The sequence below is a fragment of the Phyllobates terribilis genome, unplaced genomic scaffold (assembly GCF_046119375.1).
Source record: "Phyllobates terribilis strain yellow unplaced genomic scaffold, ASM4611937v1 Scaffold_7__3_contigs__length_470593459, whole genome shotgun sequence".
Lineage (NCBI taxonomy): Eukaryota > Metazoa > Chordata > Amphibia > Anura > Dendrobatidae > Phyllobates > Phyllobates terribilis.
Window position 1 is genome coordinate 61,554,603 of NW_027362767.1, and position 144,179 is coordinate 61,698,781.

The 144,179-nt window shown below is 45.3% G+C and overlaps 1 protein-coding gene across 3 annotated transcripts; it reads right to left on the minus strand.

Moving 5' to 3' along the window:
• Window positions 1–2,687: 2,687 nt before the first annotated feature.
• Window positions 2,688–90,931, minus strand: AKT1 (AKT serine/threonine kinase 1). 3 transcript variants are annotated; one of them, XM_073638644.1, is made up of 14 exons: window positions 90,598–90,931; window positions 82,959–83,082; window positions 34,512–34,640; window positions 31,959–32,070; window positions 27,241–27,388; window positions 25,152–25,283; window positions 24,226–24,291; window positions 23,457–23,525; window positions 22,160–22,285; window positions 19,775–19,903; window positions 14,279–14,493; window positions 12,164–12,251; window positions 9,935–10,037; window positions 2,688–5,974 (listed from the first exon to the last, which is right to left on the minus strand). In XM_073638644.1, the coding sequence occupies exons 2-14, from the start codon at window positions 83,002–83,004 to the stop codon at window positions 5,895–5,897; spliced, it is 1,443 nt and encodes a 480-aa protein (XP_073494745.1). In that variant the 5' UTR covers window positions 83,005–83,082; window positions 90,598–90,931; the 3' UTR covers window positions 2,688–5,894. The 3 variants fall into 3 exon arrangements, with proteins under 3 accessions (XP_073494745.1, XP_073494744.1, XP_073494746.1); XM_073638643.1 differs by having other exon boundaries at window positions 90,300–90,931; XM_073638645.1 differs by lacking the exon at window positions 90,598–90,931 and having other exon boundaries at window positions 34,512–34,569; window positions 82,959–83,084.
• Window positions 90,932–144,179: the final 53,248 nt, after the last annotated feature.

Genomic DNA, 144,179 nt, shown 5'->3' on the forward strand with positions numbered 1-144,179 from the left:
GTGCCATACATTAATGTTTTTGTTTTCTTGTTAAGCCGGGAAGGCCGTGTTTGTTTTGCCAACTCTGCATTGGTTTTATGCAGTACTTTGAATAGACCAGACCAGTGGAAGATTAAAAGAGACAGAGGTAGACACAGGAACACTGTGCAGTCGAGTGAGCCTATTTACCACAATACATATATCCTGCTCTATTTTTTAAAAAATTTAAAAACAATAGGCTATTTTCTTTTGAAACATTCCCTTTCAAAGGGGTTGTCTGGAATGGCTATTGATGGCGTAGCGCTAGGATATAAATATCTGATCGATGTGAGTTACCACCAGTGAGCAGATATGGATAGGTCAGCGATAGGATAGCAAAGTCCTGGACAACCCCTTTTAAGTTTGTTAAAAGTTGACGGAAAAAAAAAAAAAATTATGGTGAGGAAAAAAAAAAAAAAAGTCTTATCCTTAATAATCCACATGTTGAATACAAATTCAGCCAACCCCAGTGATCATCTTACAGAGACCAGAGACTTTGGTTAAAGCAGTATTTTGTGTTTATTTTATGCATTAAGAGTGGAAACTGCATCATAAGTAAAAATGCTACTGCTGGAACAAAATAATGACAGTGCTTTAGCAAACTGATGTGTCTCTTTATCTGGGGAACTTTTTTTCTGCCCCCCCCCCCCCCCACTGCAAAAAAAATGCCAACTGCATTACATGATTATACAGTAAAAATGGCAAAATAGTTATACTAAAGCAATCTATACCAGGTACATTCATGTGCAAAAGACAGGTTCACTTTTTTTTTCCCTCTCTATAAAAATAAAAAGTAACAATACAAAATGGGGAAACATTACACTTGGAATGATAAAAAAAAAATTATCCTTGTTAGTACAGTGGTCAATCTTTTATATTTTGGTACAATAGTTTTGTTTTGATCACTTTCCATAAAGCGGCAAACTTGACATTTCATGGTTCAATAGCCTGCCTACTTTTCATGATGAAGGGAATATGGAATACATAGCAAGGCTGGTTATTAAAAAGGGATCGGACCATAAAGAAGGCATATAGTCTGCGGTAATAAGTCAAGAGACCTGTGGGGGGGGTGACGTTCCACATCCCATATGTGCACCACATTCTCATTCATTGCCCATGGGACTGATGGATAGAGACAGTCAAGTACAGCGATCTTCCATCAGTACCATATAAAATGATGGAGCGCAATATGTATGTGTGACCATTATTTTATTAAAGTGGGGGGGAATTGGGCCCTTGCCATTAGGAGTTCCCACCAAGTCACTTATGGTCCAACCTCTTAAGGTTCTCCAGGATTATGAAAAGATGGCGAGAAGCAGGCAGGTACAAAATGCTTTTGGTACGCAAGGTGGCACATGCCATTGTCCCTCCTTGGGATCTGTCGATCATAGAAGGTGCATGGGTTTGGAGTATATAAATTAGTTCATTAGCTGGTAAAAAGTGACGCCTAAAGGCCGATCATCATTTCTGATCGGATTGGAAAGTAAGGCCAGCTTTGTAAATTCTTGCACCAATGGTTCTGCTGACCCAAAAACTTAAGTAACCTTACAACTCTCTGATGAGCCAAGTTTCGTCCAGCAGCACTTCCGGGTGTGTATTGCTTCTAACACCAGTCTGATTGTGCTAAAGACAAGCATTTGTCTTCCTTGGTCCATCAACGTCAGATATGGGAGACTGGCCTAAGTAAAATCTGTGGGCCTCCTATGCCCATGACGCTGTTGAGTTTGGAGAAAAAGAAAGGTAGCTGGCATCACTTACTGAGAAGGACGCACATTCAAAGTCTCCTAGGAACCAACTTGGAAGTATAACGGCATATAAGAAAGTAGACCGCGTCCATTCTAGGGTATTCAATTCCAAAAAGGTAAAGTTTATTCCACCATCACGTGAACAATGTTTCGACCTAGTATAGGTACTTGATGAAGACCTATACTAGGTTGAATCGTTGTTCACTTGATGGAGGAATAATCATTACCTTTTTGGAATTTAACATCCTGGAATGGATATATGCTGTTGAGTTCGGGACAGGAAACCAGTGGCCGTACGTAAACCATGAAATGTCAAATGAGTGAAATCTCCCTTTTTCTAGCTCAGAATTTACTCCGGCTACAACCTTTTTCTTTTAGGCCTTGGAATTATGGGCTTTGCTTTCTCAGGGCCATGCTACTCTAGGATAGGAACGCAGATTATGGTAACATACATCCCTTGAGCATTCACAAGCGGTGCAATTGGAAAAAAAAAAAAAAGGTAATGACAGCAGTTAAGCAGTTACCAAGTCATAGCAGTATCTTCATCTCGACTTGAAAGGCCATAAGCCCATTGACAATATAATGTGCCTTTGAAGGACCATTGTTCTTTAATACCCCTATACGACCCCCCCCCCCCCCCCCCCTTTAAACCTACACCGTGAAAGTAAAAAAAAAAAAAAAAAAAAAAAAAAAAAGCTATTTATACCAGCGCTGGTGGGGAATGGCAATCATTGTTAATATACAGGCTGGTGCCAGTACTAAAATAAAGTTAACAACCAAGAACTCCTCCGGGTGAGGGCGTCTGACCGTACCACCTGCATCTCTTGGTAAAACAACTTTCCAAATATTCAACCCACTGGGCCAAGGACAATTTATTTAGGGGCAAATCTGAAGGACCTCAAGGGGTTTTTTTTTACTTCGCGTTAAGCAAAAAAAAAAAAAAAAAAAAGATTCAAAGAACCCTGGTCCAGTGGCCACATGTGTAGTCCAAAACTTCTGGAACACAGCCCTCACATGCCGGAACGCCCAGTGCCCCTTCTGATTTATTAGGCTCAGCATGTATTGAATTAGGTCTAATAATCAGCAGAGGCGCCATGGATGCAGGTAGGAGGAATTTTACAGGTTTTTCATCATGGAGCACAGATGTGGCTACTGGACTAGGGTGCAGCGACTCCTTTTTGCTCAACTCATTTACATAGGGAACTCGACCAAGGCCAATGTCCATCAAAACAAATATAGAAAGTTAAAAAAAAGTTTAAAAAGGTGATTAGATGTAGTATTAGGGATCAGCAACTTTTGTGAAACGACAACTCCTAACATACACTGCATCTTTGGTTTTTGTACCTCTAATACAAGCCTTTAGCACTCTAAAAGTTGCCAGACTTTATCAGAGCTGACCAGCCATCTAAAGGTTGTGTCCAAACTGCAGATGCCGGGTGGGTAAGAATTGGGGATTCTACCATAACGATCATTTGTTCTCTCAGGAGGTAAGCTAGTGTCGGAGTTGTCCAGCAGAAGCTGGTTCCATTATTCCCATTGAGTATGGAGGAGGAATATGAGGTGTTGGCTGTGTACACCCAAGATGTAGGGCTAGGTTTAGAAAGAATACAAGGCCGGGCTACATCCAACCATAGAATGGGTGATCAGGTCCCAAAATCATAAAATTTCGATTGTGGGTTGACTAAACCCATCCTAAAAATGTCATCTGGTAACATTGAGGAGATAATTTCCACTTGTCCTTTTCTTCTTGGTAGCTCCAAAGCCAACGGGTCTCTGAAGAATTACTAGTGGCAGCCGGCTTTACAAGTAGTATACCTGTAAAGCTCCTAATGACGCCACATTCACAGCCTCAATGACACGGTCCTTCAGATGGCTGGAACATAGCTCAACAAAAATGGCATTCCTTCTCCTGACCTATACTAGCTATGCAGTAAAGCCAAGGAGGTTCCCTGGACACTTCCTCTACTTTAAAGAAAATTGGAACTTCTCGTCTCTTGTGCTGGGGAAGACAGAGCAGGTCTCCTGGGCCAAAATATAAAATTAGGTCTGTTTCAGACATCCTAAATTGTGGTTTGTACTTAGACTGTGATTTGCGGGACTGGCCTTGGGTCTCCTGACCTGAATTCGGGCTCAGACATACATGAGGCAGAGCTCGAGACTGTAGACTTGGGACTGGTCCGTATTCAGACCACAATTTGTCGATGTGTGAAACTTTTGAAAGGTTTTTTTCTCATCATTACTCTCAGCTTCCTGCTTGAAGAATGACAACCTGGGCCAGCGGTATGGCCGAGCCACTGACCCACGTCATGCTGCAGGCAGAGACTTCTTCTTTTCCTCTGGAACATAATAAAAGGGATATAGAAACTGAACTTGACCCTTTCAGACCAGCTTTAGATGTTATATAGAGACGCTAATGGGAGCGTAGGCTGCTGATCGGTCCCCATCGAGAGCAATAATTGCTATGCAATTTAGTATTGCGGTTTAAAAAAAATCTAAGGGTTAGAGTATGTTCACACGTGGCAGCTTTTGCAGCAAAAAAAACATTTTACAGTACCAACAAAGGGCATGAGGGTTCAAAATGGTCATTCAAGTTTTTTGTTTTTTTTAAAATATTAAATTCTGTAACATGTGAATTCTTTACGCTTTTTTTCATCCATTCTAATGAATGGGAAAAAAAAAAAAAAAAGTGTATTTTAGGCAGCGTTTTTTCCTGCAGCAAAAACCAAAACACCAAGTGTGAACATATCCGCAAAGTCACATCTGCCTTGAAATTGCCACCGTGCTTTTCCAAGACAATAAATGCTATATTCATTGTAACCTACTAGTTCCAAAAAAAATTACATAAAACTAAAAAATATTGTTAAATGTACATAGAGCTGAATAAAAATACTAAAAGTTCTTTACGTTCTTCTGGCCCCTTTTTTCTTAAAAAAAAAAAAATAATAATAATTTGATTTACATAAAAACAAATTGTCATTAACAATCTAAGAATTCATGTACAAGAAAAAAGTACATAACACTATTCATTGGTCAAGGTGTAGAGTCGCCTCAAAAACTAAAAAACTTAAATTGCATTTATTTAGGGGAAAAAAAGAAAAAAAATGGGCCCCTAATTTATCAAAACTTTTCTATAGCAACTTATTAAAGCTGAATCTTGTCGCTATAAACATTTTTGATAAATAAGGGACAATTTTTTTTTTCTAAACTTTTGCCATTGATTTGGTTTCCACAATGAAACTATTTTTTTTTTTTTTCTTTTTCACCTTTGCTTGAAAATATTGCCTAGAGTTTATCATTCACTAGATGCAGTTTTCCAAGCCAGCCCCCTTTTTTTTTAACCAAGGCATGCTACAATAATAAAAACTATAGAAGTTACATTTTTCACATTTTACTAAAACCAATTAATCCGATATGTATTGTCATTCTACAGCAAGATAAGAACTCTTGTTTGACGATTGACCTCATTGAGGCTATAATGCTGGTCCGGTTGTTTGGTCTCTTGACCCTTCACGGTTTTTAATTAAAAAAAAAAAGTTAAATTACTCAAAACACGTTCACTTTTGTATTATTGCACTATTCTCTATACCTTCTATTAACAAACTACATCCATTTGCCCACACTTTTTTTTCAATAATTAAAACCTAGGAAATAAATAAACCATTGTTGATGGTACAGTGTGACCAGGGACGTGAGAAGAGTAACTTTTATTTTATTTTTTTTCCATTTTTTTTTCCTCTTTTTCTTGTTATTTGATATGCTTCTTTTTGTTTTGTTTTTACGCATTTCTCAAAACTTCAGCTGCGTGGCATTGTCCAACATAATGTATATGAATGTATGTATATAAAAAAATACATACATAGAAAAAATAATGGATGGATTGTTTTTTTTTTTGCGTTTTTTTTTTTCATTTTTCTTTGCAAATGTGAAATGAAAACTGGTTTTTACATACAGACTTCCCTCCCGTTCCCCAACCCCAGACATTCGTCAAACTTCTTCTATTGTGGTCATACAAACATAGTTTGTAATTCATAGGCTATAGAAAGTCCTGTACAAAGTCTGATGAACTTAGTGCCCAAAAAAAATGAAGTCTGTGTTGGAATGAAGGAACAAAACAAAAAAAAAGTGAGACATCTAAGCGTTTCCACTTGCAGAATACGAAAACTGGGGAAAGTGCGGTCTTCTTTCATTGTCAACAAATTCCAGATTTTCATCTGCAAAAAGACACAAGACAATAAAAATTACACTTAATACTAATACACAATTTTGTAGTTTTTTTTTTTTTTTATTTAAAATTAAAGTATTTAAAAAAAGATACAAAAATTAAGTTTTAAATATTAAGTATTTCAAATATTCATCTACAGAAACACAAGTTAACAAATACAGAATATCGGTTCAAAAGCTTTTTTTTTTTTTTTTTTTTTTTTTTTTATACATTTAGCGACAATTTGACCCTTTAGTGACCACTATTCCGGAGCAGTTCTGGCCGACCGCGGGAACAGCTAATTGGCGGGGGCCCGGTTGTCGCACCACCACTGATCAGACATTGATGGCCCAGTCTATTGGTCAGTGTTAAAATCCTGGACAATCCCTTTAACCAAATTTTTTTTTTTTTCATTTTTGCACTACATAAACAGAAAGTTGTGGAGTCGAAAGTGTTAACTGACCAACAATAATTTCTGGTTTCTGAAAACACCTATCCCCAGATACAGTAAAAAAAAAATAAAAAAAACACTGCCTTACTCACCCTCCTCAGGTCCAGCACTGCAGCCAATAAGTGCACTCAGCAGTTCCTCGCGAGTTGACTGCATTAGCTGCAGCGCTCACAGGTTGGCTGTAGAGCCATCAACAACAGGACGTCAGCTCTGCAGACAAGACCCAGAGCTGCAGCAGTGATTGCGCTTTACTCATGCTCCCTGGGTCCAGCACTGTTTGTTTTGTTTTTAAAATAGACACTGCCTGGTGACAGGTGGTTTGTAAACCTGGAAATCCCCTTTAATGCTTCAGTATAAAATTACAATTTGCTTCCACAAACACAAATGTAAAATTTGTCCTCGGAACTTCCTGATTTTCAAGAATAGAATCCTCGGCCTTCTCTACGAGAACCTGACAACGTAAGGTCACACGAGGGGAAAAAATCACTAAAGACACGTGTTGTGACAGGCTGCATTCTGCTCTCCGGAGTGGGTGGCATCGTTAGTCTCTCCATCTGACACGTTTATGCTGTGAAACATTATGCCGCTTCTTGAGGTCTCGCATCTGGCATTTGGGTCTTAATAACTTTTGATCAAAGACTGAATTTCCTGAATGACTGGAGTGCGTCAGAAGCAGAGGGACATGGGTGCGAGTTGGCCACATTTTCAATAAATCGGACACTTGCCACCTACTCAGACTGTGGCATAAAAGGTGGAACCAACTGCTCCAAGACCCCTGCAGTCATCCACGCCTAACCCCGTGCAGACGCTTGGTTCTCCATGGTAATAGAGCAAACAGGAAAGTCTGAGTGCCCTTCAATCACAGGAGTAAGCCATCACATTTCCACTTGTCCCATGCACTTGGGCTAATGGGATTGTCGCCCTCAGTAAACCATGTAACGGAAATTTAGCCAACTGGGGACCTGATGTGCATAGTTTGACATTCTCCCAGATTCTACTAAGAAGAAAGGAATTTAAACTTTCAACTTAAAAGTAGCCGTAGAGATATAAAATACAAGTTACCAATCTGACCATGAATGATCGTTTACGAGTGTTGGCTGTGAATTTTAAGCGTTCCTTTACAGAGGATTTAAAAAAAAAATCAAACAATGGAAATCTTTTCACCCTACCATCGACCTCTAGTTAAAGAGGTGACGGGAACTCCTGACCACGTCTCTCTGAACGATGACATTTTTTCCATATAGATGTGACAGCCATGGCTGCTTTTGGAAGACAACAGCCAAGTCACATAAGATGACTGAACCTGCAGTGATTGGTTGCCCCCTTTACAAAAAATATATATGTAGGACCATGAGCTTTAGGGCTCTTTCACACATCAGTATCTCTGGTACAAGTGGTGACCATTTCCACACGTACTGGAGACACTGACACAAGCAGACCCATTTAAATGAACGGCTCTGTGCACATCTCACTGTGTTTTCACGGACCGTGTGTCAATGTGCTCCACATGGAGACAAGTCCATTTTTTTTGCTGATACACGGTAGCGCTGTTCCCAAGCGCTGGGTGCTGAATACTACCCTCATCATGGTTCCCTGCCGGCACTGTGATCAGCACCAGCAGGGACCATGATGAGGGTATTGGTAGTGTCTGTTCCTGCAGTGTCCCCACCTGTAAAAAGAATAAAATAAAATCCATGGACTCACCTCTCCTAGGTGTCCCCCGCTGTAATCCATGCGACCGCTGCTACAGAGGAGCCCGGGGAGAATGAGCGGCTCCGGAGCTGCGCTCAGTGAGTGACAGGACACCGCTTCTGAGCTGCAGCTCCGGAGAGACTCGTTCTCCCCGGCTCCTCTGCAGCAGCGGTCGCATAGATTACAGCTGGGGACACCTAGGAGAGGCGAGTACATGGATTTTATTCCTATTTTTACAGGTGTGGACACTGAGGGAGCAGACTACTACCCACCTCATCATGGTCCCTGCTGGTGCTGATCGCAGTGCAGGCTGGGAGCCATGATGAGGGTAGCGTTCAGCATCCGGCGCTTGGGGACAGTGCTAACTGTACCACTGATTTCCAGGCGCAGTTCGTGTGATCCCGATGCGGTACACGAGACACCTCCGAGACCGGTTTTTCAGGGGAACCCAACAAGACAGAAGCGGTTTATAGCCGCTTCTGTCTTTTCATTTACAGCTTTTCATTGCACCCCGGGACAGCTTTGCCAGTGACCTATGGGGCAATTTTCCTCTGTATCTGGGGTTCCTATGGATGCCTCAATTAGAATGGAAAAATACTAAATAAATGGATAAAATATGAAATGTTCCCCAGATATTGTATACAACTTCTTGTCAAGATTGAGATTAGATATATTAAAGAATTAAAGTTTTAGTTTTGTGTTGTTTGCCTTTGTTTTTTTTTCAGCCGGCGTTCTCCACTTTATGCAGTAAATACTGATTACCTGCTGGTGGCACTGTTGAAATACTTGACGCCTGATGTGAAACCTCTTCATAACCTCATTAACAGCAGCAGGTCATAAAAGGTCACTTAAAGCAGACATTGCCTTAATCTTGAACAACCCCCTTTAATAAGCCATATAGAAATATAAACCTCGATCAACAGCTATAACATTAAAACCGTAACGTGATTTTCGATTATCCTATTGCAATGGCATCTGTCACAGGTTGGGAAAGACTAGTGAACACTCGGATCTTGAAGTTGAGGTTTGGGAGGCAGGGGGGGATGGTAAGCGAAAGGATCTGAGCAACTATGGAAAAAGCCAAAATAGTGTCGGCCTGTGTCACAGCCTGATAAAGTCTGTAAAGTGCTTTGGAATATGATGGCGCTATAAGAAGCAAGCTTAATAATGGGATCTCCAAAAATGGCTGGTCTTGTGGGGTGCAGTGCCTCCGTATGTGGTCGGAAGGAACAAGAAGCGGAGAATTGGCAAAAAGGTCATGGACACCCAAGGCTCACTGATGCGCGTGGGGGAAAAGGCCATCTTCTGTTTGATCCCACCACAAAACAGCTGCTATATGTAGCCGGCTATGATACAAGAGTGATAACCTAAAGCATCGAAGTTTGTGTATAGAGCCGAGCCGCGGCAGAGTGGCCAGAGCGCCCATGAAGACCAGCCTTGATCGCGCTTTTGCGGTAAAGAGGACCATGGAGCGATGGAGGTGGCCTGGTCTGATGAATCACATTTACATCATGAGGATGGCTGGGTGTGACACCAGAGTGCACTATGGAAAAAAAAGTCCGATCCGTGGAGGCCGCACCGAGCAACTTATGCCCTGAACACCAGAAAACCTCTAAATGTGCCGTGTGGCATCAGCCACCATGTCTTAACGATCAGCGCAGTTTTGCCGGCACAAGGAAAGCCCCACACAATGTCAGGTTGGTGGTATTGTATGTGTATTAATGCAGAACACAACTGTTATGCACAGAACTATACAGTGATCTATGAAAAACAAAAAATTATCCCCTCCCTACCCACCCCACATGAGGAGAGTAATCCGGCACATACCTTGGTCTGGGGGTGTTATAGTGATCATCTGCGCTGTAAATTCTTCATCAAAATACCTTGTGTCCGTCTCCGATGTAACTTGTGGTTTAAAAGGTGGTACAAGCTTAAAAGTAAAAAAAATAAGGTGTTAAACATGTTAATGTACAGAAACCAGTGGCTGGAGGGTGTTTAATCGCATGGTGTATGTGGTAAAAAAAAATGTAAAAAGGGTTAAGTATAGGTGATAACTTGCTGAGGGCGTCAAACTACTGGGAGCAGCACTGACCAGCAGGGGGAGGGAATTTTTATCCCCATTACAAAATGAAGTGACAAGTTGGATGACCGACTGCCACTGTATGCACGCTCTACGGAGATACCGGAAAAAGCAGAGGGCAGCGCTCATCAGCCTTATAGGGAATGATTAGTGCAGCGGTCGTGTATGCGCACTGCAGTTATATTCTAACTGGGATAAGTGTGACCCGTTCTGCTGATCAGTGCAACACTATAAGCAAGTTTTAACCCATCCAGTGGATAGATCAGATTACAGCGGCCTATAAAAGACTATATGGAGAGGGGAGAACAATGGAGAAGCAGAAAAGTGAGACAGATTGCCTTTTTTTTTTCTAGTAAGTGTTTTATCTCACCCTTGTGTTGGATTCACAGCTACACTGTATAATGTTTAGTTGTTTCTGAGCTAGTGGGTAGAGTTGGGTGGGCATGGAGGACATTAGAGAGGTGGAGGCAGAGGGGGAAAACAACTGGTAAAAATTCCAGGACACACAGGTCATACAATGACCAGATAGTGTTATTCCTCATCAGATTATTCTGAAAAGAATAGTACACTTTAGGGGTTCAACAATCCCTACAGGTCCTATAAGTGGATCACAATCATCTGCCATGTTGGGAGCCCCAGTGATCAGTTGTAAGTTGTGATCTGTTTACACCACTATAAGGTGGGATAAACCATTACGTAGCACCCATTCAGATCTATGGGTTGCCTGCGTATTGAAGCACAGATCAGGTCCTCCGGAGAGACAGACGCTCTTAGTCTCTGCTCATAATTCTTGTGTTTTTCGGGAGACCTCCTTTATTCTCTACGAATTCCCCAACAGAAAAATGGGTTTGATAAGTTCGACTAATCAATTTATTAATATTCTAAATATGACCATAGAGGAATCCATTAGCACCCCCCAAATCGGACACTTTTCTATGCCAGGATATTGGTCGTAAGATTATGTATGAATCCTGCAAACGATCTGTGATTAAAACCCTACACACGGCCAGGAATTAGCTTCGCTGCAAAGAAAACACCACATTACCGTAAAGTCCTGACAAAGCCAACCTAAAGGCATGAATTCAGCGCTGAACCACAAACCTGAACAGCGCAGTTCTTTAGAAAGCAGTTATTTATAGACACGACAGCTTGCCGCACACTCCCGAGACCCCCTCCCTCCTTCGCAGGCCTCTCGATGCTGACTGGCAGGACTAGAGTTTGCATTGTGTCATAAATTTGGGACATTCTGCACCATCTTGGTTTCTGGAATCCAGTGTGCACAAGCTGCACGGTCTCCACAGATTGTGCCAGGACGCTCCACCCCCTTGCCAAGCATGTGTGTGCCAACACAGCTGCCATCAGCAGCAACAGCTGTGCTATTCTTCACTCTGGAGTGGGGGAGCCATTTATGATTGGGACTGGGGGGGGGGGGGGGGGGGGGGGGGGGGAGGAGGGATTGCAGGGCAGATGATGTGCAAACTGTTCTGTTCCTGCTTTTGGGATATTTTCAATAGTTTTGAATCATGCATTTTTTTTTTTTTCTGAAAATCATATTAGAGAAAGTCCATAAAAAGAAATCTCTACACCGTACTGAAGGAAAAAAAAAAAAATACAAAGACTTGGGGTATGTTCACACAGCTTTTTTGATGCTTTTTCTACCCTCAATAAAAAAAAAGTGCATGTTATGGGCAGAAGACAGCAACAGAAATTAGAAACATTTTTGCGGAGTTTATTTTTTTAAGCCACATTATTTTCATCTCAATGGGAAAAGTCTGCAGTAAAAATGCTGAAAGTTCACATGGTGCATTTTTTTTTTTTTTTTCCCCTGCATTTTTTTTTTTTTTTTTTTTTTTTTTTAAATGCCACATGTGAATGAGATTTTAGAAATTGCATTCATTTTGCCGATACTGAAAAAAAAAAAAAAAAAAAAAGCCTCTAAAAACGCTACATGTGAATAAGCATCTTGTAATACTTACTTTTTTCTCATATACATCTTGCCATACAATTCCAGCAAAAAATTTGTGTTGCATGATTTCTTTCGCATCGTCTGGTCCACCACCTAACCTGTACACATGGAAAGGAATGAAATCAAAAGAAACAATTGGTTAAAAAAAACAAAAAAACAACATCTTAAAAAAGGTGCATCGACATCATGAACAACTATGGCACCTCCAAGAGATACAGGTAAGGCTCCCAGATATTGGACTCACTCCCACCAAGAGCCCCAGTCACCAATCCCATCCAGCCATTTAACCCCCAGAAGTAAACTTAAAAGGTAACTTACATTTATTAGATTACTGTATAATTTATCAATAGTGTCACTTGTATGACAATTTTTGCTTTTAATGGGGTGCCTTGTGACCCCAACCCGTTTTAAAGGAGGATCTTTCGCCGCATTTTTTAATTCAAACCGGGAGTTTCTTCCAATTGATGTTGCTCTTCTGATTCTGGAACAGTTTTTTCTGTGCCACGCCCTCAGTTCTAAAGTTATGCTCCCCAGAAATAAAAGTACAACATTTCCCCTTCATCCCACTGGGTGTATAGCACAGAATTTCTGTGGGCGTGGCCGTGTTTTCATTGGCCGGCATCAGAGGAGAAAAAGTAAACCACCACGGAAGGACGCTCAAATTTGCACAATTATTCCTGTGGACATAACTTTGGAACAGAAGGACCCAGAAGAAAAAGAAAAAAAAACTGTTCCAGAACCAGCGGAGCAGCAGCAATTGGAGGAGCTACTCTGTTTAAATATATAAAAAAAATCCGCTAAGGCCTCTTTCACACATCAGTGTTTAGAGTACGTGTGGTGTCCATTTCCACATGTACTGGCAACACTGACACACGTAGACCCATTCAAATGCATGGGTCTGTGCACATGTCAGTGTGTTTTCACAGACCATGTGTCAGTGGGCAAAACCCGCTGACATGTCCTTTTTTTTTACCTGCAGCACAGTCTGCAAAATGTCCCGCACATGTGCACACTGATAACACAGTTGACATCAGTGTGTAATCCGTGTGATAAGTATCGGAGCCTGGGAATCAGCGATACAATTCGAGCTGTTCCCAAGCACCATAGTGCTGCAGGTATCTGTCATCACTGACCCCTGCCAGCATCATGAGCAGGGGACAATGTTGCTGTGTCTAGCAAGTGTAAAGAATAAAATAAAAAAAACAACATACTCACCTTTACAACTAATTCCCTGAAGCCATTGTCTCCTGAAAAAACAACAGACAGACAAAAAACAACCATAATACCGCATACGCTGAGGAACAGAGCAGAACGACTCACTGCAGGAAGCGGGCCCCTAAACTGTGCGGAGCTCAGAGAGTGGCCGGACCCCGCTCGCTGCAGCGAGTCATTCTGCTCCTCAGCGTGTGTGGTCAGATGGATAACAGCATGGGACACTTGTTTAATCTTCGGACACGTGAGAATAAGGATTTTTTTTATTCGTATTTTTTTTTTTTTTTTTTTTTACAGGTTTTGGAGACAGCGGGATAAGAATACTACTCTCAACATTGTCCCCTGCTGGCGCTGATCGCAGCACAAGCAGGGGACAATTATGAGAGATCCCTTCAGCACCCAGTGCTTGGGAACAGCGCAAATTGTAAAGCTGATTCCCAGGCGCCGGCACGTGTGATACTGATGCGGCACATTGTTGCCACACGTATCATACACACGGACTTCTCCGGTACGGTTTTTTCCAGTACTGGAAAAACCTGGACGTGTGAAAGAGCCCCAAGACTGATTGCCACAGTGCCTTTCTTTAGAAAAGATGCCTCTGAATCTGCATATTTGTAAAATTGTGAGACTTTTTGTTCCAGTTAAGGTAGAATTAGTTTGTGGAGTAATCCTCACACTGATAGAACGTTATAATCCCTCAGAATGTGCGAGAATGTGGATGAGCTGCAATACCAAAAGCAACCCGAGCACAAGAATGGCACTGTTTGATCTCCCACAATGCACCGCTCCCTGGTGACAAACTTATAAAATTCTGAATTCTGCTTTTTAACTCTTTTCTCATTGCAGGTTGAGCACATGACGTCATAAAAGTGGACATCAAAGAGAGAAAAAGGAGAGGTGTTCACTTTCTTACCTTTGTTTTGGGTCTTTCTTCAATAAACCTGAGAGCAGCGATTTTGCTTCAGGTAATAAAGTGCGCGGGAATCTAATTTCCTCCATTAGGATAAGTTCAAAGAGTTTTTCATGGTCCTGGTTGTAAAAGGGGAGTCGTCCACACATCATTTCGTACATGACTACACCTAAGCCCCACCAGTCCACTGCTCGGCCATAGTCATTATCTTCTAGTACCTGTTGAGCGAGTACATAATAGGTTAATATTTGACCCATGCGCTTAGTTTTTCCTGTAGCGGATACAAGGGCATGTATCTCAAAATCTTAAGATACATGTAAATATTTTCCAACAACCAGAACAGTACGAGAAGAATGGTCTTAAAAATGACAATGAAAAAGATTCAAAACCTTTATATTAAAAAAAATAAAGTTGCGATGTCACGAGTAACTAATCATATCGATTGGACAAACAGATCCCATTTCTGTTACAGGAGTTTCCTAAAATTACAAGATATTCTGTATCCAAAAATTGCTGATCACTTGGGTTCTGGCATGGTACTACCATACCATACTCAACTGTTTCCAACAGTCCCAAAGACCATGAATGGTGCAGAGGTGGAGCACAGGCAACTTTGCTCTCTTTGTGTTAAATGTACGTCAGAGGGGATCCTCGGTTTGTTCTCATGGACTTGAGCCATCCTTAGTTATTTATGTAGATGGCAGCCATATAGTACTACATCTCTTCTGAAGTGGTGACCATCTGGCTTGCCGCAGCATTTCCATGTAAAATGGGAGGCTTAGGGTATGTTCACACATTGCATTTTTTTATGCAAATTAAAAGCTGCTTTTTACAGTACCAGCAAAAGCCATCAGATTTCAGGAATCTCATGCACACATTTTTTTTGTTTTGTTTTTTTTTTTCCCTGACCAAATTGGAAAACTGGAGCATGTCCATTCTTCCAGCGTTTTTTCACCATAGAAAGCAATGAGTAAATGCCAAAGGGGGAAAAAAAAAAAAAAAAAAAAAATCGCTACCATGCATTTTTGCTGGTTTTTTTGGTCAATGAAACTAAACTTTAATAAACATTTACTGTAGACAAATGACAGTCTGCACCAAAAATCTGCTTTTTCTGCTCCGCTTCTTCTTAGCCACCGCTCATTGCTTCACTTTGAACATTTTCTATATTGCTTTCGACTCTTCGCGTCTCCCCGCATGTTCACGCCATGCTGCCAGTCTCTACCGATAAGTACTTAAAAAAAATAAAAATGGGCCATTAATTGTATTACATGATTGTTAATGGCTCCTAAATTCACATTACTGTAGTAAACGCCACCAACGATCGCCCCTTCTGGTGGAGATTGGACGTCCCGATCACTAATATATCTCCTCAATGGATCCCTTGATAGAGTTAAACAACAGCCTTATAAAGGCTGATAATGATGAATGGGAATAAAAATGGGGAAATCTCATTTAATACGATCCCTTTAATGCTGGTTTTGTTTAGAGGGCACAGTGAACTTTACTTTAAGGTGGAGGGGGGGGGGTAGAGTCCAGTAGTGATCTAAAGTCCCGCAGTAAGGATGCAAAAGCCAAAAGCTGGCAGGTATTAGGTTACTCCACTAAGGTCTATTTACAGCAGCTATTGCCGTATGATTCACAGCAAACGACAGCTGGCGCTGCAGCTGCCCCATATATGTACAAGGCTAGCACAGCTGCCGGTCTGCCAGGAGCCAGCCTCATCCTTTACCAGAAAGCTCAGGAGTTCATGATCTCCCGGAGACTCTGCCGGTTTATAGTCGCATTTATTAGGGATAGAGCAACGCACAAACACAGGTAAACGGATACATGACACCGGACTGATGGAAATAAAAGAAAGTAATTGGAAGGAGTTCATTGGGCGCTAATTAACATTTCCTTATTTATGTTCCTGGGAAAACTGGGGTATCCCAATATAACCACTATTACCAGTCCTACTTTGCATCTTGCCTAGTCATGCACCGAGCTTGTCCCCATTGCCGTGCCGCAAAGCTACAAATCTTGGGAGCCCATTAGTTGTTATGGCTATAAATGAAAAGGGAATTTTTAGGGTCGTTCCTCTTAAGTCTTCAGCATCAGCCAACTAGACAGATTCTGACTTAACCCAGGCAGTAAGGTTTAAAAGCAGGGCAAGCGGCCAGCCGAGAGCGCCCGAGTGTTGTGTGACAACAGCATAGCTCGATGTGAAGGCAAAAACTTCCTCCGTCCACTCCGTGCGGCTTCTGGTTGAGACATTGAATAGGGATCCATGTACAGCAATACAAGAGCTCCGGGGACATCAGAAAGGGCATTTATTATTTTACTCACTTGTATAGCGCCATTAATGCCACAGCACTTTACAGTCACAGTCCCCATTGGGGACCCCAATCTAGATTCGCTATCAGTAGGTCTTTGGAGTGTGGGAGGAAACCGGTGAACCTGGAAAAAACCCACACAAACACGGGGAGAACATACAAACTCCATGCAGATGTTGCCCATGGTGGGATGTGAACCCAGGACCCCAGCGCTATAAGGCTGCAGTGCTGCTAACTACTGAGCCCTAACGCAAAATAGATGTAAAAAAAAAATGATACAAACCTATTTTTTTGGGCTATACATGCATATGTCTCCCAAATGGAAGCATAACCAGAGCTTCAAGGGGTTTCAGGTGCCGCTGCTGTGACTTGGAAACAACTTATACCAAGTGCTTTCACCATCTCAGAGTCGCAGCTTTTTTGTTTTTTTATTGCTTTCTATTTCCGGGGAAACTCCTTTAAGAGGAACAATTTTCCTCAAAAATGCTATTGTTTCCTGCCATCAGTCATTTCCTTCACTATTCTACTCAGTGACACAATAAACCAGACCTGACAGATGTGCGACCACAGGCTCAGTCGGCCATAGCCAAATGCTAGATAGGGCAGGTCAAGTGGAAGCACGGAATATTCTGCAATTGGGTATTCCCACACATATACAGATGGTTACTGCAGTTCAGAGACCAAAAAGTCGGCTCACGTCTGCCTACTTCTGGCTAATGAACGTGGACAAATTTAATGTAAGATTTTTTTGTGAATTTAAAAAGGGACTTTACGCAACAATATTTATAGGATATTTGTCCACCGCAACTCTGATAATTGGGACCCTACTAATCCTGACAATGAAGTTCCAGCTCCCCCTCCACACCCTGCATCTTGGCAAAAGTGCAGCGTTCATTGTGTAATAGATATCTTTTACAGGTTATTTGTTGGATATCCCTTTAAGATTTAAAGGGGTATGCCAATCTTCAAATTCTCAAAAGTTTGGATCTCATCTCACATATCAGAAGAATAAGGTTATGTGAAGCCCCCCTCTCCATTTAACACACTCGAACGGCCACTTTCCCAACATAAATCAAAAGTAGTGGGGAATAATAAATAAAAATTTCTAGTGATTCATCTGATCACGTTACCTGAAATTTATCATTCTGAACATACATACATACATACATACATACATACATACATACATACATACATAATTACACCTCTATATACAGTGGATAACACAAGAGCCACCATTCACAATAGGCGATATCACAGCTCACCTCCTCCCCCTCTTGTATGATATCACAGCTCACCTCCTCCCCCTCTTTTGTATGATATAACTGATAACACCTCTATATACAGTAGATAAATCCTTGTACAGGAGGAGGGGAGCTGTGACATCACCTCTCCTGACAGAGCATGAGCCCCCCCACATCTTTGGCGAAAAAAATGAAAATAAACAAAAAAACAAAAATTATTTTACCACTAAAACAAACAATCTAAGTTTGGTATCTCTGTTGCCAAGTCATTTTTAGCTTACAATGGATGCCGTAAAAAGGAAACCCAAAAACCAATTGCGAACCATCATTTTTTGCACCATTTCATCTCACTGGGAGTTTTTACCAGCTTCTGAGTACCTTACATGATACAGAGCATGGAGTCATCCAAAACTAGAATTCATCCTGCAAAAGAAAAAAACGTCCCATACGGCTGTGCTGACAAAAAAAAAAAAGCGTCAGTCCTAACGGGTTAATTGGCCGTTATTACCCTGACGCGCATCACACAATGAGACCATGAACCAACAATCCTCTCTTACCCCATTTACAGCCCTCAGCGAACCCTTTATATATGGGTCCTGCGGCAATTGTGACAGTGCGGCTCCATCAACAGCAGACACTTTAATGCAGCAGCGTCATGTGCCAAACACGGCCGACCATCAATCCACGAGGAGCAGCTCCCGACAGCTGTACCCAGGAATTTACAAGAGACGGCACAACAGCTGTACCCACTACAATCCCCGACACATCAAAGGGAGGGATCCCGGCTCCGCTGCTGCAACAGATTCCAGCCACGACCAACACAACCAAAGAGCACAAGCACCCGAGCATGTGAAAAATCTGCCGTACCTCCTTATACCGCTACAAGTAGCTGCATACAAGGGTGATCATCCAGCAGAGGGCAGACACTTTTTTCAGGGGTTCAACAGAGGGGTAATTATTTTCCCCTATAACCTTTATTTTTTACCTTTTATCGTCATTCTTTGTCATAAAAAAAAAAAACAGTTCTCAAAGCATTGACCCATTCATACAGCTGCCTATCTAAATAAGCAGAGCTGTAGTGTAAAGCAAGGGGGTTGCAAAGCAGCAGCGTAACACGAGACAGGAGATGGAATTCTGCATATAGAGGAATTATCAGTCATTGTACAGGAGGAGGTGAGCTGTGACATCACCTATTGTGAATGGTGGATCCTGTGTTATCTACTGTACATAGAGGTGATATCAGTCATTGTACAGGAGGAGGTGGTGAGCTGTGACATCACCTATTGTGAATGGTGGATCCGTTTTTATCTACTGTATATAGAGGAATTATCAGTCATTGTACAGGAGGAGGAGGTGGTGAGCTGTGACATCACCTATTGTGAATGGTGGATCCTGTGTTATCTACTGTATATAGAGGTGATATCAGTCACTGTACAGGAGGAGAAGGTGGTGAGCTGTGACATCACCTATTGTGAATGGTGGATCATTCACCACAATGATCATTGTAATTCTGCCTGTAATTATAATGAGACTTCATCTGTACACAGCAGGAAGTAGGAGTCTAGTATTTGGTTTAGTGGCAAGTGTGAATATTGGAAGTTTTTTTTTCTGTTTCTTTGAACGTAGATAGTGATATGGAATATTGAAAAAAAAAAAAAACTGCGTTAGAAAATTTAAAAAAAATTAAATCTAATTTTATGCGTTTTGTTTTCCTGCTGATGGGATTACAAAACTCCAGTATAATGCCATCATCCCTGCATCCGACAAAAAAAAAGAAAAAAAAATCTGATAAGTCAGCACAAAAAAGTGGAATATAATGCAGAATACAGAAGGCCAAGAATTACTTGTGTTCTACATATTGGTAAAACTCCGCTACTTCTTTACAGAATATTGTGTCTGGAACGTCAATGGGTCACATTCAAATAATAATGAAACGGACATACTTCAGGGGCGAGGTATTCTGGGGTACCGCAGAACGTCTTCATCGTTGCCCCGTCCTTTATACCTTCTTTGCACAGGCCAAAATCTGTTATTTTTATGTGTCCATCTTTGTCCAGCATAAGATTTTCCAACTGGGAGGGGAGAAAAAAAAATAAAATAAAAGATTAATTTTTATTTCTGCAAATATTTATGGTTATTAATATTTACACAATAAGACTTCCGCAGGCAGATGTTCTGCCCTTCCTCGGTTCTCGGCACATCTGTCCGAGTGTCCGTCACCTTAGATAACCCGGCACTGAGTGCAGAAGTTTCCAACACACAATAAAAGCATGGCTTCTCCTCCAGCACAATGAGCAGCGGAGGGGAGTATTTATAGTGCCGGCAGGTAAGCGGAGCCGTTCCACCAGATTCTCATTACAGATAAATTTTTACCGTGTTCAGTTTTGTAAACACTCGGGCAGCACCAGTACAAAACATTGGCATCCAGCACTGGGTGTAAAGCCAAGACAGCAACGAAGAAAAAGGTCAGACTTCAAGATGCAGGGATTTACTCTGCTAGGGTATAGCATGCACTACAGTCTGCAGTATCCTGTTGTATGGATATAGTGCACAAAGTAGGGCTTAAAGGGGTTATTCCCATTTTCAAAAATCGATATTGTTGGGTAGTGCGTGTAAAAACAAGCACTTTTGCAATTTACTGCTTGTTAAAATTTGCAGCCGTTCTTGAGATATCAACATTTTGATTTTGTTTACAGCTAGTTGTCTAAGAGACCAACCACCGCTGCCATCTTGTTTGTAAGCGCTGCACTGAAGCTGGCAGGGATTAGGAGGTTAGCAGCGCCCTCCAGCACTCTTGACCAGCTTAAGAAAAAATATATATATAATAAAAATTGGTTACACGGTCAACAGGAAAGAGCTGGTGAGCACTGCAAATTGTTTTGCACTCTGGCAGTGGTGGTCGGTCTCCAAAGCAACGAGCTGTAAACAAAAACAAAAAAAAGTTAATATCACAAGAACGGCTGAAAATTTTAAAAAGCAGTAAATTACAAAATTGCTCGTATTGACAAGGTCTAGCTGACAAATCAATTTATTGAGACGGGAAGGACACTTTAAAACCATACAAATTTTCAGATTCCAAATTCCGCATGAACACATCTTTTTCCATGGACAGCAAACCTAAATGTATGTCTCTGCAGTTATTTACAGGCTATTGCTCTCTGTTAGCAGCTACATGAAGGTGAAGACAATCTGACTAGAAGTGTACGTCTATGGTATTAACAGGAAATCCCGAAATCCGCACCCCCAAGGTCACAACCTTATCTCCAGGTCTGAGAGGCTCCAGAAACACAAACTGTACATAGGTAAATAATATTAGCAGCGCGTCTTAAACCTCGGAGCTTAGAAGTGTCTAAGGTTCAGCGCTCCTTAACCTTACATTACTTAAAGGGGTTTTGCAGAACTAGAATACTGACCCACAATAAAAGATCGGGGCAGGTCTGGCCACCAGCCGACTGCCTGATTGGCACTGCATATCAGATCCATTTAATATTAAAAAAAAAATTGCAATATTCTCTAGGTTAGTCCGATTACAGCAATACCAAATTTAGTTTTTTTTTAGATTTTATAATGGCAAAAAAATGAAAAACTTTTTTTTTTTTTCAAAGTTTCCATTACACTTATTTTCCATCGATGGAGCAGTTTGTTTTTTTGCAAGGCAAGCTGATGTTCATATTGGTATCATGTTGGGGTTCAGAATTTTTTTTTTTTTTTTCAAATTGTATTTTTTTTTTTCTTTGGGGGGGGGGGGGGGGGTGTTGAGTTGTGATGACAGAAAAAAAACTTTAATCCTGGCAATTCATTTTTTTTCTAGTTACCATAGGTGCTTTATTAATTAATTGTATACCTGCGTGGATTGGACATTTAATGGGTCGGCAAAGCCCATTAGGTATAATAATTTCTTATTCCATTTTTAAATTGGAAAAAAGCTGGGGGGGGCAGAGGCGCAATTAAAAAAACTTTTAGATTGTATTTTCACTTTTTTTTTTTTTTAGTCCTCTTTGGAGACTTAAACCTGATCACATGTTCCATATACTACAGCAACTGCGTCAGGGTGGGGCCGATGGGGGTTGGAATGGTTACGCGACGGGATTGCTTCAATCCCTGACAGCACTATTTAAGGGGATAAATAGCAGCCATCAGAGCGAGCAGGTGCTGGCTGTGTATCACAGCAGGCTCAGCGTCTAAACCCACCCCATACACCCCCAGTATGTCTGAAAAGAGTTCAGCTGAGCTGCAATACCAAGGACAACCAGTAGACAGGAGTGGTGCTGTTTCTAGAAGGCAGCAACCATCTTCTTCTAATCTTAGAGTATCCATGACGGAGTTACCTTTAAATCTCTGTAAACTACATTTTTCTCTGAGTGAAGATAATCTAATGCCGAGACGATCTCTGCACCGTAGAACCGCGCTCGGTCTTCAGAAAATATACGTTCCCTTGAGAGATGGAAGAAAAGCTGAAAATATAAGAAGTGAACAGTTAGAATTAAGGCCGACTGGGGCAACTGAGAATTCGACAGCCTCCATATATCCCCGCTTTATTTCTGGAATGCTCCTGCTGTATTGTGTAGGGGAACCTTCAAATCAGTGCTTTTCCCTGCAGCTCCCCCGGAGGATGAACGAAGCAAGACACTTGGGATTCTCCAATCGGGCACTTGATTTTTTTATTTTTTTTTATTTTTTTCTAAGCAGACAAAATGCATTAAGGATGTTTTCTATCCTGTAATTTAACATGAAGGGAAGCCATCAGAAAATTATCCATTGTTTAAAAAAAAAAAAATGTTTGCCATTTTTTAAAATAAAAATTGTGATATGAAAAAAAAAATTGCCATCTTGCCATTTTAAACACTGGCCACTGAGGCTCGTTTAATCCCATATATCCTGTCCTTTCAGGAAGAGTTTTCAACAGTCTCATTATCATCAGAGGCAGGATTATAATGACACTTAACGCCTCTATACACAGCTGATTATAGGTCTTATCAATCACAATAGCACCGTGAACCCTTTCAACTTTCTTTATTTGCTTAGGTCTGCAACTCCTTTTCAGGCCCACGCAACTTCTAGCAACGGACCAACCAGACGTTCAAGAAGCAGATCGATCAAACTTTACTATACAAAACTGCACACTAAATTTTTTATTTTTTTTTTTGGTGGAAATTTTAGACCTGACGAGGCTTGTGTGCTTACTTTGAAAATCCATGTCAGAATGGCTGTACAAGCCAGATATTAAAATTAGCATTTTATAACTAAAAGAGTATAACCTCAAAAGTCCAAGTGTATTCCATCTCCGCCGCCCACCCAGGCTAAGTGACAGTTGCAGCTTGTACTGAGCAGTGAGATTTCAGCAACAGGGAGGAGGGACACTGAGGAGCTGACAATCAGGCTAGGTTCGCAGAAACCATTCAAAAAAAAAAAAAATAAAATAAAAATCAATGCAGGTATTCTGATGTGAATTTTCAAGGTAATCACACCAGCATCCTCAGGTCTACATAATAAAGTATACAATTTGCATGATGAAATCTGGTGACGGATCTGCTTGAAGTTTGTTACATTGCGTCAGCAGCCTTCAGGTTGGATTGCACAAATGTTCTTAAAAACAATGTCAAAAATGAACGCCCAGTTACGTACCTCTCCTCCGTTTGCATATTCCATAACAAAACATAAGCGATCATGAGTCTGAAAAGAATATTTTAATGCCTGGGGGGGAAAAAAAAAAAACTTGAAAATTCATGGATCCTGTAGTACATGTAACATTAAATTTAGAACAAACATTTACTGTGAATTTATGCAACTTTTTGATGGTTCCCCGAACCCCCCACCCAGAACAAAAGTGATAAAACTAACATTTCAAAAGTGGGAGGTACCAGCAATAGGAGCCCCCCCTTCCCTGGTCACCACACTACCGCCAGATATCGGAGCCACCTTTTCCACAATATGACAAAAAGTTACAAAACAAATGAAGATTTGGGAATTTTCTCTTTTTTTAAAATCCAAGGACCCCATATTCAAATTAAATCAATAATTGCTCCAGATCTGTGATCACCGAGTGCTTAAGAGTCCAGGGGGCGGTCCCATAGATAGAAGGATCATTGTGAAGGACCGCCTCCTGGACTCCTAACCAGTGATAGTCAGGTTGCCAATTCCCAGCAAGTCAATTTGATAAATTGCACTGCAGGAAAAAAAAGTGACAGCCCGGGAGTAACTGCAATAGGTGCTCAACCTAGGGACAACGAGCAAGTGCCTTATTCACTACTACGTGATCTGGAGCAGAAGCCTCCTGAATCTCTCAGAGCGGATAATGGCTTTACACAAAAGTGCATAGAAAAGTATAAAAATGCTCCTGTCGACCATCGCGCAGGTTCTGTCACCAGCTTGGACAACACCATTTTATACTTACGGTTAGGAAAGGATGCCTAGAATTCTGTAAGACGCGGTTTTCAGTCAGTGTATGGGCTACTTCATCCTGATAAAAAATAAAAAAAAACACAACAACACACAACGTTACATTATTTTTTTATTATACACACAGAGCGCCACTCTCAGCTAAGGGAACTGTATCTCAGCCTTGAAAATGGTATCTACCTGAACAGCAGAAGGATCAAAGTGGCGCTCTCGTCATCTTTGATCCCATTTTTTGGGAAATTTTATGAATATTAAGACATTTTGGAGTAAAAATAAAAATAGGGTTCCCCAATATGGCACCCCCTCCCCCATCTAAGGAAGAGAGGACAACCACAAAGTAACTGCATCCAGGGGTGCAATGTGGTTTTCCAGCCCACAGAGCCCAGGTAAGCATTGCACTTCTTAACCCATTAAAAATGGCCACTATGTGCAAAAAAAAAAAAAAAAATTCTGACCAATTTCAAGGAAACTGAGTTAACGCCTCCCTCAAAAACACAACGGACAGTCACTGGCGGTGCCCCCTGCGCTGGGATGCCGACCTGGTGCTTCCAGCTGTGTCGGACTCATCAGAACACTCCTGCAGTTTGCAGGCGCCCGGATCTTCTGCACGAGTGGCACTAATGCTACTTTTTAAAAAAAAAAAAAAAAGTTACCACCCTTCAAATTTCACATCTGGGGTAAGTACCCATGTGAAGGGCACAGCAGATAAAGAAAATTTAAAGGGACTTTCCATGATCAGATCATGGCAGCTTGCTCCCCACCATATCCGTTCTTGGACCCTTATCCTAACTGGTGTGGAGTTTAAGTCATGAAAATTTTGTGGCTCAACACATCCCCCTAAGGTGTAAAACATCAAATCTAAAAGAAATGGCTTTTTTCTTTTGCCTTCCGAAAAAAAAAAAAAAATTGGATTGAACCCACCTTTGCAACAATTACTTCTTTTTTTAAAATTTTCATAGCGTAATATCTTCCTGTTGCTTTTTCTTTGACTAAAATTACTTTTCCAAAGGTACCTTTTCCCAAAAGCTTCAGATATTCAAATTCATTCATTGTCTGGAGATATAAAAAAAAAAAATATATTATATTATATTATATTATATTATAATATATATATTATATTATATTATAATATATATATATATATATATAATATTATATTATATTATAATATATATATTATATTAGAATATATATATATATATAATATTATATTATATTATAATATATATATATATATATTATAATATATATATATAGATATAGATAATACGATGAGTTCCCCTGGGTTCAGATGTTTTTACTCAGCCGAAGACAAATTCATTCGCCACGGAGGAATCAGCACTTCAAAGAGGACGGAAAAAAAAAAAAATCATACAAGTATCTCCCCAGCATATTAAAAAGATTTCCCTGGAATATGAAAATAAGGCGGAACTAATAGAGAGCTGGATGTGATGACAGTTTAGGACTGACTTAAATTCCATGCTCCAGGATCAGCATTGTTATTATATTGCCGTGAGCCATTCTGCAGCTTCAGCTCCCTCCTACCCCCATTACGAGTCTCTGGGATTCGTTCTATATTAGTAGGTTTTTGGGTCATTTTAAGATCATTTTCACCTTTTGGGAAACCCCTTTAAAAAGGGTTCGTAGAAAGATTGGAAGTCACTCCTCATTGTGCAGGTGCACCTCCACTCCATTCATAGCGGATCCATGAGCTCTGACATCTCCGGGACTCCCACAGACAAAGAATGGAGCTGGGCTCGACCCCCACTCCATACAGATAAGCCCCGTTTTTGGGATCAGTGGCGGTTCTAGCAGTAGGATCCCCCCCCTCCCAAGATCAGTAAGTTATCCTCTATTTTATTGATAGAGGTTACTTCCAGTCTTGGTAGAACCCCTTTAAAAAGGTTTATGAAATGGTTTATTAATATCACTTTCATTTTTTTGTCTCCCCCAAAACAGCACCACCTTCATTCACAGGGGGAATCAACATTTTGGGAATAACCCTTTAAATAAATAGGAGTGAATGTGCATTTTTTAAGCTCTCTCTCATCCCTTGGATAGGGGATTCATTACTGATCACAGGGGGAGGGTTCGTCCAACCACTAAGATTGGGGATCTGGAACCAGATTATGCAGAGGGAGGCATGCTCAAATGCCGCAAGAGGGGGAAGGCACATGCTCAAACGCCGGATGGGAAGGGGGGAGGCGCATGCTCCAATGCCGCAAGAGGGGGAAGGCACGTGCTCGAATGCCGGATGGGAAGGGGGGGCGCGCACGCTCAAATGCCGGATGGGAAGGGGGAGGGCGCACGCTCAAATGCCGGAGTGGGGGGGGGGGGGGGCAAATGCTCAAATGCCGGAGTGGGGGGGGGGGGGGGGGGGCAAATGCTCAAATGCCGGAGTGGGGGGGGGGGGGGGGTTTGGGGCAAATGCTCGAATGCCGGAGGGCGGGGAGGTCGATGCTCAAATGCCGGAGGGGCGAATGCTCGAATGTTCTATTCGTTGTCTCTGTGACTTGTGAAGAAAGCGGATGGCAGGTCTACACTACGTCTGACAGTGCCATCGATGATGAATGGAGCCGGGGTAGAGCATGTGCACCTCCGTTCCACTCATGACCGGCGATCAGCAAGTCCCAGATCTCAGGATCACAGTGAGTTGTGCCGCTTTGTTGAAAAAAAAAAACAAAAAAAAAAACACAACACTAAAAAGAGAACAATAAGTTAGGCAATATTTGCTAAAATGTCAGTATGTGTATGTACAGATCCAGTAAACTAAAAGCCTGCACTATGATCTAGCTGTGAGCCAATCTAACAAGCCCAAACTGCGAGCTGCTGCAGACAGTGACGGCATCAACACGCCTTGTAATTGCTGCTTTGTCTGAAGGACAGAACGTGCAGCTCCCCAGACACTCCGCAGAGCATGCATATACTGGTTATATCAAGCTTATTATATAGGTCAGTCACACACAAGCTAAGCAGCACGATGCGAGCACATAGGACGGGGTTAACTCACTACTTTGTGTTTTGATTTTGGAACAGAGACTTCCATTTCCTCTGCACCGGAATTATCACTCGGGGAGCCAGACCGAAAATCCATCATCTCCTCCTCCTGTTTCTTAAGGCTGTCGGCTACTGCCTGGATGGCTTTTATCCATTCTTCTCTGGAAAAAAAAAATTCTATTAAAAGAACAAATTTTGAAGCATGGTGATAAATTTTGGGCCCAGTAGTCAGCCAGAATCTGAAGCTTACTATACGGTTGGCCATTAATCGGACAAGAGAAATCTCACATTTACAGCTTGCTCTATGCCAAAAATTCCAAGAACCTTTTTGGATAAAGTTTAGTTACCAATATCCCAAACTCCCCACACCTGAGTATTCTTAAAATAAACTACAGCTATTGAAGTAATATTTGGTTCATAAGCCGACAGACAGCTACAGCACGTATGTATGCATTTCGTAGGCTTTGTACCGTGAGCTTCAGGATCTGTCTCACCATCCAACTTCTCTCAGCTGGCAATAATCTCTTAAAGCAAATTCCTGTTTGTTTCTCAACTATCTGCATTTACTTCCTGGCTCATAACTGCAGTTAACCTTTCATCCGCTGTAAGCACAAAACTCTTCTCCTGTGTTGTTCACACTACAAACACTGTTGCAACAGTGTGGATCTTCTCTACAGGTATTCAGTTTGCCTTTCCATCACTGCTGCTTATGTCCCTACCAGTAGCATACAATTATGTCTAGCCATTTGCTGCAGTTCCTGGACTAACTGACTATACATCTACAGGTGTTGTGTGTCTACACTCCTGACTGTGTCTTCTGGCATTTCTTGCTCCATTTGTCTGCTTGCCATACTGCAAACCCTGCTGCCCTGATCCTTAATGATCTACATGCCATTTGGCAAGTCCTGCCTGCTGCACCATCGTCTTCGGTCCATGTTTTTCACCATTACCTATGGCTTAGAGAACACAACTCACCAGGCGAGTCCATGACATACTGGTGTACAATCTGTTGCATATATTTTTGTCAGGTGTGTGTGTGTGTACGGAGTCTGGTCTTTGAAATTCTAAAGTTAAATCAACCCATAAAGAAAAATTTTATTGAAATGGCACAATCATTTTAATTAGTCACCACACCTAAAAGGGCAAGCCAAAACGTCCTGTGTACCCCAAAACACGGGGGAAGGGGGTCTGACTCCCAGGAATCTATGTAGAATGGCAGTTTTTGGGTTACTTTTCCATAGGTCTCTTATCCTAAGTCATTGCTTCTACCCAAGGCACAAATTTCCTTTCACTTGGCTATTGGGTGAAATTTATGAAAACATAATCCGAGGAACAAAGTCACTAGTTACCAATAGGTCCTTTAAAAGTTAAAGAAGCAACCGCCATGGACATCTGCTCAGTCTCGCTACTTATGGATAAAGCTCAATAAATGTACACAAAACCCTGGCAGTAAATCAGGATAATGATGGAGTCAAAAGTTATAAAAATAAAAAATTTGGGGGCAAAAACGGTCAACATGTTTAGCGCCCCTTCATCTGAAAAATTTTAAAATTTGTAGCGACAGATCCGGATGTCCTACATCAACGAGCGCGGCACCCGAAGCCGCCTGCAAGAGATTCTTTTTGCTATTTTTGTGTCACTTATTTTCAACATAAATCTAAAAATAAACCTTTTCGTGCAACAGCTGGACGTGCCGCATCCTCCATGATCATCCACTTATTTTAGATCCGCAATCCCGAAGGTTGGAATATTCTCAGGGCCAATTCATAGCACTGGCTGATTGTGGTAGTGGTGGGGGATAGCCCACGCAGTACTGGCCAACTGTGGTCATGATGGCGGTGGGGGACAGCCCACGCAGCACTGGGCAACTGTGGTAGTGGTGGGGGATACCCCACGCAACACTGGGCAACTGTGGTCATGATGGCGGTGGGGGACAGTCCATGCAGCACTGGGCAACTGTGGTAGTGGTGGGGGACAGCCCACGCAGCACTGGGCAACTGTGGTAGTGGTGGGGGACAGCCCACGCAGCACTGGGCAGCTGTGGAAGTGGTGGGGGATACCCCACGCAGCACTGGGCAACTGTGGTCATGATGGCGGTGGGGAACAGCCCACGCAGCACTGGGTGACTGTGGTAGTGGTGGGGGATAGCCCATGCAGCACTGGGCAACTGTGGTAGTGGTGAGGGACAGCCCACGCAGCACTGGGTGACTGTGGTAGTGGTGGGGGATAGCCCACGCAGCACTGGGTGACTGTGGTAGTGGTGGGGGATAGCCCACGCAGCACTGGGTGACTGTGGTAGTGGTGGGGGATAGCCCACGCAGCACTGGGTGACTGTGGTAGTGGTGGGGGATAGCCCACGCAGCACTGGGTGACTGTGGTAGTGGTGGGGGATAGCCCACGCAGCACTGGTTGACTGTGGTAGTGGTGGGGGATAGCCCACGCAGCACTGGGTGACTGTGGTAGTGGTGGGGGATAGCCCACGCAGCACTGGGTGACTGTGGTAGTGGTGGGGGATAGCCCACGCAGCACTGGGTGACTGTGGTAGTGGTGGGGGATATCCCATGCAGCACTGGGCGACTGTGGTAGTGGTGGGGGATATCCCATGCAGCACTGGGCGACTGTGGTAGTGGTAGTGGTGGGGGATAGCCCAAGTTACAAGGCATAGCATGTAGTTGTGATTAATAACTGTCATAAAACAAATCCCAGATGCCGTGCTACATTTATCCAAAAAGTGGATGAAGATCTAGATTCTGTCATTTTGCTTGTTAGTTGGCTGAAGCAACTGGAACGTCCAGTTGGCAAAGGCGAGACAGACGTTCTATAGGGATAGTGGCCAATCTCCCAGGCATCAAAAATACCTCCTGGAAAGCAGCGCTACCAAACTATTTTATGTGCCTTGGCCACCGCTGGTTGTTCGGCATGCTGGGACATCAGAACGGCACATCATCGGATGTTTCTCCGATGATGCTCTACTTCAGTCACCTGACCACTACAGCCAAGCACAGGCCTGTTACATCTGAACGGCACAATTCTCACAGAGCAGACTACCAGAGCAGCCTGACCTGCAGCCTTGGGGGAGAGTATACTGCTGTTAATCCAGCCCATTCCTTACAGAAAAATAAAAATTAAATGCCAGCAAACCCCTTTAGAACAGCATAACCCAGTAGTCCAAACAATGTACAAATGGCATAAAAATAAAAATATTTTTTACTGTAAAAAAGTATATATTTTGAAGATTAGGCGTTCTACTTGTCTGGACAGATATTTAAGAATTAAAAACAAGATTTACTAGATCTCGTGGCCGGTTTTTCTCTTTTGGCTCAAAGCGACAAGCAGAAAAGTCTGTATATATTAATTGTGCCTTCCAATATGAAAAGGTTGATTCTTCCGAAACAGCCATTCATTTGTAACCTCAGCTTTACGACTACCCGGCATTATTCTTCCTAATTTACACAGGCAGCGAAACTTCAGAGTCAAAAGCATCACACTCCCAAACAGGTCTTCAAAAGGACCCGATACGAGGTCACAGTTTTGTTGGTCTCCCCTCCTCCACCTTCAATGTCTGCGTCATGGAAGCCTACTGGTCGGAGGTTACACAGAGTTCTAGGGTAAAAAAGGGCCAAAACACATAAATAGAATGTATGCAAGTGTCTCAGAATATTCTCCAAACTAGAAGACCAAAACCTCTACTCTACAGGGGTGGCTTCAGACATCGCATCACCCGATCCAGAGGCTCCCTCATCCACCGCCATGCCCAATGTCCTGACTCCAGAGAAGACAAGCACTCCAATAACCTTGGAGCTATCCTTTAAATTTCACCAATCTTCCACCACCAGACAACCAGACGAGAGGCAGTGTCATCAGGACAATCCCTTTTCAGGGCACATGAAAATCATGGAGAGGGCTCACCACCTAAGCCGCCCTCTACAAACAGCAACATTGTCTAAATGACCACCATTCATCGCTACCTTGTCAATCTTCAGCAGGAAACCGCATGACCAGGTAGACCGTCCCATGGGGTTTATGAAGTGGTTCTTCTGGTGATCAGCTGATTATTAGGCCAGCTGCAATTTAGAAAGGGGTTTTTGTGTTGGCTCAACCCCAGACCACCAGGTCATTAGTTTCTCCACAATCCCAGACCATCAAAGACCTCCTGAAAACACTAAGCAAGCATTAATCTCTCTATTGATGACTTCAATGATAGTCTATAATAGTAGCGATATTAATGCCCACTTCACTGGTGGTTGCAATCTTTCCACAACCCCAGACCACCAGGGAAGCCAGCATTGATCTCTCTACTACCCTAGACTAGACTAACAGGAAAGGTGGCATTGACATTTCCACAACCCTAGACCATCAGCAAGGCTGGCATTAATCTCTCCAATATCCAAGATGAGCAAAAAAGCAAGCATTAACCTCTTCACTGAGGATGGCACTATGATCATTTCTACTCTAGTCCACCAGGAACTCTTTATGAAGTGTATCTCATGAACATTTGATCACCTGGCCGCAGCTGGGGACCCCCATGTTAATTAAAAAGAGGATCTCAGGTTTCCTTTCCAAAGACAATAAGTGGGGCAGTGGTCATGTATGCACAGTATCCATAGATTCAGAGCCCATGGGACATTGCCATAAAATATATAATATGGCATAAGCAGCACTAAATATGCAACGTCATGTTTTTGCCATCTTGGGCTACATTATAAAAAAAATTAAAAAAACCCCTCATACCTCTCCTCAGGAGAATCCACATGAAACGTCCTCTCTATAACTGTGGTCCACTGGAGGCATCGGATGATGAATGTGTTTGGTTTTGGTCGTTCTGTCTTCATCAGTTGACATTCTATCACATGAGGAGTATGGGGGAAAGAAAAAAAAAGAAAAATGGTTCTTGAGCTTCTTCAAATAATCATTTGTCTTGATTAGACCTGGCAAACACACAGGAGTAATCAGCAGCAGAACCCGCACCCTTGGCATAAACTAAATCTATACATTAATGTGGCAATTAGCCGTCAGAAAACTAAAGGGTTAAATATAAAATACTACAAAGATTATTTCCAGTGAAATGTGCACTCACTTATGGAGGTCTACATCGGACCTCTGTAGCTTTAAGACAAAGACACAAGCGGATATGTCCCTTAACAGGGAAACACAATACCCATATTAATAAGGAGAGGCATACCTTATTAAAAAGGAACTGGCCAACCAGACAGAATCTTTATATTTATATTTTTTTAATTTCTCATCTCCGTTGAAGATATTAGCTTGTAAACTTTACATATCAAATTTCCACTAAACCTAGGGGAGTTATAGATTTCTTATCAGGGGCGGTTACTTTTTCTCCCCTTTATGACATTTCCTGCTTATGATTGGGCAACATCATACAGGGGAGGAAAAAAAAAAAAGTAACCGCCCCAGAGAAGAATTTCTGCTAATTTCCCCTTGTAATAGTGGGTATTACTATATAAACGTATTGCCCAAAAATCCTGCAGGTTAAAAAAAATAAAATAAAAATCACAGCAACAGGGAAGGAACATTCCTCATCGCTCCTAAACTAAACGGTCACAAAAATATGCAAGTTGTTTATTAGCGGGCACAAAACGAGGTAATTAATCAGCTTGGGCGTCTGCAGGGGGTACCTTACTTTGTGCTGTTATCATATGAAATTATTTTATCGTCCCCGATGATCATCATTTTGCTAAACTGAGAGCTTTATGGTGTGCGAACAGTAAAAACAAAACCAACTTTAATTACCTTGCAGGGAAAGCATCATTAATTACACGTCAAGTTAATTAAAACAAATGCAGGTTAGCAGATGAGCGAAATAAACAAGTTTTGTATTTTAGCCCAATGCACTGTATTTATGAAAATGACCAAATATTATTTTCTATGGGTCTGAGTAACGAAGCCGCTAAGCCTAGAAGGTGCAAAGTGGCTTATGTAAAATGACTAACGGGAAGGATGTAGTCAACACTACTATCGCGGGTTTCGTTGCAATTTTCACAAAAAGAACCGCTACCTGACCTTGACTTTGTGAATCCACTGCTAGGCTATGTGCACGCGGAGTCTTTTTGGAGACTTTTCGGAGCAGAAGTTTTAGGTTTTTGAGGAGCATATGAAGAGTCTCAGCTCACTTTCTGCTCTAAAACCTCCAAACACACAAAAAAAAAATTTCTCCGGTTCTACCTAGGCTGGAATCAAAACATCCAATATTCACAGTCCAAGGTTGATGGACCAGACCGGCTGCGGGGCTCCTCACCCAAACTTCAACAGCCCCATCAACATATGAAGCTAAAGAGTTTGGGTGAGGAGATCTGCAGTCAGTCTGGACATGTCAGTCCTTACGGTCTCATGTGGCCAATCAGAAAAATTAATTACCCCTGCTCTAGAGCCATTTCTTCTTGTGAATACTTAAGTATATGGTGCCATGTGGAGGTACCATATGACAATCTATAGTTCTGTACGAACTTGTAAGCTAAAAGGAACTCCCCTTCGTGGTGCTGGCCAATAGTTGGTGGAACCAAGGCAGCCTAAATCCCAACAGACGTGGACCATTGAAAGTTGGGAGTTAAGGCAAGCCAATAAACTCAATCCAAGTCTGGAGACAATCACAGTAAAAAAAAAAAAAAAAAAGTGGCTTCCATCTAAATATTTGTACTCTAAGCGATGGTTTTGGTATCTTCACTTTCAGGAAGCACAATGGGCACAAAATTACACCTTCCGGAACCCACCAAAGTGACGAGTCTCCTCTAACATGCTAATAGAAGGACTGACAGACAAACAATTCTAAATATTATTCAAACGTTTCCCCATCAACTTCCTGCAGGAAATGGAACACATGGTGTAAATAAAAGCAGAAATTCATAGACTGTTCATGGTGCGGCCAAGAAAAAAAAAAAAGGAAAATACATGAGATTCATTATGTCAGACTTTCGAGAGTGCTAATAAATGTCCTGGCCATAAACAAAAGTAGGAAGCTTATCTGTGGATGTGGAGAAGAAAGAATAGGAGGAAAGCCAAAAAGGAAGGAGGTGATAGCGACACCAAAAACATTAACCCATTGCAAAACAACACTGTCCTATGTCGATGCATTAGACCTTCAGGTGACAACTGTGCTTCTTCAGAGTTGGACAAGTTTATGGTTTGGCACCATGATAACTCGTTGAGGTAAGCCAATCTACAGTCCTATAAAGAACCTATAGGTCACCAAGAGCAGTGCCAGAATACATGAAAAGTTTTTCATCTCTACCAAATGGAGTTCAATAAAAGTGTATATATACTTACTGGCTACGGAGAAATTGTTCAAAGGGGTTTCTAATTGGTCGACATCTTGAGGACGTTCCTTATAACCAATAAAAGTACCGTCAGTCTTGAGGAGAAAGTAACGTGGCCGCCAGGTCTTTATGTACTCACCTAAAAAACAAGAAACAAGGGTGGTCATGTCAATGATCATAGGATTTAGGCATAGACTTCATTTATTCGTAAGTGCCAACAGAATCGGCAGAGCAGTACAAAAGGAGGAGTCACTCGTGTCCACATTGGGCTCACAATCTAAAATTTCAAATTAATGTAGGATTTTGGAGAGATGGGAGGAAATCAGAGTAGACTGAAGAAATCCACAGAAATATGGCGAGAACTTAAACTCCATGCAGATGTTAATTTTGTTGAATTCAAACCCAGGGCCCAATGCTGAAAGGAAACCATGCTAAAAATCACAGAGCCACCAACTGTCCACTAACCACCACAGGATTATCATATCTTCTCCACCAGATTTTCTCAACAGGCGCACAGGTTATTTAAAGAAGACTACTGACCACTTTGGGTGGTGTGACTACCCAGTCTTAAGAAAATATTCATAACCTAGTTGTGCAGAAAGTTCAACTGACTTTAAAAGTTGTCACCAGTGAGTAATACCACACTGAGGTTTTGCCACACCAGACACAGACAGTCCAGACAGGTCAACAACTTCACTGATAGCAGCTACTTTGTTTTTCTTCTAACCATTATCCATTTATAACCGGAAAGTAGGTTGAGGGTAATGACTATTGCTGTTGGCATATACATAGTCTTAGAGGGGATTTCCATGTTCAGAATCCTGTCCCCACCGCGGCTGGGCTGTTTTTGCTTTTTAAGCCATAAAACCCCTTTAAAAATTACCAATGACTCCTTCATCAGTTGCAAAACCACAGCTCCCAGTCTCCCTTGGGCGTTGCGTTGTAATTTGGCAACGCTGCCCAAGAACCAGAAGTTGGAGACCACTTCTAAATATCTAAACGTTTTCTATTGCAAATGTTTTATCAGCGAAGACCCAAAAAGCCTTGTATTCTGCAGATCTGGAAGCGAATACCCTTGTGTTTGCCGTAGCCAGGCATTCTCACAGGCTAAACTTTAAAGTAAAACGAAGGCAATGAATTGCTGCTGAAAGATCTGATTGGATAAGGTGCAGCAATTGTCCGATGAGCGCTCTGGAGAACAATACTGTGGTTTGACTTTACTTCCGAATTTCTTTAGTTCGTCTGGATAAAAGCCTTCTTCGGTGGATGCGGCCGCCAGAATCATGTGAATTGAGCAGATCTGAAGATGCTGGGAAATGCTATGCAAGTGCTAAAGGGCTGGCATAAGTTAGCATAAAGTTTGACTTCTCTTCTAGTTTATATCATCAGAAGCCTGTTGGTCAAGACCCCCAGACTTCCCAACAAGGATGACCACAATTCTCTGATCAGGACTAAATGCATTTGTATACTTTGTGATTTCCATCCCTGGATGGAGACAAAGTGACTGAAGCAATGAAAAGTAACTTTTTCTAATATGAAAGCCACCAGCTCAGGCTCCATGCTCCTGGACAACGGCTGATTGGGCAAAGTCACAGCGTGTCCCGAAAACACACCTTACAAACCAGGTTTCAGCATTGCACACACATGTACGATATATTCATAGGACAAATCCTAAATTCTCCAAAATTGGTGGGCTCCAACCCAAGGGAACTTCATCAATCTCAAGAATGGGGGGTCCCAGTCCTAGTCCGTAAGACGGTGATGCTTGAAGTCTCATTACCATCAACCTAACCTTGGGTCAGAATACAATCAATGCAAAACGAGCACTGGCTTTCTTCTGAAAAAATGTGGCAAGAGTATTTAGTTTCTGAAGCAGACGACTCACTGAAATTTAAGGGAAGGCTAAAGAAAAATATAAAATTATATACCGTATACACTGAATGCATAAATTCAGGAGGGGACATATCATTGGTGCAGCCACATTGTGGCCCAAAAGATAAAGGGGGGGGGGGGGGGTCACTCCCATTTCCAAAGCAGGTGGAATTGAGTATTATGAGGAGCTATTGGACTACAAAGGGCCCATATATTGTTCTTGCACAAGGGCCCTTTTCTGTCTGTGTGCGCCAGTGCATAAACTATAAAGCAAACACTATGACGACATCAGCCTATTGGGACACTCCGTTTGATACTTCTTTACATACAAGTACAGTTTCTTATAGTCATGGAATGCCATTACAATTCAATGTCGTGCCACAATAACAGACATTCTTGCCGCTCACCTTCTGCTTATAGTGATGAACTTACTAACTTGGAGCTAGAAGTTACAGCATCAATCAGGCTGCAGCGAGAAGAGATTTGGGTTCCTGATTATTCTAAAGCAAATACTTTAAAGAGAACCCATCAGGTTATTCCGCAGCTCTGCAAATAAGTCAGGACTAGTCCAACAGGGCATCGCTATCCCCAGACCGACCTTCCTTGCCTCTGGCCCTCCAATCACACTTTCCTGGGCACGACATTCTCCATACAATCTTAATCATGATAGGACCATAAGAAATCTCGGGCAAACATACGCTGTGCCAGCGGTCCCATCATAGCAGTGACTGCATGGAGGCCATCAGTCACTCACATGGAAGAATAATTGGGAGGATATAAGGCAGAACTAGGATTAGAGCAGGATATATCAGCTGTATTTTTTTTGGCAGTGGCATAAAATTCGCCTTATTAATGGCTGTCCAATAAAGGTTGCCATCTCTCCAAAAGTTAACAGGATGAGAGGTTGTTGGGGTGAGAAAACAGGGGATCAAAGAGACAGACCTTCCTACTGCTCTATAGTAAAGTGTTTTAGCTCACCCTAGTGCTGGATGCACAGCTACACTGCTGGGTAATGTCCTATAGTCTGCTGGTGCTTCTGTACATGTGCTGCATAGAGAGACACGAGGAATTCCTGCTCCCCCATGTGTGCTGTATATAGGAGACACTTTAGATGCCAGTCTCCACTCACAAACCCCGATTCCAGCAATGTCACTTACTGGGCTGCTTGGTGAAGTTTTGATAGAATCCCTGTTTTCTCTGTTGTAGATGTAGCAATGCTGAGCTGTGTATAACCCTGCCCCCTTCCCTGATTGGCAGTGTTCATCCCTGTGTTCACTGTGCAGTCAGCCAGCTGTCAGTTGGTGGTGGGGGAAGGGCTACACAGATTAACTGGACTGTCCTGTAGTGGTAACCTCCTGCTGATAAAACACTGAATGTATCGAAACTACAGCACACAGCCTAGAAAGTGACATCATTGGAATCAGGTTCTCTGCCACTACATTATGCAGCGCTCAGATTAAATGTCAAAAACCCTTTAAGGGGTTGCCCCACAACTGCAATTTTATCACTTTTCCACAGGATAGGTCATATGTGTGATTGCGAGAACAAGTCCATTACCACCCGAACTGTCAAACAATGCAACCAATCCTGACCAATTTATTATGCACATTAGTATGAAGTCATCTGGAATTATAGGTAGAAAACTGCCTAATTTCTGGCCATCATATAAACGTATAGCCTATGATGTTTCCCATACACAGCACACACAGAAAAAGAAGATCCAGCTCCCCAGAAACAGCTGTAGCATGGAGGACATTATACAGCTGGACTAGCAGTGTAGCTGTGGTCCTGCACTGGAATGAGAACACTTATCAGAAATAGCATCATCTGTGTATGTACGTCTACTCCCTCCTCCCATCCCACTGATAATCCTTTACCACTAAATTAGTCTATTATACTGTGCAGGGGAACCAGAGCCATAACAGACAAACACCATGCCCTTTGGGACCTTTGGCCTCACCATGTGAAATAATTTGCCCCCACCCAAATCCATAGAGAACCTGTGCACATTTTGTGGCTCCGACATCAGCTCATTTTCAGATGGACTTTTAGTCCTACTGTGCAGTAGACGAAGCCCCACCAATTCCCCAAGACTTCTGGTGGGCCCGTCCAACCCTAAAGAGAGTAAAGATAACCCAGGACTTCTGGTGGATCTGTCCAACCCTAAAGAGAGTAAAGATAACCCAGGACTTCTGGTGGGCCCGTCCAACCCTAAAGGGAGTCAAGATAACCCAGGACTTCTGGTGGACCCATCCAACCCTAAAGAGAGTAAAGATAACCCAGGACTTCTGGTGGATCTGTCCAACCCTAAAGAGAGTAAAGATAACCCAGGACTTCTGGTGGGCCCGTCCAACCCTAAAGGGAGTCAAGATAACCCAGGACTTCTGGTGGACCCATCCAACCCTAAAGAGAGTAAAGATAACCCAGGACTTCTGGTGGACCCATCCAACTCTAAAGGGAGTCAAGATAACCCAGGACTTCTGGTGGACCCATCCAACCCTAAAGGGAGTCAAGATAACCCAGGACTTCTGGTGGACCCATCCAACCCTAAAGGGAGTCAAGATAAAGTATGGGAACAATGAATGTGGGAACTTACTCCATCATCTCAAAAACAAGCCCTTCACGTGATCAGAAGTTCAAAGAGTTTGTGAATTTGATACGAGTCTTTCATCCTAAAATATGCAACTTTATAGCCGACCCAAAATCCTGCTTCATGTGGCATTTTTGATATGAAAAACAGACTGCTCGGCTGGTGATTTAGCGCCCGCAGTGATGACAGTAGGGTGGCACAATAAAGGAAGTCAAACTGCTTCTTATACAGAGATAAATAATACAGTGTATGTTTTGCAACATCTGATCCTTAAATGCACAGCAAATGTACGATTCCAAGCAGATGTCCAATGTATTATTTCTGCCATTGTCATTTTTCACTGTGACATATGGAGAACTTTTTTTTTCTGTTTCATTTACATTTTGCAGCGCAAGTACTTTATACAACTAAAAGCAATTTGCTAATCTGCGGAACAGATTTAATAAGCAAGAACGGTCCGTCAGAATATTTTCGAAGGAAGAAAAATTAAAACCATTAAAGACGCTGTGTTTTCAAACTTTTACAGTTCAACTTTTCAGGAGGTTTCCGCAGCTTAAATCAAAAGGCAAAAATCAGATTTTTGTTTGTTTTTCAATTACAATTTAAAATTTGAAATAAAATTGTAAACAAACAAAATAATAATAATCTCTTGGCGCCACTTGAATATTTTTCATTTAATTACTGGTCTGTGTTAAGGGTCCAATTCATATTAAAAAAAGAAAAAAAAATCTAAAAAAAGGCTTAGGCCAGAAAGGCCTTCACAATAGACACGACACAGATTACAGAGATGAAAACATCTTGGAACAATCCAGTCTTTGTTGCGCTTGATCCTTTTTATCCCCCCTCCCTTTCAGTTATCTGTAAGTATCCTTCCTGCCGGAGTATCAAATTTATACTTTTTATTTTTTTTAGCCTTTTACTTATATCCCTTTTTTTTATTTTTATTTTTTAAGACCTGTCTATACCTACTAATAGATTAAATAAAAATTGGGGACAAAAATGTAAACTAAAAATTATAAATTTACATTTTTCCTAAAAAAAAAAAAAAAAAAAAAAAGAAAAGATTCTGAACTTTCGTATCAAGAAGTTTTTTTCCTTAATACAATTGCAGAAACTTTATCCATGTGCAGCAATATTTGTTGTATACAAAACAAACCCTTTATACAGTGTGAGGGGGGGGTGCGGGAGTGAAAAATCACATGCAGGGGCTGAACTAATGCATCTTTTTTTTTTGTTTTGTTTTTTTTCATGGTAGGAGTCTAGAGAGACACCACTGCCCTCTTGGCATATGAAAAGTTAATCCTACTGAGAATTTAACAAGAATGCACCCCCCCCACCCCACTCAACAATGCCTTCCTGAATTGGAGCTGTCTGGCCCTGATAGAGTACCTAACATAAGAAACAGCTGCCACTCCCTGGGAAGCTCACTGAGTAAGTGGAGTATAACGAGCAACGAGCACCCGCGAAACAAAAGAATATCCATCTTTATTTACCAACTGCTCCTCGCTTGTTGCTGTACTGAGCCATTTAAGAAAAATCAGCACACACTTAATATTACAACAGTTGGTAAAGAACAAAAAAACTAAGATTACTAGTTTTCTCGCAATGCAATTTGCATATTTTTTTTTTTTTATGTCAGTCCGGATAAGAATGCAAAGTATAGACAGTTTTTTAAAAAAGAACTCTTGAAACTGCTGTTATTGCATCCTATAAAAAAAAATAATTAAGAACAGACCCACCAAAAAAAAGGGCCCAATTCATTATTGCATCCGTGTCTTATATCTTAATTCTTTTACATTAGCGCCAATAAAGTTTATATGCGTTTTCCTGTTTGTTTTTGGTTCCCCAATCGTTATTGTGGGCGTGGTTTGGGGGTGTCCAGGTGTTTTGTCTTATTCATATATTAAAGCTTTACAACTTTTTAAAAAGTTGCAAAGTTTATGTAAAAGTATATTTTACAGTCCCCCTTCAAGAGTGATCTTAGGTATGTTTTGAAGTGCAAAAAGTTGACTACTTTGCTAATATATTGCAAAATTTGCTTACAAATATATTTATTCATACACATTAAAAAAAAATTTAAAGCAAATTATGCAATATTAGCAAAGTAGTCAACTATACACACACTTTTAAAGATCAATAATAAAATTGAAAGAAAAAAAAAAAAACACAATTAAAGAGCACTTAATTTTGTGACATTCATAAACTATGTGCGCTATCTTCGTGCATTTGGCAAAAAAAAAAAAAAAGTGTGACTTAAGGCAAAAAGGATGAATGGCCTTTAAGTGTTTTTACCTTACATGGAAGTTAGCATGCTAATTACATTTTTTGGGGATACCATTACATAAGTTTTATTAATTGAGACTGGAGCATATGCATTGTAAACTTATAATGTAAGTGTGGCCCCAAAGATACAATTAAAAAAAAAAAAAAAAAAAAAAAAACTATAATTGAACTAGTATTTTAATTTTTTTAATTTTGGTTTCCAATGGACTTTGAGAAACTACTTCCAAAACTTCATGGCATGAATGGTTAAAAAGGATGAATGGACTGGGAACTGGTTGGAGAAGAGCTCCTCATATTTCTCGATTCAATAAAGTCGTTTTTTCCTCACTTTCTTTTCGAGACGGAAGAAATATTGGAAATCCAGTTGTCGGTCGCATTAGGCTTTAGACAGCTTGGGAAAAAAAAAAAAATTATGCAAATGCCATTCCCAATATGCGCACCAAGAGACGGGGACCTCTGCCTTGTTTGTCTATTCACAGTGGTGCAGAAGGGGCCGGTTCTTTGTTAATTTTTCTTCTTCTGGACACTCTCTGGATGTGTTCTCAGCCTTTGCCTCCAGCATACAGCTGCGGACGCTCTGGCTGTGCCCTGAATCTCAATGAGACGGCTTAGACTGCAGTCAAGGGTGCTTCCCAATGGGGAGGTCAAGCCTGAGTCAGCAGACTGTCTGCACCAGACTGGCGCTTTACAGCTTATCCCGGCTCTGTGCCTTTCACGGCCCATATAAGGCGGCCACTGTCACAACAAGCTAATTCAGCGCCAGGCAAATCCGCTGCCCCGCTTTATTCTCGCTCATTTTCCATGCAGCTGGATAGTGGTCCATTACGTCTCGGGCCCCTGCAGCAGCATGCATGACAATGATTGACACTGCTGGCAACAGGTTAAGAAGAAACGCTTCTGCCTGAAGTACTGCCCCGTCTATTCTGAGCTCGCACCGTTTCTCACGCTCAGACAAAGCTACAATATCCGACACCTGCTTCATTATCATATCTTCTGAACAGGTTTCCCTTTGGCTCCCCCCTTTCCTAATGAGACTGATGTTCAAATGTACACAGTCCAAATTTGTCAAGGAAAAAAAAAAAAAAAATTGTAGATTTAAAAGAAAATAACGGGGAAAAAAAAAAAAACGTAACAATCATATCCTGTGGGCATTCTGTACTTTTCTCAATGCGCGTTCGTAAAACGAAGTTTTTGTAGCAAGAATAGAAAAAAAAGTGTTAAAAAATGTAAGAAAAAAAAAAAGCTGATCAAGTTCAAAAAATAAACTCCCAATCCTCACTTTTAGTAGTCAAAATTGCTCCAAAGTCTCACTTGAAAAATTTTTAGCCAGCAATTTTCTTCTATTTTAATTTTTTTACTTTTTCTTTAAGCTTTCTGCAAAAATTGGCCACATTTTATGAACGCTCATTGACAAATGTAAAGGATGCCCACAGGATCTGTTTATGGGCTAGGTTGTGTTTTTTTTTACATATTTTTATAGGTCAATTAAACTTTTTTTGTGTGCGTTTTTCTCCATTTTGTAATTATTATTTTTTTTTTTTTATATACCGAAGTGAATACCTTATTATGGAGCCATACAGAGCTCGGGGGAATACAATGACACCTGGGCTGCCTATGGTTTATGCAATCTGGAGCCATAGGCACACTGCACTATTCCAACACTTGGCTCAGGAGACACACATGTCCATGCAGCCACCATGGGATTAGTTGGCTGATAAGGGTTGGCTTGTATCTGGCACACCATCCTAGGGAGGGCAAGACTAGGTGTAGGCTTAGTAAAAGTATTTCCAGACACCTAAAACATTTCTATAATGAGCCTCCAGTACATCAGGGCATTTTCATGATGAAACACTGGAGGATCTTCTCCAAACGATGGATGCACACAGTTACCAAAGTGTCCAAACCATGAAGACACCACATCTGAAAGTTCTACCTAACAAGTGTCACTTTTTAGCCGCTGTTCCTCTTTTAAGACTTTGCAACCGATGGTGATCAGAGATAATTTTTTCATAAATATAAGCTAAGATACAAGAATGGAAGCAGCTTATCTCAAAAGAAACTGAAAATAGCAAAATTATTTATAGACAACAGACAGCAGCACCAGGGCAATTTAGCCCTCAAGTACCGAGAACAGCTAAGAATTTGAGGATATTCCATTGAGAGAACATCTGTAGCGCTTTCTGATGCACTGAGGAAATCCTGAAAATCTGTCCCGTTAGGAGTTAAAAACCTTTTCATACACTCGTCTGAACGAGCCCTTAAAAATTAGATGTCTGCTCCATGGACCGAGCAGGGAGAGCTCTCCTGTTATAGCCAATGTGCCAGCGCACATGGACGATTTTCCACACGAACCAACATCTGCAAGAAAAAAAAAAAAATTGAGGCTTGCGCTATTTGGTCCGATTTACAGACCGGACAAGGCCATTTACATGCACTAGTCTGATGTGCGGATGAGCACAAAGCCAGTCACTCCTGAGTTTAGACAGAAATCCAAAAAAAACAAGCCACCTTTTCTTCTCCAGACACTCATTCTTCCACATGTTCCAAATAGTCTGAAGGGGGCTTCATTGGAGAAAATAACTTTACAGGAAGAACAGGTATTGTACTGGGGTAAAGTTATTTTCTCTGATGAAACCGCCTTCAGACTATTTGGGACACGTGGAAGAATGATTGTCTGGAGAAGAAAAGGTGAGCACTACCATGAGTCCTGTGTCTGCCAACAGTAAAGCCTCCCGAGACCATTCAAGTGTGGGAACTTCTCATCCATGGAGAGGACTCCCCACAATTTTGCCTAAGAACATGGCGATAAGTAAAGAATAGGGTTGATTAATCCTCCTAGAACAACTTCTCCGACCATCCAGGAGCAATGTGGTGACTGTTTTTTTTCTAACATGATGGAGACCATGTCACAAGGCAAAAGTGATGACCAAGTGATATTTTGGGTCCATGGCCAGGAGACTCTCCAGATCTCAATCACATTGAGAACCTATGATCAATGCTCAAAAAGTGACAAAACCACAACATTTGTGACAAACTCCAAGCACTGATTAGACAATAATGGTCTCATTAGTCATGATCTGGCCCAGAAGCAGAGATCCATCTGCCAGGGGGCAAAGGTGCAGAAGTCAGGAGAAATGAGGGGCAGCGCTGGAAATCTTGAGTCTTTACATAAACTTGATGCATTTGTCCATGAAGTTTAAAAACTCATGAAATACTGAGAACTGCTCCCTTGATGTTTGGACCTTGCCGTTGGTTTATATGATAAGAACATCCATGGACGACATATGACGAGGTCTACTGGTAAAAGTGGAAGTATAGGCGATCCGGGTGCCCAAGGGAATCTAAAGACCCTTCTGTGACAAAAGATACCAGTATTAACAGTAGGTGGATGAGGGGGTGCACCACTGTAGATTTTGCAATGCCAACTGGTAGATTCAAATTTTACCTTTGGGTACAAAGTCTGAAAAGGTAGCCTAAGGTCAACCGGCTAAAGAAAAGATCTGGACTTTTATTTGGGAGTTCATTTACTAGGTTTATGAACAATTATCTAAAACGAAGACCCTTCATTGTAGATATGGTCTTTTGGGCAAATGACAAACACACATGTCATCGTACTTCACACAGTGTAAAAAAATAAAATGAAAGAATTGTAGGGCAATGCTGCGCCCAACTGCTGCCGGGTTCTCGATCACTGCGGAGACAGCAAGAAAGTCTTCATCCTAATGAAATGCAGACACCATGAGAAACACAAATCACACGACCACTCGAACAAAAGGGTTGTCCCCGAAACATTCATTTTTCATGGTTCTTCCCCTTATTAGGTTAAATAGATTCAGACCCTTTTTTGACTCTGTTCAGGTCCTTTGTTCACGGTCAGCAGTCTAGCTCTGCACCAGTGGTTAAGATTTTGGGGGAGAAAAAAAAAAAAGAAGAGCAATGGGTGGGTTGGGGGGTACTAAAGCCGCACTCAAAAAAAAGAAGGAGGTGTGAGAATGAAATGTGCATTACACAAATAATCACACATCCAATATATGAAGCCGGCAGCAAGAAGCGCCAACACTTTATACTGCTGGGAGGTCCTGCAATGCAGCTGTGACAAACAGATTGGAGTCAGCACTCCTCGTACAGAAGAAGAGCAGAGGATGCGGAAGGGAACTGTTGAATCTCCTTTAGCACATCAATAAGCTGCAGCAGCTTGTGTGCGTGCCGAGATACTGATAAACAGGGTGTGAATATCTCAACTGCAGTGCTAACTCCCAAAGAGCATCCTCACCCATGAAGCCTCAAGGAGCCCCACCGCTCACAAAAGAAGTCACTGTAGTATCTGCAGGTTTTATCAGCTGTATATGGTTGCACATGCAATAGACAGGGTGGGTAACAACTAGCAGCTAGAAATATGCTCCAAGAAGGTGTCATTCTACCACGTGGACAACCCCTTTTGTAAATTAAGAAGACAGTCTTGCAAAAAAGGACACCATATGCTTCCCTCCAGCACAGACACCTTTCCAGTCATGTCGGCGCCAGATCTGCCAGGCATTGCATGACATTTTTTGTGCCATGTGAGCCCTGCTGCCAATCAGCATATGTTAGAGGGCTGCTTAGCTCACACTTCTTCCTCTGGTCTGACATTTATCCAAGGGAAATAAGAGCACAGAAACCCAAAAGCAGCCACCAATTGTTATGCTAAGGAAGCCCTGAGGCTAATGTCAAGCAAGCACTGGCATCGCTGGAACCTGAGCGATGCAGTCCATAAGCCAAACCACCGACTCAGACTCCACAGCACTGGTAGGAGGAGATTCACTACTGAGCATTGACAAAGTGCCGCACAAATTCATCTCAATTAAAAGCAGAGATCCTTCGATCAGGAACAGAACAGACATTTATACGATATTTCATAACTTTCCCAAATTATGAAGACATTTACAGCACATCCTGCATTGCCCTAATCAACCCAGTTTATTATATATTTTAGGAGTCAATCCATTTTATACAGACTACGACTCAACAGCCCTGGATGGAACGGCACTGGTGCGGGAGGTGAACGATTCCCCCCCCCCCCCCTCTTCATTTTTTTATTATTTTACAAGGAGGGGGGGGGGGGTTAATTTAAAAAAAGGGGATGTACATGTAGTGGACAATTATAAAAGTGGAATTTATGCCATATCAACTGGACATGCTGTAAGTGTATTATGTGTAGGTTCCAAAGCTTTCTTCAATAACAGGACAGCCACGCACAACTTTAAAGTTTTACAGGATTTCTGCAAATAACCATTCTCCAAATCAATGCAGAGAGCTGTGCCAATGTAACGGGGTGGAGAGCGAAAGATTTAAATTAATCAATGTTCCACAATGCTCACAAACAAATGCCACCATTTGCTGGTTGAACCGTACAGGCAGGAACTAAAAAGGATGGGGTGGGAGGTGGGTAGTGAGTGTTCCCAGGGGGAAAATCTTGAAGGGGACGCCGGGTCAGGTGCCCGCTGTGGCGCAGTTGCTAAATATAAAAAAGGATGGGATATGGCAAATCGGGAACTCTGTTGGCGCCAACATGCAAGAAAGAGGACGTGTGAGCAACGGGATGGAGTTGTGCCTGTCAAAACAGATTACTGAGTAAGACCTAAAGACTTTGCCACTCAACCAACGGAGGCATAATTCTACTTCGAGAAGAGGAGAGACTGTCATCCTTGCAAGAAGTCCGGGTCATTACTTCCAGCGTAGACGTACGGCACAGTGTGTTGGACGGGACCGTGCTCAGGAACAGAGGTGGTCAAGGTGGCGAGCATAGTGTGCATCACGTGACTAAAGTCTCTACGACTTGTGGCCTAGCGGGAAGTATTGGTCACCCCCGTTAGAGCCAGCGAGGACGCTTAAGAGGAATAAGACAGTGACAGGCCGGGTAGTGACAGTAACAGCCGTTAAAATGAAACCTACATATTAAGATCCACCGTTTCACTGCTAGATAATCAGAATGGTGTAAATTCAAGTAGAACGTTGAATAGACAATGTATCTAGTCCCATCGCTGCTTACGAATAGGGTTATAATATACTGTTTAGATCTTGTTACCGTTAGCCTTAATATCGCACTCATCTCTGTGTCTACATTCGCTTATGTAGATTTTTCGTCTGTGTTAGTCAGATACATAGTGTTGTTTAAATGCCACTGTCTCCTCATTGTCTGCATTGTTGTTCACACTTGCACAAATCACCTCTTCATAGCGGCGCAAGACAAGGTAGAAGTGGAACCTAAATCTATTAAACATTTATGGCATAGCCAGAAAGGAAAAACACTTTTACTATCTTTATTCTATAAAATTATTTCTGGACCAAACACAAGAAAAGGTCCTCAACAAAGCCCAGGAAGGTTTGGCATCAAATGTTCAGTTAAGGGTAGCTTGGGCGCTCTTGAATATGGGTGGTCACATTATGGTGATATTACTTAATGTTCCCTAAACATTGCATCATAGGACATCTCATTACAGTCTATTACTTATGAGATGATCCACAAATAATAATATATAAGAAGTTAACCATAAGTGATTGTCTTCTGCTGGACCCTGGACCTTTGGGCCTCGACTCACAGGAGGATCATCCTAACTATTGGGCCAGTCTGACCCTGGCGTACCACCTTGTTACTTTTTGCCAAAAAGGTTTGTGCCCTGTGTGAATGGACAGCTATAAAAAAAACGGCATCTAGCCCAAGAAATCGGCAGATCCCGACTGAATCGAAGTGACTTGTTAGCTGCCAATCCCACTTTTCACATGGCCAGCCTACAAAAGGGATGTAATAAAGGTGGGAATTACACAGAAGGGACATTTGTTGAGAGTTTTGGGGGCATGCCAAGGCAAAACAGGAGGTGCTGCCGAGTATATGCAATGATTTGGGATACAAAATGTACAAGTTAAAAAAGTGACTTTAGTGGAGGAAAAGTTTTATAAAGTTTCATACATGTAGTATTTGACCATTTATTTATTTTTTTTATTGGTGGGTATGGTCTAAATGTGATAAGCGCCCCATATCTGACGGGCGACAATACGGTGTATATAGCAATTCATATATTGCAAAGACTTCCTAATCCTTTTTTTCAGATGTGCACGTCCATATAGACTGCCAACGACGTGACACGAGAGAAGGGACCTTCATGACCTTCATGCAGATGGGTGGGATCAGGTGGAAGCAAATGGAATCGGAGAGATGAGAGGAATGCGGACACATGTTGGTAACTGGACACAACTAATATCCTCGCATCTTAGCGGCCGCGCAGCTGATACAAAGAGCACAGATGCTGCCATGAGGTCAGAGAGTTTAGGTCTAGGGGATCTGCTTCCTTGGAGTCTTGGTTGTAATTTAATTTCAAGCAGAGATCGCAAAGAGGAAGCTGGATCGGATCCACAGAGGTCAATAAGACAATAGTTTAGGACTCGAGCAACAAAGCCAAAATTATACGTGTTGTACAAGATCCAAAGCCAAAATTCCCACAATGGGTCTATGCAACCAAAAATCGAGAAAATGCTCCATACAGCGGTACATGGAATCCTACAGGTCTGTAATATGGACACCTCATGGCAAAATCTCCACATGTGGTAACCAGGACCGGGAGCAATTCTGGAAACAGAAGACGTTTCTGTGGGGAAATAGTTTGTTTGTGCACGTATTTGGGGGTGTCTGTCATTGGAAAAGTTTTAATAAAACCAAAATTGCAACAGTTTTGCTTTCATAGGCTGGAACATTCAACTATCGTGTGGTCTGTGGTCATAATAAAAAAAATGAAGAAGTTTAAGAAACTTTTCCATTGAACCCCGAGAACGCGCTCACTGCCGAATACTCAGTTAACCCATCTTCTGCCAGCAATAGACAGTACAACACAGAGCTTATAGAAGGCAAATGGTGCAAAATTGTAACAAAAATTACTTTTAGCCCAAAATACATGCATTAAAAAAATAATAATAATTGCACCAAAAGTGGACAACCACCTTTAAAGGGTTATTATTGGGTGTCCCAATACAGGCAATTCAGATCCCTCTGTGAATGGAGTAATGGCCACACATGCGTGTCCCTGCTGTGATTATGGTCTTTGAGACTGCAGAGATCGCAGCACAGTCTCCGGTGGTCCCATCCTTCAGAATAAAATCGATAAGGGTCACAAACCAACAAGACTTTTATTTTTTCCCCAATAAGTTTGATGGCCACATTACATGACCAGCAGTTAATTCTCGGGATCTGAGGGGGTTTCTTAATGTCGAAACAAATAAACCGGATTTATTCAATGCCTGATTGATGTAAAAGTACAATTTTAGAGCACGGTATTGTTACTTCTACACACAGCAAACAGTGCGCTAGGGGGCTGGACATTGGGATACAACCATATAAACCCCATCTGGTGCGGTAGGCATGTACAAGTATGTGCAACATCTCTTCTGTAGCTGTGGACCCCCAGAGGTCATGTCCTAAAATGATCATGTTTCCACAGACTTTGCAGGAGTCAATAGTACAAGGAAAGAAAAGATTTAGAAAAAGAATACACTTATTATACAAGTAATATCTCTTTTTTTCTCCACTTATGAGCCACTTCTTCTCATCCCCCCTTCCTCCTGAACACATTTGAAAAAAAAAAAAAACTGACAATTCATCTTGGTCAAAACAAGACCGACCACAAACTCACTGAGGGATCAGGTTACACCTCTATTAAAATGAATTGAGAGGGGAGGGGAGAAAAGAAGAATATAAGAGGCAGAGAGCTGAGCTGTAGCTAGGGTTTCCTTCACCTGGAGCAAAAGGATCATTATACTACTGTCATCCAGTGTCTAAACAACCCAGCAAAGTGGCTTTTTGGCGCTCTCCCTCAAATGCCTTGGTTGCCATTCTACCGCAGATGCAGCCATGCAAAGAAACACACACAGACCCATGCAGGCTGTTTCTGGTGATTGTTTATGCATTGGTACTGAGCAGGGTAGCTGTGAATCTAGTACAGTTAAAATAATGTCCTCCACGATGCAGAGAGTTAGGAGAGCAGGAATCCCTCATGTCTGTGTGCGCTCTATGTTTGGGAAACCTCACAGCAGCTAATATCTACCCACCAGCTCAGAGACAACTAAAAATTTGAGACTGCCGAGGGGAAAAAGTGGTTAAAATGAAGGACACAAGTCATCTAATGGTCACAAATGGGGTTTATCTCTTACATTGAGAGACTAAACATTTTGCAGAAGACAGTGACCCAGTCTCAAATTACAACGGCACAGTATGAAAGGTGAGCAGAAGACCTCAATTCTAGAATCTAAATACAGGAGGTTGATCTGGAATCTCCTTATCCACAAAACCGAAGAAGATTTCACATCACCTTAATAAAAGCACAACTTTGCGTTGGTCGCAGCTCATCAATCTCGACGTCACAAGGAAACCCTCACACTTTCATCGAGGCACCATCTCCGAATTAATTCCTAGAAGAGCCACTTGTGAGCTTCTCATCTACAGCTGGGGCTCACTAGGAGGCGGTCAAATCAGAAAACCCAAGCCGGACTATGCAGAGATCAGTACGACTGCTAAACAAGTGCCCAAAAACAATGCAAACAAACAGGTCAACACCTGTCCCAGCTGCACTACTACTCTGGTTCAGGGGCTACTGCAACTTTTCACCACTTTACAAACTTTTTAAAAGAGGGAAATCAGAATATATCAAATTGCCCCTACAATATATATTAAAAAAAAGCTCCTGTAGAGGTTTAAAGAGAATCTTAAAGTTAAGAATATTTCCTTGCACAATATACAGATCCGCTTGTATACAGCTACAAGTAGTATTTTGCTCTGGAGAAACCATGTGTGATATACAGTCAGCTCATCAGCTGTAACACAATGCTTCATACTACAGGAAAACTGAACAATTCCAATAAGGATTGTTCTTAGTAACTAAACTTTTAGTTATTATCCTCTAGGCATTGCAAAATTATGAATTTTTGCAGTATACTTCTATTAACTTATTTCGTCTCAGTCTCCCCCAAACCACATGCAGCAGTGCTGTTTTAATTCCCCTTTTAATGCTCTTTAGAAGCTGCTTCTAACTGCTGCTCGACAAAGATCTGTACACTATATTCACCCGGTGTATGGGATTTTCCCTGTTTGAGTACGGGTCGGGAAGCACAGGGGCAGTCCTATTCACAGACTGTTTGAACACTTTATGGATTAGAGGTGATCAAAAAGATTCACAGAAACGTGGTCCAGTGGCAACTTCGCTAGTTCATGATCACAATACCAAAGCCAACCTCCTACCGGCCTAAATCCTCCCACTGCCTCTTCTAATTCATAGGTCCGGCATGACAGCATTAGGGTACTTTCACATTGCGTTCTGGCACCAGTAGACGCATACGCCCGAAAACGATGAACAGAGCGCACATCTGCTCTGCCAGCACCATTATAGTTTATGGCCACGTTCAGACATGAGCCCCCACTGGGCCACCAAACTGGTGCCAGAACGAAGTGTGAAAGCCCCCCTAACAGCATGATACCAGGGTTTCCACCAGGTAGAAGGATCACAGGGCTCTGGGCTTTTGACCATGGACTACCCCATATGGCCGCTGGTCCTGTGAATCTTTTTGATCATCTCTAGCACAGATCTATAGCAGCAGTTAAAAGCAGCTTCTAAAAGGAGCATGAACTGAGCATGGAAACAGCAGTACGGTAGCGTGCTTGGGGAAGAAGGAAGCAAAATAAGGTAACAAAGTATATATTACGAGAAAAAAAAATAAAGTTTACTTATTACAGAATTAGTAACGCTTTCATTTACTCTGCAATATCATTAAAGTATGAATCAGTACTACCGTGGGAGTTCTGGGCTTACAAACAGATTTTTGACATTGAAGTTAACACAGAGTAAGAGCCGGCATCTTCCACTAGTATAGACGTTGCATTTAATCGAAAGTCACGTCAAATGGCCGTATTCAAATGAGGTTTCTTCCTGTTGTTCGGTCATGGTTTTCCATGGACAATAAAATGTCTGGGTGTTACCAATAGAATGGTTATGTATGCATGGGAAAATCAGAGTGAGCTCATCCCCACTGGATGAATCCCGAGCACTGAAACAAGTTCACAGGGGTTAAACAATGCACAGTGTCTGCCGCAAGGAGAGTGCACAGAGGGGAGAGGGAAGATGAAGAGAAGGAAGAAGGAGGAGGAGGAGGGTAACAAGTGTAAATAAAGTTATTACAAAACCTTCAGGATAGTGTAAAGTATTTATAATTAATAAGTTTTTTTTTTAAAAAAAGGTTCTAATATTAAATAAAGCAATAGAATTGTAGTCTTTATAAACAATTCAGTGAAAATAAAAAAAAATAAAAAAAAGTTTAAAAATGTTTTGTAAAGTATTTTTATAAAAAAATAAAATAAAAAAACTACAAAAAAAAATTTCCTAATTGTATGAATAATTTTGGAATAATAAAAACATCTATAAATTTTAAGTGTGCCGTTTTAGTGGCAGGAGGATCATTCAAGGACAAGCGATGCACAAAGGGTATTATTTTTTCCCCCCATTAAATTAGAAGAGAAGCCTTTGAGTTGAGGGTCCACGCTCCCTTTAAAAGCCCCCAATAGTCTTTTATTCCCAAAGCTGGATGAAAGCATCAGTGTTAAACTTGTGGCACGGAGCCAAGATCTTTGCCAAACTTCCCAGTTGCAAAACAAGCTGTTTCTGCACACCAAAGTAACCACACAGCAGGCCTGCGGAGCCCGAAGACAGCTGACAGAGATGGCTGCCCCGTCCCTCCATTGTACTCCCATCCATCCAAATACCAACATCTGCTCCACTACAATTTACTTTTTACACAACATTTAGCAAAACTGCGCCTCTCAAAGCGACATCATTAAGGAACTATCAACAAATAAAATTGCAAAAAAAAAAAGCCAGACGACAAATGGAAAACTAAAGCGTAGTTTGTCTTGCATATGTTGAGCCTTAGTTGAGACAAATGTGACACTCGCAACAATAAGACGTTGAGAAGCACTTCTCCTCCTCTAATGGCAGCGAAGCCAGGACGCCAAACTTGCTACTCGAAAACGCGACCATAACCGTAAAAATGACAATTGTGATGACATTGACGTTTACTGGAGAGAGAAAGCAGATGTTTTACGGGTGCTGCGTATGTGTTCTGCGCATCTATAGCCAGACTCAAAATTATAATTTTTTCTTTTTTTTTTTTTTTCTTCAATAAAATAAGTAAAAATTTTGGGAGGACATGAAGATTTTGGCTGGATTTTGTGCATTGTAATGGAAATCTATTTTGCGTTATTGCAGCACGGATGGGACAGTTAAAGGGAACCCGTCATTCAAGAGGAAACAGTGACAGCTGCGCGCCATAAACACACACATTGGGGCAGTTTTTGTTTAACATGATTTCTAACAATGGAATTTTTTTTTTTTTTTAAAGAAATACTTATTATAGCAAAAAAAAACAAGAAAAAAAAACAAAACAAAAAAAAAAACACACAACTTTCTGCAGACAGAATATTTATTTTAAACTTGGCACAACCAGAAAAAAAAAAAAAAAGGACAGGTCTCCAATATTTTCCACAGGACAGCTCAGTCCAAGGGAAAGGAAAAAAAAGATTTTTATATATATATATATATATATATATATATATATATATATATATATATATATATATATATATATATATATATATATATATATATATATATATATATATATATATATATATATATATATATATATATATATATATATATATATATATATATATATATATATATTTTATTTTTTTATTTTTAAAAAAAGTGGTTTCAGCTTTAACTCGTGGTATTGGAACGCCCCAAAAAGACTCCATGTGATCACAGCCCCAGAGACAACTCTAGTCACACTGGAGTGGGGAAATCTGGAAACCGCATCCAAAGCAATAAAATACTTAACAATAAGTATAATCACAAGGTGAAACGCCGGGTAACGCTGTGTGACTGGCACAACAACTTCTACAAACCAGTCAGACTGATACTGGTTCTTGGTGAAACCCACGGCCGCTCTGCTCCTTTTATAGACTTTTATATGACATTGCAGCTTCCTTACACAGACGCCCCCAGTGCTGGGAAACGGCTTCTACTCATCCATTGCTTAAAGGGCAAAGCAGAAGACAAACAAGATTAGATTTATCCCCATTCACCTCTTCATTTTAACCATAATCACTATGTAACCTAAAAGGTAAAATTCTGTACATTTTTTCCCCAAAATGTTTATCCTTTTCTCCCGGCTCTTTTTTTTTTTTTTTTTTTTGGGGGGTTTATGAAGCTGCATCGTTGACGTCTCGCTTACTACATGTGGCCGACGCAGCCCGTCCTCATCGACCTTGTGCCAATCATAATAATGACTTTTTGAGTGGTTTTTACATTTTCTTTTCTTTATTGGAAAACCCCCTTTATAGAGTCACTATAAACTTTGCATAAATCAATAGACAAAAGAAAAATAAAAAAAACTTGTAATTTATATAACCCCAATACCGAAAACAGCCAATTTTTTCACTTTTTTGCCCCCCTGCACTTATCATTCACTCTCAATTCACTGCTAAAATCTGACTTGAGAGCGGAACGTTACCGCTGCTGCCCATAGAGGTCTATTTAGGAGGAAGCAGATGAGAGACACACACAGTGAAAAATATTGAAGCATATGCTATTGGACTCAAAAAAAAACAGTACCAAATCACAAACAAACAGCAACCAACTGTACAAGAACTGGAGTCAAGTCACTTTCTCTGGACGCAACAGGTCTTATTCACACAACTACTACAAGAACCTGCTCTCATCAGTGCTGGATTCACAGCCACACTGCTCAGCACTGCTGTACAACATCCTCTCAGTTGTTGCTTTTGGAATGAGTGATAAAGATAGTGGAGCAGGATCTCCCCTTCTCAGTGTGTGCAGTGTATGGGAGATCTACAGCTAGTATTAAGGGATTTTGACCATTTGATCTGCTGTGTGAACTATATGGACACTGTAGAATGGAAGAACTTGCTCAGTGTTCCTTTAAATTGGAAAGAAAAAAAAGAAAAAAAAAACATCTTTAAAGGATTGCATAGAAGTAGAAAAATATATCTGCTTTCTTACATAAATAGTGACACATTTAGTGCTGTGTCCGGTATGGAAGTGAATGTAGTTGATCTGTAATACCACATACAACCTGTTGGACAGGAGTGGCACCATTTTTTCTTCTTTTTTTGCAACTTGTCACATTTTTCCAATCCCGTGCTACCTTTAGCTAAAACCATTAAATGGCTGACCACTGAGGATTTTTTTTTTCTTACTTAAATGCATGTATTTGGAGCCAAATAAATACTTGCTATTTGGTTTTATTAAAAAATTTGTATAGTTTGCTTTTCAAAGGCTTTTGGTTTCCCTGTACTGTACATGTCAACTTTGATGTTGCCCGTCACCATAAATCAGCTAAAAAAAAAAAGTAAAAAAGAAAAAAAAAAAGTTGAAAACTTGGATTATGAGGATGAGCTCACTAACAGATTCTCAGTTAACTCATTCTGTAGCCTGCAATAAACCATGCAACACAGAGGATATAGAAGGAAAACTGCAAAAATTTTAATGAAACCCAATTACAAAATTGACTTTTAGCCAAAAATGCATTTGAGAAAAATATAAATGAAAGTTAAAACAACTCCCTTTAAAAAAAAAAAAAAAAAAAAAAAAAAAAAAGTGTTTAACATAGCAATCAGTCACTTTAACCAGCCTCGAAGTGGGAAGAATACCTTCTTATTTTGTAGCATCCATGCCAAGAATGATTTCCTGCAGGGACGGTGGAATAGAGAACATTGGCCGCAGTAACTCGATCACCAAAAGGAAGTTCTGTTGATTTAACAGCAGTTCCAGATTCAATCAAACCATCAGTATCCGAGTAATGATTCTGAGCATAGACACAATGTGGCAGCCTGCAACGGCTCACTCTGTGCCTGCAAAAATGGGTTTGTTCAGTACAAAATACTCATTACCTCTGGGGCGATCACATTTCATTAAGCGTGAACTATAGTCAGCATTATATATTCATGTATGGACTACACAGACAGAAAAGTCGCAAACGATGATAATCCAGCATGTCTGGGAAAATGAAGGAGACTGATCACTGGAAATTGGAATAATGCATTGAAAAATGTTCAGGTTTTTTGTCTTACTAGGAACCAACACAATAAAAAAGGACCTAGAGAGCATTGTAAAAGGTTCTACTAAAGACTTCCGATGCACATGTTGCACTATTAGAGCAGAAGTTAGTTTTATTTTTTATTGCCGTTTACTTTTCTGTGTGAAGAAGGGTCAGATCGTCCCCTCCAATGCCGCCCACTCCAGAGTCAAAAGGTGACAGTATTAGGGTTGAGAGTTGTGGACAGCTTAGATGTCATAGTTCATAAGGGAGGGCAAAGTAGCAGTCATAGTTCATAAAGGAGGACATTGCGGCAGACACTTGGGCTATCCTGTGATACTGCTCTCCAGAATCAAAAGGTAAATAGTTAAAATGATTTTTTTTTTGAAACCTAGAAAGTTGCCATATATGCTTATTGTCAGATTACCCAAATATATTAGAAACAAACTGGCCAAATGCATAATATAAGACGAACCCCGGAGCTGAAAACAATGAATCAGACACCTGGTTCGTATTGCCTACTCATAGATCAAATGTAAAGAAGGAGAACAAAAAAAGCAATATGGCAAAACAGACAACACTTTGTTAATGTATTTTTGAATAAAATTGCTAAGTCATATAAGGATAACACAGCAATGAGGTAAAAAGAGGTGCCAGAACTAAGGCATCTCCTGGAGATCATACAGTGAAATAGCCGACCCCGGCAGGTACATCTAAAAAGAGGACAAGGAGTCCAGAAATGGGTGCATAGATAAATAAATCAAAAAAACCCTCCATTGAGAGGGAAACAGCCCCCTTGTAGGGCGGAAAGTCCAATACAGTCAATGAAACAGTATATCAAATCTGGTACAATAATAAGTGACTGACAAGGACTTAAAGCAATGAAAAATGCGCGTCCCTCACTATTTGCACTTTCTGTGGCTCCCCTGGGATCTGGCCGACTGCCCTATATTCAGGTCTCTCCCCTTGCTTGCTTGGGTGAGTGCCATGTACTAGACTCTAGGTGCATCCTGACATTGTTATCTACTATATATTGGTGCCTGAGATGGGTGCATTTTTCATTGCTTTAAGTCCTTGTCAGTCACTTATTATTGTACCAGATTTGATATACTGTTTCATTGACTGTATTGGACTTTCCGCCCTACAAGGGGGCTGTTTCCCTCTCAATGGAGGGTTTTTTTGATTTATTTATCTATGCACCCATTTCTGGACTCCTTGTCCTCTTTTTAGATGTACCTGCCGGGGTCGGCTATTTCACTGTATGATCTCCAGGAGATGCCTTAGTTCTGGCACCTCTTTTTACCTCATTGCTGTGTTATCCTTATATGACTTAACACTTTGTTAATGTATTTTTGAATAAAATTGCTGTCTGTTTTGCCATATTGCTCTTTTTGTTCTCCTTTACATATACCCAAATATATTGCCCACTATATTTCAGCTTGATGGACTGTATACATAAGTTACTGAGACATTACTGGTCCTGCACCTAATGGGAGACAGACTAAGGCCATGGCCCACATAAAAAAAAAAAAAGTTGCATCATGTGAAAATTAAGGCATTTTTACTTAAGGATATGCCATAAATTTCTAAATATTGGGAATGAAAAACGATTGCATCTCCCAACGTCCCCAAAAATGAACCTAGAATAAGGACCTCCAACCCAAGTTTGAAAAAGCAATTGATGAAAATTTAATATGTATAATTTTTTACTACGTACCCCAAAAAGTACACTGATGGTCTAGTAAACTTGACCACAAAAATCTTCATATTATTCGCATGTTGGATTTTATTGGTGCAGGCAATTTCTGATGACAACGTCTCGAGGATCTAAACATAGTAGAAGTTCATGCTCATCTTGACACAACCACTAAAAATGATGGTGGGCCATAAAATTGTGAGATGTTTTGGTGTTTTGTGAGCAGCCCAACCTCTACACGATGAACAGAGGAGTCTAGTGGGGGGCGAACAGGGGTGTAGAAAATTAACAGGAACAGGTGGGTGGTCTCTGCAACAACTGGTGCTGTCCAACATGCTACAATATGGGTATCCATTTCAAAAGTCCCTTATTATTGGACTCTGGTTAAAAATAACAGCAATTTATTAGGTGGTGTTCTAGCATGCCCCATGACAAAGCGATTACCCAACTAATCAAAGACCCGACAGAAAAAGGGGGGGCTCCACAAAATTAGCCTAAAACAAACATTTTGCCTACTAAGATGAACCCTGGGTTAAGGAAAAAAAATAAGATCAGTAACAGAAGACATTCAACATTTTATAGGAACTCAGAAAATTAAAAGGGACAGTTTCATGAAGACAACGCCTGTCCATACATTACAGTTTACAGGATATCATAGATTGGGCTTCCTTTCCCCTATGAGCCAAAAAGGAGAGCCGCTTAGTAAGAGGCTCTGGTTCTAGCAGAGTTGATCCAACCTTTGATGAATGGCCGTCCATAAAATTCGAGTGTTCACCAGGTAATACTACTCCGGCTGATCGTGGCTCTCATCAGTTGATTTTTTTCCCCCTTTTTTGGGTCAAGAGTGCCCGATCCTGGGGATCTCTAATAGATCCCTGATGGACAACCCCCTTTTAGTATGTATTGGGAGTTTAAAATTGCAGTTAAACACCTAAAGAACTCCCCTTTTCCCCTCCTCTTCCCAGTCAAGTGCGGTCAAGGTCACAGGGGCCACATTTCGTGGTCTGTATACGGCAGAGATTGACCGAGGGTCTCGCTACCCAAAACTTACAGCCTCATGTATCTATGAGACTAAGTTTGGGTCAGGAGTCCGGCGGTCAGTGCAGGCATTAGGGTCCGTATACAGATAGGGAAATCCGCCCGTCTGACCAAGATCATGGAAGTCAATATACCCGACAATGAGCGCTGTCCGACATCCTATCCCACATTTTTACAGCACGTAAGCATTTGGGGCAGAGCCAAACCTATTTGCATCATTAATGGACTTTCTTCAACAGGACAACCTCTTATCTATTAAATTTGTCTCATGGGTCCAGTTTCATAAATAACCACTTTTCTTACAGGGAAAATGGAGCATTTTATGGCAGATACTCAAATCCATTCAATACATAAAATTGAGTCAGTTTTCCAGAGCCGCCGTTTGCAAAGGTTCTCCACCAACTCATGTGTCAAAATGTCTTACCAGACAATATGGAGAAGGGTGGTCTTAATGGACAAACTCTTTAAAACAGTTTGTACATGATTCGAAAGACATGACTGCTTTCTACTAAAAAGAGCCACACCTGTCCCCAAGAGCAGAGCTTCAATACCGTATATGACCCATGGACAGGAGCAGCAGGGTTTCTAAAAGAAAGGAATTGTGTTCTTTGAATAATACAGATGTCAAACCCTGCGGTTAATTTTACCAGGGCTAGGGAAAAAAAAAAGAAAAATGTCCGGCAGCACCCACTGATGTCTATGAAAGTCCTGATTTCGGAACCACTTAGGATAGACTCCCAAAATGATCCAGGGACTCATTGGAAACGTTCGACAACCTTCTGTTCTTCGATTTACTACAAGAACTCGTTCATGTGACCTACATTTTTTTTAAATGTCTTCCTACTTTGAAAAAAAAAAAACCATAAGTTTCCCGCAGAATGTGTTCAGTTATTGTGACAGATAAGGCGTTCTTTCATTCACAAAATACAATGCTGCACACAGATAATACATGTTGCAAGATCTGCAAAGGAAGTCCGTCACGATAAAAACTATTTTTCTGAGAAGTGGTCGAAGGGAACGTTCCTGGTTTTTAAAAACACATTCACTGCCCAGAATTAACAGAGAACAGAAAACTGTTGTGGAACTGATAAATGGCAACAATCTGGCACCAAGCCTTATCTGTAGAGTAAGTACTTGCCAGACACAGACCCGGGCATGTATCCTGCATGTCAGTCACAAACAAGTGCAGCCATCACGCCTGGGTATGGCAAACACGTGGTGGACCTTGGAGCAAAACATGAAGACATTGCAACCACAATGCTACTGTGTAGAATTAGTTTGGAGTACAAGTTCATTGTTTCACCACCCGAATAATTCCCATACTGCAGGATATTCTTGCATTTTTTTTCCTCTTACTGTAAACAGGATAGTCAATTAATGTACAATTGCTGGGACCCCCTTCCATCCCAGAGTACCCTCCATGACTAGAGCACTATATTCACTTCTTTGGGATGGTCACCTTTGTAAGTGACATTAGGGAATGGAGTGGTCATCAAGGAGAAGCACCATTACCCCATTCTCATAGTGGGACTTTGAGACCCCTGATATTAGATCAATGTGGGTACTCCCCTGGGATCATAAAAATGTATTTAGTGGGAAAACTGGAGTTCCAGAAAAGCTAATTTGTCAATAAGTATCAATGTGGATGGAACCAATCTTTTTAAAAAGGTGCCATAACAAAAAGGCCCCGCCAATATGGCATAGACGCCCTTGCCTGTCTGTATATACATTCCTCATTCATGACATTATACTAACCTAATCTTCGCAAAGGATTCCTGAAATAATTTAGATTCTAAAGCCAATAAAATTTATATATGTGGGGCTGACCTGACATTACAATTGATGGCTGTACTAAGCTTGGTGAGGTATATATGTACTGACAGTGGCTCTGGTGCTGCATTCATGTACTGATGGTGATTCTGATCTTGTACACATGCAACAATCCAAAACGTGTTTCATGGCTATGTTAGAACGTGGATGAGGATCTCCGGTGGTGAATGAGGATGTTGAGTTTGGGTCGGGAGACCTGTGGCCGGCCTGGACATAATGATTCGTACTAGGACTATGAATGTTGGACGTGTGAACCCGATTTTACTGTAAGTTTTCTGAGCAAACCCCTATAGGCTGTGCAATATATAGGGGAAATATTGGATGACACTTCAGGATCTCAAAAGTCAGTCACAAGGCGGCTCAGTAATACCCATACCAGGTGCCCGTGCACAACTGCCAAACATTTAGGCTCTGTTCATATCTGCGTTTGAGTTTCCATTGCAGATCCTGTCAAAACTGCCAGGCACTATGATGGAAATCCAATGGATCGGGTATAGCCAGTGAGGTCTGTTGGATGCTCTTGGTTTCTGTCTTCACTGAATACAAATTTTACCCGTGAATTGAGAATTTTTAAAATGAAATGTTTAGTTAAGAAGAAAGCAGATTTCTCTGATAAGATATATTACAAAGTAGCTTATTTTCAGGTGAACTATTGATTTATAAAATAAAAAAACTTAAAAATGACGGTTACACTTTAACCTATTTCTGACATGGGGCGTAATAATACGTACCTGCGCCCTGGACCTTAATGACCAGGTACATATTATTACGCCTCATTTAATTACTGCTGAACAGCCAATCACAGCATTTCTCAGTGTTGCAGGCAATCAGATTGCCTGCAACACTGATGTCCAGCCTAGGATCGGTGCTCTAAGAGCACCGATCCTAGGTTGGTGCCTGGCACCAGGCCTTGCTCCAGCCAGCTCTGATTGGTGCGACCGACGATGACCTTGATCGCACCAATCCGAGGGCGTGACCGCGCTGTGACCGGGCGGTGACCGCCCTGCACGTCCTCACAGTTGAGGAGGATTTGTACAGGGCGTTCACGCTGCTGATCTGGGCTGGGTTGGGCCTTGTGGTGCCACAGAAGCCTGCGACACCACAATCCCTGCTCCTGCTGAAAGAAGAAGAGAGAAGACATCAGTAAGTAAACCTCTGATCTCTCCTCATCCACCCCACTCCCCTCCCCACCCTTTCTGCCACAGAGCGCTGATCAGTACCCGACTGTTTGATTTTTGGCAGCTTTTTTTTTGCCCGTGCGTCCTGCAGCGGCTAAGCGCTGATCAGTGTCCGCAAATCACTGATCCGCACTTGTGCTCGCTGTTTGCACCGACTCAGAAAAAAAACACAAGTTTACACCAAGCACACTGACACACACACACCTACCTGAATAAATTACTGCCCCGTATGGACCTTGCCCCCCCCGAAGTTTGACACCACCGGCCTCACAGAAATAGATTTTCAAAGTCTTTCTCTGAGGATTTGTAAACCTCATGGTGGGCCAAACTAATTTGTATGCTCAAAAATTTTGGCAGAAAACCCCTCTTCATTATTTCTACTGCATCTACAGAAGACCAGTTAGAAAATGATGACATTTTGGAGGCCTGATCCTTCATATGGGGATCCTGAAGAAGCCAGAACTTCGGCTATATTGGAGTGTTGACGTTTTGTATAACACTCCAGTGTTCCGAATGGTCATGACCCAGAAATGTTTTGAGGCCATCCGCAAGTTCTTGCTTTACAACGATAATGCAAGGTATCCTGTGTAACACAGGTACTTTAGATGCAGTGACACAGAAACACACAGCCAGTACAGGGTTAATAAACAAGGGGGATTTACTGTAACAGGGTCAATCTCCACGCAGGGAGTAACAGGGGAAATATGGGGACAACAAGGGAGGTAGCAGGTAATATGCTATAACTGACAATCCACAGTTGGGCTAGATGTAGCAGAGTCGACACGGTTGTAATCGGCAGTTTTTTCACTTAGCTGACTCTAGCTCCTCACAAGGCAGTTGCCGGCTGGTGCCGGTGTTGCTTTCTTCCGGCTTCCCAGCCTAAACAATGCTCCGTCTTCTGGCGGCAGCGGGCGGTCTCCGGTTTGACCCGCTGAGCCCCTAGTCCATAACAGTGCACCTCACTTGCTCGGCTCCAGGGATCCTGCGTCTCTTCTCCCTCTAGTCGGGCTTGACTCCCACTGTCGCTTTTCCCGTGAAAAAAATAAATCCTTTTCCTTTTCCACCCTCTTCCTAGACACAAGCTCAGCTCCCCGGTCACCCGACTCCTCAGCTCTCCCTCTGGACACAGCCCCCAGCTTCCCGGTCACCTGACTCCTGTCTCGCAGTCTGTCTTCCCCCTGCAACAAGAGGCACGGCCCTGGCAGTTCCGGATCCTTTGTTCTGAAAGTTCCTACCTTACACCTGCACGAGACTACCCCAACTTTGATCATCTTTTCAAAGTTTGGCCGGTCACTGAGCACTTCAACAACAAGTCTGCTGAAGTGTACGTGCCCCAAAGGGACATCTACATGGATGAGTCCCCAGTTCATGTTAAGAGGCAGCTTGGTTTCCGGCAGTATCTGCCCAGTAAGTGGGCCAGTTACGGAATCAAGCTGTATAAACTTTGTGAGTACCTCAGGGAGCACACACACACAAACCCTAAACGTGTGTGTGTGTGTGTGTGTGTGTGTGTGTGTGTGTGTGTGTGTGTGTGTGTGTGTGTGTGTGTGTGTGTGTGTGTGTGTGTGTGTGTGTGTGTGTGTGTGTGTGTGTGTGTGTGTAAGGACTCCTGGATTGAACCTCCTGAATGCTCCCCTATCCTGGGAGTGAGTGGGAAGATTGTGTGGGATTTGGTGCACCCACTGCTGGATAAGAGGGATCACCTCTACGTGGATAACTTTTATACCAGCATCCCACTGTTCACGTCCCTCTCTGCGCGAGGTACCGCAGCCTGTGGTACTGTCTGCAAAAATCAGAGAGGCCTCCAAAAGACGCTAATTGGGCAGATGCTCAGAAGGGGTGAGAGCAGAGCCCAACGTAGCAACAACCTGCTGGTGGTCAAGTACAAGAGGGATGTCCATCTCTTGACCACCATACATGGTGATGGCAACACCCTCCGCACTGTATGAGGGTTCCTCTACACAGGTCACCAAACCAGACTGTACATGAGGGGAGTTGATCTCTCTGATCAAGTCCTCCAGCCGTACAATGCTTTGAGAAAGGCAAAGTGTGGTACAAGAAGCTGGCCGTGCACATCGTACAGATGGCAATGCACAACGCTTTCCTTCTGTCACGATACCTTCAGTTCCAGGAGATTGTAATCAAGGCCCTGATATTTGGCAGTGGTAACGGAGAGGACCCCAGCACTTCTGGAATTGAAGGACCGTGAATAATACGAGGCCAGCATTTCCCGGGGAAGGTCCCTCAAAACAGATAAAAAGGTAAGTCACAAACGAAGTGCTGAGTGTTACAAAAAGGGAATACGCAAGGACACCATTTATCAATGTAACACCTGTCCCGACAAACCTGGCTTGTGAATGAAAGAATGCTTCAAAAGGTAACACACATCCATGGACTACTAAATTAATATCTGACTTACACAACTGACGTATGCCACTACATTATAATATTCACATATCAGGAATCAGTAGATCAGTTCCAAAAAAAAAAAAAAAAAAGGGGTGCACTTGTTGGGCACTTCCACTGTTTAGGCACATAAGGGGCTCTGCAAACGCAACATGACGCCCAAAGACCATTCCATCAAAGTCTGCATTCCAAAGCGTCACTCCTTCCCTTCCGAGCCCTGACGTGCGCCCAAACAGTAGTTTTCTTACTCACATGGGGTATCAGCGTACTCAGGAGAAATTGCACAACAACTTTTGGGATCTAATTTCAACTGTTAGCTTTGTGAAAATAAAAAAAATTGGGGTCTAAAAGTAAAAAACTTTAGTGAAAAAGGTTAAATGTTCATTTTTTTTCCTTTCACATTCAATTAATTGCTGTGAAGTACGTGAAGGGTTAATAAACTTCTTGAATGTGGTTTTGAGTTCCTTGAGGGGTGCAGTTTTTACAATGGTGTCACTTTTGGGTGTTATTTGTCATATAGACCCCTCAAAGTGACTTGAAATGTGATGTGATCCCTAAAAAATTTTTTTCGTAAACATTAGAAATCGCTGGTCAACTTTTAACCCTTATAAAACAGACATGTGGGAAATGTTATTTATTAACCATTTTGTGTGACATGACTGATTTAAGGGCATAAAAACTCAGATTTTGAAAACTGCAAAATTTCCACCAAATTTCCGACTGGTTTCAAAAAATAAAGGCAAGTCATATCGAGGAAATTTTACCACTATCATGAAGTACAATATGTCACGATAAAACAATCTCAGAATCAGGGGTATCTGTTGAAGCGTTCCAGAGTAATTATCTCAAAGTGACAGTGGTCAGAATTGTAAAAACCGGCCTGGTCATAAAAGTGCAAAGTACCTTTGGGGGTAAAGGAGTTCATTTCAATTTTGGAGAATTGAGAAAAAAAAAAAAGGGAAAGAAAGAAGGGGGGGGTCCTGACATTGTGGTTGTAAGAAACCATCCACAATTTGGATAGATTATGTACAGCCAATAACAACCTGTTTTTCTCCCCCGGTAAAGCGTATTTTCCACAGAACAATAATTTCTGGAAATCTGCTACTTTCAGGGTTTCCTTCACATGTGAGGCTATAAACAGTTCAACAAAAACAGGAAATAGTGTTATACATAGTTCGGGGAGAGGAGCTGGCGAGTCGCTGCACTCGAGCAATGGGCGGCAGCTCTCGTACAATATTACTCACTGGAAGGATCCGCTACCATGAACTAAAGTGCAGAAGGCAACAAAACTAAAAACATTCAGTAGGTCTACAAAAATTTCAATGCAGATTTAAAAAAATAAAAAACACAAAATCAGAAGTTGTTACCTTCAACACAAAAATACTACTTTTTGGTTAAATTGGTGCTGTTGAGCATCTAGTCGGATTTTTAGGGGTTTTCATACAAATATATGACACACACGACATGGCATAAAGTCGTCCACGATAAGTGGCAGATCCCAGCGCTGAAAAGCCATTTCCATATCCCATACACTAGGATCGTGAGTGACCAAAAAAAGAGATTAGACCTAATATATAGCCAAGCCCCAATCCATTAGCCCCAATATATCCAATACAAGTGACATGTGGGTCAATAGTAGAAAACCTTTAAAAACGTTAAACAAGTTCAGAATTGTAACTTAGAAATTGATGACTTTCAGGCACAGACTTGGAAAATGAATGAGAAAAAAACATTCACACATTAGTTCCAATACCAAATCTTTTCCTCTGAGTCGCTTCCTTATTTCGTCTGGATGGCGCTCCTGTATGTATGGAACTATTGTATGACTATGGTCCTATCTGCCACCTTCTTGCATGCGCCCATTGATCCCTTCATATTATGGTCAATGACCTCCTTGAAGCCACCACCGCTACAGTCACTTTAAGGCCCCGTCACACTTAGCGACGCTGCAACGATCCCGACAATGATACGACCTGTCAGGGATCGTTGCTGCGTCGCTATGTGGTCGCTGATGAGCTGTCAAACAGGCAGGCTCACCAACGATCAGGGGAGCAGCGACATCGTGGAAAGAATCTTTCCACGATGTCCTGCTCCTGGTTACCAGCCTGCTGAAGCAGGAGCAGGCTGGTAACCATGATAAACATTGGGTTACTAGGGGCACACGCGCACCTAGTAACCCGTTATTTATCATGGTTACCACTCTGCTACAGTGAGCGGGAGGTTACCGCTCACTTTAGCAGGCTCGTAACCATGATAAACAACGGGTTACTAGGTGTGCGTGTGCCCCTAGTAACCCGATATTTATCATGGTTACCAGCCTGATCACTGCTCCCGCTGGTCACACACAGCGATGTGTGCTGACCAGCGGGAGGGCAAAGACCAAAAAATGGTCCAGGACACTTTGCAGCGATCAGCGACCTCACAGCAGGGGCCTGATCGCAGCAAAGTGTCACACATAGCGACATCGCTGGCGAGGTCGCTGTTGCGTCACCAAAACCGTGACACAGCAGCGATCTCGCTAGCAATCTCGCTATGTGAGATGGGGGCTTTACTGTGGGTCATCGGCAGTGGCAGTCATGGTGAGGGAGGTATTTAGGAGCCATTCTGGTGACAATCAGACATGAACACAATGAAGAATCAGTAGAGGCTGGGGACATCACTCCACTCAGTGGAAAGAAGGACACCCAGGACATTTTAACACCAACCAATGCCTCATAAAAAGCCACCCCCCACCCCTCCATCATAGAGTATTGTCCAGCAAAATGGTCCTCAAGCTGGGCGAACCGGAGCAGGGGTAACCCTTACAATAAAAAGGGAAGCCATAATCTAAAACTGACCCATTGTTTAAATCAGGTTCTGTGTGTAAATGTTTAACATTTGTCTTTACCATTTGCTCCATATTAAAAATGAAAAATAGAAATCTTGCAGTTTTCACACCGGCCACTAGGACAAAATTATACCTTTTTTTTTTCTTTTAGTTGTATAATACATCAACTATTGTGAATGGCGGGTCCTGTGTTATCTATTGTATAGTGGGGAAAATAAGTATTTAATACACTGCTGATTTTGCAAGTTTTCCCACCTACAAAGGATGGAGAGGTCTGTAATTTTTATCGTAGGTACACTTCACCTGTGAGAGACAGAATCTAAAAATAAATCCAGACAATCACATTGTATGATTTTTAAATAATTAAATTGCATTTTATTGCATGCAATAAGTATTTGATCACCTACCAACCAGCAAGAATTCTGCCTCACAGACCTGTTCAAGAAAAACTAAGAAGCCCTCCTACTCTGCACTTATTACCTGTATTAATTGCACCTGTATGACATCGTTACCTGTATAAAGATACATCTGTCCCCACACACAATCACACTCCAACCTCTCCACCATGGCCAAGACCAAAGAGCTGTCTAAGGACCCCAGGGACAAAATTGTAGGCCCGCACAAGGTTGGGATGGGCTACAGGACAATAGGAAAGTAGCTTGGTGAAAAGGCAACAACTGTTCGCACAATTATTAGAAAATGGAAGAAACACAAGATGACTATCCCACGAGGCGAGTTCTTGCATGGAGCCCCAGACCGAGGAAGATTAAGATAATTCTGAGAAAGGTCAAATCAACCCAGAATTACATGGGAGGACCTGGTCAATGACCTGAAGAGAGCTGGGACCACAGTCTCACACATTACCGTTAGTAACACACTATGCGGTCATGGATTAAAATTATGCAGGGCACACAAGGTCGCCCTGCAAATGCCAGCACATGTCCAGGCCCATTTGAAGTTTACCAATTACCATCTGGATGATGCAGAGGAGGCATGGGAGAAAGTCATGTGGTCAGATGAGACCAAAATAGAACTTTTTGGCTTCAACTCCACTCGCTGTGTTTGGAGGAAGAGGGCGAGCACAACCCCAAAAACACCGTCCCAGCCTGTGAAGCATCAAACTTTGGAGGTGCAGTGAAGAATATTCAAGATATAATCCCATGTCAATCATTGTGTCCCTGTTTGGCGGGGGGATTATAGAGGTCTACAATGTACAGCTGTAAATCGGACACTTCTGCAGCTAAAGAAGAAGGGAAGGGGCTGAGGGACAGCAAGTGACAAACCCCCCGCCCCCCTTCTTTGCTGTGGAGCTGCCTCAGGAAGACCCCCTGTGTACCCCTGCCATGCGGCATGTCCTTTGTGTCAGGCAAGTATAATTCAATACCAAGTTATGGGAATACGGTACATCCCAGCGATACACCAAATAGATTTTTGGATCACACGAACAGTCTAGCGCGTAGCGATGGGGAGATACATGGCACAGCCTTCCGGAAACCCCTAAAGCCACTGTGTTTGGTCTCCCCGCGTAGCAGGGGCCCAGCTGGATCCGATGACACCAGAACTGGCTCCCTAGAACGGTCCATTAAGGAAGTATAGCCCATTTTAGTTTTTGGAGTTTGTAGCCAAGAGAGGTCCAGCCAGGGGGCAGGAGGGGAGTGATCCAGAGGGGTTAAGAGCTCCAGCAGCCCTAGCTCAGTGTCTTTTGCCTGGGAGGTCACGACGACACCGCACGAGAGAAGTCCTGCAACAAAAGGTGACCACCAGGCCCCGATGTGGCAGCCCCTTCCCCACAAGCCAGGCCTTCCATCTGACTGGTAACTGACTCAATAACTGCTTGTATCCTTTGTACCTCTACGTGCGCGTGTGCGTGTTTACAGTACAGACCAAAAGTTTGGACACATCTCATTTAAAACAAATTCTGTATTTTCTTGACTATGAAAATTGTACATTCACACTGAAGGCATCAAAACTATGAATTAACACATGTGGAATTATATACTTAACAAAAAAGTGTGAAACAACTGAAAATATGTCTTATATTCTAGGTTCTTCAAAGTAGCCACCTTTTGCTTTGATGACTGCTTTGCACACTCTTGGCATTCTCTTGATGAGCTTCAAGAGGTAGTCACCGGAAATGGTCTTCCAACAATCTTGAAGGAGTTCCCAGAGATGCTTAGCACTTGTTGGCCCTTTTGCCTTCACTCTGCGGTCCAGCTCACCCCAAACCATCTCGATTGGGTTCAGGTCTGGTGACTGGAGGCCAGGTCATCTGGCGTAGCACCCCATCACTCTCCTGCTTGGTCAAATAGCCCTTACACAGCCTGGAGGTGTGTTTGGGGTCATTGTCCTGTTGAAAAATAAATGATGGTCCAACTAAACGCAAACCGGATGGAATAGCATGCCGCTGCAAGATGCTGTGGTAGCCATGCTGGTTCAGTATGTCTTCAATTTTGAATAAATCCCCAACAGTGTCACCAGCAAAGCACCCCCACACCTCCTCCTCCATGCTTCACGGTGGGAACCAGGCATGTAGAGTCCATCCGTTCATCTTTTCTGCGTCGCACAAAGACACGGTGGTTGGAACCAAAGATCTCAAATTTGGACACATTAGACCAGTGGAAATCTGTGCTTTGGTCTGATGTCCATTCCCTGTGTTCTTTAGCCCAAACAAGTCTCTTCTGCTTGTTGCCTGTCCTTAGCAGTGGTTTCCTAGCAGCTATTTTACCATGAAGGCCTGCTGCACAAAGTCTCCTCTTAACAGTTGTTGTAGAGATGTGTCTGCTGCTAGAACTCGGTGTGGCATTGACCTGGTCTCTAATCTGAGCTGCTGTTAACCTGCGATTTCTGAGGCTGGTGACTCGGATAAACTTATCCACAGAAGCAGAGGTGACTCTTGGTCTTCCTTTCCTGGGGCGGTCCTCATGTGAGCCAGTTTCTTTGTAGTGTTTGATGGTTTTTGCAACTGCACTTGTGGACACTTTCAAAGTTTGCCCAATTTTTTGCACTGACTGATCTTCATTTCTTAAAGCAATGATGGCCACTAATTTTTCTTTACTTAGAATTTGTATTATGGCAAGAAAAAAGCAGCTAACCGTCTATTCAGTAGGACTATCAGCTGTGTATCCACCAGACTTCTGCACAACACAACTGATGGTCCCAACCCCATTTATAAGGCAATAAATCCCACTTATTAAACATGACAGGGCACACCTGTGAAGTGAAAACCATTTCCGGTGACTACCTCTTGAAGCTCATCAAGAGAATGCCAAGAGTGTGCAAAGCAGTCATCAAAGCAAAAGGTGGCTACTTTGAAGAACCTAGAATATAAGACATATTTTCAGTTGTTTCACACTTTTTTGTTAAGTATATAATTCCACATGTGTTAATTCATAGTTTTGATGCCTTCAGTGTGAATGTACAATTTTCATAGTCAAGAAAATACAGAATTTGTTTTAAATGAGAAGATGTGTCCAAACTTTTGATCTGTACGGTATGTATCTTATGTATATATTGTATTGTCTAGTGTGCCCTTAAAGGCAATTAAATATATAATTTAATCCTGAGCTGCTCTCATCTCGATCCACGAATCCTCACGTTCAATGTTCGGTCCAACGAACACGCTACTGGGGCTGGTTCCAGGCCCGATATAATCCCCCGGTCCTAGCGGGAATTCTATTTAATAGGAACTGGTGGCAGCTCTACCAGGCCGACAAGGTTCTGCTTCACTGGGGCACTGGAAGGGGCCTCTCAGCATGTCAGGGGTGTGAGAGAGTGTGGTGCCACATGAGTAACTGAGTGGGCCACCTCTTCTCACTCCCGATGCCTTCCTGTACTCGTGCGGACAGGGGGTGTCTGTGTAGAACTGTACCAATCTGATCTTGGGCATCCCCGAGGGGGTGTGCAACGTCACGTTGGTGCAAAGGGTAGATCCGGATCACGTGATCCGTCTGGCGTAATTGTGACGTCAGTGTTATGATCTGCAACAAGTACTAAAGAAAGATAGGGAAAAGCTGTCCCTACAGTAAGACTAAGATGAATCCCTACGATGTAGCGGGCAGCCTGTTCCTAGTGAACAGACCCATCTTAGTCCTCGGCTAGTCTGAACGAAGACCTATAGAATTAAGGGAGGGGTCCCTAAAAGAACTAAGGACTGGGACAAAATGGGACACCTCCTAAACAGAGAAGTTGTTGCAGAACACAAGACAAACTGACAAAAAATGTACTAGAGGTCGGTCCCAGAGGACCAAGTGAACTTGACAGAGAAAGGCACCGAAGCACCAGGCTAGAGAAACAGTCAAACACTGAAGTCCAGCACAGCCATAAGGGCGGAGATGGAATATAAAGGCAGATGGTCACGTGACCGCAAAACACAAGATGGAAAAAACAAACAGGAGGGTTCTAACAGTCAGGAGGGTGATGAGGTGTGGATCCTTCACGTGTGGTGGCAGCGGTGGGATTCTGGGGGATCTCTCTGGTGCCATTCATCACAGTTGCTTGTCTGCAAAGGGGACTGAATGACTGCACTGTACTGAAGGGAGGATGGATGGTGTCATGTCTAGCGAGATTTTGACCAACATCCCATTTACCTCAGTAACAGTATTGAAGATGGGTCATGGCTGGGTCTTCCAGCATGACAATGACCTGAAACACACAGTCTGAGTAACTAAGGAGTGGCTCAGTTAGAAGCATTTCAAGGTCCTAGAGTAGCCTAGCCAGTCTCCAGACCTGAACCCAATACAAAATCTTTGGAGGGAGCTGAAACTATGTTACCCAGCGACAGCCCCGAAACCTGAAAGATCTAGAGAAGATTTGTATGGAGGATGGGGCCAAAATCCCTGCTGCAGTGTGTGCAAACCAGGTCAAGAACTACAGGAAACGTCTGACCTCCGTAATTGCAAACAAAGGTTTCTGTATCAAATATTAAGTTCTGTTTTTCTATTGTATCAAATACTTATTTCATGCAATAAAATGCAAATTATGTAAAAATCATACAATGTGTTTTTCCTTTTTAGATTCTCTCTCACAGGTGAAGTGTACCTACGATAAAAATGACAGACCTCTCCATTCTTTGTAGGTGGGAAAACTTGCAAAATCGGCAGTGTATCAAACACGTATGTTCCCCACTGTATATAGAGGAGTTACCTGTCATTGTAATCCTATCTCCCCTCTCCATTCTTTGTAGGTGGGAAAACTTGCAAAATCGGCAGTGTATCAAACACGTATGTTCCCCACTGTATATAGAGGAGTTACCTGTCATTGTAATCCTATCTCCGATTAGGAACAGTTCCTGAAAGGACAGGAGTAGGAATCTAGGAACTAGTGAAAATTGCAGGATCCCCCCCCCCCCCCCCCATCCTAGAAGGGGTTGTCCAGGATTGGAAAAATATGGCTGCTTTTACACCGCGTTCAGGCACTTGCTCGTTGCTCCAGTTGGGGCTTGTGTCCGAACTCCCCCTACAAAATGGGATTCGGGACCACAGACTAATGGTGCCGGCAGAGCAAACGTGCACTCGGTGGTGCATCATTTTTGGACATATACTCCTACTGGAGGTGGATACTCAGACTCGACAGGGCCAACGAACAGGTGCCTGAACACCGTGTGAAAGCACCAATACCAAAGTCCAAGGGCATATGGGGATGACCTGCAACACCCACAAGCAAACTGAGTATGAGTGTGGTGGTGTTTTTTTTGTTTTTAAACTTAAGGGCACCGGATGCACTAGACAGAGGTGCCGCAGGTACAGACACATTAATGGGACGGCCAGACATCAGTATTTCATAGAACACTACGCAGATGGCATAAAATATACCATGTACACAACAGTCGTGCACGACGGCAACCTGTGGCTCTCCAGCTGCCGCAATACTACAAGTCCCAGCATGTTCTGTCAGACAGAGCCTACACAACAGCTGGCGAGCCCCAGGTCGCCTCCGTATTCAGAAACCTGCTGTCAGCATCAGGTTTAAGATTTTAAATGAGGATAAAACAAACAAACTAGATGGAAAATATTTCTATGCCTGAAGGACGGAAGCAAAAGCCACGGCATTCCTAGTAATACATTAGAAGGAAATCTCAGTCTCCTGTTACATTCCCATCTTCACCTGGGAAAGCTGAGTGACGCCGGCTCTGTAGGACGCTGTACAGCTCCCTGTGCTACAGGATCCTATACATCACATATGCACCGAGTTACTACGCCTCCGATGCAGGACACCGTAAATGAATGCGATATTCGACGCCATTATTATTCCCTCCCCCCGATATGAAAGCAGAGGTATAAGATCTATAGATCCATATCACGGCAGACCCCTTAATGGAGCATATCCCTTGTTCTATTGATGCAAACAAGCTCAGTGGTAACCCTATACTGATGGAAAGTACCTAATAGTTAATAGCCGCCTCCAGAAAAATAAGCCGCAATTCTATAAAAAGTCACCAATAATAATAAAATAGTAAAAAATGTGTTTACATTGGAAGAGGGAGTAGGGAGCAAGCGAGCGACACAAAGGTGTAGGAGGGGGGAGGAGGGAGTAGGGAGCAAGAGAGATGGAAGAGAACGCCAGCAAGTGACAGAGGGAGTGGGGAGGCAGAGGACGAGCAAGGAAAATAAATATAATGATACATTTTTTATAGCGCCAACATATTCTGCAGCACTTTAGAATGGTACTAACAATTTATTCAAACTTATTTGAGGGAGCATAAAAAAATAAAATAGTAAAAAAATTCAGTGGGTTATGTACCAAGATTCACAGAATTGGCTATGGATTCCCATTAGATGGCTGATGTCTTCCTCAGTTGTCAATTTATACATTTCCAGGAGGACTAAAAAACAGAGCAAAAAAGTTCTCCAGAGTAATTATTTTTAATATATAGAAGAGTGGCCGCGTTCTCTTTAAAATTTCCCAATAACAATTCTATAAGTATTCAGGTATTAAAAATACAAATATGTAAAAAAAAAAGTACAAAAGAGAGCGACGTACGTCAGAACAAAAAGCAGATCATGAAACCTGACAGCAGTGAATGCTAGAGGCAATGACTTTACAGGCTCGTCCTCATTTTTGTCAAAAATAAATAAATTTAAAAAAAATTAAGATTAAATATTCTTTTGACTAAAATTGTAAATACATATCATTTGTGCAGTCATCACTGTTCAGATAGGTCGAACCATCAACACATTGCTGTTGACAGATCTTATGGTTTTCCCTTCTTATAGAGATTATAAAACTCCCAGTTGTCAAGTTTAATAATACACTTATATGACAGGTTAGTAAAAACGCAAAAAAAAAAGTGATATGACTATTTGAGCATTTATCATCAAGTCTGGTAGAAGCAGGTAGAGGAATTGGTGGGAGTTTACAGAGGGTTTTCCCTCCCCAAATAGAGACACTATAAAACATATGATTAAAGGTCTGATCACAGCAAATCCCAAAAATAGGGGACGTCCAGTCCTTACCCGGTCATGAATGTGCATAGGAGACAAACACCAACGTTAGCCGTAAATATGTTATGGACAAGATTTAAAATCAACCATTTAGACCAGCAACAAAGTAACACTTATTAAGGATATAAGATCTGTCAACAGCAGTTTGATGACCATTTTCAACAGGTTATGTTCAGTTGTAATCAAAATTATTCATCCACCTTGATTTTAAACTAGAATTATTAGAATAGGGATGGTTTGCAATAAACATTTAAAAATACATCTAAATATAACAAGTGGTTTCTCTAAATGTAGCACAAAGTTCCACTTTTACCGATTACTGTAGTCAAGAATTAATCAACCCACTGGCGGACACAGACAAGAGAGACTACTGTGCAAGAACAAGATATGGACCTTTTATAGTCCTACAGCTCATCATAATGTACAATTCCACCTGCTTTGGAGGTAGTAGTGGCCCCCTTACATCTTGGGCCCCTGTGCGACTGCACAGGTTGCACCAATGAGGTGTCATGAAGGGATAGATTCAAGGGCGGAAATAAAAGTCTTCAATAATTAGTAGAACCCCCTGGCTAGGCATCAAGTTTGCAGCAGGTCATAACAGCCAGACAAGATTCTGGAAGCGTTCCTGAGGAATCTTTGCCCACTCCCAATGGGCAATGCCCCCAGATCACTAATATTCTTGGGTTGTCAAGAGTGATCCAAAGAGGTATGAGAAGAGATTGTGGTACAAACACGGAAAATGACACAAAGTCATTGAACGATCCTAGAGATACAGCATTTACATACAAACACTGGCTATACTACCTGGACGTGACAGCAAGAGGAAACAGTCACCGTCTTCCACCAGATTCCTGAGGAGGCAGAAGGTCATAAACCCTTAAATTTGTGGCAACAGGCACCAAGGTTTCAGTTTGCACATTAAGGTGCATGGTAAACACTAGGGTTGAGCGAGTATGTTCTGTTAACCCTTTCGCCAAGTATGCTCGGGCCGAGCTCCGAGTATTTACAGCTGCTCGGTGATAAGGTTAAATCGCTCCGGTGTCCATGATTTGCAACTGTTTGACAGCTTTATTACATGTGAGGAATGTGTAAGAAATAGACATTCCTCCCATGTAATAAAGCTGTCAAACAGTTGCAAATCATGCACACGGGAGCGATTCAACCATATCACCGAGCAGCTATAAATACTCGGAGCTCGGCCCGAGCATACTTGGCGAAAGGGTTAACAGAACATACTCGCTCAGCAATAGTAAACACTGAAGGTCTACAAGCCTGGACTCCAAGTGCACCTGTCATGTGGAGCAATGAAGCAAAACTGGAACTTTTGAAACATAGCGGGAGGCTGGGGTGATGCCTACAGCAAAGAACGGCTGTCAGAATTCCTGTTGTCCTTTGTCAGTTTGACCACTAGTGGCTGCTATTGTTCACCTTAATAACTGTGCTGCAATCCCATTCCTTATCACTTGAGGCTGCTGTTGGGTTCTGCAATTGTCCTTTACCAAGATGGCAGATTCTGAACCTGTGGGATCCATCTTGTTTCCTGTTTGAGATCCATGCGGCTTTAAGTAGGCCCACTCATTGCTTGAGTATTGTGTCTAGCTGTTAGCCTACTTCCAGTCTCCAGCTCCTGAACATTCTTACCCAGACTGTTCTCACCCATCTACGGATTGTTTCCTACAACTCCTTTGATAACTCTAAGAACTTCTACTACCGCTTTCTGTTCCTGTTTGTGCTCCTTCAGCCACTGGTTTCCAGCAGTACTACGCCATTATTGTAACAGCATGGGGAGCTATGACAATGCCTACAGCAAATACCAGCGATGTTCTGGGGCTGCTTTCCCTCTGACATTTGAAACCTGCAGCATGTGAAGGTCAAAACGGATTCATGGCATCAGGAAATCCTAGAGGTGATGCCTCCTTCTGAGATCTATCTGAAGCATCAATGGTCCTTCCAACAGTTCAATGATCCCAAGAATACCTCAAAGCCCACCAAGATTTGGTTTTAGTAGTCCATGAAAATTCAGGAATGGCTGTCCATTACCTGACTTGATTCCCATAGAAAACTTTTGGTGGGCTTTAAAGAAGGTGGATGCAGCAGCAAAACTCAAGATTATTACTGAACTGGAGGCCATTGCCCATAATGAGAGAGCCAAGATTCCTCAGAAACACTGCCAGAAGTGGGCAAGTGGCTATGCATCATGTTTGTAGCAGGTCATAACAGCCAGAGGCTCCACTAAAGTACTAAAGAGGCTTTTCATGAATGGGTGAATTATTCCGCATCTGCAGTAGTCAGTAAAAGTAGCATTTTGTGCATAAATTGGAAAACCCTTGTAATATTAGTTGTATTGAGACCATTTGTTCTAGTTTGGTTTATTGCAGATAGCTTTTACATTTTGCTAATGAAAACTTAAATTTGCACTGGGAGGAGGAGGGGGATTAATATTTTGATTGCAGCTGTATATATGCTACATATTTATATATCTCCAGCCAACTATACCATGTTTGAGTAGAAGGTACTAAGTCCTTACTGCTTTACACCACAGATCTGCACGAGAAGAGTTAATTCGCGCCCACAAGTCATTTCTAGGCACAGCGCTATTCCCCAGCCTAAAACTTTGTTAATAATCCTATCTGACTTTAGCCACTTTCCTAAGGGAAAACTGCAAATATTTTCAAAACAAAAGAGGGTCATAGTCGTCGTGAGCCTCAACCCCCTCACAAATCCCACTTTGGTGACATGCAGGGGCCGAGCCGTGAGTCATCCATGTACTGAATGAGGCAGCTCAAACAAGGGAACCGATGACTCACGGGTGGCTCAAACTACGGCTACTACAGGATGGAATAGAACTGATTTCTACGTGCCGTGAAGAGAACAGAAAGTAATATACAGAAGCTTCTGGCCTAAACCTATACAGTCAGCAAGGTCAAGAAACATGACTGCAGGGGGCACTATATGGTAGGTAGGTTTTAAGAGGGGCACTATATGGTAGGTAGGTTTTAAGGGGGCTTCAATAGGGGGTACTGTACAGTGCACAACTAAATCAACCAGCGGCCTGAGTCATAAAGGCTCATTGGGGATTTTTTTTCCTCCATCTTAGCAGGTTACAATCTATCCATAAATTAAGTGATAAATTACTGATCGCTAAGGGGCCGACTGCTGGGATACCCCGCCAATCCCAGGAATGGTGTTCTAAAACGGCACGATCATGGTACCCCTCTATTTATTGCGTGTGGTAATGCCAGGGATGTACCAAAATCTGTAAGGGTCCAAGCTGTGAGACCACCAGAAAGATATTAACTATCCGGTGGATAGGTGATCATTTGCTTAAAACCGGAATTAATTCTTTAAAGGGTTTGTCTACAGCTGGAGACTTTATTTTATTTTTTTTAAAGTTAAATTTGTGAAATCTCTGCAAAAAAATAAAAATATATTAAAAATGTTGCAGTTTGTCTTCAATAGCCTTTGTATTGCACTGTATTATTAGCTTCACAATGAGTTAACCTAGATTTGGTCAGTGAGCTCATTTTTTTGTAGGAGAGTTTGTAACTCTAAATTGGTCTTTCCAAGCTCCTCAGCTGATTTATGACCACTGAATAGAACAAAGCAGGAAAAGAAGGAGCCTGTAAAAGCAAAAGGGTGCAAAATATTTTAAAAATGATTTTTTAACCTTAAATCCATGAGAAGGGAAAAAAAAAAAAAGTCACTTTCTGTATAAACAGTATAAAGCACTGCCCCCATCTAGGCCAAATGTGTAGTACCGCTCATCCTAGGCTTCAGGATTCAGAAATATTAAGCAAAAAAAAAAAAAATACATCGCACCACGTCGGAGACTTTCCAAAAATCATTTCTGCACATAAGCATGAATGAAATCAGCAGATGCGTTCTAGCAAAGCTGGAGACTTTGGGTTTAGTGCTCCTTTAAGTTCCTCAAAATGCTTTTAATTAGCGGATTGGGTTCAGCGCCAGGAGCTGCCCTGACTTAGAAACCAGCCTTGGAAGGGGAATTATTTCCCAGCCTTTGATGAGGTCATAGCATTTTCCAGGAGAGTGAGCGTGCACGTACCTGTGCATCAAAAAGGAAATATAAAACAAGTCTAATAAAAAAATATATATTCACAAGTGCCCGGACGGTGGCAGCGCAGAAAACATCACGTAGTTCAAAGGTGTCCAAGATACTCAAAACCAGTGGTCCTACCATAAAAACAAGAACTTTGGGGGTTATTAACCAATCTCTATGAACAAAGCCGCCCCTTTAGGTTTGTGCTAATATAGGATCAAATAAAAGACTTTATTAACTTATAAGACATGGGTGTAGAAAGAAATCCAATGGCCCATAAAGAAGGTTCGAATTGGGCTCCCAAAGTGGCCCCTGGCTACCATTAACCAATCCATCGACTTCATGCTATAGTGTTGAGGGAGCTTAATGGGAGTGATAGCTTCTCCCACCTCCTCTGTCTAACCACTTTGATGCCGTAGTGAACAGCAACCATGAAATCTACAGGGTGAAACTTCTGCAAACAGCTAGCTCCAAGCACAGTGACTACCTGCGGGTGTCTGCTGTGCAAACCAGTAGAGAGGGCTCAGGGCGTTAATCTACTCCATACACATCCTCCCGTCTTCTGCTGTACATATACAGGGGATGTTGGGAGACATTGGTAGATGCCAGACATGCGAGTGCAGGGTCTCTCTAGCTTACGGGCTCCGTAGAAGACGTGGCCTACAGCATCAAAAAAAAAAAAAAAAAAGGGGGGGGGGAGGGGGAGGGATCACACAAAGACCATACATTTCAGGACTTAAGAAGACAGGCTGAAGAAAAAAAAACAAAAAAAAAAAACGTAGTGAGTGCATTTGAACCCCTCCATTCTGTAAAGGACGCCAACATCCCACAGCTCTATAGAGCACACACGCACTTCCTCATCATGTTGGTGGTTTTAAGAGGTGGCAAACTTAGCTAGGCCCTCCCACATAACCTGGGAAAGGTCCTCAAGGTGCCTCCAAGACCAACTAGCGGGTACCATTGCCTTCTCCATTTTTCTAGATGCGAAGAGAATGAAAAATGAACATGTCACTGCCTAAAGTTGTGATAAACGTCTTAGAAAGCGGTCAGCGAAACATTTCATGAGATATCCATTGCTCCCAACTCACTCATACAAGTGTGATATCAATGGGGAGAGTGGAGAAAGTCGCTGCCAAATGCCTCAGCGAGCAGCTTCTCTTCTCGAAAAACAAAAATTGAAATTTTACGTGCCCGATCCTTCTCTCCCCAGTCATTACCTGTTGGAAGGAAGCCTCCACAAACATCTGGTTCTAGAAAGGTCCCACCAAAATTCAGCCAACTTTCATCTGTTGTGTCTGGGGGGGGGGTCTAGAGACCACTGAGTAACATAACTAACTCTTTCATTACCATAGACCACCAGGGATTTTGAATCAAGAGAAAAGGTCTAAAAGTGGTGAGTAGAAGGCCATTAGTCTTCTGGTTGACCAGGACCCCATGTTGTATAAAACAAGCCTTGTCACCAAGATCAACTTTCTCCTCCCTCTCCAGTCTAGTGTGACAAAACTGACCTAATTTTAGTAAGCAGCTAACTTGTACATATAACAAATTTGTAACCCGAGTGATAATAGAAGAAGATCATGATCAGAGACTTCTCATCACGACTGCCCTCACATTACACCACAGCTCGTTGTCGGCTATAGAACTTCCCACGCAGAATTCTCAAGGCATCTCCTTCACAAAGTGAGAAAAGCATCAAGAATTTGGAGGTACATGTGAACACTATTGTTCGCACCCAGTCACAAACACTTCTCTAGTTATCAAAGGGTTTTACCACCTCCGGATGACTTTCAAATAATTGCTCGAGTCATTCTGTATAGATAGAACAGAGTTCTTTGCTCGAATGAAGCATATCAACGATTTACTTACATAGCAACCAGGTCATCAGTTAAAGGGGTTTTCTATTCACAAAATCTCTGTTCAGCTCAGACGACATGACGGTCCAGTTATTAATACCACTGGAAAGGCAGATTTTGCTATGAGAAGTGGTGGTCAGACTGGAATCAAACCTTTGTGGAGGACTTCAGTCTACCAGAATGGAGCCACTCTGACCATCCTCTACTGGAGGTCATGTTAAATGCTCTTATGGGTGCAACGTCGCTACAAGTCCATTTAACTAAACAATATGCAATCGTCCAACTTAACAGTCTGTATGGACACCAATAAATCAAAAATAACCCTCCAAAAATACAAAAAAACAAGACAAAATACTGAGTGGATTTGTGACATTTTTGATGGACTGGCGTCAATGAAGAAAACTTGGAGAATTTTTTTTTTTTTTTTTTTTTACGTATTTGTACGTCACAGAGCTTGGAAGGAAAGGCGGACAAAGTTGCATTTCATCAGGCAGATACCGAACCACATGGGTGCTGTCCATTCATTTAGGATTTAGAAAACCATGGGTGCAATGTCCTGGCTGTCTAGTCATTATGCGGGAATATTCTGCACCGACGGACACCAGCAGGTAACCGAGGAATTCCAGTGGCTCCTATATTATACATTTTAATTTCCCTCCATGTCCAATTTACTTTAAAATAGACCAAGTCTTAAAAAATCCCTATAAAGTCTGCAGTCCGTATCAGAAACAAGGGGCACCGGCACTATTACATCAGGAGATCTTGCATTTCTGATGTTGACCGCACACTCAGACCGCAGTCATCGTATGGCAGACAGCTCTCTCTTCTGTCTACCCCATACTAAGGAACACTTTTTTTTGTCAAGGTGTTCCTAAGTTCTCCAGGAGAGAGCTGTTGTCAGACTCCTCCCAACTCTTCTGGCAGCAGGTTATTTCTGCACCAAGCAAAAAGGATTGGCCATTGAAATTCCTAAGGTTGGATCAGTCTCGCCCTCGACATTATCTAATGTGTATGGGGGCCTCACACCAACCCCCCCAGATGGTCAGCAGATTCTGCTGGATTATATGGGTAGAGACAGATTGTTTATGGGGACCCATGAACTTTAAACTTGTTGTCATCCCGGTGGATTCCAGCTGGACAAGCCTTTATCTCTCCCTCAGTGAAAATGGACTAAACGAGTTACAAGCCTGGGATGGTCTTGGGAAAGGTCCCTGGCAATAGTCCAGTTGGCCAATTTTCAGCCAGTTTCTGAACACATTCATATGCCTAAAAAGGTGATCACTAAAGCAAACAACCATCTTAATGGGACTCCAATCCTTAAACCACACACATGACATTACTGTCTGATGAAGGATGCTTCTGCAGATCGCTTGCCTGATAGTCATCTCGGCTGGATCCATCATACACAGAAGCTGAGCTACTGCCAGAAATCTGAAATCAGACATGCCAGATCCTTGACTCAAGACAATCGGTCGTCCGTGGCCCTCATACACATTGGACAGTTGGTCGAACCTGTTGATATTGGCAAGTTCAGCCAATATTAGTCTAACGTATATGGGGGAGGCTTTAGGAGTCCTTCGATAATTGGAGGAGGAGATGCTGCACTCCTCAAATTAAAATTCATAAAGCCGGTATGTCCTGATGACACACAACCAGTACTTTTTGTGCATTGGCTAGAAAGAATTTATGGATCTACATTTTAATACAGAGATCTTCAACAGGGTGGGTGAAAATATCTTCTAGGTATAAGAAAAGTCCATGCTATACCCACTTGGATCTCTTCCACATTGGTGGATCCACGGTTGGCCAACAGAGTTGATGACCAAATCTACAAAGGATTGTATCGTTTCTCTGCTGATGCTGGTGTCATCCAATGATTATGGGTGGGACAGGAGTCAAAATTTTAGAAAAACCATTGTGAAGCTGAAGACGCTCAGTACATTAAAAACCTCCCATCACAACTCGTCTTGACAGACAGAATATTAAATAGTTATGAGTACTCGATTTCTGGAGAGTCAAACTTTTTTGGGATGGGAATTTTTTTTTTTTTTTCCCTCATCTGGGGCAACTGGCATTTTCTTCCCAGAAGGTTATCCATTCCTTTGGATCAACACTATAGAATTATAGGTCGGACTTAACGGACCTTTCAAGCCAACAAGCAAAAGGACAGACCTTCCAACATTCTTCATTAGGACATTGATGCCCACCCAAAAAAAATTACCATAAAATGTAACAACTAGCCTGAGACTTTCTTACCTCGTTTGTGAAGCCAACCTTCTTTTACAATCGCTACTTCATTCATAATGACGGCAATGTAACCGAGTGGATCTGTTTCACCGAGGTTTTGGGTGAAAACTATAGCAGCAAAGGTAACTTGTCACTAAAATGAAAAGGAAAAAAGTTAATAAACAAAAAGCCAAAGTGCCATTGCCGTCTTAAAGCAGAAGTCAAACTTATGTCAACGGGCTCAAGTTAGATCACCCTTAGGATAAACTGACACCCAAGAAACCTTGTTACTTCGCTTTCTCCTTCAGAGCCATATCTTGGATACGTTTAGCCCTGTTAGTTTCAAGCTGAAGATAAAAAAAAATTAAAGATTTGAAACTAAATTAAGTGTGTTAGGAAATTGTAAAACTTTCCATCACACATAAATAAGGCAAGAAAACCCCTCTCACTTCTGCATTGGGAGGAGAGAGGTGCCTATAATGTTGCACGGACGCACGTCTGGCCAGCAATCGTGACCCGTCCTGGAGGACTCCTGTCGATGCAATATCAGTGACTCTAACCTGCCGAAATGCAATCAAGAGGCGCTGGGGAACCCCATTACGGTCCCCTCTTTTTAACCTGGGAAACAGATGTGCATTAGTAAACCCAAATAAAGATGTCTGCCTACATCCGTATAACATGTATTCTCTATGCTGCACCCCCAAGCAATTTTTTTTTTTTTCTTTGCAGTTTTTCAACCCCAACTCCCCATTAGAAGTTGGATTTCTATCCCGATCACAATGGCAGCACATCACATTATTGTCGGCTGGTAAATGTTTGCACGAACGCTGAATAAATACCAAACTTGTGTACAGTAAATATGCGCTCAATGACGTTTCCTTCAGATTAAACAAATCCCCATTTAAATCATTTTCTCTCATAAAACATCATTATATTTTTACTGCTTGCTAGAACCCTCGAGAGCTTCCTCAGTAAACAGTGGCAAATCATACTGCCTTTGTCTGCCTCAATAGCCCGGGTGCGTGGTATGTGCCCATCTTGCAGCTGGTGACAGTCATGGAGCACTGCCACCTAAGCTGGTGTCCACAAGCTCTTGGCCATGATAATCTGTGCTCAAAATGCTTCATAAAATAAAACAAAACGCATAAATCATATAGAACGACTATAGCGGCTGTCAGGGCAATATGGACGGATAAATTATACCCGTCAGTACTTAGTTTCCCCGGGGTATATACAAGGTTTCCACTCACCTCCCACCATACTACTGAAATAACACGTTTTTTGCTTGGACGGCCTTGCGTTTGTTAGATATCTAATATCTATGGTTCCCTTAAAGGTGACTGGCCACTTGCCATAAATATGTCCCGTCCCCCCCCGCCCCCCGGTGTAAATGCCGCTGTTCTCCTGAATCCAACAATGTTTTTCTTTTATTTCTGCGCCTCTCCGTTCCCAAGATACGGGCATTTCCTCTCTGTATGTAAATGGTCCTTTCGTCTAAGTGGGCATGTCAACTCTTAAACCACGCCCAGTTGGCTGAAAGGCTAGATTTATATACAGGGAAGAGGGGTCCATATCTCAGGAACGGAGAGACGCAGGAACAAAAGAAAAACAGCACCAAATTCAGGAGAACAGCGGCACTTACATCAGGTAAAAAAAGTACATATTTATAGTAAAGTGACAAGTCATCTTTAAAGGGATTTTCCACTTTTGTACCTTATTTTTACAAAGGGTCAATGGCGGTCCAAAAAAAAAAAAAAAAAAAAAAAAGTAATAAATTTATACTTTTTTTTAAAAAAAAAAAAATCACACTCACCTATAGCGTCCCTATCTGTGCCCCTGAGTCCACTTCTTCTGCCAGGGGATGTCACATAACCGCTGCAGCCAATTGGCAGGCACAGATTAGCTGCAGCAGTGAGTCTATCCAGAAGAGCGATTCATTGCTCTCAGATTGACTGCAGTGGTCATATGAGGTTTACCACCGGAAGAGCGTGCCAAGAGACAGAAGGGGGAACATAGACAGGGGAAATCATATTAAATAATAATAATAATAATAATAAATAATAAATAATAATAGGATCACCATGGGCTCATCTGTAAAATATACTTTATTGTACGGCCCATTACCATTACGGCTCCATCGTCTACATTGTACCATCATCTGTCATTGATGTCAAACAGAATTATATTTTTCTCATAGATTCATATGGACTTGGGTGAAAAATAAGGACAGGTTTCATTGAAAAGCCATATTACAAAAGGTATTCTCCCCTGGAAATAAGATGGTGCCACTTCCAGGCACACGGTGACATATGGGACACCTATGACTACATAACGAGGTATCAAACAGCTTTGATAAATAGGGGCCCATAGTGTATAACAGTAAAATCAAGGGAGGGGCCCTGAGCCAACATACCCCAACCTTTGGTTAAACAAATCACTTTTCTGAAATGACAATCACCTTTTAAGAGTATCCTCCATAACATATTGATCTGTGCACACAGGATTAAAGATGCTCAATCCTTTGCTCTCACGGGAGATAAGTTGCCGCCATAGGTGCATGGCTCCAGCCTATTCTCCTGTACAAGCGTGTGAACGGGCGAGAGGTTTCGGAGGATAAAGGATATAGCTGTCAGACCAATGCGTTAAGCTATATGGCCAATGATGCCCCTATAAGAGTCTGTCAGTGTAACCAGCGCTGGTAAACATTTCTCCTAAGCTTTGTTGCCACCAGAGATAGGAAACAGTCAACAAGTCTGTCTACAGAAAACCCCTCTAACAGCTTGGACCCTATAATGTAAGAGCAGCACAGTTAGATTTCCCTATATAGGATGAAGAGGACACGTCTTTAGAGAGAATTTCAGCCAGCGAGGAATGAATGGCGATTTCAGCTCTGAAGCCAGCAGCATTTTGAATACGGCTCTGGAGTATAATAAAGGTTACAACAAACGTAAAGTATTAACATATCTATACGGTGACGATTCGAATGAATGACTGATCGTGTCCAGGCAAAAGACTATGGTTCTTTGCTCAGAGTCAGACTAAATACAGTGCCCCCGCCCCTTTAAGTCACATGGGCTTTATGATTTATTAAGTCCAGTCACATGCGGGAGGTGACGTCACATCTCGTGGCTGAGGATCATAGTGGTCTACAATGGGAATGATGAACCATACACGTGACATCATAAGGAAAACCACAGGGTGGTCGCGGCCCTATAGACCAGCGCGACCATAAAGGTTAAATCAAATTTAGAGGGGATTTCCATATCCACATATAAGTTAACCCCCTGTTATCCTGAAGGGCAAATTAGGGAAATAAATGAGTGCGGTGCAGCAAAACCTGCCATTCAGGACACTTGGAAAGCAGGTCACAACTTCCATGGGGCGTGTATTGGAAGCCATATTGGGTATACTCTACTTCATCAGAAGAAAGAAAGGATCGTACCAGCTTACCTGGGCTAATGGCGTCTGAAGCAAGAAATCCAAGGGACCACTTGCCAAGCAGAGAAAACGACTGAAGAGAAAAATCCAGCTTCATAAAAAGTTCAAAATTTCCAAAGCAGCTTAAAAATTATTAAAATCCATAGTAGGTACCGCTGTACCCCTAAAATACCGCTGTACCTGCTATGGATTTTAAGCATTTTAATCATTTTTAAGCTGCTTTGGAAATTAATTTTGAACTTTTTATGAAGCTGGATTTTTCTCTCCAGTCGTTTTCTGAGAAGAAGAAAGGTCTAAGAAATCGGGGGTCTCTTGGAAGGATAGTCGCTTTATGGCTTATAGAGGGGGTCCTAAGCAGGGGCCCCCAATAGGAAATGAGTCAGGGTTGTCTAATCAGTTCTGTAATTTCTTCTAATTGGTTCCTAAAGTCAAGAATCTTATTTTACAGTCAGATTTTGAATTATTTGCCGCCTCGCCTATGGCCGCCTTTAATTAGATAAAACATAGAAGTAAAGCGCAGGGTGTGCCGGTGCCTGAAGCTACAAACCTGGACATCTCCATACGAGCAGCCGCGCTCAGGTTACAACAGACAGCAGCAAGGACGGCGCCTCATCTGATCAGCGGCGGCAACGGAATATTTGACACCGCTGATTAAAAGAAAGGAGCCAAATTTTCAAGTTAAAGCACCATATGGCAGATTTATCAGTTACATAAACATCGCTAGGTGGCGGGTTAATGCAAATGGTCAAGTGACCTGAAATGACCCCATTATAAGGATCCAGGGGTTTCGTATACAACATGACATCAGATGCTGCAGAGCTACAATGTCCAGCATGTTCACCATAGTCTAGTCTACACCTGCATAAAATTAAGTGATATATTGGCAGAGGATGCAATACTGGATAACTTGGAAAGATCTGCCATTCTGGAGACTAGAAAAACTGGGTAACAACTCCCAGTAGGAAGCCAATAGACAGGGAATGCTGGGAGTTGTGGTGTAAGGAAAGCTGAAAAATAATTCTAGGAGGAGATTATACAGAGGATTGAATGAACAAAGAGCGGATATAGAAGACCTCTTATTTTCGGTAGTCTATACCTGCGTCTGCCGTCCACCCCAATATGTCCTAAAAAGTTTACTGTTGGGAACTTTTTTTTTTAATCATTACAATCAGGCCGGTCATTATGTTTCTAATTTCAACAAGCGAATGTTTTACAAGTTAGTCATCACTCACTTGACTACTTTCAGTTTTTTGCCTTAGGGGGATAAAAGTTAAAGAAGAGAAAAAAAAAAGTTAGAGGATACATTAGTAATATGGCCGGATATAGTCTTCTAATCGACTTTTCAAAAAGTACCAATGCAGAACAAGGAAAAAAAGACCCAATTATGTAGATTTTGGGGGGGGCGGTGGGGGAAAGTGACATATTGGGGGTCAAAGATTGCTGCCATCATTGGAACCTGATGGGCAAATGATTGCACCATCCAGGACTTCATTTATTCTTGTCAAAAGAAGGTTTCTAAGGCGGAAGATGATCGGGCAGAAATACTACGGTACTGGAAATTTGCAATATTGTGTCATTCCGATATGTCAGCATTGCTAACCCATCACCCAATTTGTAACAATTCAGATCCTGATTAAGAGCTTTTATGCTTCTGGCATAAAAAGGTTTAGAAAAATTACAATTTTGTCCCAATGCGGCTCTAAAGTTTTGCGACTTATGTTGTTTTCATGCCATTTTTGACCAGCTATGATAAAGCGGGCAGAGCTGGGGCAGGACGTTCCTCATGGCACAAATCCTACTCCAGTACCTGACTGGAGTAAGATTATTGGTGAGGTGCACGCCACTCGTCCAACGGTCCTGAACCACTAAGGGGTGCGTGCCTCTGACTCCAGTACGTCATGAACAACCCCAGTTTTGATGAATCGTACCAAGATGTCCAAGTATCATAAGGCTAGAACCATCTGATGGAGCCCATTTTTCCAGATGGCAGGTGAACATAGATGCGCCTCAAACAGCAGTGTTTTGTTGTTTTTTTTTTGCAATCACTCATTGGAATCTGAATACGTTGCTTTACAAACACCAATGCTAAAAGCGAGGGCTACACGGCGACAAGTGTCACGCTACAATGAAGTCTCAGAAATCAGTGACGACGCAGCATTGGATATAATGATCTCCTATGGTGCTGCGTTGCGATCCGCAACTTGGCCATTTTATTTACAGCAAAAATCAGAGCTCTAAACTAGTCGCCCTACTGCAAGTCTCAGACCGGTCGCACAAAGGGTTCGATCACGCGACTGGTCCAAGAACTGTTGTGGCGCAGCATCGTGTAGCCCCAGCCTAAGGCCGCATTCAGACGTCCATTTAAAAAAATATATACACACATACATAAAAGTTTATCCTCCCTATGTTAAAAACGGATAGGCACGCGGATTGCATTACTGTGCGGACCTGATTTTTTTTTTTGCAGACGAGCAGTCTTTAAAAAGAAAAAGATGACACGCAACAGACTAATTGTAGATGTTCTATCCATGAAAAACAAACAAACACGTACAAGAAGAAGAAAACGACATCTGAATAAAGCCTTACTATGGGTTAATAGCTGATTAACTTAATCACACTTTGAGGTCATGACACTTTTCTTTGCAGCGACTTGTCGAAATTGCAAACACAATGGTTCCAAATTCCAAAAATCACAGCAAAAAAATAAATTAAAAAACTGCATGACATACCTGCAGTGTGAATAAGTCCCTACTATGCATACTAAAAGTTATGGTATAATATTGAGCAGTCATTTCCAACCTGTAGCATTTCCTAAAACTACAATTCCTAGCTGGAGGCCATCAGTGCACGGTGGGAATTGTAATCCCGCACACCTGGACAGCCTCAGGTTGGCAAACACCGCTCCAACCTTAACATTCCTGGTTTCTAAATCTCATTTAAATGCAAAAAAAAATAATGATAATGCAATTGTGTTTTGACAGTGTTCCGGCAAAACATGTCCATCACTTTGTTATGACGCGCGTCAGGCTGGAGCTTTACAACTATTACACGAATGTCACAAAATGCCAAGCACCTACACACAAGCTCGTCTATCCAGTGACCCCAGGGTTAAACACAGGCCTGGTGCGATGCAAACCTCCATATACTGTACACAACCCTACAAATATACGTCTATTTTGCAGGTAAACACTGGCCGCCTTCCTCTTTCTATTCTCCTGGATTCCTAGAAGGCTGGGTACCAGGAGCAAATGATTCTGCTCCACATAGCAGGCTGGTTGCACAGGCCGGAGTGGGATGTGTCATGGTAAAAGCAGCACAGCCATACATATTACAGTATGTACGCAGGAAGTGGGCATAATTGGGAGGGGTGCATATAACTGATAGCATTAAAACGGTTTAGAATGTGGAGAATATGAATTATCCTCTGCTGGAACAATGGATACATTGTAGACAAAGCATCAGAACAGGACAAGATGTTTATTTACAAACAATGTATCAAGCTGTGAAGCTGGAGGAGCACAGGATACTATGTATTTATGGCAATGGATGACTGCTATATTGGAGAATTAATACAAGACTGCTGATTTCCTGGAAAGAATACATTGTTTCAGCAAAGACATAAGAGTAATAAGTATCCCTCCTGCATCACTATGTAACACCAGCAGTTCCCATGCTCTACATCCTCAGCAGTCAGACACTATGCAGTCTATGTAACAGGGAGGGGGCACTAGGAATGTATTTACCATACTATACACTAGGCCTATGGGGAAGGTTGAAGCATAAAACAACAAGCAATGTAGACCCCCACAAGGGGATATGATGGGCATGTGGAGTGGGGCTTGCAGCAGGACCCTGCATTGGTGCTTTACTATAGGGTGTGTGCATGCATCATAAGACATACAAGGAGGAGGGTTGGGGGGGCAATTGACTTACATGGATGCAAAGAGGTATATAGGACCTTTTGCCTGGAGGAGGAGAGCCACAGGGCCTAGTGGTGGATTGCAGCCAGCTGAAGCCTCACCATCACCGAGGGGAGCATGAGAGGGAAGGGAGAGGAAAGAAGGAAGGAGGGGGGAGGAGAGGAGAGAGCAGACAGAGAGAGGGGGAGAGGGTGGGAGGAGAAGGAAGAGGGGAAGGATAGGGCTGCTGCTGCTTGTAGTGTTGTTGCTGCAGATTCAGCCCATTGATTGCATGGAGGGATGGGAGGATCTGTTGCTTTTTTTGCTGTCACCTTGCTGGGTGCAGTCTTCAGCCCTGGATCATCCTTGGTGCAGAGGATCAGCTGCTTCCCCCTCTGGTTCTGCTGCTTGCTTGCTTGTCTTGCTCTTCCTCTCTGGTTGCAGAGTGTGTGATAATGTCTCTTCCTCCCTTTTGCACAGAGTGATCCTCCTCCTGCCTTCTCTTCCTTTCTCCAGCAGCCTCTCTGAGTCTCCCTTCTCTGCCTTACACCCTGCTCTGCCTCTTAGATGACCACTGGGTCCTACCGCCTGCAGCAGGCTCTCTCTGCTAGGAAATCCATCACAGCACTGCCAGGGAGGAGTCTCTTTTGTATGTGTATGTGTGTGTGTGTGTGTGTGTGTGTCTGTGTATACCCAGCAGACAGGTGAGCTGTAACCTGTGAGGTGCTGGAAGAAATCACACTCTAAGGGGGGAGACTCCTAGAATCCTGCACAATATTTTTATGCAATGTGCATGGATTTTTAGACAAGGTAAAGACATGGGAGAGTGAACAATGACCTGACACTGGAAGGTAAATAAAGAAAACAATAGTCGCTGTGCCGATAAGAGGCGTGCGCGCAGCCATTGTCATTACAAGCCAACCGTCACCAATATCGGCTGCGTCGTGCACACATCGCCTAGTTCATGTGGATGATAATCCACAGCGTCATATAGGACCAGCAAAGTAAAGGAGTTTTCAAAAAAAAATCTCATCTTAATGTTGCAGAAATTTGACCGGTGTCAATTGATGTTAAAATCCGCAGCACGTCAATTCTTTTTTTTTTGCAGATTTCACCCTTTGCAATTTACTGGGTGAGATCCGCTGCAAATGCACACAATAATCTGCAAGTAGCACGGATGAGCCGTGGATACGGTGCAGAAAATCCACAGTAAAGCTTCATTCACACGTCCGATTTTTTTCACGTACAAGAGAATTGAACCCATTATTCTGATCAGAGTTGATCACAGGGTCATCAAATATTCTTATACGTGGAGAAATTTAAAGAAAAAAATGTCTCCACCTTCTCCTTTCTGACTGTCCATGACAATCGGATCACAATGCATTTAAATGAGCCCTAAAACTCGCACCTTTTCTGCAGCCAAATCCGCAAATCTGTATTTACCGCTGCGGAAATTCTGCAGGTAAGTCCTTGTTTTGTTTTTTTTTATCACGGACGAGAAAAACTGACTACGTTTCTTCAGTGATTTTCATCAGAGTTTGGTCTGATTTTTATCAGTTTCTCTCATATGTGAAAAACAAAAAGTTTCTCCAACTTCTTCTAACAGTCTGTGAATATCAAACCGTACTTGGATGGTATCTGAGTGCAGTCCAATTTTTTTCACAGACCCATATGCTTACATTGCCAATCTTGAGCCAACACTTAGATCAAGATCAGACATGTTACCGTGATTTGCACGGTCCCATTCATTATTATAGGTCCGAGTGCTAGCCATGAAAAACATAGCATTCATATGCAAAAAACTGACATGTGAATGACGCTTAACCAAACGGTATTTTCCCATAGCATTTAGGGCCTCATTCACACAACTGATTTTTCCAGGTATGAGAAAAATGGACCAATTATTCTGATCAGAGTTTGCTCCAATCATTATCTGTTTTTCTCATATGTGGAGGGAAAAAAAAAGTTGCTCCAACTCTTTCCTCACAGTCCTTGAAAATTGGACTGCACTCAGATGTCATCTGAGTGTGATCCGATTTTTTCACCCATTGACTCACATTGCCGATTTTGACAAGAATCGGACATGTCTCTACAATTTTCTGCCAAAAATCACAGGAATATAAATGACCTCATAGATTATCACAGGTACGAGTGCTATCCATTTTTACAATAGTATTTCCCTCTGGAGATGTCAATATGTGACGTCTAAAGTAAATATGTTCCATGAGATGTAACTTTATTATACATAGGGTGTTATAAACTGAAAATCTGCAACAAAACTTGCAAGTAAAGCGTTTTGCTGCACATTAGAGGCAGATATGAATTTTTGGTCTCACTTCAAAGTTTCAAGAAAATCCAAAAAAAAGTTCCATAGAAATAACTGAGCCCCATCTCACATTGCTGGATTGGTGAGGCGGCTGCATGTGCACGATGCTCCTCATTCGCTTGTGTGGAGTCCAAGAGGTGAGACCTGCATCTATCCAACATTTATGGCATACCCTCTGACTAAGAAAGAAATGCCTCCATTTTTGGAGGGGTGTGTAAAAAAAATGCCATGAATTTATTACGAATTTACTAGTTCTTTCGAGTGGATTTATATATATGACGCGCCCCTGGGCCTGTGTCGCGCTGCGTTGCGCATGCGGGAGCTTACCCGGAGCCGGATCTCTTGAGGGTTGTAGTCTCGTGGCGGTGATCCGGTCCGTGCCCAGGGAGTCAAACTAAGCGGCGAGTCTATTAGCAGTTGATGTTGGACGACTACGCCACCCGTTGAATGCAGCTAAGGAGCTGCTGCTGCAGGGCAGACCGCTGAGGCCGGTGGTAGGATTGTGCAGCGTGATAGTATAACCCCCAACGGGAGGGGTATGGCCTCAGGGCAGCCGACGTGGATGATGGGGGTAGCAGGAACCACTCAGAGACGATGCGGTGTAGTTCAGGGTCTTTACTGGTGACAAAGATAGACCCTCCCGGAGTACTGGCTAGCGGTTGGGGCCTGGTCAGTCCTTGAGCAGATGGGATCTCCCCTGGCCAGGCGGAGTTGTAGGCCTCCCAAACTGACTGTACTCTTCTGGCTACCTTGCTAGAAGCGAGTATAAGTAGCCCACGTCCCTGAGTGTACCGTGTGGTGCTCACCCGTATGGCCGGTGACTCGGGGCCTTCTAGTAGCTTCCGCTCCACGACGGCGGTGCTGGTCCCATGCGTGTGACCGTGCCTTCGGGTTTCTTGGCCAGAGGACCTGAAATCCCCTGCCTGACGGATTCTGCTGCTGGGTAGGAGTTAGTCCCCACAGCCTCGGACTCCGGGTCCGGTAAGAAATCTTCTCAGTCAGGGCGAGCTCTGCAGCTGCCAGCCCCTGACTCCTTGTAACACTGCTCCCACAGAGCTCCTGATGTTTCTTCCTATGCTGCTTCTCTTCTCTGTCTCTACTTCTGGCATGGCCCAGGAGCTGGGCCCAGCCGGGGCCACAGCTCCCTGTCAGCCCTCCTGGCTGAACTCTCCCTCTGAACTCTCTAACCCTGCCTCAGCCCCAGGTTTATATAGGGGAAGTCCTTCCCCTCCCAGGACTGGGCAGGAGGTGTGGCATGCATAGGATTCCTGACCAAGAGACCTCCCACCTGCTCTCAGACATAACATTGCTTGTTACTGTGGAAACCAGACCCCTGGGGTGCCACATTCCCCCCTAGTGAAATTTATTACTCCGGGACTAAACATATTTTTAGAAAAACATAACAAGGTATAAACAATAATAATACAACAAGAAAAACACATAAAGATGGTTACGGCGTGTCCGCAACCGGGTGCAGTCTTTGAAGAAAAGCAAGGTGTCCATTTCACCAAAACAGGGAGACGTAACCAGGTAGGGGTCTGTCCTCCCCGAGTCCTTAACAGTCTTTTAGTCCATCCTGGGTTACGCTCCACTAACTGTACAAAGGATTCCCGGTAAATCCACCAAGGACTCCTATAAATTACTAGAAACACATAATTATTTACAGGATATGGCCGCTCTCAGTCCTCGGCCAGTGGGGATAAGGACACACGGGGAACAATTCACTAATCCCAACGGGGACCATATTTTAATTAGCAGCAGTCCTTGTACCCTTACGGGTAACTATTTACAGCTCTTTATTCACGCTACTTCCCTTCAGTAGCTATGTCCTCTTTGTGCTCCCTCCTGAGGGTAGTCCTCAGACCCGTCCGGGTCCTCTTGGCTTTCCTCGTATTGGTAGTACTGCAGCTCCTCCTCGGTTAGCTGGGTTAGTATCTCTGCGACAGTCCTCCTCCCAGGTGGCCAGGACTTTACCTCCCTTTGGGCTGCCCCGGTTAATTGGGCCACCAGGATGCTCACTTTTTGCTCCTCGGTGAGGGGGTACACCTGGAAGAGGCTATCCAGCTTTTCTCTAAAGTCATGCAGGGTATGTGACTCCCCTGAGTACTGGGGTAGCCAGGCTGCCCCCGGGATATAGGGCATGGTGAAAGGCATGACCGCAACAGCGGTGGCGCTGGCGGGGGTTGAAGCGGTGAAGCTCTCCTCCGTATCCGACATCCTTCTCCCCCCTAGTGGACCGTGGCCTACCTTGCGATGATCCTCTTCCGTAGGCCGCGGCTCTGCAGTGGATCGTCAGGGTTGAGGACCTTCCGTCGTGCTCCTGTGACGTCGGCGTCTGCTGGGCTCCTTCCAGGACCTTACGCAACGTCCGGACGTGAGGCGGGGCTTCAGTTCTCGCGTGCTTTCGGAGTCCACGCCCCTCTTCTTCCCGCGCGGCGTCTTCAAGATGGCGTCCAACGGCGGGAAAACTCCACGGAAGGCGGGAAGAAGGCTGAAAATGGCGCCGGATGGCGGGAATCTTCACCGATGGCGGGAAGAAGGCTGAAGATGGCGCCGGATGGCGGGAATCTTCACCACTGGTAAGTTTGAACAGTCTTTTTCAGGCACGCAGTACCCGGTGGTTGCGGGCACGAAATCCTGCCGACTACGCCAAAAGGTTGACGCGCCCCTGGGCCTGTGTCGCGCTGCGTTGCGCATGCGGGAGCTTACCCGGAGCCGGATCTCTTGAGGGTTGTAGTCTCGTGGCGGTGATCCGGTCCGTGCCCAGGGAGTCAAACTAAGCGGCGAGTCTATTAGCAGTTGATGTTGGACGACTACGCCACCCGTTGAATGCAGCTAAGGAGCTGCTGCAGGGCAGACCGCTGAGGCCGGTGGTAGGATTGTGCAGCGTGATAGTATAACCCCCAACGGGAGGGGTATGGCCTCAGGGCAGCCGACGTGGATGATGGGGGTAGCAGGAACCACTCAGAGACGATGTGGTGTAGTTCAGGGTCTTTACTGGTGACAAAGATAGACCCTCCCGGAGTACTGGCTAGCGGTTGGGGCCTGGTCAGTCCTTGAGCAAATGGGATCTCCCCTGGCCAGGCGGAGTTGTAGGCCTCCCAAACTGACTGTACTCTTCTGGCTACCTTGCTAGAAGCGAGTATAAGTAGCCCACGTCCCTGAGTGTACCGTGTGGTGCTCACCCGTATGGCCGGTGACTCGGGGCCTTCTAGTAGCTTCCGCTCCACGACGGCGGTGCTGGTCCCATGCGTGTGACCGTGCCTTCGGGTTTCTTGGCCAGAGGACCTGAAATCCCCTGCCTGACGGATTCTGCTGCTGGGTAGGAGTTAGTCCCCACAGCCTCGGACTCCGGGTCCGGTAAGAAATCTTCTCAGTCAGGGCGAGCTCTGCAGCTGCCAGCCCCTGACTCCTTGTAACACTGCTCCCACAGAGCTCCTGATGTTTCTTCCTATGCTGCTTCTCTTCTCTGTCTCTACTTCTGGCATGGCCCAGGAGCTGGGCCCAGCCGGGGCCACAGCTCCCTGTCAGCCCTCCTGGCTGAACTCTCCCTCTGAACTCTCTAACCCTGCCTCAGCCCCAGGTTTATATAGGGGAAGTCCTTCCCCTCCCAGGACTGGGCAGGAGGTGTGGCATGCATAGGATTCCTGACCAAGAGACCTCCTACCTGCTCTCAGACATAACATTGCTTGTTACTGTGGAAACCAGACCCCTGGGGTGCCACATATACAGTGGGGAAACTAAGTATTTGATACACTGCCAATTTTGCAAGTTTTCCCACCTACAAAGAATGGAGAGGTCTGTAATTTTTATTGTAGGTACATTTCACCTGTGAGAGACAGAATGTAAAAATAAAAATCTAGAAAATCACATTGCATGATTTTTAAATAATTAAATTGCATTTTGTTGCATGAAATAAGTATTTGATCACCTACCAACCAGCAAGAATTCTGCCTCTCACAGACCTGTTAGTTTTTCTTTAAAAAGCCTCCTACTCTGCACTCATTACCTGTATTAATTGCACCTGTTTGAACTCATTACCTGTATAAAAGACACCTGTCCACACACTCAATCAATCACTCTCCAACCTCTCCACCATGGCCAAGACCAAAGAGCTGTCTAAGGACACCAGGGACAAAATTGTAGACCTGCACAAAGCTGGGATGGGCTACAGGCAATAGGCAAGCAGCTTGGTGAGAAGGCAACAACTGTTGGCACAATAATTAGAAAATGGAAGAAACACAAGATGACTGTCAATCTTCCTCGGTCTGGGGCTCCATGCAAGATCTCGCCTCGTGCGGTAAGGATGATTCTGAGAAAGGTCAGGAATCAGCCCAGAACTACACGGGAGGACGTGAAGAGAGCTGGGACCACAGACTCAAACATTACGGTTAGTAACACTATGCCATCATGGATTAAACTCCTGCAGAGCATGCAAGGTCCCCCTGCTCCCGCCAGCACATGTCCAGGCCCATGTGAAATTCACTAATGACCATCTGGATGATCCAGAGAAGGCATGGGAGAAGGTCATGTAGTCAGATGAGACCAAAATAGAACTTTTTGCTATGAACTCCACTCGCTGTGTTTGGAGGAAGAAGAAGGATGAGCACAACCCCAAGAACACCATCCCAACTGTGAAGCATGGTGGGGGAAACATCTTACTTTGGGGGTGCTTTTCTGCAAATGGGACAGGACGAATGCACGAGGGAAGGATGGATGGGGTCATGTATTGCGAGATTTTGGACAACGACTTCTTTCCCTCAGTTACAGCATTGAAGATGGGTCATGGTTGGGTCTTCCAGCATGAGAACGACCCAAAACACACAGCCAGGGCAACTAAGAAGTGGCTCCATAAGAAGCATTTCAAGGTTCCTTTAGTGGCCTAGCCAGTCTCCAGAAAATCTTTGGAGGGAGATGAAACTCAGTGTTGCCCAATGGCAGCCCCGAAACCTGAAAGATCTGGAGAAGATCTGTATGGAGGAGTGGGCCAAAATCCCTGCTGCAGTGTGTGAAAGCTTGATCAAGAACTACAGGAAACGTCTGACCTCTGTAATTGCAAACAAAGGTTTCTCTACCAAATATTATGTCCTGTTTTTCTATTGTATCAAATATTTATTTCATGCAATAAAATGCAAATTAATTATGTAAGAATGATACAATGTGATTTTTTGGGTTTTTCTTTTTGGATTCTGTCTCTCACAGGTGAAGTGTACCTACGATAAAAATTACAGACCTCTCCATTCTTTGTAGGTGGGAAAACTTGCAAAGTCAGCAGTGTATCAAATACTTATTTTCCCCACTGTATATACCTGCATTTTTTAAAGCATGATATATGCTATATATAATTATACATATATATAGCATATATCATGCTTAAAAAAGACGCAAACATAAATAAATATGTATGTGTGTGTGTGTGTGTGTGTATATATATATATATATATATATATATATATATATATATATATATATACAGGGTGGGCTATTTATATGGATACACCTAAATTTAATTGGAATGGTTGGTGATATCAACATCTTGTTTGTGGCACATTAGTATATGGGAGGGGGAAAACTTTTCCAGATGAGTGGTGACCATGGCGGCCATTTTGAAGTCAGGCATTTTGGATCCAACTTTATTTTTTTCAATGGGAAGAGGGTCATGTGACACATCAAACTTATTGAGAATTTCATAAGAAAAACAATGGTGTGCTTGGTTTTAATGTAACTTTATCCTTTCATGAGTTTTTTTACAAGTTTATGACCACGTATAAAATGTGTTCAAAGTGCTGCCCATTGTGTTGGATTGTCAATGCCGCCCTCTTCTCCCACTCTTCACACACTGATAGCAACACCGCAGAAGAAATGCTAGCACAGGCTTCCAGTATCCGTTGTTTCAGATGCTGCACATCTCGTATCTTGATGGTATGGTGTGGTATATGGGGTACAAGGATAGTGGGGCCATTCTTCATCAATGGAAACCTCAATGCCACTGGATATCTGAAGTTGCTACATGATGATGTGTTGCCCTCTTTGTGCACTGAAGATGGCACGTTCCCTGAGTTTTTCCAACAAGATGGTCACCACCACATTATGGATGTCAGGTCAGAGGATTCCTACATGAAGTTTCCTGGAAAGTGGATTGGTCGTCGTGGGCCTGTTGAATGGCCACCAAGGTTTCCCGATATGACCCCCTTTTATCTTTGGGGTCATCTGAAGGCAATTGTCTATGCTGTAAAGATACGAGATGTGCAGCATCTGAAACAACGGATACTGGAAGCCTGTGCTAGCATTTCTTCTGCAGTGCTGCTATCAGTGTGTGAAGAGTGGGAGAAGAGGGTTGCATTGACAATCCAACACAATGGGCAGCACTTTGAACACATTTTATAAGTGGTCATAAACTTGTAAAAAACTCATGAAAGTATAAAGTTATGTTAAAACCAAGCACACCATTGTTTTTCTTATGAAATTCTCAATAAGTTTGATGTGTCACATGACCCTCTTCCCATTGAAAAAAATAAAGTTGGATCCAAAATGGCCGACTTTAAAATGGCTACCATGGTCACCACCCATCTGGAAAAGTTTTCCCCCTCCCATATACTAATGTGCCACAAACAGGAAGTTGATATTACAAACCAATCCCATTTAATTTAGGTGTATCCATATAAATGGCCCACCCTGTATATAAAACCACACATGCTTGCACACACGACATTTTGGAAAACACATGAAAAAATGCCACAAAAGTTATGTGTGTTTTGAAAAAAAAAAGGCGAAACATTAAAAAAAAAAAAAAATCAAGAGTGTAAGGAAAAAAAAAAAAAAAACTATTTACCAATTGAACTTCTGTCCTTTTCCTGTGAGCCGTTTTTGAATTTAGTGTAGGGGACTCGCAAGTTTGAGGACCCTTGACATGGGTTGCGAGTTTGCGTATTTTGACCAAAAAAAAATCAACCTCATGTATTTTCTACATAATTTTTCATCTTTTTATTGAACATATTTCCATTTTTATGCAGGATTCAGCCAGGCCCTTTGGTGTTCGTTGGGTGAATTGGAGTGTCTGCCATGTGGGGGGCACTTATATGGTGTTGGGCAGCCCGCCTGATCTAATAGCATGGGCGTCATCAATAGGCTGTAAGCCAGACACTGTGCGCTACCTGTGTGTGACCGGCGCCATATGCAAGCCAATTCTTTGTGCATGTATAATACTAGGCGACCACCCCTTCCATGGAATGGTAGGTTTGTGAGTGGTTGCTCCATCAGTATTTTGCACCTGTGCTGCCCCCACCTTTATCATGGGGGTCTGCTGCATCCTGCGATGCGTTGGTAATCTGACCTGTTGCTGGTCAGTCGGGCTGTTTCTTTTTCTATGAGATATTTACCAATTGACTCACAGTAAACCACAAGAGAAAGAGAAATAGTGCAGAAAATGTAGCACTTTTGCAAAAAAAAAGTGGGGGTTGAGCCTTTAATTTTTGGAAAATAATCTGGTAGAGTAAGGCGCTCCACGTTTATTAAGAAGCGCACTCCTCTCAATACACTTGTCGCAGCTTTGAGCTCCCCCTGTACTAGAACATAAGCTGTAGCTATAATTTACGACACTTTCTGGTGGAAATCATAGTACTTCTGTTGGCATGTGGTTGGGTTGACCCCATCTGCCTTCTAAACTTCTAAAAGCTTCAGCCACGTTTTAGTAAAGTGGTTTTTAAATGTCGAAAGTCACAAAACTTTAAGCCCCCCATACACTTTATAGCAATGTTGACCAAACCCGCCGATATCGACAGAATCGGCCAACCATCTAAAGTGTATGGGGGACCCCGGACAATTTATTGTCGGGAAATATTGATCTGGCATGTCTGATTTTAGACTGCCAAACGTATTGTTCTCCTGGAGATAAGAGATGACTGTCAGCTCTCTCATAGAGCGCTCGTGTGTATCGAATAGACAGCCGAGATGGTTCCTGCTCTTAGCCAGATGTATTGTTTTTTTCCCATTCAGTCACCCAATGATCTCAATGATAATAAAATTACACAGATATTGTCGCTTCCTGTAAATAAAGCCTGATTGTGAGTCACATAGAAATTCATAGAGATGTGTCATCTCATGGAGGACATGTCCCCACACACTATAGAGAAGAAGAAATGTCAAGAGACTCCAGAGGAAATGGAGATGGGTCATGTGCCTAAAGAAAAAACAGAAGAGGTGCCCCAATCCTATTCTCCAAACCCTTCGAGAATAATGACCTGCAAGAGAGTGGGACAGGTGACCTTTCCTTGCCAAAGGTTAGGGAAGCCCAAAACTCTAGTGTCTAGCAAGGGGACACTAATACCCCTTCCTCCACCTAGGACCGCAGGAGGGGCCCTCAAAAGGATACTGCAGCCTGAAGAATCCTAAAGTGTATGGAAAAATTGAAACATTAGCCATGCCCGTTAATATGATGATACAGTTATAGATCACAGTGGCATACCGCCAATGGCGGCAGATCACGCGACTGCTATGGGGCCCGTGAGCTGGGGGGGCCCATAGCAGTCCAGGGGCGGACATACCGCTGCTGGTGCAGCTGCACCACGGGGCCCGCCGGTGCAGCGTCTCCCTGTTCGTGGCAGGCAGGGATGAATCCCTGCAGCTCCGCTGCTGATAGGACAGAATGGCAGCGGAGCTGCAGAGATCCGTCCTCTGTTTCCTGCCCGCCACTTCCTCCCTCAAACAGGCACGTGCTGCTTGATGACAGCGCGGGCCTGTGTGAGGGTGGAAATTGCAGACAACAAGGATGCTGCGGCCTGCGGGGGAACGGGCAGAGAGGTAAGTGTTTTTTTTTTAATTTTTACTGAAACGCTGGGGAGAGCAATAATGGGGCTGATGGGGTGGGAGAGAGCAATAATGGGGCTGATGGGGCTGGAGAGAGCAATCGTGGGGCTGATGGGGCTGGGGAGAGCAATGGTGGGACTGATGGGGCTGGGGAGAACGCTGATGGGTCTGGGGAGAGCAATGGTGGGGCTGGGAAGAGCAGTGATGCTGCAGCTTGTGGGGGAACGGGCAGAAAGGTAAGTGTTTTTTTTTTTTTTTTTACTGAAACGCTGGGGAGAGCAATAATGGGGCTGATTGGGCTGGAGAGAGCAATAGTGGGGCTGATGGGGCTGGGGAGAGCAATGGTAGGGCTGATGGGGCTAGGGAGAGCAATCGTGGGGCTGATGTGGCTGGGGAGAGAAATGGTGGGGCTGGGAAGAGCAGTGATGGGGCGGGGAGAGCAATGATGGGGATTAGTAGACCAATGACGGGGATGGGGAGAGCAATGACGGGTTGCTGGGAGAGAGTAATGATGGAGGTGCTGACAGAGTAATGACGGGGGTTGCTGGGAGAGAACAATGATGGGGGTGCTCGGAGAGAGCAATGATGGGGGTGCAGGGAGAGAGCAATGACGGGGGTGCAGGGAGAGAGCAATGATGGGGGTGCTCAGAGAGAGCAATGATGGGGGTGCAGGGAGAGAGCAATGACGGAGTGCAGGGAGAGAGCAATGATGGGGGTGCTGGGAGAGAGCAATGATGGGGGTGCAGGGCGAGAGCAATGACGCTGGTGCTGGGAGAGAGCAATGATGGGGGTGCTGGGAGAGAGCAATGATGGGGGTGCTGGGAGAGAGCAATGATAGTGGTGCTGGGACAGAGCAATGATAGGGGTGCTCGGAGAGCGCAATGATGGGGGTGCTGGGAGACAACAATGACGGGGTGCAGGGAGAGAGCAATGACGAGGGTGCAGGGAGAGAGCAATGACGAGGGTGCAGGGAGAGAGCAATGACGGGGGTGCTGGGAGAGAGGAATGACAGGGGTGCTGGGATAGAGCAATTACGAGGGTGCTGGGAGAGCAATGACAGGGGTGCTGGGACAGAGCAATGTTGTGGGTGCTGGTAGAGAGCAATGACGGGAGGTGCTGGGACATAGCAATGACGGGGGTGTTGGGAGAGAGCAATGATGGAGGTGCTGGGACAGAGCAATGATGGGGGTGCTTGTATATTTTCCGTGAGCACATAGCCTTACAGTTAATTGGGGAGAGTCACAGAGACTGAATAATTTATATTATTGGCAGGTGGAGATTATAGTTAATGGGGGGCACAGTGCTGCTTATCACTTTATATTTTTATTACTAAGTGGCTAATAGTATATTAATGGGGGGGTACATATCTGTATTCAGGGGCGCAGAGTGGGGGAGACACATGTATGCATACAATATGTGACCTTGTTATTTTCTAGGCTGGAGATCATCGTGACAAGACGAGACGTGGCTGGGAGATGTCGACATGAAGGTCTGACCAGATGGAGAAGAAGCAGCAGAAACCGTCTCTGATCAGACGAGACGTCAGCGGTAAGTGCCTGGATGTAAATATTATTCTTTATCTGCACTGTGTGACTTGGAGTGATAATGTTACATGTAAAATCCCTTAGGCTGCATTCTCACATTTGTGTGAAATGTCAGATTTTTTATCGGATGGTCCACGGATTTGTAGTTTTATAGATCCATTCACACATCCATGAAAATCACGGATCTGAGAATGAGATCTGTGAGGGTCAGAGAATGTCCTGTTCTGATCCGATTTTGAGGATTAGAATAGGACATACTCAATGCGTCGGTAAAACAGGGAAGCACACCGACACTGCACACAGATGCAGGAATGTAGCCGTATTATGTATAGCACAGTCCCTTAGTACATAGTGTACTCACTTATTATGTATAGCATACGCCCTTAGTATATAGTGTACTTGCTTATTATGTATAGCGTCGTCCTTAGTTATATAGTTTCATATTTTATTATGTATAACACCCTCCCTTATTACCTACCATCCTCTCTAGCTCTAGGGCTCACAATTGGGGGATCATACTGTGTTGGGGTCAGCAAACTTTGCCCTGGGAGTTGAGGTGAGGTACAGTAGGGTCATTATACTGCGCATGGGGAGGAATTCACCATGGCGGTATCATACTGTGTTTGGGGGACACTTTTGTTGGTATCACACTTTATGGGACAATGAAAGAGAGATCTAGGATGTCAGCAGGAGGAAAATTTTTTTTTTTGGGGGGGGGTTGGGGGCAATTTTAACTTCTGCTATGGGGCCCCATGAATCCTATGTACGCCCCTGATAGATCAGTAACATGTTTGAACCCATATAGTGGCAATATAGGGGTAACAAGTCCCCCTTTGACACTTTTTTTTCCCTTATATTGGTATTTTAGGAAATGGGACTAATGCACAAAAATATGAAAATGAGCTGGGATCTAATTGGTCACTGTAGGCAGCAAGACTGACACTGGCTATTAGAAAGAATTTGGTGCATGAGACGCACGGCTGCAAGGAAGGACATCATCTCGGCTCTGCTACACGGGGCTCATACAGTATTATTAGATGCCGCAACATAAAAGGGTCTTTTACAGAGACGCTTTCCTTTTAAGCAGCGTTTTGGGCTTTTCAGAGTTGTGCAATACTATTGTATTTATTGGAAACAATGTCACCCACTTCCTGCACATCGGTATCGCTGTTTCTTGCTTTCTACGAACAATGTTGCAAACTTACACACCAAAAGGAACTCTGGTAATTCTGTGTAACAGCTTTATAAGAAAGGTAAATATGAGAGCAATTAAATATCCAGACCCTCAATCATTTCCCTATTCTCGCCACTTTATTTTTTCATAGCATTTAGTTGTGCCTAAATGGTCACTGTCGTTTCAATAAACTTATAAACTTATTTCTCATCTGATGGTCGGTGCAATAACAAAACTGCAGAGTACCTCATTTACCAAAAGTCACTGTAAGGTCTCAGCCACCAGGTGTCTCCCCTCTGTGTGACCTTCTGTCCACTGCCTGTTGTCAAGTGTAATCCCCCTCTAGCAGCAGAAACACCGAAAGATTTACAGGAGGCGAGGGGAGGCCCCAGTCTGTACATGAGGCGGGGGGAGGCCCCAGTCTCTGTACATGAGGCGGGGGGAGGTCCCAGTCTCTGTACATGAGGCAGGAGAGGTCCCAGTCTCTGTACATGAGGCAGGGGGAGGCCCCAGTCTCTGTACATGAGGCGGGGGGAGGTCCCAGTTTCTGTGCATGAGGCGGGAGAGGTCCCAGTCTCTGTACATGAGGTGGGGGAGGTCCCAGTCTCTGTACATGATGTGAAGGGAGGTCCCAGTCTCTGTACATGAGGCGGGAGGAGGTCCATGTCTCTGTACAGGAGGCGGGTGGAGGTCCCAGTCTCTGTACATGAGGCGGGAGGAGGTCCATGTCTCTGTACAGGAGGCGGGTGGAGGTCCCAGTCTCTGTACATGAGGTGGGGGGAGGTCTCTGTCTCTGTACAGGAGGCGGGGGAAGGTTCCAGTCTCCGTACAGGAGGCAGGGGGAGATCCATGTCTCTGTACAGGAGGCAGGGGAGGTCCATGTCTCTGTACAGGAGGCAGGGAGAGGTCCATGTCTCTGTACAGACGGCAGGGGGAGGTCCCAGTCTCTGTACATGAAGTGAAGGGAGGTCCATGTCTCTGTACAGGAGGCGGGGGGGGTTCAAGTCTATGTACACGAGGCGGGGGAGGTCCATGTCTCTGTACAGGAGGCAGGGAGGAGGTCCATGTCTCTGCACAGGAGGCAGGGGGAGGTCCATGTCTCTGTACAGGAGGCAGGGGGGGGTCCCTGTTTCTGTACAGGATGCGGAGAAAGGTCCCTTTCTCTGTACAGGAGGTGGGGAGAGGTCCCTATCTCTGTACAGTTGGTGGGGAGAGGTCCCTGTCTCTGTACAGGAGGCAGGAACAGATCCAAGTCTCTGTACAGGAAGCATGGACAGGTCCCAGTCTCTATACAGGAGGCGTGGGTGGGTCCCATTCTTTGTACAGGAGGCGTGGGTGGGTTCCAGTCTCTGTACAAGAGGCACTGGTGGATCTCAGTCTCTGTACATAAGGTGTGGACAGGTCCCAAACTCGGTACAGGAGGCAGGGGAGGGTCTCAGGCTCTGAACAGGATTTGGGGGCGGGTCCAAGTCTCTGTATAGGATTCAGGAGCGGGTCCCAGTCTCTGTACAGGAGCCAGGGAAGGGTCCTAGTCTCTGTACAGGATTCGGGGGCAGATCTCGGTCTCTGTACAGGAGGCAGAGTTGTGTCTCTGTACAGGAAGTGGGGGTGGGTCCCAGTCTCTGTACATGGGGCAGGTCCCTGTCTCTGTACAGGGGGCAAGTTCCTGTCTATGTACATGAGGCGAGTCCCTGTCTCTGTACATGAGGAGAGTCCCTGTCTCTGTACATGGGGCGAGTCCCTGTCTCTGTACATGGGGCGAAGGGAGGTCACTTTCTCTGTACATGAGGCGAGGGGAGGTCCATGTCTCTGTACATGAGGTGTGGGCAGGTCCCAGACTCCGTACATGAGGCAGTGGAGGGTCCCAGACTCTGTACAGGATTCGGGGGCAGGTCCCAGTCTATGTACAGGAGGCAGGGGCGGATCCCAGTCTCTGTACAGGAGGGGGGCGTCATAGTCTCTGTATAGGATTTGGGGGCAATCCCTGTCTCTGTACAGGAGGCGGCGTCGGGTCTCTGTACAGGAGGCGGAGTCTGGACTCTGTCTCTGGACAGGAAGCGAGGGCAGGTCCCTGACTCTGTTCAGGAGGCAGGGCAGATGAATGTCCTCCATATTGGAGTGGGAATGGATCCCTGGGGTGGTGGATCCCTGTCTCTGTACATGGAGCTGTAGCGCCCTGAGGGTTTGGCCGCTACAGGGGTATTGCACCTCAACCAGAGGTGTGGTATTCCACTCCCGGGTAAGGATGGAGTATGGACCAGGGCTCAGTTAGCTGCACACATATACACTCCTCATTTCCGGGGGACAGCTCTACGGTGCTCCCATTAGTATGCAGGCATGACTGACTATGTCCCTGGCTGGAGTGGGGAGGGGGGGAACCCTAGTGATGGTGGAGCAGATAGGGGCTTGTTCCTGGGCATAGGAAGGAGCTCATTGGATGCAGGTCACCTGGGCTCAGACACAGAGGAGGAGGTATAAAAGGTGGGCACCATCTTAGTTCTGAGAGAAGTCGAGTCTGTGAGGAGGAAGTGAGAGTGGAGGAGAAGGGGAGCAGAGGCTCCGCTGGAGTTCTGCTCCAGAGCCAGGCCTAGGACACGGGCAGGGCGAGAGGGAGAAAAGAGAAAGGAACACAACAGAAGGAGAAGGAACCAAAAGAATAGAAAGGCCCAGAAACACAAAGGTAGAAGGGACCCTAAGGACCCAGGAGATTACGGGTGACGGGTCAGGCAAGAAAAGGGTACCGGATCCCAAGTTGGTGGAGGCAAATAATCCTCAGCCAAGAACCGGAGGTCGTGATCATTTATTGGTGCGACCCCTCGCTAAACCTACTAGGAAGGCACCACATAGGGCCAGGGAAGCTGGCGCCAAGTTCTCCCAGAGAAGGCCCGAGGCAGCCGGACAGAAATTTGGTCACTGGTGGGGCACGGCCAGAGGAAGGATAGAAGGGAGTTCTGTGCCATACTCCTGAATTGCCTGGAGGTTGACCGAGCCCCTCTCCTGGTGGACGCAGCACGGCTTGGGCAGTCACTACCTGTACAGAAGTGGCTTGGAGTATACGAACTGTCAGTAAAAGACCCTGGACTGCAACACGTTGTCGTTGTGTTTCTTACCGCGCCAGCACTAACGGTACTGGGACGCCCTGCACCACAACCCCCACCATCTACACTCACTGCCCTGAGGCTACACTCCTCCCATGGGGAGTTGTACCATTCCCTGCTGCACCCACAACACCGGCCTCAGCGGTCTGCTCTGCAGCGGCGGTTCACTCTGACCGCAATCCACGGGTGGCATAGTCGGACATTGCAAACCATATAAATAGACTGCCACAATTTGGTCTGACCACCCTGAGCCACGGGATCAGGTTGCCACTACTACCACCATCAGCACCGTACACTAGAAGGCCCGGTCCCGAGTACCCCACAGCCAGGGCCGGCTCCAGGTTTTTCTGGGCCCCGGGCGAAAGAGTCTCAGTGAGCCCCTTTAACACATACCAGGATTCATGATGCAGAGATACGGCGGAGAAATATATTATATATATATATATATATATATATATATATATATAGTACAATGCAAAGATTTCACTTCTTACATTACATGAGTGATATCTATTGTAAATTCCACAATAGCTCAGAAACCGGTGAATCGCTCCACACAGAATACTGGCCCCCATATAAGGCTCCATACGGAATACTGGCCCCCATATAACGCTTCATACGGAATACTGGCCCCCATATAAGGCCCCATACGGAATACTGGCCCCCATATAAGGCCCCATAAGGAATACTGGCCCCCATATAAGGCCCCATACGGAATACTGGCCCCCATATAAGGCTCCATGCGGAATACTGACCCCCATATAAGGCTCCATGCGGAATACTGGCCCCCATATAAGGCTCCATACAGAATACTGGCCCCCATATAACGCTCCATACAGGATACTAGTCCCCTTATAAAACTCCATACAGGATACTGGCCCCCATATAACGCTCCATACAGGATACCGGTCCCCTTATAACGCTCCATACAGGATACTGGCCCCCATATAACGCTCCATACAGGATACTGGTCCCCTTATAAAACTCCATACAGGATACTGGCCCCCATATAACGCTCCATACAGGATACTGGTCCCCTTATAAAACTCCATACAGGATACTGGCCCCCATATAACGCTCCATACAGGATACCGGTCCCCTTATAACGCTCCATACAGGATACCGGTTCCCTTATAACGCTCCATACAGGATACTGGCCCCCATATAATGCTACATGCAGGCTGTTACCCCCCACATAATGCCCCATACAGGCTGTCCCCCCCCCTTATAATGCTCCATGCAGGCTGTTACCCCCCACATAATGCCCCATACAGGCCCCACCCCTTTTAATGCTCCATGCAGGCTGTTACCCCCCACATAATGCCCCATACAGGCTGCCCCCCCCCTTATAATGCCCCATGCAGGCTGTTCCCCACCTTATAATGCCCCATGCAGGATGTCACCCCCCCCCTCTTTATAATACCCCATGCAGGATGCCCCCCCCCTCTTTATAATGCCCCATGCAGGATGTCCCCCCTCTCTTTATAATGCCCCATGCAGGATGTCCCCCCCTTTCTTTACAATGCCCCATGCAGGATGTCCCCCCCTCTCTTTATAATGCCCCATGCAGGATGCCCCCCCCCTTCTCTTTATACTGCCCTATGCCTCCATACATTAAAAAAAAAAAATCAAATACTCACCTCCCTTCTGCTCACCTGCTACCTGCTGCCCGCTGCCCGCTGCTCGGGTCCGAACTCCAGCGTTGTCGGCGTCTTCCCGCTCAGCGCTCCCTGTGACGGCTCAGGGGAGGGCGCGGTGTAAAGACGTCACCGCGCCCTCTGACCTGAGACGTCACAGGGAGCGCAGAGCAGGAAGACAGCTGATCTGCGGAGGCACGGGGAGAGGTAAGTATCCAGCTGCCGGGGCCCTGAGTAAGCGGCGGAGAAGGGCGGGCGCTGACACCGCTCTCCTCCGCCCATAGCCCAGCGGGGTGCGCGACCGCCAGTGGGCCCCTCTGCCTGCTCAGGGCCCCGGCATTTGCCCGGGTGCGCCGGGTGCTGACGCCGGCCCTGCCCACAGCCCAGGGGGCGAGTCAGAGCGGGTCCCTGTCTCTGTACAGGGGGCGGGTCCCTGTCTCTGTACAGGGGGCGGGTCCCTGTCTCTGTACAGGGGGCGGGTCCCTGTCTCTGTACAGGGGGCGGGTCCCTGTCTCTGTACAGGGGGCGGGTCCCTGTCTCTGTACAGAAGGCGAGTCCCTGTCTCTGTACAGGGGGCAAGAGCATGGCTTTATCTATTTACAGGATGCGGGGGCGGGTTCTTTTCGGTGTGCAAAAGAGGGGAGGGCCCTAGCCTCTATACAGGAGGTGGGGACAGGTCTTTGTCTCATTACAAGACATGGGGACGGGTCTCTGTCTATTTTCAGGATGTGAGGGTGGGCCTTTGACTCTTTATAGGATGTGGGGGCGGGTCTTTGACTCTTTACAGAATGTGGGGGCGGGTCTTTGACTCTTTACAGGATGTGGGATGGATCTATGTCTCAACACAGGAGGTGGGGGCCAGTCTGTCTCTTTACGGGACATGGGGCGGGTCTTTGTCTCTACACAGGGGGTGGGGATGAGTCTGTCTCTTTACAGCAGGTGGGGGCAGGTCTTTGTCTCTTTACAGGATATGGGAACGTCTATCTCTTTACAGGATATGGGGGTGGGTCTATCTGTTTAAAGGATGTGGGGGCGGGTCTATCTGTTTAAAGGATGTGGGGGCGGGTCTATCTCTTTACAGGATGTGGGGGCAGGTCTTGTCTCTACACAGGAGGTGGGGGCGGGTCTGTCTCTTTACAGGAGGTGTGGGCGGGTCTGTCTCTTTACAGGGTGTGGGGGAAGGGTCTATCTCTTTACAGGATGTAGGGGCAGGTCTTGTCTCTACACAGGAGGTGGGGGCGGGTCTGTCTCTTTACAGGAGGTGGGGGCGGGTCTGTCTCTTTACAAGGTGTGGGGGAAGGGTCTATCTCTTTACAGGATGTGGGGGCGGGTCTATCTCTTTACAGGATGTGGGGGCGGGTCTATCTCTTTACAGGATGTTGGGGCGGGTCTATCTCTTTACAGGATGTTGGGGCGGGTCTATCTCTTTACAGGATGTTGGGGCGGGTCTATCTCTTTATAGGATGTGGGGACGGGTCTATCTCTTTACAGGGTGTGGGGGAAGGGTCTATCTCTTTACAGGATGTGGGGGCGGGTCTATCTCTTTACAGGATGTTGGGGCGGGTCTATCTCTTTATAGGATGTGGGGACGGGTCTTTGTCTCTTTACAGAACGTGAGGGCGGGTCTATCTCTTTACAGGATGTGGGGTGGGTCTATCTCTTTACAGGATGTGGGGGCAGGTCTGTCTATTTATAGGATGTGGGGGCGGGTCTATCTCTTTACAGGATGTGGGGGCGGGTCTATCTCTTTACAGGATGTGGGGGTGGGTCTATCTCTTTACAAGATGTGGGGGTGGTTCTATCTCTTTACAGGATGTGGGGGCAGGTCTGTCTATTTACAGGATGTGGGGGTGGGTCTATCTCTTTACAGGATGTGGTGGTGGGTCTATGTCTCAACACAGGATGTGGGGGCGGTTCTATCTCTTTACAGGACGTGGGGGCGGGTCTTTGTCTCTACACAGGGGTGGGGACGAGTCTGTCTTTTTACATGAGGTGGGGGCAGGGCTTTGTCTCTTTACAGGATGTGGGGGCGGGTCTATCTCTTTATAGGATGTGGGGTTGGGTCTATCTCTTTACAGGATGTGGGGGCAGGTTTATCTCTTTACAGGATGTGGGGGTGGTTCTTTGTCTCTTTACAGGACATGGGGATGGACTCTGTCTCTTTACAGGAGGTGGGGGCAGGTCTATCTCTTTACAGGATGTGGGGCAGGTCTGTCTATTTACAGGATGTTGGGTCGGGTCTATCTCTTTACAGTATGTGGGGGCGGGTCTATCTCTTTACAGGATGTGGGGGCGGGTTTATCTCTTTACAGGATGTGGGGGCGGTTCTTTGTCTCTTTACGGGATGTGGGGGTGGGTCTTTCTCTTTACAGGATGGGGGCGGGTTTCTCTCTTTACAGGATGTGGGGGCAGGTGTTGTCTCTACACAGGAGGTGGGGGCGGGTCTATCTCTTTACAGGATGTGGGGGACGGGTCTATCTCTTTACTGAATGTGAGGGGCGGGTCTATCTCTTTACAGGATGTGGGGGCTGATCTTTTTCTCTACACAGGAGGTGGGGGCGGGTCTTTGTCTCTACATAGGAGGTGGGGGCTGATCTTTGTCTCTACACAGGAGGTGGGTGCGGGTCTTTGTCTCTACATAGGAGGTGGGGGCTGATCTTTGTCTCTACACAGGAGGTGGGGGCGGGTCTTTGTCTCTACATAGGAGGTGGGGGCTGATCTTTGTCTCTACACAGGAGGTGGGGGCGGGTCTTTGTCTCTACATAGGAGGTGGGGGCTGATCTTTGTCTCTACACAGGAGGTGGGGCGGGTCTTTGTCTCTACATAGGAGGTGGGGGCTGATCTTTGTCTCTACACAGGAGGTGGGGGCGGGTCTTTGTCTCTACATAGGAGGTGGGGCGAAGCTTTGTCTGTCTGCTCCTGTTTTCTCACCTATCGAACTGTATAAAAAATAACACAGAGGTGCAATACCTTCCCATCATCTGCTATGTATAGCATATGTAAGGTGCTGGTCTATGGAGCGGGCAAAGGAGCTGAACCTGCACTATAGACGCTGGTTGTCGGCTGCGTTATACAGCCAGCACCTGCCTATAACAAGTGCAATTGATCGCTGCTATTTAACCACTTGAATGCAACTGTAAATCTTGGACAACAGCATTTAAATGGCGCAATCCCGATGGAGATTCAATTTGGTCACTCATCAGCCAAATTGATGCTTTTCAGTCTCCACAACACGCCAAAAAACGCAATAAAAAGTAATTAAAACGTCATATGTTCCACAAATGGTGCCAATAAAAACTACAGCTCGCCAGGCAAATAATAAAATAATCACACATCTCCATCAACATGAAAATATAAAAGTAAAAGGTCTCAGAAAATGGTGACACTGTCCAAATTTACAAAGTTTTGAATGTTTTTTAAATGTCATTTTTACAGCACAATGAACGTCAGTAAAACAAAACTTAAAAAACAATGGCAGATTTACCTTTTCCACCATGTCACTGCATTTTACATTTTTTCCCTGTTTTCCAGGACATTATATGGTAACGTGAATGGTGTCAATCAAAACTACTACTTGTCCTGTGAAAAGAAGCCTTGGTACGCCTATGATGATGGCTTGTAGAAGAAGGGGAAGGTAAAAAGGAAAGTGCAGATAAGAAAATGGTTTATGACACGTAGGAGTTAAATTTCAGGGCAATAAAACATTTGGACAATAGAAATGCGGCTGGTAAGTTTGAGAAAGGAAGTTCCAGCACCTACAGTGCTGGCAGAAAGATGATAAAATGAAACCACTAACCAAAAAATACACATATATATACACTTGTTGGAAACAGTCAACAAACTTGGCGAATGCCCCTGAAATATATATTAAAAGTGATCATAGTCTAAGTTGGCACAATATACAGTATGTGTAAAAAGTGTACGATTGGCATACATTTCGGCGATGTACGTCAGACCTTTTATTAATTTTTTTTATTTTACTACTCTTTTCAGTACAGAGGGATCCTCCCAAAAATATTTCAGAGTTTTTGATTGCTGACGTAAGCCAATGGTATGTCAGGACTTTGTGTTTCGGGCGTATACTGTCGAGTTCAATCTCTATGAAGATGCTGAGACAGAAAGAAATGCTGGAAGATTTCAGCTCTGAAGGCAGCACAGGTAACCAGGCTTATTGGAGATGGTACGGACCTACTGTGTTGGTACAGATTTAAAGGAATTGTCCAGGCTTGGGATTCAAATCTGCATTCACTCTTACAGTCACACTGCGCACTGTCAGGATTCTCCAGTGTCGGCGTCAGGAGCAGACGAGCACGTGATCGCAAATATGCGATTTGCATATACGCGGTCAAATGCTGATTAGACGTGTGTGGTCTCTCTCAATACAAGTGAATTGGGCGAGCCCTGACATGTTTAGTTGGAATGTGGCCAGAAGTATGCAAATGTAACGGGTCCGGGAGGCGGACTGTAACGGGTCCGGGAGGCGGAACCTCTGAGCTACTATACAAGGGGGCGGCCCTTGTAAGGGAGCGGGTGGCAGTCTCTGGGTGAACGGACAGGGAGTTACGGCAAGTGATCAGGGCAGTCTCTGGGTAAGGGGTAGGTACGACCTGTGATGGCAGAGCCTCCGGGTAGGCTAGCAGGCAGGTGGTAGATGTGTGCTCCCAGGTGAGCAAGCGAGAGTCTCTGGAATAGCAGGTGGTCACGGCACGTGACGGCGGAACCTCCGGGCTGGCAGGCAGGTAGGTAACGGAGAAGCGCTCCCAGGTGAGCGGGCAAGAGTCTCTGGAATAGCTGATGGTCACCGCACGTGACAACGGGACCTCCGGGCTGGCAAGCAGGCAGGTAACGGAGATGCGCTCCCAGGTGAGCGGGCAAGAGTCTGGAGTAGCTGGTGGTCACAGCACGTGACAACGGAGCCTCCGGGCTGGCAAGCAGGCAGATAACGGAGAAGCGCTCCCAGGTGAGCGGGCAAGCTGGTCCATAGACAGACTGACCGGAGTAGTAAGGCAGACCGTCGGACCTCAGGCAAGCAGGCAGGTAGCTGATATGCGCTCCCAGGTGAGCGGGCAGGCTGGTCCTTTAGACAGACTGACAGGAGTAGTAAGGCAGACCGTCGGACCTCAGACTGGCAGACAGGTAACAAGTATTCAGGCAGGAATCAGGCAGGTAACTGGCAGGTACTGGCAGGTAACTAGCAGGAAACTGGCAGGAAACTGGCAGGTAACTGGCAACGGGACCTGAGGGCTGAAGCACAGGTGAGACACAGGTGCAAACAACATTGCTCGGGCACCTCCATTTTGGAGGAGGTGCCTTATATATGATGAAGTCCTCCGGCCATTGGCCGGGGACTCTTTAGGGCGGCGCGCGCGGCCCCTTTAAGAGGAGGGGAGCGCGCGCGCGCGCGCCCTAAGCACAGGGGCCGGGAAGGAGCGCGCGCTGAGAGCAGAGCAGGAGGAGGACGCCGGGACGGAGCGCGCGCTGACAGCAGAGCGGGGGGAGGAAGCCGGGCACGGAGCAGAGCGGTGAGAGGAGCAGCGTCCCTGCCTAGCAGAGGGCAGGGACGCCGGCACTACAGTACCCCCCCCTTTAGGCCCCCCCTTTTTTAGGCCAGACAGAAATTTAGCTAGGATGAGAGGGGCATGGATGTTCTCCCGGGGCTCCCACGTTCTCTCCTCAGGACCAAACCCCTTCCAATCTACCAGGAAAAAGGTCTTTCCTCTTACCCTTTTGGTGGCAAGAATGTTCTCTACCTCAAACTCGTCCTCAGCAGAAACCGGAGCAGGAGGCGTACCTGTAGACTTGGAAAAAGAGTTAAGTACCACAGGTTTGAGGAGAGACACATGGAAGGAGTTAGGGATCCGTAAGTTGGCCGGGAGTTTCAATTTATAGGCCACCGGGTTGATCTGACTGATGACCTCCAGTGGGCCGATGAACCGAGGCCCTAACTTATAGGAAGGGATCTTGAGCCGGACATATTTGGACGAGAGCCAGACTTTATCCCCAGGGCGGAATTGAGGAGGGTCCAGACGTTTTTTGTCAGCGTGTCTTTTCATACGCTCGGATGACAGAAGGAGTGCGGACCGGGTACTCTCCCATATGGAGGAAAATTTGTTAACAAGAGATTCCGCAGCCGGATTGTCCGCCGAGGTGGAGACGGGAAACGGGATCCGAGGATGCTGACCGTAGACTACAAAAAACGGGGATTTGGAGGAAGACTCGCTCTCGTGATTGTTGTACGAGAATTCGGCCCATGGCAGGAGATCCACCCAGTCAGAATGGTGGGCATTAACGAAGTGCCGAAGGTAACTGGTCAGGTTCTGATTGATCCGCTCCACTTGACCATTAGACTGTGGGTGGTAAGCGGAGGAGAAGTCCAGGGTGACGTCCAGCAATTTACAAGTGGCTCTCCAGAAACGGGAAGTGAACTGTACCCCACGATCCGACACGATGTGACGGGGCAGGCCATGAAGACGGAAGATGTGGCGGATAAAGTCTTTAGCCAGCTCGGGTGCAGACGGAAGACCTGGCAGTGGAATGAAGTGAGCCATCTTGGAGAAGCGGTCAGCGACCACCCAAATGACCGTACAACCGGCAGAGACGGGCAGATCAGTAATGAAGTCCATCGCTATATGCTGCCAGGGGGCAGCAGGTACTGGCAGAGGTAGGAGGCGGCCGGCCGGCAGGTGTCTCGGAACTTTGTTGCGGGCGCAGGACACACAGGCAGAAACAAAGTCTATTACATCCTTGTGCAGGTTAGGCCACCAGTAGTGCCGGGTAATAAGCTGGAGGGTCTTTTTCTGACCGGCGTGGCCAGCTAGTTTAGACGAATGACCCCAGTGTAGAATCTTCTCCCGATCAGGTACTGGTACGAACGTCTTACCAGGAGGAAGACGATTTAGACTCACGGGAGCCACCTGCATTACTCTGGCGGGATCGATGATATGTTTCGGATCCTCCTCGAGATCAGACACCAGAAAGGATCGAGACAAGGCATCCGCCTTGACGTTTTTGTCAGCCGGGCGAAAATGAAGGACAAAATCAAAACGAGCAAAAAACAAGGACCACCGGGCTTGGCGCGGGTTAAGTCTCTGGGCATGCTGGAGGTAAGCCAAGTTCTTGTGGTCAGTGTAAATTATTACCGGGTGAAGAGCCCCCTCGAGCAGGTAACACCACTCCTCCAATGCCAGTTTGATGGCCAATAACTCTCGGTCTCCTATGGAATAGTTGCGCTCAGAGGAGGAGAAGAGTTTAGAGAAGAAGCCACAAGTTACCATCCTCCCGGAAGATGATTTTTGAGTAAGTACCGCTCCGGCTCCAGAGGAGGAGGCGTCAACTTCCAGGAAGAACTGCTTGTTGCCATCTGGGCGATGCAGCACCGGGGCGGAAGAGAAGGCCTGTTTAAGGGAAAGAAAGGCCTCCTCTGCTTCGGGTGGCCACTCTTTGGGATTAGTACCTTTACGGGTGAGCGCAGAAATTGGGGCCGTCCGGGAAGAGAAGTGTGGTATGAAGAGGCGGTAGTAGTTGGCGAAGCCCAGGAAACGCTGAATGGCCTTCAACCCCTCCGGTCGGGGCCATTTCTCGATGGCAGACAGTTTCTCAGGATCCATTTGAAGGCCGGTCTGAGAGATAATGTAGCCCAGAAACGGAAGCGAGGTCTGCTCAAAGAGGCACTTCTCAAATTTAGCGTAGAGATGGTTCTGCCTTAGCCTGAGCAGGACCTGACGAACGTCCCTCCGGTGAGTCTGGAGATCCGGAGAGAAGACCAAGATGTCGTCCAGGTACACCACTACGCAGGAGTAGAGAAGGTCCCGGAAGATGTCATTGACCAACTCTTGAAAGACGGCAGGAGCGTTACAGAGACCAAAGGGCATTACCAGGTATTCATAGTGGCCGTCCCGGGTGTTGAATGCCGTCTTCCATTCATCCCCCTGACGAATACGAACCAGGTTGTACGCCCCACGAAGGTCCAGTTTGGTGAAGATCCTAGCCCCCCTCAGACGATCAAATAATTCTGGAATGAGCGGAAGGGGGTACTTATTCTTCACCGTGATCAGGTTTAGGCCTCTATAGTCTATACAGGGACGGAGAGAGCCGTCCTTCTTTTTGACGAAAAAGAAGCCTGCTCCCGCCGGGGAGGTAGATTTCCGGATGAATCCTCTGGCCAGATTCTCCTCAATATATTCGGACATTGACCGGGTCTCAGCAGCGGATAAAGGATAGATACGCCCACGGGGAGGAGTAGTACCGGGTAGCAGATCGATGGGACAGTCGTATGGTCTATGTGGTGGTAATGTCTCTGCCTCCTTTTTATTAAAGACATCTGCATAAGACCAATAAGGAATCGGAAGTCCAGGTAGATTAGCTGGGGTAGGAGAGGGACGGACGGGATGGACGGGAACCAGGCAGGTTTTATGACAGTCTTGTCCCCAGCGAAGGACCTCTCCGGTTTGCCAGTCTAGCACGGGTGCATGTCTCTGGAGCCAGGGCAGACCTAGCAAGAGGGCGTGAGAGAGTCCAGGCAGAACATGAAAGGAGATACTTTCAGAATGCAGCATTCCCACCTGCAGGGTAATGGATTCGGTGATGAGTTGAATGGGGCGAGGTAAGAGGCCCCCATCCACGGCAGCGACAGACAAGGGTACAGCCAGAGGTTTGGTGGGGATGCGGTATTTCTCAACCAGGGACTGTGAAATAAGGTTCCCGGCTGCTCCAGAGTCAAGTTGGGCTAGTTCGAAATAACGGTTCTCCCCGTAGATGATCGAAACTGACAACAGCAGGGATGGAGAGGATTTATTCTTGTCTAGGTGGACCTCTCTGAGCGAACCTAGACACAGGCGTTTCCCGACCTCTCCGGGCAGGCACGGATCCGGTGCTCCTTACTGCCACAGTAGAAGCAGCTCCCCTCGGCACGGCGTGAGTCCTGACGGGTTTTGACCATCTTGGTCTGGTCGACCTGCATAGGCTCAGGAGAGTGTACCTGGGGAGAGATGGAGGGAATGACGGGTTTCTGGAAAGTAGGAGCTAAACGTGGAATCCTTCTCTCACGGGTGACCTCTTTGGCACGCTCCTGAAACCGTAGGTCAATTCGGGTGGCAAGAGTTATTAAGTCATCGAGAGTGGTAGGAATGTCCCGACCGGCAAGTTCATCTTTAATACGGCCGGACAGACCCTCCCAGAAGACGGAAACCAGAGCGTCGTTATCCCAGGCCAGCTCCGAGGCAAGGGTACGGAACCGTATGGCATATTGGCCCACGGTGAGACTCCCCTGACGGAGGCGTAGCAACGATGATGCAGATGAGGTCTTCCGTCCGGGTTCGTCGAAGACTTTCCGGAAAGCCGTGAGAAAAGCAGGCAAGTTGGACACCAGGGGGTCTCCTCTCTCCCATAGAGGATTCAGCCAGGCCAGGGCCTCCCCGGTGAGATGGGACATGATGAAGGCAATTTTGGCCCGGTCGGAGTTAAACTGGTAGGACAAAAGTTCAAAATGCAGGGTGCACTGATTCAAGAAGCCCCGAGCCTGGACGGTGTCGCCTCCGAAGCGAGGAGGTGCAGAAAGCCGGGGTCCGGGGTAGGATACCATAGTATTAGTGAGCAGCGGAGCCGCCGGATTGCAAGATATGGCACTGGCGGAGGTTGTTGGTGGATCAGACAGAGTGTTCAGGCGAGTATTAACATTCCGCAGGTGACCCAGGATGGCCTCCTGTTGGGACCTCTGACGGGACAGTTCAAGACCGAGGTCCGAGAGCGAGGGAGCTTGGGTGCCACCGGGTTCCATGGCCCGAGCAAACTGTAACGGGTCCGGGAGGCGGACTGTAACGGGTCCGGGAGGCGGAACCTCTGAGCTACTATACAAGGGGGCGGCCCTTGTAAGGGAGCGGGTGGCAGTCTCTGGGTGAACGGACAGGGAGTTACGGCAAGTGATCAGGGCAGTCTCTGGGTAAGGGGTAGGTACGACCTGTGATGGCAGAGCCTCCGGGTAGGCTAGCAGGCAGGTGGTAGATGTGTGCTCCCAGGTGAGCAAGCGAGAGTCTCTGGAATAGCAGGTGGTCACGGCATGTGACGGCGGAACCTCCGGGCTGGCAGGCAGGTAGGTAACGGAGAAGCGCTCCCAGGTGAGCGGGCAAGAGTCTCTGGAATAGCTGATGGTCACCGCACGTGACAACGGGACCTCCGGGCTGGCAAGCAGGCAGGTAACGGAGATGCGCTCCCAGGTGAGCGGGCAAGAGTCTGGAGTAGCTGGTGGTCACAGCACGTGACAACGGAGCCTCCGGGCTGGCAAGCAGGCAGATAACGGAGAAGCGCTCCCAGGTGAGCGGGCAAGCTGGTCCATAGACAGACTGACCGGAGTAGTAAGGCAGACCGTCGGACCTCAGGCAAGCAGGCAGGTAGCTGATATGCGCTCCCAGGTGAGCGGGCAGGCTGGTCCTTTAGACAGACTGACAGGAGTAGTAAGGCAGACCGTCGGACCTCAGACTGGCAGACAGGTAACAAGTATTCAGGCAGGAATCAGGCAGGTAACTGGCAGGTACTGGCAGGTAACTAGCAGGAAACTGGCAGGAAACTGGCAGGTAACTGGCAACGGGACCTGAGGGCTGAAGCACAGGTGAGACACAGGTGCAAACAACATTGCTCGGGCACCTCCATTTTGGAGGAGGTGCCTTATATATGATGAAGTCCTCCGGCCATTGGCCGGGGAATCTTTAGGGCGGCGCGCGCGGCCCCTTTAAGAGGAGGGGAGCGCGCGCGCCCTAAGCACAGGGGCCGGGAAGGAGCGCGCGCTGAGAGCAGAGCAGGAGGAGGACGCCGGGACGGAGCGCGCGCTGACAGCAGAGCGGGGGGAGGAAGCCGGGCACGGAGCAGAGCGGTGAGAGGAGCAGCGTCCCTGCCTAGCAGAGGGCAGGGACGCCGGCACTACAGCAAATTTCATACTTGCAATCACATGACTGCCCGCTCCCGACACTGGCGATTCCTGATAGCGCGCAGTGTGCACGCTGTGAGGATTCACAAGTCTGCAGTCATATAGAGTGACTTTGTAAGGGGGAAGACCGGGGTGTAAGTACTTTCAGAGCAAGGGATTCGGAACTGCCGGGGCCGTACCTCTTGTTGCAGGGGGAAGACAGACTGCAAGCAGAGGAGTCTTGTGACAGGGAAGCAGGGGATGTGTCGAGAGAGAGAGCTGGGAGGTCAGGTGACAGAGGGACTCCTGGTGTGACGAGAGAGAGGGAGAGACAAGGACGTTTGCAAGGGAAAGCGGAGCTGAGTCCTGCGGAGCAGAACAGTGTGAGAGGGTCCAGGCTCCTGGCTACAGGACTTGGAGCAAGGGATCCGAGTGCAGTGGACCGGAGGAGTCAAGCTGACTGTAGGGAGAAGAGACGCAGGGTCCGTGGAGCTGAGCACGTGAGGTGCCGTGTTATGGACTAGGGGCTCAGCGGGTAAAACCGGAGACCGCCTGCTGCTGCCAGAAGACGGAGCATTGTTTTGGCGGGGAAGCCTGAAGACAGCGTCACCAGCACCAGCTGGCAACTGCCTTGTAGAGGATACAAGTCAGCTAAATGAAAAAACTGTCGTTTGTTACCGGTTTGACTCTGCTCCATCTAGTTAAACTGTAAACTGTCAGTTACAGACTAATACCTACTATTTCCCCATATTTTACCCTGTTACTCCCTGCGTGGAGATTCATCTTGTTATCATAAACTTTCCCTGTTTATTAACCCTGTATTGGCTGCTCTGTGCTTCTGTGTCACTGCATCTAAAGTACCTGTGCTACATTTGGCGTAGTCGGCAGGATGCAGTCGTTAGACACAGACACTGCAGAGCAGTCCATCCTTGGAGCCCCTAAATCTAGCTTGCCCCTGGGGGCCATGTTTAGCAATCTCCCAAAGTTCACCGGGGACAATATGATGCTGTGGGACTGGATTGATTAGGAGTATGTTACGTATGCACCCGATGATCCCAGCTATGTAAGCCGAAATAGCCTTACTGGCCCTGGACGGCGAGGCCCGACAGTCCGTGATGTACCACCCTCCCCATGACCGGGATACTGTAGAAAAAGCGGTGCGGATACTGGAGGAAATGCATGGGGATCCCACCAATGTAGGCGAGCTGAGGATACGACAGTTTCACCAAGTGCAGCAGGAGGGGGAGACTGTGACGCAGTATGTTAATGCCTTACAGAGGGTGAATGCCTATATCACTAGAAAAGACGACATGGGGAATTTGGGAATGGGCCCCCCTGACGTAATCTTAAGGGACCAGTTTGTGGCAGGCCTCAGGGATGTGCAGCTGAAGTAGGCCTTGCGGGAGCGCCTGCGCGCCAACCCACGTATGACTTTTCTAAAGAGAGCAGGAGATGGGGGTGACGGCCCTGGCAGGGATGGTCATGAGTAATGAGGTACCCACCCCGCCTGCAGCTGAACCGGAATGGGCTCGAGAGATACGGAAGGAGATGCGGGATGAATGGTCCAGTCTCAAGAAGACCCCTGCCCCGACACCAGAGATACCCAGATCGATTGCCCCAGTTATGGAAAGAATTGAATTCAGGACCCCCCTGCAGCAGAGTTCCATAGAGGAAGGAGGCAGCCCTACACAGACAGAGACACGACCTGCTGGAAGTGTGGAGGCGCTGGACATTACGCCAGGGGCTGTGCTAGCCGAGGGCGGCCCCTGTCGTGACAGCTGTTAAACTAGCGGGCTCCGTGTTCGGGGGACACAGCACGGAATCTGAGGAAGGGGAAAGAAAAAAAGGAAGTCCCAAGGACCTAGTTTCCAGCAGCCCGACTGTCTGGGCCGAAATAAGCGGTCGGGCTGTTCACTGCCTGGTTGACACGGGATCCCAGGTGACTACGATGACAGAAGTCTACTTTCAACAGCGATTTCCAGAGATAGCGCGGCCTGAATGGGGACTAGTAATAAGACTCACGCCAGCTAATCAATTACCCATCCTGGTCGCAGGGGTGGTGTTGATGAAGATATGAGTTTGTGGAAAAGATGTGTGAAAAAAAGGAGTCTTCCTGGTCGCAGGGGGAACCGGAAGTGGACCCCCGGTGACCCTCGGAATGAATGTGCTGAAAGAGATCGGGCAAATTCTGCTTAGTGAGCTGAAGGAGATTCCTCTCGACCAGTGGGACCCGCAAACTCCCCAAAGGAGGGTCTTTCAACAACTAATCCGAGCTGCCCAGGCTCAGGAGACGTCGAGTGAAGGGAAGATCCTGGGGAAAATAATAGTGCCAGCAGCTACGGCGCTCACCTTACCACCCGGATAAACTGTACTCACATTACCAGCACGGGCCTGCACACCTCTTGAGGGGGTCGAAGTTCAGATCGTCCATCGATGTCGGTTCTAAGTACCCCCCGGACTCTTGGTGGCTCGGACACTGGCCACCGTCCAGGGTGGCAATGTTATAGTGCGGTGTGTTAATCTGGGCGAAGATGATCTCACACTCCCTCCCAGGGCGGAAATAGCCCAGATTCTGGGAATGCCAGAGAAGTTGGTGCGACCTGATGTGGTACAGCTGTCCGCTGTACGAGGAGACCCCTGGACTCTGGCGGTCACCGTGCCACCGGAACCCCACCGGGCTAGTGCGAAGGGGGGACGAAGAATCCTAGAACGAATGCGGGCTGAATTGACGGGACTTACACCTCGACAGGTGCAGCAGGTTGAGGATGTGCTGGAGCGGTACCAGGAAGTCTTTGCTCGCCATGAGGATGATTTTGGTTGCACCGAAGCCATTACCCACGAGATTCCTACTAGGAGCGCTGCCCCAGTGCGGGAGAGATACCAGCAGATACCTCCCCAGATGTATAAAGAGGTTAAGGAGATGCTAGCCCATATGTTATAGAATGGTGTGATACGGGAAAGTCAGAGTCCGTGGGCAGCCCCGATTGTCCTGGTCCGGAAGAAAAATGGGACCCTGCGGTTCTGTGTGGACTATAGACGACTGAATGCCTGTACAGTAAGGGACTCTTACCCACTACCCCGAATCGAAGAGTCCCTGTCGGCCTTAGGGAAGGCAAGATACTTCTCCTCCTTGGATCTGGCCAGTGGGTACTGGCAGGTGCCCCTGGCCGAACATGACCGTGCGAAGACGACGTTCATATTACCCATGGGACTGTTCGAGTTCAATCGGATGCCCTTCAGCCTGACTAACGCCCCCGGGACGTTCCAGCGTCTGATGGAGAGGTGCCTGGGCGATTTGAACTTCGAAGCGACACTGATTTACCTTGACGACATAATTGTCTATGCCGCCACCTTCGAGGAGCACCTCCAGCGACTGGAGCAAGTACTGGGTCGCCTACAGAGTCATGGCCTAAATGTGAAGCCCCAGAAGTGCCACCTGTTCCGCAAACAGATCATATATCTCGGTCATACTGTGTCTGGTGAAGGAGTCAGGCCCACCCAGGAAAAGGTGGCCGCCGTACAGGAGTGGCCTACCCCAAGGACAGTGAAGGACGTTCGGGCCTTCCTGGGACTTGCCGGGTACTACCGAAGATTCATGAAGAACTTCACCCGCATAGCCAACCCATTGCTGGAGCTACTTAAGGGAGTGCCGGTGGGCTCCAAGAATCAGGCGATTCGGTGGGGAAGCAGCCAGGAAGAGGCCTTCCGTGCCCTAAAAATGGCCCTGACCGAGGCCCCAATACTTGCCTATGCGGATTTCTCCCAACCCTTCATACTCCACACTGATGGGAGCCTACATGGTCTGGGAGCCGTGTTATCCCAAGTACAGGAGGGGAAAGAGCGCGTGATTGCGTACGCCAGCCGCTCCCTTCACGACTCCGAGAGGAACCCAGATAATTAGAGCTCTTTCAAATTAGAGTTGCTGGCTCTGGTTTGGGCAATGACCGAGAAGTTTGCAGAGTATTTGTCCGGGTCCGAAGTACTGGTGAGAACAGATAACAACCCGCTGGCCCACCTGGAGAATGCGAAATTGGGGGCCCTGGAGCAGCGGTGGGTGGCCCGCATGGCCAGGTACCGGTATAAGATCGTCTACTGGCCTAAGGCAGAGAATACTCACGCCGACGCCCTCTCCAGAGTGACATATGAACGGCCTGTTCATGACCGCGATGAAGATTTGGAGGCAGATGAGACCCCTAGCTTCCGAAGTTTCGTGGGACCGCTGGCTGCGGCGCAGGGACAGATCGGAGAGACGTCGGAAGAACAAGTGCTAGGACGGCCAAGAGATGACTGGATCCGACTTCAACAGACTGACAGAGAAGTTGCTCAATTACGTCAATGGGTGGCTTTGCGGCAAGTCCTCAGTCGAGAAGAGAGGAGTACCCTGTCCTCAGGAGCACTGAAAATGCTGGGACAATAGGAGAGACTGTGTTTGCGAGACGGGCTGCTGTACCGACGGGTGCAGCTACTGTGAGAGTTCGGGACCACCTGGCAAGTGGTGATCCCAGAGAAGTTGGTCGGAGTAGTGGCTAAGGAGGCTCATGAACGAGGGGCTCACTTCGTACCAGAGAAGACGTTTCAGTGGTTGTAGAGGCTGGTGTATCATCCCCGACCGCGAGCAACAATAGAAGACACTTGTCGAAGATGTCGGAGCTGTGAGATGGTAAAGCCCCCAGAGCAGCGGGTCCCCATACAAACTATTGTGACTTCTGCCCCCTTGGAGGTGCTGATGATCGACTATTTGACTGTTCGACCGGCGCATCTCGGGTATGAACATTGCCTGGTAATGACAGACCACTTCACCAAGTTTGCGGTAGTGACCCCGACCAGAGACCAGACCGCCAAGTCAGCTGCGCAGGCCATCTGCCGAGACTTCATTCGGGTGTATGGCTGCCTAAAGAGGATTCGTTCCGATCAAGGCGCCTGCTTCCAAGGCCTTGTGATGGAAGAGCTGCACCGGTTGTACAAGATTGAGAAGTCACGGACTACTCCTTACCACCCTCAAGGAAATGGGGCCTGTGAACGCTTTAATCGGACACTGATCCAAATGCTCCGCATGTTGGAGGAAGATCGGAAGGTACGATGGCCTGAGTTTGTGGCCAAGCTGGTGTGGGTCTACAACAACCGAGTGAATAGTACGACGGGGTTCACTTCGTATACCTTGCTGTTCGGACGAAAGGGGCGAGAGATCACCGAGTTAGAGCTGGACCCCGAGGAGGACTACCCACGGACGGGGGTGTCTTCCTGGGTCCGAGAACATCGGCATCGACTGCAGACCCTCCGACGGTTGGTACAACAAAAGTTTCAGGAGCTCAAACATCATGAGACATTGCCTCTTCGAGGGACAGCTCTGAGGCCCGGGGAGCGGGTGTTGGTTCGGGACAGGCGGCCCCGGGGCAAATTGAGTAGGTGGTGAGAACGGACCCCGCACTGAGTGAAGCGCAGGATTGGCGCTAAAGGACCTGTGTATGAAGTTCAACCCGAGGGGGCTGAAGGAGCCCCTACCAGAGTGGTTCATCGTAGTATGATGCGACCCTGTCTGTCTAAAGATGACGAGGGTGGAGAAGAATCACCTGCTTCTAGAGAGGGACCTGTCACAGTTGCCCCAAGCCACGATGTCGACGAAGAAGAGTTGTTGATTCTACCTCCGAGCCCCTGTACTCGATTACCTGCAGTCCCCAGTGCAGGCGGCAAGGGAACAACATCGGTTGAAGCCACCGGGCAGGCGGAGATTGGAAGTCCGAGTGACCCTGCACACCCCATCGGTCAAACTGAGTTACGCCGGTCAGAACGGACAACAGCAGGAGTGCCTCCTCACCATTACGAACAAGATCAATTCATATGGTACCGTATCGTCCAGGAAGTCCAAGAATGTGAACGTTTGATGAAGGAACTCTCGCCCGTGGAATGACGAGTTAAAGGAGAGCGGGAGTGTAAGGGGGAAGACCGGGGTGTAAGTACTTTCAGAGCAAGGGATTCGGAACTGCCGGGGCTGTACCTCTTGTTGCAGGGGGAAGACAGACTGCAAGCAGAGGAATCATGTGACAGGGAAGCAGGGGGTGTGTCGAGAGAGAGAGCAGGAAGGTCAGGTGACAGAGGGACTCCTGGTGTGACGGGAGAGACGAGGACGTTTGCGCGGGAAAGCGGAGCTGAGTCCTGCGGAGCAGAACAGTGTGAGAGGGTCCAGGCTCCTGGCTACAGAACTTGGAGCAAGGGATCCGAGTGCAGTGGACCGGAGGAGTCAAGCTGACTGTAGGGAGAAGAGACGCAGGGTCCGTGGAGCTGAGCACGTGAGGTGCCGTGTTATGGACTAGGGGCTCAGCGGGTAAAACCGGAGACCGCCCGCTGCCGCCAGGAGACGGAGCATTGTTTGGGCGGGGAAGCCTGAAGACAGCGTCACCAGCACCAGCTGGCAACTGCCTTGTAGAGGATACAAGTCAGCTAAGTGAAAAAACTGTCGTTTGTCACCGGTTTGACTCTGCTCCATCTAGTTAAATTGTAAACTCTCAGTTACAGACTAATACCTGCTATTTCCCCATATTTTCCCCTGTTACTCCCTGCGTGGAGATTCATCTTGTTATCGTAAACTTTCCCTGTTTATTAACCCTGTATTGGCTGCTCTGTGCTTCTGTGTCACTGCATCTAAAGTACCTGTGTTACAACTTCAGACTTGAATCTCAAGCCTGGACAACCCTTTAAAAGGGTGTTATAGCAGAAGATGGAGTCCCTCAAGTTTAAAGGCCCCATCTATGCTATATAAGTCTGACAGTTATTTTAGGTGAAAACAACAGCTATGAATGTTCCTTCTTGTATCAATAGCGTGTCCTTGGGAGAAGATAAAGTGATTCTCCCTGGCCAGATGTTTCTTCTTGTAGCAATAATGTGTTCTTGCAGAAAGATGAAATGACCTTGCTAACTAGATAAGTCTAATTAAATATTTTAAAGCATACAGAAACTAGCTTTTTTCGCTTGTTCAGCTAAACTGTATAATCGAACCATATATGGCAAATCCGTTTCCTGCCTTTAGGGTGTATATTAGCCCTGTGTTTTGTAATAAAGTTTTTAGAGTATGTTTAGACACAAACATCCTGTCCTGTGTCTTCATTCTCTCCGAGCTCGTAATCCAAAGGATAGAAGACCCAAAATTCAGAGACGACAGCTGGCGCCTCGAACAGGGACCTTGAGTTAATCTACCCAAGGGTGCTCGACCGGTCCGAGATGTGGGACGAGTGAAGCTCTCTGTTGGTGATATATACAGCGCTGAGGTAAGAATAACTGTTATATTCTACCTAATTATATCACTGCATAGAAGAGACTCCCTCACCCCCGAGCGGTCGGCTCCCCAGGTAATTCAACAGATTGTTGTCTGGCTCGGGTCCCTTTGAACCAGTAGAATCCCTCAGATAAATTGACAGTCCTGCCTTCTATCCTTTGGAGAATTTAAGAATGAAAGTATGGATCCGATGATTGTGGTGTGGGTGTGTCTCGGGATTGGTGTTTTTGGTCTGTTTTTCTGGTTGGCGTATAAGTCCTGGAAGGCTAGTAGTGGAATGGTTCAGAAACCTTTGTGGCCCATTGTCTAAGTGACCATTGTCTAAGTGACTGAGGAGTCTCTTCTAGGTGAGGAGAACCGAAAAAAAATGGGGAACCAAAATGCCAAGGAAGGCATTATAGCCAAAGACTTAGTGGTAAGCAGAGAAGGGAAACAGGCACTGATTGGAATTGACAAAATATTGTGTAAAGCGGGAATGAATGAGAATGGAGAGATGAATGAAGAGAAATGGAAATCCTTTTTTAACTCCTTTCATGGATGGCTGAAAGATAAGGGTCTGTTGGAGACAGTGGATGTATGGATGAATGCATGCGCTTATTTTGAAGGAAAGATTGAAGAATTAGGAGACGGACGTTACAGACTGACAAAAACTGGAATGACAGATTTTCCTCCCTGTCCGCTCCCGATGTCACCCCCACCCCAGTACCAGAATTCCCAGGAACCTAAATGTTGGGTTTGCCCCAGATGTGGACAGAAGAATCCCTTGACAGTAGACATCTGTGTGGCATGTGGAGGACCGAGACCCCACCCAGCTAAACAATTCCCAATGAGGACGGTAGTTGTGCCAGGAGCACCGGGAGCAGCAGCAGCAGCAGGGGGGGATGCAGTGGTTCCAGGTCAGGAAGCTCGCACAATGTTAATGTATAGACCATGGAGTCCTTCAGAGCAGTTGGCACTGATCTCCCAGCTGCCAGACCCATCCCAGTCCCCTATGGGTTTCGCTAGAATGATCACCACCATACAGGATACGTACCATGCCACTAGAATAGATCTGCAGGGGGTAATTAAGGGAAAATTGGCAGATGAAGCCCGCTATGATAGGTTGATAGATGAGACAAAAAAACAGTATGCCAATAGGACCGGACCCGTAGATGCAGAATCTAATGATGCAGCAGCTGGAGTCCTATTCGCAGCAGCGTTGGTAAAAGCATGTCAAGACAGGCAAGCAGAAAAGCAAGTTACACTAGAAGATAGAGTGCAGGGAAAGGAGGAAGATCCTAAGGATTATTTCTATGCACTAAAGAAAACCTGGTCAGAAATGGGGTTCAACCCCGGGAATAAGACTAGTGAGAGGGTATTAGCAAGTGCTTTCATGAATGGACTAAAGAAAGAGATTGCAGAGAAGGTAAAAGCAAGTAGACCGGACTGGAGATCAGTGAAGGCAGAAGATTTAGCTAGAATAGCTCAGGGGGCACAACATGACATAGCGCAGGCAAAAAGAGCTGCCAGAATACATATAGTAGAGACGACCCCCAGAAACAACAGAGGCAGAGGACGGACTGAAGGAGGAGGACAGAAACTGTGTTACGGATGTAAAAAGCCAGGACATTTTAGAAAGAACTGTAGGACCAACCCGTATCCAAATGCTCAGAGTACGGGTCCTCCAGCCGACCAAACAACGCCCCCATAGGATGAGGGTAGCTTGCACATGAACCCCCTCATCTCCTTACCCCCAACTCCCAGTTGTATAGTGCAGGTGAACCTACCAGGGGGACATGAAATCGATTTCCAAGTAGATACGGGGGCCGACAATTCAGTAATTACGCAAGGTGATTGGCCATACGCTGACACTGATTTTTCACATCATGTCATTGCCACCCCCTTCAATTCCCCGTCTGTCCTGCTTCCTGTCACTAAAAGAATTCCCCTGCAAATTCAAGGAGCTACTGTACATAGCCAGCTTATAGTATCGCATCGAGGCCAATGTAACCTTTTGGGAAATGATGTGTTGTCCCAATTACAAGCACATATTGAGTATCATCCCGATGGCACTGTCACCATGACCCCAGGTTTAAAACCAAGTACCCTTTGCAAAATTATGTCACTAGATATTGCCAGCATAGAAGAGACAAATGAGTTTCCCCCGATATTGGAGCAGGCTGTACCACATGATTTTTGGGCCTCAGACAAAACAGATGTTGGTAGGTTAAGAGTTCAACCAGTAATGGTGAAATTAAAACCAGGAGCCATCTTGCCTCAACAGAGGCAGTATCCCCTTAGCTCGGCTCAGGAGAATGCCATAGCCCAGCAGGTCCAAAAATTACTACAGAGAGGAGTCCTAGTCAAAACCCAGTCCCCTTGCAACACTCCCCTGTTCCCAGTAAAGAAAAAGAGCGTGCCAGGACAACCAGCCGCATATAGAATGGTCCATGACCTCCGGTTGGTTAACAAAGCCACAGAACTTCTAACACCAGTTGTGCCCAACCCACATACTCTTCTGTCACAGATACCTTCTAACTCTCTTTGCTTTTCAGTGGTTGATTTGGCAAATGCATTTTTCAGTGTACCATTACATCCTGACTGCCAGTACCTGTTTACTTTCACATTCCAGGGTAGTCAATATACATGGACAGTGTTGCCACAGGGTGCCCAGAATTCACCCACAATGTACACTGCAAGTCTGCAGGAAATACTGGAGGGATGGTCTGAACCACATATCGTTGTTTTGCAATATGTCGATGACCTGCTCATTTGTGCCCCCTCCAGGAAACAATGTCATAGTGCAACTATATCGCTTATGTTGTTTCTCTATCACGCTGGCTGCAAGGCATCGAAAGATAAGCTTCAGTTTTGTAAATCTTCAGTCACCTTTTTGGGACTTTGCATTACACCAGGAGCCCGTCATTTAACAAATGCACGCAAACAAGTAGTACAGGCATTCACCGTCCCCATTAATGTTGCAGCCCTCAGAACTTTTCTTGGACTTGTTTCCTATTGCAGACAGTGGATTCATGCCGTCTCTATTTTGATGCAGCCCCTCTATGACTGTCTTACCCCAACACCTTTTGTACTAACATCAGAGGCAATAGACTGTTTCTATTCTCTCAAGAACCGTATTTTGGCCGCTCCAGCTTTGGGTACCCCTAATTATGAGCTCCCATTTACTCTGTACCTTTATGAACAAGCTGGACATGCAGCAGGAGTTTTAACTCAAACACACGGTGATAATCACAGACCTGTAGCCTACTTTAGTGGCAGATTGGATGCGGTAGCCAGAGGTGCGCCATCCTGTGTACGTGCTCTGCATGCTGTTGGACTATTACTCCATAAATCCGCAGACATTGTTCTTGACCACCCGCTCACCGTTCTAACACCTCATGATGTCTACACTATATTGAATCAAGTGCAACCCGCTCACCTCTCAGCAGCACGTCATCTCAGGTTACAATGTGCACTGTTAATGCCTCCCAATGTTTCTTTACAGAGGTGTACTACCCTGAATCCAGCAACTTTGTTACCTCTCTCGGATCTAAAGGAGGAGTCAGGTACTGTGCTTTTTAAGGAAGATCCAAGAGAGGAAGTTCCTCATGACTGTGTACAAATGATGGCACAAGAAACGGCAGGTTTACCTACTGTATTTGAACATGAATTACAAAATGCAGATTTTGAATTTTTTGTAGATGGATCCCGTCATCAGGACGATTCAGGTACCTTCCATACTGGATATGCAGTTGTCTCCCTCAATGCAGTAATCAAGGCAGAACCAATGCTCCCACACCAGTCGGCTCAAGAAGCCGAACTTAGGGCCCTAACCAAGGCCTGTAAACTAGCGGAAGGTAATATTGTTAACATTTACACAGATTCTAGGTACGCATTCGGTATATCGCATGATTTTGGTCCAATATGGAAGTCAAGAGGTTTCCTGACGGCAGCAGGACACCCCATTAAGAATGCTGATGCGGTCCAGCAGTTAATTGATGCGCTACAACTACCCAAACAAGTAGCTGTCATAAAGGTAAGAGCACATACCAGACGCACCGACCAGGTAAGCAGAGGAAACGCGATGGCAGATGCAGCGGCAAAAACAGCAGCCTGTAAGCCGCAACAGTACGTCAGTTAAGTGCCCCTAAAAACCCCTTTGTGTCGGAGGACATCTTATCCCAAATGCAGGCTCAGGCTCAAAAGGAGGAGGTTGATAAGTGGTTAAAGGAAGGTGCATGCCTGAATGAAGCAAATGGGGTATGGGGGAAAGGGACACGACGATGCCTTCCAAGGGCACTGTACCCAGGAGCTGCCCAGATACTACATGGGCCGACACACCAATCTAAAACGGGTGTGATGAGTGTGATGCAGAAACATTGGGTGGCACCAGGATTCTCCACCTGTATTGAAAACCTGGTACAAGGGTGCATGATATGTGCTACACATAATCAGGGTAGAGTAGTTAAAACACCACCCAAACACACCCCCCGGCCCCTCTATCCATTCCAGAGACTGCAAATTGATTATATTCAGCTGCCAAAGTCAGGATCATGGGAACATGTGTTGGTCTGTATTGATTTGTTCTCAGGATGGCCAGAGGCTTTCCCGATTGCCAAAGCCACGGCTGTGGCAACCGCAAAGAAACTGCTTGCGGAGGTGGTCTGCAGGTATGGGGTACCAGAGGTAATTGAGAGTGACAGAGGTACACACTTCACAGGTGAAATAATGAATGAAGTCATGTCAGCTCTAAGAATTCAACAAGCATTCCATACCCCATATCACCCACAAAGTAGTGGTAAAGTGGAAAGACTGAGTGGGACATTGAAATTAAAAATTCAGAAAGCCATGGCTGAGACAGGAAAACCATGGCCGGACTGTTTACCACTTGCTCTGTTTTCAGTAAGATACACGCCTAATAGAAAGACTGGACTCTCTCCATATGAGATATTGTTTGGCAACGTACCCAGCCTAGGGTGTTTCTATCCGCAAGCATTAGAAATGAACAACCATGTGCTAAGTTCCTATGTGAGGGCTTTACACAGAAAGATTAAGCAAGTACATGATAATGTCTTCAGTTCTCTTCCAGATCCAGATCAAGACTCTAGCAGCCATACGCTGCAACCTGGAGACTGGGTGGTTATAAAAAGACACGTGAGGAAAAGCCTAGATCCACGGTTTGACGGACCCTTTCAAGTTCTGCTGACCACAAGTACAGCCGTTAAGCTAGAGGGAAAAGAGACCTGGATCCACGCGTCCCATTGCAAAAAGATACTAGGAGAACCAGCGGACAAAGAATGATGACATTGTTTATACTTACCTGCATACTTGCGACCACAGGTGCATGGACTAGGTTAGGCACCATGGATGGAGACGACAATAGATTCATTAGACACCATCTTGCTCTAATCGATGGACTAAAGGAGCAAAACCAGACCATTGCTAATTGTTGGATATGTACACATGCCCCTGTGACGTCCACTAGCATACCCTTTCTCGCTGTCCCAGTCTCATGGGAAGAGATAAACTTTTGGGTGAACTGTTCAGATACTTGGGCCAATAATGCCACACAGAGACTGTGGAATACCACTGTTGGGATTCCCGTAGTAGGATGGACAGAATTTCCGTGGTGGCAAGGGAACCTGACGGGTCAAATAATTCCCAGGTTGTATTTAGCATTTAAAGGAGGGGAGTGGGTACCCCGAAACAAAACAAAAATTACTGATTTTGGTAAGATACCACAACAAGGGTTAAAAGTAAGTTTCAAGCCCACCTCAGGCAGTAGTAATGCCTTTAAACCTTCCCTGTTGGAAAGATATCTACACACTTCTTATTGGGTGAATAATGTCTATTTTAAAAACGGGACAAGTGATACCTGTGCCAAGATACCTGGCAATTTACAGTGTAATGAAAGCTCAAGTTATCAGAAAGGTGCACCTACATGTGGCAATCCTGATGCTGGCTATTGTTCTCCCTTAGGTCAGCAGCCTGGGTGGTGTATGATGTCAAATGTTTCTAAGTTTGTCGATTTAGTTCACCATCTAATACTGCAACATTCAGCATTATGGAATCTCCCCGCATCCATGTATTGGATATGTGGAGACAAGGCTCTCAAGTGGCTCCCAGTAGGAGTAACAGGAACTTGTACCTTAGCCAGATTGACCCCCGCAACTTATATTGTTACTCCAGACCAGCTAGATCCTTTGTCTATCCCAAAACATACACTGCATAAGCGATCAGCAGACAATAAAGAAAGACCAAGTGGGAGACCCCATATAGTTCAAATGGGAGGGGTAAACAAATTTTTCAGTGCATTGTTTATATACCCTATGTTGACACAAACGTGGGATAAATTAGTAGAAGCTACGGACTATCTTGATGATCAGATTTGGGATATTTTAGAAGTAGTTAACGGATCTCTTGCAGTACAGAATCAATTGATTATTGTCACGAACCAACATACCCTTGTACTAGATTATTTAACAGCAGCACAAGGATGGATGTGCCAGATAATAGGGCCCGCATGCTGTCATTACATAGACAATTCTAGTGTACTGACGCTGAAGCATAAGTTGGAAGATGTGGTAAAATTAAGGAGACTTTATGATGAGGCCAACCTCAAGAATCAGGATTCCTGGTGGGCAAACACCTTTTCCTTTCTAAATCCCGCAAATTGGTTTAAAGGTATTGGTGGGTGGTTGGCTGGTATAGTACAAGCTATTTTACAGGTTTTGCTAATGTGTCTTGCGGTTTATTTGGTTTTTAAGCTTTTTCTAATGTGTATTCAGCGTTGTACTAAAAGAAAACATAGAAATTCGTATTGATAAATGAAGGAACAAAAGGATGGAATGTTATAGCAGAAGATGGAGTCCCTCAAGTTTAAAGGCCCCATCTATGCTATATAAGTCTGACAGTTATTTTAGGTGAAAACAACAGCTATGAATGTTCCTTCTTGTATCAATAGCGTGTCCTTGGGAGAAGATAAAGTGATTCTCCCTGGCCAGATGTTTCTTCTTGTAGCAATAATGTGTTCTTGCAGAAAGATGAAATGACCTTGCTAACTAGATAAGTCTAATTAAATATTTTAAAGCATACAAAAACTAGCTTTTTTCGCTTGTTCAGCTAAACTGTATAATCGAACCATATATGGCAAATCCGTTTCCTGCCTTTAGAGTGTATATTAGCCCTGTGTTTTGTAATAAAGTTTTTAGAGTATGTTTAGACACAAACATCCTGTCCTGTGTCTTCATTCTCTCCGAGCTCGTAATCCAAAGGATAGAAGACCCAAAATTCAGAGACGACAAGGGCAATACCTGGGAGTGAAGTCTAGGGGATCACCTGTTGTTCACCCTTTAGCCCTATACTGGGATTTGATCTCCGTCACAGGGAGTAACTAGGCGGCCTCCCCAAGAGTTGTCTCTGTTAGCAATGGACCACCTCAAAATGGGCAAATGATATGAAGATACGGTCAGCAGAAGCCACAGCAGGAACCATACGGTAAGCAATGGAAGAAAGATCAGGGCAGCCGGCAGATTAACCGTAGCAGAGCACTGCCACCAAACAGGTTTCCTTTAAAAAAAAATACGTCGGCTTGAATAGGAGCTGATTTACAGTACCCGAGAACGACCACTTAACAGCGTGGCGGAGCTGCGGTGTTCTGCTCCGTATACTGTCTGATCACTGCTATAGCTGGTAGCAGCTGATTATGCGGGGTCATGTATCGGACCCCCACTGACCTGATATTGATCGTTAGGTCATTAATACCATACTAGTGGTAAACCCCTTTAGTGCTCATTATCTGTTATATTTGCATTATTACGTGTTAAGCTCCCTCTAGTGGCTGCCAGAATTTCTTATTTTCTTCTAAAAATTGAAAACTGCTTACACTGAAAAAAACCTTGATGCAAAATCTTTTCCTGTGGCTCATACATAAGTAATCAGGCAAAAGTAACACATCATGTGATATTATATTTATATGAAAATGTGATGTGCTAATGTGGCACCCCAGGGGTCTGGTTTCCACAGTAATGTAATGTTATGTCTGAGAGCAGGTGGGAGGTCCTTTGGTCAGGGATCCTGTGCATGCCACACCTCCTGCCCAGTCTTGGGAGGGGAAGAACTTCCCCTATATAAACCCGGGGCTGAAGCAGGGTTGGTCAGTCGAGAAGAAGTAGAGACGAGAAACAGTCATAGGAAGAAACAGCAGAAGCTCAGTGGGAGCAATACTACTACAAGTCAGGGGCTGGCAGCTGCAGAGCTCGCCCTGACTGAGAAGCTTTCTTACCGGACCCGGCGTCCGAGGCTGTGGGGACTAACTCTTACCCAGCAGCAGAAGCCGACCGGCAGGGGATTTCAGGTCCCCAGGCCCAGAAACCCGAAGGCACGGTCACACGCGTGGGACCAGCAGCGCCATCGTGGAGCGGAAGCCATAGAAGGCCCCGAGTCACCGGCCATACGGGTGAGCACCACACGGTACACTCAGGGACGTGGGCTACTTATATCCGCTTCTAGCAAGGTAGCCAGAGGAGTACAGTCAGTTTGGGAGGCCTACAACTCCGCCTGGCCAGGGGAGATCCCATCTGCTCAAGGACTGACCAGGCCCCGTTCGCTAGCAAGTACTCCGGGAGGGTCTATCGTTGTTACCAGTAAAGACCCTGAATTACACTGCACCGTCTCTGAGTGGTTCCTGCTACCCCCATCTTCCACGTCGGCTGCCCTGAGGCCATACCCCTCCCGTTGGGGGTTATACTATCACGCTGCACAATTCTACACCGGCCTCAGCGGTCTGCCCTGCAGCGGCAGCTCCATAGCTGCAAATCAACGGGTGGCGTAGTCGACACTCAAATAACACCTATCAAGACTGCCACCCACTGAGTTTGACTCCCTGGGCACGGACCGGGTCCCCGCCACTCGGAGACTACAACCCTCATCTGATCCGGTTCCGGGTAAGCCCCCGTGCGCGAGACGCTGCGCGACACAGCAGGCCCAGGGGCGCGTCAACTTTGGCGTAGTCGGCAGGATTTCGTGCCCGCAACCACCGGGTACTGCGTGCCTGAAAAAGAGATTTTTAAAACTTACCATCCGTGAAGTTTTCCCGCCATCGGTGAAGATTCCCGCCATCCGGCGCCATCTTCAGCCTTCTTCCCGCTATCCGTGGAGTTTTCCCGCCGTTGGACGCCATCTTGAGGACGCCGCGCGGGAAGAAGAGGGGCGTGGACTCTGAAAAGCCCGCGAGAACTGAAGCCCCGCCTCATGTCCGGACGTTGCGTAAGGTCCTGGAAGGAGCCCAGCAGACGCCGACGTCACCGGAGCGCGACGGAAGGTCCTCAACCCTGACGATCCACTGCGGAGCCGCGGCCTACGGAAGAGGATCATCGCAAGGTAGGCCACGGTCCACTAGGGGGGAGAAGGATGTCGGATATGGAGGAGAGCTTCACCGCTTCAACCCCCGCCAGCACCACCGCTGTCGCGGTCATGCCTTTCACCATGCCCTATATCCCGGGGGCAGCCTGGCTACCCCAGTACTCAGGGGAGTCACATACCCTGCAGGACTTTAGAGAAAGGCTGGATAGCCTCTTCCAGGTGTACCCCCTCACAGAGGAGCAAAAAGTGAGCATCCTGGTGGCCCAATTAACCGGAGCAGCCCGAAGGGAGGTAAAGTCCTGGCCACCTGGGGGGAGGACTGTCGCAGGGATACTAACCCGGCTGAGGGACACCTTTGATACCCGCACCTCAGCCGAGATCAAGCTTAGATTCTATGGGTGCAAACAGCGGGCCCATGAGAGTATAAGGGACTATGCCCTGAACCTACAAGAGGCCCTGAGAGCCGTTAAGCAGACCGACCCTGACGGCGTGGGAGACGAGGACAGGCTGTTGACTGAACAATTTATAGAGGGTTTATATTGCAATGCCCACCGAACCCAGTTGCGGGCAGTGGCCCTACAGGACCCTCATCTGGGATTTGCACAGTTCAAGGACAGAGCCATCCGGGTGCTCCGAGAACCGGCACCGGATGGCGTTGTGACCCACAGGCGCCCAGCTATCACTTACCACCAGGAGGCTGCGCCCTTGTCGGCAGGGCCTGTAGGGGCTGATGCGCAGGCTTTGAACAATGACCCGGCTCCAGACCTGCACCATCAGGTCCAAGAGCTAGCTAAAAGCGTTGCTGCGTTAACCCGAACTGTGCAGTCTTTACAGGCTTCCACTCCAGGGAAGATCCAGCTGGCATCCGGACCGGAGAACATCCCGTGGCGTCGACCAAGGAGGACCCCACCGGCCAGAGGAAGACCCAGTGACCGGTACAACGAGGACGGACGACCCATCTGCCGCCGCTGCAATCAACCCGGACATATGGCAAGGTACTGTCCTTTAAACTGGCACAACCTGGGGGTAGAGGGCCAACCCCCAGGAAAAAGATCACCAGGCCCATCGAACTGGCGCGACAAATATGTCGGAGGACGTCCAGTCTTGCCTGTGGTACTGGATGGCATCCCTATGAGTGCCCTACTGGACACCGGGTCACAGGTCACCACCATCCCGTACGTGCTCTTCAAGCAGTACTGGAATGACTCGGATATAACCCGCTACCCTGACGACGACTTGAGTATCATCGCCAGCAATGGTCAGCCCGTGCCACAGATCGGATTTAAAGAGGCGACCATTAAAATTGGTAGAGTCGAACTAGCAGCACAGGGACTGATTATTGTAGACATTGACAAACACGAGAGTCACCCAAAGATAACGCTAGGAACTAATGTAATTGAAAATTGTCTTGCAGAGGTGATTTTCCTTTTACAGCAGGTTGCCAAGAACGCCAGCTCCGGCGAGCAGCGGGTGCTCCAGAAAGAGATCCGGGCACTGATGCGACGGCAACAGGTGGAACTCTCCGGCGGTGAGATTGGTAGCGTAAGAATGTGTGACCCTTTTCCTATTGCCATGCCCCAAAAAGTGAAATGATGATTTGGTGCCGGGCAGCTATTGGTCTGAGAGGTAGAGATTACCAGGCAATGGTAGAACCAGTTTACTCAGACAGTAGGCCCACCATCTTGACAGCACGGGGGGTGGTTAATGTACGCCATGGGAGGGTGCCCGTTCGCATAATCAATATCGGGAAGAGGGAAGTGTACCTGCCCCGGTATGCCACGCTAGCCAAATTATATACCATTAACCAAAATGCTATACAATCTGTGGAACCCTTGCCTCCATCTCACCCGGAGGAAGGTAACGGCTCTAAGAAAACAATGGAGGACTGGTGTCAGCAACTACATTTGGGTACTGACTCCACTCCCTCACATCAGAAACAGGGAGTCTATCGGGTGGTTCAAGAGTACGAGAGAGTGTTTAGTAAACACCCGTTAGACTTCGGGCGAGTCAAGGGGGTAGAACACCACATCCCCATGGGAGACCATCCTCCCATAAAAGAGAGGTATCGACCCGTACCCCCTGCACACTACCAACACGCCAAGGGGATGCTTAGAGACATGAAGGAGGCTGGGGTGATCAGGGATAGCTGTAGCCCCTGGGCAGCTCCACTAGTCTTAGTCAGAAAAAAAGACAACACCATGAGGATGTGTGTAGATTACCGGAAAATCAACCATATCACACACAAGGATGCGTACCCCTTACCAAGGATAGAGGAGTCATTGGCTGCTTTAAGATCTGCTAACTTCTTCTCTACCTTGGATCTCACTAGCGGGTACTGGCAGGTTCCTGTAGCAGAGGCGGACCGGGAGAAGACCGCATTCACCACCCCGATGGGACTTAGCGAGTTCACCTGCATGCCGTTCGGACTCTGCAACGCACCAGGAACCTTCCAACGACTAATGGAGTGTTGTCTGGGCCACAGAAACTTCGAGACGGTCCTGTTGTACCTGGACGATGTCATCGTATATTCCAAGACGTATGAGGACCACCTGAAACACCTGGCGGAAGTGTTCGAAGCTCTGGCGAGTTACGGCCTAAAGGTGAAACCCTCCAAGTGTCACCTCCTGAAACCAAAGGTGCAGTACCTGGGACACGTGGTGAGCGCTGACGGAGTGGCTCCCGACCCTGATAAGATCACCGCAATTAAGGAATGGCCAAGCCCCTCCAGCGTAAAAGAAGTGCGGCAGTTCCTCGGGTTGGTAGGCTACTACCGAAGGTTTATTCCCGGTTTCACCAAAAAGGCAGCACCTATGCAGGACCTCCTGATAGGCCAGTCCCGGAAGGCCAAGAACCAGAAGCCGCCCTTCAAGTGGGAGGAGCTGGAAGAAGAGTCCTTCCGCCAGCTGAAGATGGCCCTCACGGGGGACGAAATCCTGGCGTACCCGGATTATAGCCAGCCCTTTATCCTCTACACCGACGCCAGTAACATCGGGCTAGGAGCCGTACTGTCCCAGATCCAGCAGGGGAAGGAACGAGTAATCGCCTACGCCAGCCGAAAGCTGCGACCCACCGAAAGGAACCCCGAGAATTACAGCTCATTTAAGCTAGAGTTCCTGGCCGTAGTATGGGCAGTCACCGAGCGCTTTAAGCATTACCTCGCTTCTTCCCGGTTCACCGTGTACACGGATAACAACCCGTTGACACACCTGGACACGGCAAGACTCGGTGCCCTGGAGCAGAGGTGGATGGCCCGTCTGTCCAACTACGAGTTCACAATCAAATACCGGGCCGGACGCTCCAATACCAACGCGGACGCCCTGTCCAGGATGCCCAACCTGCCGGACGAAGGAGAAGATCCGGAGGGACTGGAAGAAGTTGAACTCCCTGCGTTCCACCGTCATGGGACTATCCAGTATTCCCACCGGGTAAGGAGTAAGCAGGCTGCTACGTTGAACCCCTTACCTCACTACAATTGGGCGGAAACGCAAGACAGCGACCCTGCCGTCCGACTGGTGAAGGAGATGCTGACTCGCCCAGGGGCTTGCCTTGAACCAGACGCTCCGGAGGAAGCCAAACAACTATGGGCAGAGAGGAGTCGACTGTTCCTTTACAAGGGGAAGTTGTGCCGCAGAATGGTTAACTCCCGGACGCATGAACTACTCTGGCAAGTAGTGGTGCCACGAAGAGACGCAGCCATGGTGATGGAGGCATACCACGACGGAGCTGGACACTTCGGGTGGAAGAAGCTGGAGTTCCTGCTGCGCGAGCGATTCCACTGGGTAGGCATGAGGGGAACCATTGAGAAGTGGTGCAGAGACTGTGGCCCGTGCAACCTAAGAAGGAAGGACCGTGCCAGCGAGAAGACTCCCCTGCAGTCCATCGTCACCCGGCAGCCGTTGGAACTGGTAGCCTTGGATCATGTAAAACTGACCCCAAGCAGAAGTGGCTACGTCTACGCACTAACCATCGTGGATCACTACTCCCGGTTCTTGGTTGTCGTCCCCGTCAAGGACTTAACAGCTCGAACAGCAGCAAGAGCCTTCCAGCAGCATTTCTGCCGTCCACACGGGTACCCGGACCAAGTGTTGACAGACCAGGGACCTGCCTTTGAAGCGGAGGTCTTCCAAGAATTCTGCACTCTGTATGGCTGCCGGAAGATAAGGACGACACCCTATCATCCGCATACTAATGGACTTTGTGAGAAAATGAACCAGGTGGTAATGGATCTTCTGAAAACGTTGCCCCTGGAAGAACGCAGTCTGTGGCCTGAGAAGCTGCCCGATCTGGTGGACCTATACAACCACATCCCGGTAGGTTCCACCAACTGTACCCCGGCTTACCTAATGAGGGCAAGACCTGGTAAGTTACCTGTTGACCTGGAAATGGGAGTCCTGACACCCGAGGACACTTCACCAGAAGCAGACTGGGACACAGAGAGGCAGCAGCAGTACCGGAGAGTACAGGAGAGCGTGGAGCGAAGTCTCTGTCAGGCTAGGGAAAGACAAGAGAAAACTTACAACCAGTATGCTCCCGCTGTTCCCCTGGTACCCGGAGAGCAGGTCTTGAAGAGGAAAAGACGGCTCCACAAGTTGGACGACCAGTGGGAGAAGGACCCGTACACCGTACTGCCCTCAAGCCACGAGAACCCGAAGGTCTGCACCATCAGTAAAGACGGAGGGGAAACCACAGCCATTGTATCCCGGGACCACCTGAAGAAGTGTCCCGAACAACTGAGGAACCCTGAAGAGGAACAAGAAGACCATCGACCCGTAGAGGAAAGGGAAGATATGGTTAGTACTGTGCTCGGGGACTTCCCTCGGTCTTGGACTCAAGTCAATGGTGCAGTTGTGGTACCCGTACTCACCTTCCTCCAACCAGCATCCCAAGCACCTACGGAGCAACAGGTAGAGCTGGAAGAACAGCCGGTCCAGGAGGCAGAAGACCCCACACCAGCAGACCAGGAGGATCAACCCTCTGCTTGCAGTGAGCCTGCCATATCCCTAGTGAGCCAAAGAGCCGGTAGACAGCTGCCCAGTTTACCCTTGACAGCTCCTACACCCTGTAGTTCAGGGCTAGACAGTCAGCTCCGTAGGTCCACTAGGGCCACTAGAGGCCAGTTACCCGCACGTTGGAGGATTTAAAGTGTATAAATTGTTTTATTTATGTTTACCTGTGTATTGTTGCTTGTGTATAATTTTGTGTTTCTAGTTATTTGTAGGAGTCCTTGGTGGATTTACCGGGAATCCTTGTACATAGTTGGAGCGTAACCCAGGATGGACTAGAGACTGTTAAGGACTCGGGGTAGGACAGACCCCTACCTGGTTACGTCTCCCTGTTTTGGTGAAATGGACACCTTGCTTTCCCTCAAAGACTGCACCCGGTTACGGACATGCCGTGACCACCTTTATGTGTTTCTTCTTATTGTACTGTTATTGTTGTTATATCTTGTTATGTTTTTCTAAAATGTGTTTAGTCCCGGAGTACTAAATTTTACTAGGGGGGAATGTGGCACCCCAGGGGTCTGGTTTCCACAGTAATGTAATGTTATGTCTGAGAGCAGGTGGGAGGTCCTTTGGTCAGGGATCCTGTGCATGCCACACCTCCTGCCCAGTCTTGGGAGGGGAAGAACTTCCCCTATATAAACCCGGGGCTGAAGCAGGGTTGGTCAGTCGAGAAGAAGTAGAGACGAGAAACAGTCATAGGAAGAAACAGCAGAAGCTCAGTGGGAGCAATACTACTACAAGTCAGGGGCTGGCAGCTGCAGAGCTCGCCCTGACTGAGAAGCTTTCTTACCGGACCCGGCGTCCTAGGCTGTGGGGACTAACTCTTACCCAGCAGCAGAAGCCGACCGGCAGGGGATTTCAGGTCCCCAGGCCCAGAAACCCGAAGGCACGGTCACACGCGTGGGACCAGCAGCGCCATCGTGGAGCGGAAGCCATAGAAGGCCCCGAGTCACCGGCCATACGGGTGAGCACCACACGGTACACTCAGGGACGTGGGCTACTTATATCCGCTTCTAGCAAGGTAGCCAGAGGAGTACAGTCAGTTTGGGAGGCCTACAACTCCGCCTGGCCAGGGGAGATACCATCTGCTCAAGGACTGACCAGGCCCCGTTCGCTAGCAAGTACTCCGGGAGGGTCTATCGTTGTTACCAGTAAAGACCCTGAATTACACCGCACCGTCTCTGAGTGGTTCCTGCTACCCCCATCTTCCACGTCGGCTGCCCTGAGGCCATACCCCTCCCGTTGGGGGTTATACTATCACGCTGCACAATTCTACACCGGCCTCAGCGGTCTGCCCTGCAGCGGCAGCTCCATAGCTGCAAATCAACGGGTGGCGTAGTCGACACTCAAATAACACCTATCAAGACTGCCACACACTGAGTTTGACTCCCTGGGCACGGACCGGGTCCCCGCCACTCGGAGACTACAACCCTCATCTGATCCGGTTCCGGGTAAGCCCCCGTGCGCGAGACGCTGCGCGACACAGCAGGCCCAGGGGCGCGTCACTAACCTTATATAATATACCTTATGTAAAGGAGACGTTTGTTTCCCACGTCAGGCAGAGTTTGCACTTTACAATCAACCCCATTTATTTTCTTCTCTGTTTTCCTCTCCTTCTTCCAAGAGCCAAAACGTTATTATTTTTCCAGACAAATCTCATGTTTTTGTGGATTTAGATGTAACAATGGAATGACACCATTCATTTAACCATCCAATGTCCTGTAAAACGTGAAAAAAAATTCCAAATAAGCTAGAATTAAAAAAAAAAGACAACAAAACAAACAAATATATAGTGATAACAAATTTGTATATATATATATATATTATATATATATTTTTATTTTTACTACTGCAAAAAATATAAAATCTTGAAAAAACAAATTAGCCATTGTCGTCACTTTTCTTTTTCATTCCTTTTTTATTTTTTTGATAATAGAATTGTTTTTTTGTCCTGGGCAAGCTGTAGTTTTTATTTTGGAGCTCTTATGACTTTTTGATATCTTTCTATTCTATTTTTTGGGGGAAGGTGATGTGACCAAAAAACAGCTATTTTGCCATTTTGCTCTTTTCTTCAGTTTCAGTGTTCATCATTTGGAAAAAAAATATGCATGTAGGGATACAAAAGAAAAAAAAGGGAACACAGACTGATTAAAACTTTATATATACACACACATACTGTATATATATTATATTTTTGAAAATATTTTTTACATCTTCTTGAAACTTATGATCATTTGATAACTTATGCAATACACTGTAATACTGTAGTATTGCATTGTATAAATACTGGGCAAAATTACTGTTTAAAAATAGTAACATGGCAGATACAGGGCATTCAGTAGCCCCCGAGTGCCATGATCACCTATTGGCATGATCATGTTGGAGGGTGTTTGTGGGGCATTGGAAGCAAATACCCCCTTTCCTAAATTACTAAATGCCAATTGACAGCAGCATCTGAGAGGTAGTCAGTTGCGATAAGAGTGATCTCCGAATGAGGCAGTCACTCATGTTCCAGGTGTATAACACAGCCAACATCCATGCTGTAGGAGCAGGCACAGCACCTGAGCCCGCCCATACATGCAGTGCACCCATCTGTCCTTCATGTACGGCAGATGTCACCAAAGGATGAAAGAGGTTGTAGGCTTTGTTTAGTAGAAGCGTCTCCTGATGGTAAGAAGATTAGGTGAAGTTCAGGGGTTGCGAACCCTAGTAATCACATGTGATGTGTAGGGAAATTTCGTAAAAATTGCACAATTTTCTGCAGCGTCCCCCACAGGCAAAAATAAGGCATTACAACATTACCCTTCAAAGTCAATAG

Bases quoted from the DNA above. Each gene is read 5' to 3' on its own strand.
- AKT1 (XM_073638644.1), bottom strand. From the start codon at position 83,004: ATGAATGAAGTAGCGATTGTAAAAGAAGGTTGGCTTCACAAACGAG. The intron at 32,071-34,511 runs GTAAGTATATAT...CTCATGTGATAG, and splicing joins GAACAATTTCTCCGTAGCCA to AATGTCAACTGATGAAGACA. The intron at 24,292-25,151 runs GTGGGTTCAATC...ATTTTTTATCAG, and splicing joins AAGAAGTAATTGTTGCAAAG to GATGAAGTAGCCCATACACT.